We start from the raw sequence: 131,098 nt of genomic DNA, 5'->3' as shown, positions 1-131,098 counted from the left end.
AGCGAGTGGGTGGGTGAGAGAGTGAATGCCTCAAAAAACAACATAAGAGCCAAACTATTAGGTAAAATAACAATTCCATCTCATTTTAAAAACCCAGCAATATCACCTCCGTTCAAAGGCAGAGGGGAGAAACAAACGTGCAGGACTCACTTAAACCAATCAGATTTAAACAACAACAGACCAGTCACGTGTCCCCCAGAGCTGAGCTGAAGACATTCCTACTCACTTTATAGTCACTCTATTTCCAGTAATTTAATTGACTTAAAGTGCTTTGCTTGTTAAGGGAGCTTGTTAAGTTCCTCCATCACGGCATCACAAACCCCTGACCGGATTTACAGTGTCTCTGATTTACAGAGTCTGTGATTTACAGAGTCTGTGATTTACAGTGTCTCTGATTTACAGAGTCTGTGATTTACAGAGTCTGTGATTTACAGAGTCTGTGATTTACAGTGTCTGTGATTTACAGAGTCTGTGATTTACATTGTCTCTGATTTACAGAGTCTGTGATTTACGGAGTGTGCGATTTACAGTGTCTCTGATTTACAGAGTCTGTGATTTACAGTGTCTCTGATTTACAGAGTCTGTGATTTACAGAGTCTGTGATATACAGTGTCTCTGATTTACAGAGTCTGTGATTTACAGTGTCTCTGATTTACAGAGTCTGTGATTTACAGTGTCTGTGATTTACAGAGTCTGTGATTTACAGTGTCTCTGATTTACAGAGTCTGTGATTTACAGAGTCTCTGATTTACAGAGTCTGTGATTTACAGAGTCTGTGATTTACAGAGTCAGTGATTTACAGTGTGTGATTTACAGAGTCTGTGATTTACAGTGTCTCTGATTTACAGAGTCTGTGATTTACAGAGTGTCTCTGACTTACAGTGTCTGTGATTTACAGTGTCTGATTTACAGAGTCTGTGATTTACAGTGTCTGTGATTTACAGAGTGTCTCTGATTTACAGTGTCTCTGATTTACAGTGTCTGTGATTTACATTGTCTTTGATTTACAGAGTCTGTGATTTCACATGGACATTCAGGGCGTTTATCAGACGCCTTTACCCAGATTGTCTTACACTAAGAAAATGAGTCTTTAGAAAGAGAAACAACGATATATATCTCTGAGGGTACAGTGAGGATGTTCATAGAACCAAGTGCCAAGCACTGACCATCACTAGGTTAACCCACTAAAGCACTAACCATCACTAGGTTAACCCACTAAAGCACTAACCAACACTAGGTTAACCCACTAAAGCACTAACCAACACTGTTAACCCACTAAAGCACTAACCAACACTAGGTTAACCCACTAAAGCACTAACCATCACTAGGTTAACCCATTCCCCAAATACAACAGACAGAAAGGCAGACCATCCGACCTCCAACAGTGGAGAGGAGAGAGGAGAGGGGAGAGGGAGGGAGGAGAGGGGGGAGAGAGGAGAGGGGAGGAAGAGAGTATACACCAAATAAGACTTCCCCTCTTCATGCTCGCGCACTCTCCCTCACGCACACACACACCATTAGTGGAATGGTGTTAACTCGTTTGAGTATGTGTTTGACCACACAGGTCCGATTCTTGTTGAGTTACACAAGACCACATAAGAGTGCGTGTGCGTATGTGTGCGTGTGTGAGTGAGTGAATAAGTGGGGGTGAGAGAGAGAAAGAGGGAGAGAGAGGGAGAAACAGAGGGGGGAGAGAGAGAAACAGAGAGATAATCAGAGGGGGAGGGAGAAAGAGAGAAACAGTGGGGGGGAGAGAGGGGGAGACACACAGCTGACCTCCCAGTCGTACACCCCTACCTCCTCCATCGCCCCGACCGACTCATCTCTGACAGCGGTTTGACTCAATGTCTCCATCACGCACCCAAACGAGAGTAGAACGTAAAACCTCAAACGAAAGATATCAACTATTAAACTATATCAGTAAAACTAAGGACGTGGAGAAGGTACTCCACTGACCTTCTTCGTTCGAGCTCTAGACGCAGGAAGGTAGAGGACCCTGTCACGTTATCACGGTCTACCCTATTCCAGACTCCCATTGCAGGTGAGCTGCTTACGCCAATTAACTAATAATTTTAAAAAAACGGCACATTAAATGAATTCGTGAGTGATTGAGTGATTCTAGACGCACAGAGTCCTGCTTTTAGGAAACGTTTTGAAACATAACTTAATGAACCATTTGATCACATCCTTAAAAAAATAAAAGACAACATACTTAGTAACAAAAAAATGTTTATTCATATCACATCTTATAAAACATCATAGAAGAACCTGAAGAAAGCAACGCTGTCGACGGCAGCGGTGGAAACGTTAAAACCCCGACGGGTTACTGTGTGCAGTCGCGTCGTGTTGCGCTTTGTGTGTTCATCACACAAACACACACACACACACACACACACACACAGGTGGGGGGGTTCAGAAGGGTCTCATGCGGGGGTTGGCGGGGGGCGGTCTGTTGGGGGGGGTGATGACGATGTCCAGGTAGTCTCCGATCTGGAACCTCTGCGACTGCAGGGACATCAGGTCCTCGGCCCCCTTACGGCCCGCCACCGTGCTGCCCACGTCTTTAACCCTGGGGGGGGGGATAAGCTAATTATTAAGCCACGTTATCAGTGGCTTAATAAGTGGCTTAAGTCAGTCACTCGTTAAATCATGGCTGAATAAGTGACCCAAGTCATTAAGTCAGCTAATAAGTCATTCATAAAATCAGAAGCAAGTCCAAAACAATGCCGAACCACTAGTCCTGGTCTACAGTCTAGTCCTGGTCCTGGTCAAGTCCTGGTCCTGGTCTAGTCCTGGTCCTGGTCTAGTCCTGATCTAGTCCTGGTCCTGGTTTAGTCCTCGTCTAGTCCTGGTCCTGGTCTACAGTCTAGTCCTGGTCCTGGTCTATTCCTGGTCTAGTCCTAGTCCTGGTCTAGTCCTAGTCCTGGTCTAGTCCTGGTCTAGTCCTAGTCCTGGTCCTGGTCTAGTCCTGGTCTAGTCCTGGTCCTGGTCTAGTCCTGGTCCTGGTCTAGTCCTGGTCTACAGTAGGTACCTGTAGCCCAGCCTCATCTGATCGGGGTACACGATGGTCTACAGTCTGGTCCTGGTATACTGTCTGGTCCTGGTTTACAGTCTGGTCCTGGTTTACAGTCTGGTCCTGGTCTACAGTCTAGTCCTGGTCTACAGTCTAGTCCTAGTCCTGGTCCTGGTCTAGTCCTGGTCCTGGTCTAGTCCTGGTCTACAGTCTAGTCCTGGTCTAGTCCTGGTCTAGTCCTGGTCTACAGTAGGTACCTGTATCCCAGCCTCATCTGATCGGGGTACACGATGGCGAAGCTGAAGGTGGTGCCCTTCCTGCGGGCCTCGGGGTACACCTCCTTCACCAGCCCAGACAGCTCCTTCAGGGTGGCGTCCATCCTGGGGGGGACGGGGGGGACGGTGTTAAGGCTGGGTTATACTCCTCTGTAGAGTGCAGTACGTAAGCCACGGAGAGCCTGTCGGAGACCCTCTCTGTGGCTTACGTGCGCATCCAACATTCTTAACGGCCCGTCGACTCAACGGAGACGGCCAGCGCCGAGATTGGACCTCTGACAACATCATTTCCGGAAACACTTTTCCCGGTTTGACCTAGCACCTTATTTACTTTGCACCTTTCTTACTTTGCACGTGAAGGACCAAGAAAAGCACCAAAGGTCGTGGTTTATTCACAACACAATTAACATAGCCAGCGGTCGGCCTATTAAATCGATCGGTCGGCGAATCGCGCATTGGGTATCCGACATCCCGACGGAGGAGGTCTCCGTGGTTACGCGGAATATATAATAAAATAATATTATAATATAATATTTACGAGTCGGAGTGGTACACTTTGGCCTTCAGGGTCTCAGAGCAGCGTAGGACTAGTCTGTGCATAACCAGAGTCTGTACAACAGGACTTTGTTGTTGGTTCACCACCAACACCAGCCCCATCCGCCGGCCCCCAGCGACGACCTCTGGAAGAGGTTCGAGCTGCTGCCCCCCTCGCCCCTCTCACCAGACCCTTCACCTCCGCGGCTAGAGTCGCAGATGATGCTCTTCACCGCGTTGTCCCCCAGAAACTGTGCAACCATCAGCATCATCTGCGACGCTGGCCACTCCCTCCCCTCAAGTCCGTCCTCATCCAGGACTGCATAAGGAGCGGCTTCTGCGCAAGGGGCCGAGCTGGAGAACGTGGTGTCGGACGTCTGGCGTCAGACGGAAAGGCCCCGACACATCAACCACATTATCGGTCTTCCGACGGTCTGGCGAGAATAGGAGGTCGGAGCGATTTGGTCCTGGCCGATCCGACATGTGCAATCGGCTGAAAAGAACGCAGGCGGTTTGAAAAGATGGCCGACCGAACAGACTCGGAACACCGAGCTCGCCAGGCAGTCCAACGATCGATAATCTGGTTGGTGTGTCAGGGCCTTAACTGAGCAAAGGGGGGGGGGGGCATCTTTGATCAAATCACGTAGTACTTTCCAGATCGCGACTGTACAGTGAAATTCTGTTGTGTCTTCGAAGAAGTTCCTTTTAGTCTGCGATCAAATTCAGACAAATTGGCGTCAACACAGTCAGGACCAAATGTAATAATTAAGCAGGTTTCTACAAAGACGTCATACTTCCCAGGATTTTCAATAAACTGGTACGAGAAAAAGCTGTGTTACTGTGATAACTTATTGTGCTTTGGTAAGCCAATTCTTTCAAGATAAGTCAATAAATACTTGACTGAATATGCTGTCCCTGTCTTCATGTTGTTGCCGGACAACTCTTGCATCCTGTTTAGCTATTTTACATCATACAACATTAGACTCGTGTAAATAATTAACTTTGGAGATACACCATTTTAGTTTATGGAGTTGCCATCTAGTGGACACAAGAAGGATCTCTGTACAACACTATTAAAGGTTGGGTATGGGATTTGCGAAACGCCAGCAGATTTTGAAAACACACAACTCGATGGTCCTACCCCCTCTCCTTCAACGCTGACTCTGACTCCACCCATTCCAAGTACATGGACGCGCAATCATGCACGAGTGCGAACACAGATGCGCGAGAGCGAACCATTAGCTGTTAGCTAGCTCCAGTTGCTACCGCAGGATAACAACAAACAGAAGCTTGCTCTGGGTCATGAGCTTTGAGTACGTGCACGAAGGGGTTACGCGAGGGGGAGTGCAGTACGACCGTTTGATTGACGTACTTACTGTCCAATGCCACTCGGTGGTTCTGGAAATCATTGGCTGGAGTTTTTCAAGCCCTGCCCGTTCCACAGATGATTGACTTGTTTAATGTTCATGTCAGTACTTCTAACTCAGTGGCTGTAAGTGGGTTATGATAAGGATTTCAAGTAATTTTGCAAAAATGTCCAAAAAAGAGAATTCCATACCCAACCTTTAAGCATTAAGTGCACAACACAACTGTGTATTAAGTACACAACACATCTGAATTAAGTACACAACACGACTGCCTTAAAGGCACCCAGTGCAACTTTATGTAAACATTCAATGAAAAATAAACATTCAATTTCTAGTCTTTTTTACACGTAGTAAGTTTCAATAACTCCATACCATTACATATCGACATTCAAGGAGCAAAGATGAGACGTCGCTGTGTGGTGAGAACTGATAGAAAATCGTAAACAACAACAATCGCCGGTGGGGAGAAGCCATTTTTCCATTGACTGGAAGCCTGCTTTATTTATTGTAGGTTACAAAAAATAAAGAAAATGGCGGCATTGTTGTTGTTATCGATTTTCTATCAGTTCTCACCACACAACGACGTCTCATCTTTGCTGCTTGAATGTCGGTATGGAGTTATTGAAACTTACTACGTGTAAAAAAGACTAGAAATTGAATGTTTATTTTTAAGCCTCGAAAGTTGCACTGGGTGCCTTTAAGGACACAACAAGACTGCATTAAGTACACAACAGGATTCCACACACACACACACACACACACACACACACACACACACACACACACACACACACACACACACACACACACACACACACACACACACACACACACACACACACACACACACACACACACAACAGGACTCTACCGAGACAACAGTCTCTTTACAGACAACAGTCTCTGTACAGACAACACACACAAAACAGGACTACACACACACACACACACGCACACACGCCTCAGTTCGCCCCATCGGTCTCACCAGGTGTAGACCTGCAGCTCGCTAGCGGGGACGTTGCCTCGGGCGAACTCGTCGCCCCGGTGGTGTCGGCCGCTGTTGGTGGTGAAGACTCTGAGGAGCAGCGGGCACGTCTGGAATGGGGGGGGGAGGACAGGAGCAAATAATCACTGACACCGATATCAGAACTGGCGCGGAGGTCCTCCTCGGTTACGTTCAAGGATCTTTGCGATATGCACATTCAATCACTCATTAGGAATGAATGCATGAGTGAGAGGCGGGTGGTCCGTTAAGAAGTTGTTCTGAATCAGTGCTCCGATTCAAAATACTGAAAATATTTGCAGTATTTCCCCCGCACACTTCTGACGGACCCTCCCCTTCCTCTCTCTCATTGATTCCGAATGAATGAATGAGTGAGTGAATTAACCTCCATACTGCAAATATCCTTCAAGTTAAACATGCAACAACGTGGACTTTTCTTTTGCATATTTTGCAAAATACAATAAGGCACGTTTACGCACGGAGCCCGTGTCCGTGTGTGTGTATGCGTCCCTCTCCTCCACCTTTACGCAGACTGTCTCTAGTGATTGAATGATCTCCTCACCTTCTCCCGGTCGATGCTCTTCTCCGGCTCCTTCCTGATCTCCTCCTGGGTGATCCTGGACTCCAGCGCCATGGTGGAGAGATTTCTCTTTAGAGTATAGTGTATAAAATGTGTCTGAATCAACTCGCTTGGGTTTACGCTTAAAGCGGAAGTAGACGCGTCTCGTGTTCCGGGAATTTACGTCACGGAGCAAAGAAAGACCCCTAGGATGAACACGAGCGCCGCGTGCTGCATCGGAAGAACAAGAACAAGACCGCATTCAGACTGATATCGTAGTTTTAGTGGCGGTGGGTCGATAGGGGGCGCAAGGGCGCCGCCCCTCCGTGAAATATTCACTTGAATATATCTGCCAACTATTAATAAACTATTATCATTACGAAATAAATCAACAAAAATACATAGCGTTTATCCTTGTTTAATTGTGTGATATACTTGTCACTGCCAGCAACCATTTAAATGCGTCTGAACGTCAATGATTTGGGCTAGGCTATTTATTGGTCATTCGAAATAAAGCCGTCCTCCAAGTCAGGGGCGCCAGCCACGTTGAAGTCAATGTAAGCTCGCTAACTTTTTGCTGTCTATCAAGCAGAGACAGCTTTTCATTGGCGCAAAAAAAATTCGCCCTCGGGTCGCACCAGTGTGCGCCCCAGGCCAATGGTATCGCTTTTCCTTTTTGTCAACACCGCATGATTGGACAATTCACCGAATCAATCAAATAGGTTACCTCCCTCAGTAGCAATCGCGCAACACAACTTAATGTAGAGAAGAGATATATCGCTAACTAGCAGAGAGTTGTAAGCACTGTCCACCCTTTTCAGTGGAGGAATTGGACTCCCCAAGCAATGTTATACTTAAAAGGAGCAAGTAAGTTACATATTAATTTAGTCTTTTCGGCCCATAGCATATAAACAAAATGAAGCAACTGTCCCATATTCCTATATCTGCATGTGAAGTAGACATTGAGACACACAAAAAATGGACGCTATAGGACAGTGATCATGATTTGTCTCTATATCGGAATAACAACAATGTGTCAAATAGCAACGACGCTGAAGTTGGCATCCGATTCGCAGCATCCGATTCAGCAGCTGGTCCACTTTAAATCGGTCCTGATTGAAAACCACTACACCTACTAGTGTAGTGGAAAAGCGGCCTAGACTCTTCAAATCTGGACTAAATTATCACAGTGAGGCTATACATTATAATAAACATAGTTACAGATTTGTGAAACCTTTTTTCTATTTGTGAAAATGCAATACAGGCTCATTTTAATGCTTTTTAGGGGTCCAGACTGCATTAGAACGGGTCCTGATTGAAAACCACTACACCTAGACTCTTCAAATCTGGACTAAATTATCACAGTGAGGCTATACATTATGTAAAACATAGTTTCAGATTTGTGAAACCTTTACCCTATTTGTGAAAATGCAATAAAGGCACATTTTAATGCTTTTTAGGGGTCCAGACCGCATTAGAACTGATCCTGATTAAAAACCACTACACCTAGACTCTTCAAATCTGGACTAAATTATCACAGTGAGGCTATACATTATGTAAAACATTGTTTCAGATTTGTGAAACCTTTAACCTATTTGTGAAAATGCAATGCGGTCTGGACCCCTAAAAAGCATTCAAATAAGCCTGTATTGCATTTTCACAAATAGGGTAAAGGTTTCACAAATCTGAAACTATGTTTTACATAATGTATAGCCTCACTGTGATAATGTAGTCCAAATTTGAAGAGTCTAGGTGTAGTGGTTTTCAATCAGGACCGATTTGAAGATTCTAAGTGGTTTTCAAGCCGAATCGGATGCTGCGAATCGGATGCCAACTTCAGCGTCGTCAAATAGCAATGGCTGGTGGAGTGGCCATAAAGTAGGTCTGTATATGCAGTGTAAGCTTGTCCAGGCCCTGCAAGTCAGGATTTAGGCTATGAATCTGAATGAAAAGTAGGTAAATAGGTAGTGGCCATCCCCCAAATGCACCAGAATACAGGAAATCAAATCTAATTAATTAAAAAAAAAAAGTATGGCCGCCACTGGTTTTATGGTATAGTTTTTGTTTTTTTCAATTGGGATCAAAATAGCAGGGCATTATACAGATCAATATGTAATCATCATCGTCTTATTTTTTTGTTTGTATAAAAAAGAAAAGAGAAAAAACATTTGAGTAGCTTGACGTAACCGTATAGGGGAGATAGCGTAGGCGTATTAAGCAGAACATCTCATATCAAGTAAAGTCTGATCTAAGTGTGGATATGGACTCAACCCAGGATGCCAAACGGTTTTTAAACTATTCCTGTTCCAGTTTTACAATGAAAGTAAGTTTCACCATCACATAAATGTCGTTGATAACATCAAACCAGCCGTCAACATTGGGTACCTCAGCGTCAGCCACTTTCTCGTCAGGGCTTTCTTACTGGCTATCATATTTAATAGTTTATATGTTATATTTTTCTCTCCTCCTCTCTAGGCTAAGCCATTCTCCTCCTCCAACTCCCCAAAAGCCTCCTCCCCCATCTCTCCCTACCTCTCCTCCCCTGTCTCCCTCCTCCCCTCCCCTCTCCTCTCCCCCCTCCCCTCTCCTCTCCCTCCTCCCCTCCCCTCTCCTCTCCCTCCTCCCCTCCCCTCTCTCCCCCTCCTCCCCTCCCCTCTCCTCTCCCTCCTCCCGTCTCTCCCACCTCCCCTCTCCTCTCCCTCTACCTCCCCTCCCCTCTCCTCTCCTCTCTCCCTACCTCCCCTCCCCTCTCCTCTCCTCTCCCTCCTCCCCTCTCTCCCTACCTCCCCTCCCCTCTCCCTCTCTCCTCAGTGGACGTGGTGGAGGAGGGAGAGAGCATGGCATCGAGGAGCAGAGAGGAGATGACGGCCGCGGTGTTCCCGGTCAGGGTCTTCACCCTGGAGGTGAGGAGTGAGTGACTGACTGCCTGCCTGCCTGCCTGCCTGCCTGCCTGCCTGCCTGCCTGCCTGCACCTAACCCATTTAAATGAAAAAATGAATGCTAATTTTCGGTGTTCATTTGAATTAAGTTCAAACTAAACGTGGCTGTGCCTCTGAAGGAGGAGGAGGTGGAGGAGCAGAGGGAGGTGGAGGAGCAGAGGGAGGAGCAGGAGGTGGAGGAGGTGGAGGAGGTGGAGGAGCAGCAGCGGATGCAGGAGGCGCTGGGAGGCGCTCCTCAGGTGACGGTGCGCCGGCACCGACCCGGCGGGGACCTGACCCTGATGCTCCGCACCGCCGCCGGGCCCCTGGGGGGAGTGAACCTCAGGGTGCAGGACGGTGAGGACCCGCGCACGCACACTAGTGGTGGAGGATTGAATGATTTGTTTCCGTGACCCAGTTCGCGTGATTCAGTTCGCCAAGAGGATTCGTTCGCGAATCGTTCGTTTGTTCGTTCGTTCAAGTTTCCGGTAGCACTAACTCCACTGAGTCTGACTGACTCAGCTGAGAACCGTGTAATAGCGTGCATTACCTGATGCGATTCACCGCTACCGGAAACCAGGCTGAACGAACAAATGGTTCGCAAACGACTCCTCCCAGCTCAGTCAAGTTTCCGGTGAATCGATTCACCGGAAACTCGAATGAACTGGGAGTCGTTGTTCGCGAATCGTTTGTTCGAACCGGTTCACGAACGACCGAGCCAACACTAACGCGCGCGCGCACACACACACACACACACACACACACACACACACACACACACACACACACACACACACACACACACACACACACACACACACACACACACACACACACACACACACACAGAAACACTGAATCACAAACGCCCGCACGCACGCACGCACATACAAACGCACGCATACACACACTTTATTTATATGAACGTAAACTATAAACCCAGTTTATGTCATTTCTAAAATCTGTGTAATTCAATGCAAAGTCTGTCGTGTCGCATGTGTTCAATGTGTTGGTGTGTAGCAGATAATGTGGGCAGGAAATGGAACTCTGTACCCTTACTGTAAGATCAGAGCTGCTGCGTGTCTGACAAGCACATAACTGTCACGCAACCAGGCGCCAATGAACCTTTACACACACACACACACACACACACACACACACACACACACACACACACACACACACACACACACACACACACACACACACACACACACACACACACACACACACACACACACACACACACACAGTCAAGCACATACCTGCATGCAGCTAGAAGTTCAGTGTACCATAGGAGAACACACACACACACACACACACACACACACACACACACACACACACACACACACACACACACACACACACACACACACACACACAGTCCGCAGGTCAAGCGCTCAGAAAGCGTGGCGGTGGGCTTTCTGCACGTGTGGACGTGTAAACACACACCGCACACATGTGAATCTGTACCACGGAAAAGCTTAATGGAGGCTCACACACACACACACACACACACACACACACACACACACACACACACACACACACACACACACACACACACTCTATACCAACAATCTATACCATCAAAAGTGAACTAGGCCACTTTTTCTCCTCTTCCTCTTCCTCCTCCTCTCTCCTCCTCCTCCTCCTCCCAGGCGATGGAGGGTCTGTGTTCGACATCAGCTTCACCAGTGAAACCAGTAGCTGTCGGGTGGGATCCCAGTCTCTGCTGGTCACTCACGGTGGTCTCAGCATTCTGCTACTGTGCAAATCCCCCGCCGGTGAGTTGGACTGCATCTACATCAGAGCGCCTTGCAGGAGGTCCGTTTCTCAGAAGAAAGAGAAACAACGATATGTCTCTGTGGGTACAGTGAGGATGTTCATAGAACCAAGTGCCAGCACTAACCATCACTAGGTTAACCCATTTCCCGTAGACAACACAGAGAGCTAGGGTAAGACGCTACACAATGCTAAGGACTGTTTTTAAATGTCAGGACGCAACACACAATACGTGTGCGTACGAGACGATAGGTTACCGACCGTAGGTGATGAGGAACAAGAGAGGAGTTCGTAGTTTTTCGTTGCTCATGTGGTGATATTATCGCGTGTTTAGCATGTGAAATGTTCGTTATGTCGTCCCAGACGTGCAGAACATCTGCCAGCTGCTGTTTAGATCGGACAATGGACGCCAAGATGGCCGCCAAGAACGGCCCCAAGATGGCCGCCAAGAACGGCCCCAAGATGGGCCCCAAGAAAGGCGACAAGATGGCCCCCGCTCCAACACTGCTGACCGGAGAATGGAAGAGTCCGTGGCCATGAAGTATTTTATGGTGTGTCCGTCTGTCCATACCCAATGATGTTAATAGGGTTGGATTTGTTAGAGAAGGAGACACATCCCTCAAGGGTCCCAGTCAAGTGTTTATGTTATTCCCTCAACTTCTATGGACGACCAAAACATACAGAATTCAATCTTCTGATTTGAATTTGGACTGGACCAAATATTGGCATAGGAAATGATTGTTGATTTGTTTGTCTGTGTGTAGTACCCCGGCTGTCTGTCCCAGCAGCAGAACCTGCTCCAGGACTACCAGCGGACCGCCACGTACCAGAGGGCCTTCCTGGACAACGCGGAGGACTTTAGGGACAAGGTCTGGCCTGAAGACGCACGCACGCACGCACGCACGCACGCACGCACGCACACACGCACGCACGCACGCACGCACGCACGCACTGTGATGGAAAATCTACATGTTGTATTGTTTTGGTCTATATGAATTTAAGTTTTGTTGCTATTCTGTGTAATTTTATATAGTGTCTGCCTTCTGGGCTCCTTTTGGGTCATTTAAAGTGTGAATGTTCGAGAGTCGTGTGAAGCATTTATTGCCTGCCTGTTCCTATCTTCATGTGTTGTAAATCAGCCAATCGTAATGCTTTGATGTCCTCAACCCCCTGGCTAACGTCAACGAGACCAGAAGGTCACTCACGGCCGCCGAACCCTCAAATGACATCGGGGGGGGCTTCAATAGAAAAGATTACCATCTGGTAAACAAAGGCTGTTGGTTTTATGGGGGGGACACCCCCTCCAGATGCCAACCTCAGTGAATAAGAACTCATGACTTTAGCTACTCAGTGGACTTCTCGCCAGCGTACCTTGAGTATGAAGTAACACGCAAAGAGAAGCTCCCATCTGGGGCCCCAGATTATTGTAATGTATGCCTGTTATGTTGTTTGTTGATGCATGTTGTGATGTATCTTTGTTCGTATTTTTATTACAAATATATGACCACTAATTGTCTACAAGTATCGTGTGCTTTTTTGCATCTAAAGATCTCATCTGTCTCAGACGCAATATCTAATAGAGAAATTGCCACGACAGCACGCACGCACGCACGCACGCACGCACGCACGCACGCACGCACGCACGCACGCACGCACGCACGCACGCACGCACGCACGCACGCACGCACGCACGCACGCACGCACGCACGCACGCACGCACGCACGCACGCACGCACGCACGCACGCACGCACGCACGCACGCACGCACGCACGCACGCACGCACGCACGCACGCACGCACGCACGCACGCACGCACGCACGCACGCACGCACGCACGCACGCACGCACGCACGCACGCACGCACGCACGCACGCACGCACGCACGCACGCACGCACGCACGCACGCACGCACGCACGCACGCACGCACGCACGCACGCACGCACGCACGCACGCACGCACGCACGCACGCACGCACGCACGCACGCACGCACGCACGCACGCACGCACGCACGCACGCACGCACGCACGCACGCACGCACGCACGCACGCACGCACGCACGCACGCACGCACGCACGCACGCACGCACGCACGTATTATATAACAATGTCCCTGACCCCCCCCCCCCCCCCCCCCCCCCCCTTTAGGTGGTCCTGTGTGTGGGCGGGGGCTCCGGGATTCTGTCTTTCTTCGCAGTCCAGGCCGGAGCTAAGAGGGTCTACGCTGTCGAGACCCCCCCCATTGCCGAATACCTGAAGGTAAACCACGACAGTCCCTTGAACGCACCACACTGGTAGCCCCAGGGCGGAGTCCCTTGAACAGACCACACTGGTAGCCCCAGGGCTGAGTCCCTTGAACGCACCGCACTGGTAGTCCCAGGGCTGAGTCCCTTCAACGCACCACACTGGTAGCCCCAGGGCTGAGTCCCTTGAACGCACCACACTGGTAGTCCCAGGGCTGAGTCCCTTGAACGCACCACACTGGTAGCCCAAGGGCTGAGTCCCTTGAACGCACCACACTGGTAGTCCCAGGGCTGAGTCCCTTGAACGCACCACACTGGTAGCCCAAGGGCTGAGTCCCTTGAACGCACCACACTGGTAGTCCCAGGGCTGAGTCCCTTGAACGCACCGCACTGGTAGCCCCAGGGCTGAGTCCCTTGAACGCACCGCACTGGTAGCCCCAGGGCTGAGTCCCTTGAACGCACCACACTGGTAGCCCCAGGGCTGAGTCCCTTGAACGCACCACACTGGTAGTCCCAGGGCTGAGTCCCTTGAACGCACCACACTGGTAGCCCCAGAGCTGAGTCCCTTGAACGCACCACACTGGTAGTCCCAGGGCTGAGTCCCTTGAACGCACCACACTGGTAGTCCCAGGGCTGAGTCCCTTGAACGCACCAAACTGGTAGCCCTGTTGTTCCTCTGTGTGTGTGTGTGTGTGTGTGTGTGTGTGTGTGTGTGTGTGTGTGTGTGTGTGTGTGTGTGTGTGTGTGTGTGTGTGTGTGTGTGTGTGTGTGTGTGTGTGTGTGTGAGATTTTGTGTGTGCGTGTGGGAGGGCCCCTCAGTCGTTTTGGGTTTGGTACATTTATTTTGGCACCAGTATCACTACAAAACACACACACACACACACACACACACACACACACACACACACACACACACACACACACACACACACACACACACACACACACACACACACACACACACACACACACACACACATTAAGTTCGGGATTCTGGAGAGTTAATGGGTTGTGGTAACATCTGGTCCAGGGTTCAACCAAAGGCCAATGAGAACCCTAGTTCAGAACTCACTCACTCATCCACGCTCTCTGTAGGTCCTGCTCGGGGGTAACGGTCTCTCTCTCTGTAGGTCCTGCTCGGGGGTAACGGTCTCTCTCTCTGTAGGTCCTGCTCGGGGGTAACGGTCTCTCTCTCTGTAGGTCCTGCTCGGGGGTAACGGTCTCTCTCTCTGTAGGTCCTGCTCGGGGGTAACGGTCTCTCTCTCTGTAGGTCCTGCTCGGGGGTAACGGTCTCTCTCTCTGTAGGTCCTGCTCGGGGGTAACGGTCTCTCTCTCTGTAGGTCCTGCTCAGGGGTAACGGTCTCTCTCTCTGTAGGTCCTGCTCGGGGGTAACGGTCTCTCCGACCGTGTCACTGTGCTGGAGGGGGGGTTGGAGAAGGCGGAGCTCCCAGAGGAGGTGGACCTCATCGTCTCTGAGCCAATCGGATACCTTCTGCTGCACGAGAGGAAGCTGGACAGCTTCCTGTTGGCCAGGAAGTGGCTGAAACCCAAAGGTGGGCGGAGCCGAGACACGCAAACACCCCCCCCCCCCCCCCCCCGGCCCATGGCCTAAGACCTGTGATTTCCATGGGGACAGCGGCCATCTTGCCTTAAGGATTCATTCTCGGGCGCGTCCAACTCCCCCTGTCTTCCTCTCTGTGTCTCCTCTCCTCAGGGCTGATGTTCCCGTCCAGCGCGGAGATCCACCTGGCCCCCTTCACCGACGACCAGCTCTACATAGAGCAGCACGCACGCACCAGCTTCTGGTAGGGGAGAGAGAGAGAGAGAGAGAGAGAGAGAGAGAGAGAGAGAGAGAGAGAGAGAGAGAGAGAGAGAGAGAGAGAGAGAGAGAGAGAGGAGAGAGAGAGAGAGAGAGAGAGAGAGAGAGAGAGAGAGAGAGAGAGAGAGAGAGAGAGAGAGAGAGAGAGAAGACCAGGACTACGCACCAGCTTCTGAAAGACACACACAGAGGAACACAAACAGACACACACAGAGGAACACAAACAGACACACACAGAGACTCTGACACACACACACACACTCCTCACATGGGACCCCCCACTGAGGCGTGTGTCACTGGGCTGTGACCCTCTGTGTGTTTCTGAGTTTCCTGCTGCCTGTAAAACGCTCCAGTGGACCTAGAGCTGACTAGAGCAGAACAGACCAATGATGACACAGATGGAGAGAGAGAGAGAGGGAGAGAGGGAGAGAGGGAGAGAGAGAGGTCATTTTGACTCCTGCTGTTTGGACGGAAAACTATGAACACATTCACAAACTCTATGAACTTTTCTCGAAGAAACGAACAATATCTTTACTTAACGAAGACGATGGGGAAGGGAGGTGGAAGGATCACTGACACCATCAGTAACAATCCCCCCCCCCTCCCCCAGGCAGCAGAGGGGTTTCCATGGTATCAACCTGTGTGGGCTGCACACGGCTGCTCTCAACGAGGTCCTCAGACAGCCAATAGTGGTCAGTTTACCATCACTACTACTATACAACTAATACTAGTACTACTACTATACAACTAATACTAGTACTACTACTATACTACAAATACTAGTACTACTACTACGCTACTATCACTACTAGGGCCCGACCGATTCATCGGCCTGCCGATTTAATCGGCCGATTATAGCCTTTTTTTTAATAATCGGCATCGGCCAAAAAGACGCCGAGGCGATTACAACCGTTTTTTTTTTTTTTTTTTTATTATTTTTTTTTTTTAATGTTATTGCGCTTAGTATCCTGCAGATTGCGCTCCTACTCGCCTAGCTAACTAACAACTTTAGCTGGAGTAAAAAAGAGGAGATTGAATTTTACCGTACAACATGAAAGCACGCTCTCTCAGGCAGCTGCGCGCTCACCTCACCAATGTACACAAGACGCGTTGTTTGAGCATGTTGTGCCTGTTTTTCTTTTGGTCCCAGGCCATGTTAATTTGTTATACTGTAGACTCTAAAGGTGAGACCATACTGCTCAGCACGCACGTATTAGTCACTGCTCACGAGCGCAGCACATTGGGAGTTAGTTATTTATTTTACATTTTACATTACACTCATTTTTGACTGTAAATGTATTCTAAAACACTCAAAGGTTCTGCATTCAATTCACATATTCGTCAAAAGTGTTTGAAGTATATTTAAGGTATCAAAAACGACGTTTTATATGCTTTTTTTTTTCTTTTTTTTAATCGGCCGATTAAATCGTAATCGTAATTTTTCTCTGAAAATAATCGGCAACGGCACTCAAAAATCAATATCGGTCGGGCCCTAATCACTACCACACTACTATCAATACTACACTGCTATCACTACCACATTGCTATCACTACCACACTGCTATCACTACCACACTGCTATCACTACCACACTGCTATCACTACCACACTGCTATCACTACTACACTGCTATCACTACCACACTGCTATCACTACCACACTGCTATAACTACAACACTACTATCACTACTACACTACTATCACTACTACACTATTATCAGTACCGAATTACTATCACTACTACACTGCTATCAGTACTACATTACCACTAGTACACTACTATCACCACTACACTGCTATCACTACTACTAATACAATCTTCTTCTTTCCAGGACACCTTCGACATGGCCGCTCTGATGGCGAGCTCGGCTAGACACCGTTTAGACTTCATCAAGGACCGGGAGGAGAGTCTGCACCGGTGAGAGGGGGAGGAGGGGGGAGGAGAGTCTGCACCGGTGAGAGGGGGAGGGGGGGGAGGAGGGGGAGGAGAGTCTGTACAGGTGAGGGGGGGAGGAGAGTCTGTACAGGTGAGGGGGGGAGGAGGGGGGAGGAGAGTCTGTACAGGTGAGGGGGGGAGGAGGGGGGGAGGAGAGTCTGTACAGGTGAGGGGGGGAGGAGGGGGGGAGGAGAGTCTGTACAGGTGAGGGGGGGAGGAGGGGGGAGGAGAGTCTGTACAGGTGAGGGGGGGAGGAGGGGGGGAGGAGAGTCTGTACAGGTGATGGGGGGAGGAGGAGGGGAGGAGAGTCTGTACAGGTGAGGGGGGGAGGAGGGGGGGAGGAGAGTCTGTACAGGTGAGGGGGGGAGGAGGGGGGGAGGAGAGTCTGTACAGGTGAGGGGGGGAGGGGGGGGGAGGAGAGTCTGCAACGGTGAGGGGGGGAGGAGGGGGGAGGAGAGTCTGCACCGGTGAGGGGGGGAGGAGGGGGGAGGAGAGTCTGCACCGGTGAGGAGGGGAGGAGGGAGATGGGACCACTTCTGACCAGCCTGATGCTTACTTACATTTGACCTGTCTGTGTGTGTACCTGTCTGTGTGCGTACCTGTCTGTGTGTATGTCTGTCTGCGTGTCTGTGTGTGTACCTGTCTACGTGTGTGTCTGTCTGTCTGTGTGTGTGTCTGTTTTTTTCTGTGTGTGTACCTGTCTGTGTGTGTGTCTGTGTGTATGTCTGTCTGTGTGTTTGTCTGTGTGTGTACCTGTCTGTGTGTATGTCTGTCTGTGTGTGTGTGTACCTGTCTGTGTGTGTACCTGTCTGTGTGCGTACCTGTCTGTGTGTATGTCTGTCTGTGTGTCTGTGTGTGTACCTGTCTACGTGTGTGTCTGTGTGTATGTCTGTCTGTGTGTTTGTCTGTGAGTGTACCTGTCTGTGTGTGTTTGTGTACCTGTCTGTGTCTGTCTCTGTGTGTAACTGTCTGTGTGTGTCTGTCTCTGTGTGTCTGTCTGTGTGTACCTGTCTGTGTGTCTGTCTCTGTGTACCTGTCTGCGTGTGTCTGTCTCTTTGTGTACCTGTCTGTGTGTGTCTCTGTCTGTGTGTGTCTCTGTCTGTGTGTGTCTCTGTCTGTGTGCGTGGCTGTCTGTGTGCGTGTCTGTGTGTGTCTGTCTGTGTGCGTGCCTGTCCTCAGGATAGAGATCCCCTTCGTGTTCCGGCTGCTCCAGTCCGGTCTGGTCCACGGCCTCGCCTTCTGGTTCGACGTGGCCTTCACAGGCTCCAGGTGAGGCCCCGCCCCCAACTCCTGCTCCTCCTGTTGACCAATCACAGCCCTCCTCCTCCTCCTGACCAATCAAAGCCTTCCTCCTCCTCCGGTTGACCAATCACAGCCCTCCTCCTCCTCCTGACCAATAACAGCCCTCCTCCTCCTCCTGACCAATCAAAGCCCTCCTCCTCCTCCGGTTGACCAATCACAGCCCTCCTCCTCCTCCTGACCAATCACAGCCCTTTCCCTCCCCCTGACCAATCACAGCCCTCCTCCTGACCAATCACAGCCCTCCTCCTCCCCCTGACCAATCACAGCCCACATCCTCCTCCTGACCATTCACAGCCCTCCTCCTCCTCCTGACCAATCACAGCCCTCCTCCTCCTCCTGACCTATCAAAGCCCTCCTCCTCCTCCTCCTGACCAATCAAAGCCCTCCTCCTCCTCCGGTTGACCAATCACAGCCCTCCTCCTCCTAATGACCAATCACAGCCCTTTCCCTCCCCCTGACCAATCACAGCCCTCCTCCTGACCAATCACAGCCCTCCTCCTCCCCCTGACCAATCACAGCCCACCTCCTCCTCCTGACCATTCACAGCCCTCCTCCTCCTCCGGTTGACAAATCAAAGCCCTCCTCCTCCTCCTGACCAATCACAGCCCTCCTCCTCCTCCTGACCAATCAAAACCCTCCTCCTCCTCCGGTTGACCAATCAAATCCCTCCTCTTCCTCCTGACCAATCGCAGCCCTCCTCCTCCTCCGGTTGACCAATCACAGCCCTCCTCCTCCTCCTGACCAATCAAAGCCCTCCTCCTCCTCCTGACCAATCAAAGCCCTCCTCCTCCTCCTCCGGTTGAACAATCAAATCCCTCCTCCTCCTCCTGACCAATCAAAGCCCTCCTCCTCCTCCGGTTGACCAATCAAATCCCTCCTCCTCCTCCTGACCAATCGCAGCCCTCCTCCTCCTCCGGTTGACCAATCACAGCCCTCCTCCTCCTCCTGACCAATCAAAGCCCTCCTCCTCCTCCTGACCAATCAAAGCCCTCCTCCTCCTCCTCCGGTTGACCAATCAAATCCCTCCTCCTCCTCCTGACCAATCACAGCCCTCCTCCTCCTCCGGTTGACCAATCACAGCCCTCCTCCTCCTCCGGTTGACCAATCACATGTCACAGCTGGGAGCCTTTTGTCCGCTCTGCCCGTCTCTCTGCCCCCCCGTCTGTCTCTCTGCCCCCCTGCCTGTCTCTCTGCCCCCTGTCTGTCTCTCTGCCCCCCCCAGCTCTACGGTGTGGCTGTCCACTGCCCCCACTGAACCCCTGACCCAGTGGTACCAGGTGCGCTGCCTGCTGCAGACGCCGCTGTTCGCCAAGCTGGGCCAGACGCTGTCGGGCACCGTGCTGATGACCACCAACCAGAGGTAGCTGCTAGCTAGCCATTAGCGGTAGCCGCTAGCTAGAGTTTTAGCTATCCATGACCACCAACCAGAGGTAGCCGCTAGCTAGCTGCTAGCCGCTTGCCGTAGCCGCTAGCTACAGTTATAGCTATCAATGACAATCAACCAGAGGTATGCTAGCTAACTGCTAGCTGTAGCTACTACCTGTAGCCGCTAGCTGTAGCCTCTAACTGTAGCCTCTAGCTGTAGCTGTAGCCAGCTGTAGCCAGCTGTCGCTGGCTACAGTTATAGCTATCAATGACCACCCACTAGATGAACGGCCGTGGGTAGCGGACCTGCAGTGCTAGCTAGCTATAGCCGCTAGCTGTAGCCGCTAGCTGTATCCAATAGCTTTAACAAATTGCTGTAGCCACTAGCAACAGATATAGCTATCAAGGTCCTCCATCCAGAGGTACGGCGGGCGGTCACAGACACACTGTGTCAGCTAGCTGTAGCCGCTAGCTACAGTTAGAGCTACAGTAGCCGCGTTTACATGGCAGATCTATGCCGTATAGATTTCTATGCGGCATAGATCTGTTCCTAAAATGTGTTCCGAATGTACTGTATACATGGCAGTAACAAAAGTGTCTGTTATGTCTCTCGCGCACACCTGACACGTCTCTGGACCGGCGGCGACATAATGGATGTCTTATCACTATCGGGGATTTTAAATTTGATTTTAATGAAAGCACAGCAGGAGAGAGCTTTTCTCTGCCTGCTCCTTCAATTAAGAAGGAGGAGGACAGCGCAGCAACGTCAATTTCTCGTCAGATCTTTATATTTACCCTATGCTCTGCCGCAAACAAGAGGAATTTGAATGCGAGTCCGCAGCCAAGACTGATGGGAGAGAGTGGTCTTACGGGAATTTAGTGACCAGGAATCCTCGAAGGTCCAATTGCTCACTACTGCAGCTGCCATCTCTCTAAGTTAAGAAGTATTTTAACGTTCAGCCTGCAAAAGTACTAGTAGTAGCCTACTCATTTACAGTTATCTCGGACGCGCGCGGACACCTCATTAATAAACACCCATGTCCCGTCGCTTAGCAACCGGACACGCTTACCGGACTACTTTTACGGAGTGATAACAAAGACGTGAATCAGGCAATAAATCCACTTTCCTTGACAGCGGTGAAGTTCGGTGTGCTTAAAAGTACCGACGGAGCTCAGTGAACTACTGCGGCTGCTCTAAGTTAAACCCCAATCTATGCGGAATAAGTGTATACATGGCGATTTAAAACGGACTACACCACCTCTTCTATTCGGCATAGAATCTATGCCGAACAGATAATTGTATTCCGAATGAGGCGTATACATGACCATTTTCTATGCCGCATAGAAATGTATGCGGCATAGATGTGTCCATGTAAACGCGGCTAGTTAGAGCTACATATAGAGCTACATATAGAGCTACATATAGAGCTACATATAGAGCTACAGTCAGAGCTACATATAGAGCTACATATAGAGCTACAGTTAGAGCTACAGTCAGAGCTACAGTCAGAGCCACAGTCAGAGCCACAGTCAGAGCCACAGTCAGAGCTACAGTCAGAGCTACAGTCAGAGCTACAGTCAGAGCTACAGTTAGAGCTACAGTTAGAGCTACATATAGAGCTACAGTCAGAGCTACAGTTAGAGCTACATATAGAGCTACAGTTAGAGCTACAGTCAGAGCTACAGTTAGAGCTACAGTTAGAGCCACAGTTAGAGCCACAGTCAGAGCTACAGTCAGAGCTACAGTCAGAGCTACAGTTAGAGCTACAGTTAGAGCCAGATTGATGCCAGTTCTGAGAACTGTGCTAAATCCAAATCCCTGGATGGAATTGATATCCCGAAAGAACGGGGCTCGAAAGCACAGAGCTAACCTAGCTAACCTAGGAATGTCATTAATTATGTTGCAAATGCTTGTTATTTCATGTTTTAGACACAGCTACGACATCCACATCACAGCGACCGTAGACCAGTCCGGGTTTAGATCGGGGAACCTCCTGGACCTTAAAAACCCTTTCTTTAGGTCAGTCCGTCGCTCTGTCATGTTAATCCACTCTCAGGATGTTAATGTTGATGTTATTTTACTGTGATAGGCCCAAGGTCCTTTAGGTTTATACTTTTACATAGTTTCAGTATTGATTATCATTCTAACCTTAACATGGCAGCCTGGTCAATGTTGAACTGGGTTTGGTAATATGTATCCTTAAATAGTAACAAGCTCACAAACTCAATGAAATTAACAAACTAAAAAAAAGGGCCGTTTTAAGAATACCTACTGGTCTTGAAACGCACCGTTACGTCACATAGCAATTAACCTGCATAGGAGCATTGGGATCTTAGCAATTAAGTAATTCAGATAGTGACGTTTTTTCAGTATTTGTAGTTTTCCATCATTTCCATTGGCCAGGGTTAAGGTGTATGTTTACCACCATTTACCATTACACAGACGGACTCGTCCAACTCTTGGGTCAGCAAGCCCAAAACTAACCCTAACACACAAACTTGTCTTTTTATGTCGTCTTATTTTAAATCACTGATTTGTAAGTGTATTTATTTTATTTTATATTTAGTTAAAGGGACTCTCACCTTTGTTGCATTTGAGAATTACAGCACATTCAAATCATCCCGCCTTCCTCCAATGCCCCACCCCCTAAAGGTACGGCCACACCAACCGCGTTGCTCGCGTTAGGGGCGTTGAAAATCGGCATTTTTGCATAGGGAACCATTGGTCTAGGCGCGGTACACGCGTTGAAGCGTTGAAGCGTTGCGTTGGGGGCGTTAGGCGCGGCAGTTGCACGTAATTACGCACGTAAACGCAGTAACGCGCCCAACGCACCAACGCCCGGAGTTCAGAAAATTGAACTTTCAACGCTCCAACGCGTGACGCTTAGCCGCGGTAGCCAATCAGCGTGGAGCTTGACCCGACGTCACTGGCAGAGAGTAGTGAGCTTGCACAGAAGCATACGGCCGACATCTTTCTTTTTTCTTCTGGGTGGAAATAGTAACATAGTTACGCCATTAAATGCGTTTATGGAAACATTTCTAGCGAGAAATGTGCATTTTACTTTCATAATGTTCGCTCAGTGAATGTGAAGGATGTTTGGTTTGATAGTTATGACGAAGAGGGAACGCTCCGTTCACTTGCATGGACAATGGACTCATCTAGCTGCGTTGGCGCGTTGACGCGTTGGAGCGTTGAACCACCACACACTGGTCAAGCGTCAGGTTAGGCGCGGTACTCGCGTTGTCCAACGCGAGTAACGCGGTTGGTGTGGCCGCACCATAAGCGTTAGTACAAAACTAAGCGTTATTACAAAAGTAATACAAAAGTAGTAGAGTACAAAAGTTCTAGACTCCCATGGGTTGTGTTTAGACTCCCATGGGTTGTGTTTAGACTCCCAGGGGTCATAATATCTACCAGGGGTCTAGTAAACAAGAAATTTAGCAGGTGGCTCACTGTAATTTTATGGGCTTCGTGTGATACCGTTTTGAGGCCCCATGTTGAAGGACAGTGGTCCCACTGAGTATAAGAAAGGTGTATGAGCATTACAAACAGAGTAGCGGGACAACGTAGCGTCTGAGGCCGAAATGGGTCCCCTAATCGGACTGAATGGTGCGGTTGTTTGCCAACGGTCTGGAGGTCTTCCTGGAGCTCCAGATTAGCGGGACAACGTCCCGTAATCGGACTGAGTGGTGCGGTTGGGTGCCAACGGTCTGGAGGTCTTCCTGGAGCTCCAGAGTAGCGGGACAACTTTGCGTCTGAGTCCGAAACGGGTCCCCTAATCGGACTGAGTTGTGCGGTTGGTTGCCAACGGTCTGGAGGTCCTGAGAATCATCCAGGGGAGCGGGACCACTTGGCTTCTGAGGCCGAATCGGGTCCCCTTGTCGGACTGAATGGTGCAGTTGGTGGCCAACAGTCTGGAGGTCTTCCTGAGGCTCCAGAGGAGGGTAACTCTGTGAGTCTGAGTCCGAGATGAGTCCCCTAATCGGACTGAATGGTGCAGTTTCAGTACGCCGTGGACCATTTTGGTCTGCCATCGTCAGTCGCTACGGTCGCTACGCGCTACTGTCTGCCGTGGAATCAAAACAAACCCTCTAGTTGAGGACGCGCCTTGATGACGCGGGCCCGAATGCGCCACAAGAAGCAGACGGAAAACCTTATATATCCATTAGGGGTGTAACGGTACACAACAGTCACGGTTCGGTACGTACCTCGGTTTTGAAGTCACGGTACGGTACAGGACGGTTCGGTTCATAGTTATGGTGAAAAAACAGATTGCTTGACAGAACGAACATAAGTTTAATAGTAACGAATTAAACACAACAGTTTTAGCTGTCAGTATGAAACATACAAATAAAATGTGTAACAAATATAAAAAAAATACTGCAGCAATTCTCCAATAACCCTAACATAAAATTTATGAAAAATCCAGAGTTAATGCTCAGTCTAGGCTCTTTAAGCTGGTATGTAAACAAAGAGTATGTAAACTTTAAGGGTTTAAAGAAAATATTCCTGCAGCTCTCTAAAGCTCTGAAGTTCTCATAAATATAAATCATTAAATAAAAGTGCAACTGCAGCCTTAACTTAAATCACAGCTTATGTATTTTATAATCTATTGGTGTTTTCATTGCCTCTCGTAGGTCAGAGGCAATGAAAACACCAATAGACCTGGTGATGGCATTTGCCCGTTCTGAATTCCCAGACAGGTGTAGGGGTTGATTAAATAGTGTAGGGAGCTGGGTTTGAACGGTTTGAACAACTTTTTTTCATTTCGCAGCGGTGACAGTAACAGCTGGATGGTGCTGTCACGTTAAAATTGTAACGGGGGCGAACATTTTGTGCATGTTCGATGTGTTTTCCATTTGCATAGACGATCGCGGTTGAACAATGTCTGCACACAGCTTTCGACTTGTCCACTCGTCTTTCCCCATTGTGATAATTAACCTGGAATCCAAAGTTCTCCCACACTTGGGATTTAAATGACAGGGGGGCATCTTCAAGCTCCGGTTTTCTGTTCTCGCTCGCCATGCAGTTCGCTCTCAGTTCGCTAGTAGACATCAATCCACACACAGTCGCGATCGCGCTCTGCTACTGCTACTACGCGGAGGTCGCGCACGTGCGAGCCGAGCCTAATAAGGCTAAACGGTCCGGGGGGAACTCCGACTTCAAGTTTTAAGTTCCGCACCGCAAAACAAGCCTTTACATTCGCCATATTAACGCTATGTACGCCACATTTATGGACCGCGGTACACCTCTGTAACCGCACCGAAGTGCCTGTACCGTGACGGTTCGGTTCAAATACGTGTACCGTTACACCCCTAATATCCATGCAGCAAACAGACAGGTCTGTCGGCCAATAAGGTCCTTCGGTCCGAAGAATTTTATTGGTTGAAGTTTTCACTAAATATTATGAGAGTAAAATAATTGTTTGTTTTTACTCCTGGTGGGTCTGTCTTGCATATTAGAGTGTTATTACCTTATTAATACCAATTTAACCTTATCCAAAAAAAGTGTAAAAATGCAACAAAGGTGAGAGTCCCTTTAATGTGCTATGTACAGCACTTTGGGCAGTACGAGCTGTGTTTTAAATGTGCTCTATAAATAATCTTTACTACTTACTTACTAACTCTCAGTGTCTTGTGTGTGCAGAATGCCGACCTGGCTCCACGGCTAGAAGGTCCATAATGGACCACCTCAGCAGATCCCACCTTCTACATCTAGAATCCACCAAGACAAAATGTACCCCTGTTCCATACACATTATAATGCTGTATCAACACATTGGTGGAATAGCATTATTTTCAAAATAAAGCACAACTAAGGATTTTTATCCGATTTCAATTATTGTTCCCCTTAGCTGATTGTATTTGACTCACATGTTGCAGTTAAAATAAAGAACAATAAATTATTTTATCCAATTATCGTTATTGCACCCTTGAGTTTATTTTATTTTTATTTTACCAGGAATAATCCCATTGATATTCAGAATCTCTTTTACAAGCAAGTTGATGTATTTGGCCCCCTTTAAATACATGTATGAATGATCATTAATTTATTGTCTGTTCACGGTGAGTAAATGTTCTCGTGGTGGAATATATCACCATAGGGGGACACAAAAAATAGCAATAAAATGTTTAGAAATACACAACACTAACTACATACTAAAATGTTAAACAATACACAGTACCTAAACTCATTAAAACGTATTAAATTTCATTAAAACCAATTAAAGCTCTAGCTGCTGTCTCATATCTCATCACAGGGGGGCGCTCAACACACCCGAAATGTTTTAATACTACAAAATACTAAGAGTGTCTTTCTGAATTGTTTCTTTAATAAACGTATTCAAACTTATTAAAAACTAATTAAAACGTATTCAAACCAATGAAAGCTATAGCTGCGGTCTCTTATTTCACCAGAGGGTGCACCACACCAGTGACGGACTGGGATTAAAAACGGCCCCGGCATTTTCACCACCAGCGGCCCACACGGGGACGCGCACGCACGACGGTGAAGTTAGCATTTGTGGATTTAGCGATAACTCAGTTTATAAGCTGTTAATAACGTTTTTATCGAACCATTAACCCATCGAGAACAGCATGGGTGGATTACGGGCACACCGGGCACATGTTACGACGTTGCTTTAAGTCTTTTTTATTTGTGGTTGAAAGCGGTGCATTCGAAATTCGTTCAAATCGCCAAAAATTGCATCAATTATATATATTTTTTATCCTGTTTTGGTTGAATAAAGATGCATTTATTTGTAATAATTATTGTGAGGTTGCCTTTCCTGTGCTACAAATCCTGCTGTGTTGCAGGTATAGGCCAATGATTTATTATCGCCGTGTGTGTGTATTCTGGGTGCGTGTGTTTATGTTGGATGGGGGGGTTGGCCTGCGGAGTCCACGTGCCCAGGGGCCCGATATGTCATAATCCGTCTATGGAGAACAGGACATGCTTGAGGATATGGTGAGTCCATCACTTAATAATATACGATAAGATGAGTGAGCATCAGTCAGCTAAACTGACACGTTTAATGTGAATTTAAACATCAAAATCGGAGACGTTTTGCACTCTTCCTGCACAACGGGACACCGTTATTTCGGTGGATTTAAGTGCACCTTTTGTTCAATGCACGATCGATGTAGACCGACGGATCTTTGAAGTTCATAAGTGGATATTGTGTCTTGTTGTGAACCTTTCTTAGGCGCAACTATAGCGACTTTGAAGTAACCCAAGGCACATTTCAACTCGTTTTGTGTGCATTTATATTGAAAACGTGTTGCATGTGTGCGTACAAATGTAGCAATAGTTTGTGAGTTCGTTCGTGCGTTCGTAGTTCGTTGAGGTGAGAACGGCCACCAATTTTCTCGCCATTTAATCAACAAATAAATCCCATCGCAGGCAGTAGGATCTTTAATCATGAGTACTTAAGGATTTATCGATTGATTGATTTATTAAATGATTGATTGACTTGATTAAATTGTGAGAAAATGGCGGCCGTGACCAAGAAAGCCTCAGCAGCAGCAGACATTCACCCACACGCTGCTGCTGGCACGAACTTCCGCTGCAGACATCCATCCACGCACAGAAACATCCACCAGCACACCGGAAATCGGAAAATAAGAAAGAAAAATTGGAAAATAAAATAAAAATCGGGCGTTAGGTAATGTGTTAACATAAATGAACGTAATAAATTACGGTATAAAATCGGATAAACGCTTCCGGTTTTGGACAGAAGACTTGACACTCGCTGTTTACTTTAAGCTGAAGTTTATGGCTCTTCTCTTTCTGCAAATACACACACCTTATTCAGAATTCTTAATTCATAATTCTTTCTGTGTTATGCTGCAATCATCTCAATTTAATATATATTCAATTCAACAAGCTCTGTGTGTAACCAAAGTGAATAAGTGAAGTCATAAAAAAATCAAAACATTGTAAACGTTTTAACACTTTATTCAGAAGCGCGTCATACACTCAACAGATAACCAAACTCAGAACCTCAACACACACACACACACACACACACACACACACACACACACACACACACACACACACACACACACACACACACACACACACACACACACACACACACCGCCCGCAATGTCAATGAGTGTCCACCCAGCGACCCAGGAACATGGTGTTTACTTGAAGATCCTCCTCAGCTGCCATGTTAAGGAGGACCTCCGTGTCTTCCTGAAAATCAAAGGTGACTTCTGGCTTTGAAACATCGTTAAAAAACAAGTGATGCATCTACAAAAGACAGATTTTTTTTTTACAATTGATGTTGCAATTGTAGAAAAAATTAAGATCAAAGGCGATAAATTCTCACAGCACAGCAAACTATATAAAGGCCGGTAATTCAATGGTGTTAGTCCACACGAAACAGTTTACGAAAACATGTTTACGAAACAGGCTGAAAAATGGAAAAACTTAATATTTATTAGGGGTGTGCACTGTGCAGCAATTATTGTCCCTTTCAGAGCATCAACTTTATCTATTATTGGCATATAATTAATGATGAGATATATTTCTACCTCATACTGTGCTTTACATCTGTTTCTCTCTGTCATTATATGTTTTATGAACTGTCCGAGCCCCAGCACCTTATTAACTGGGGGACATTGAACATTCAGAATGTGAGACAGGATAGTAGGCTATTACATAACAGTAATTCATTAACTTTTATCCGTTTTATTACATTTTTCCTCTCTTTTACCCCTTTTAACTGAACTGAATGTTATGATCTCTTCGTTATAAACAGATTGTATGAACTAAACAGGCCGATCGAATATTTAAAGATCGATTTTGTCTATTGAATGATATCACACTTCTCAGCCACCGCAGCGGAGATGAACAGCTGATAGGTGCAACACTAGTTAAAGCGGAACGAGCTGCGTCAATTCAATTCGTGCTCATTATTTTATCACAACTTAACTCTGTTTTGGTCTACAGATGACTGTCAAAAGTCAACATCTTAAGAACGTTTACACTCGCAACACATCTACAAATCTGTAAAATCGTTTAATAAGACCGACCATAGGCTACACAACGTTTACAAAAAACATTCACATGTCTTGCAAAAATGAATCCTAGCTAGCGTTACCCACGTCAGTGTGGATTAAAACAGCAAATGCTTCATGTTGGTGTAACGTTCGGTTATGTGTTTGATGAAAAAATCTAAACTTAATGAAACTAATAGATCGGTAAAGAAATGCAAGTCTCGTGCATTTATAATTGTATCGCTGTTTTGAATAGTCACCTACCATAACCTCCAAGTGCAGCTGAGCCCAACGTGTCACATAGCTTTGTGCGGTCCCGTCCCTTTCGCACGTTGGCAATAGAATTTGCAACTCGCGCTTGCGCCGTGCAAAACGACATTTAAAAAAAAAAATGTTTCTGTGGGTGGATGTCTGCAGCGTGTGGGTGGATGTCTGGAGCCAGACCCCTCTCGCCGTGACCCACATTCACGGCCGCCATTTTCTCGCCATTTCATAAATTAAAGACGTCAATAAAAAAGTATATCAACAAACAACACAAACTAGTGTGTGTCTTTCCGCATCGTTTCATTTTAACGAATTAATACTCATCAAAACGTAGAAAAGCTTTTTATTGATTGCTGAAAAGGCGGCCGTGATCATCGTTAGGAGAGAGTGCGGAACCAGAACTCAACTCTGGAATATGATTGGTGTATTCCCTGACAGATCCAGACAGGCAGTACACCCCCCCTCGCCCCCATCCACGGGCCGGCCCCCCTGAGCATCATGGTTTTCCCCAACAGGCTGTTTGTGGGGCGCGTCGACTGCCGGGTGAGACTCCTCCTCTTCCTGTTTACTCCTGATTGGTCACTGGTTATTGTCAAGTCATGTATGTTAAGCATACTTAATCATACTTGTGCTAATACACAAAATATTACATTAACTAATACATTAAGTAATACGTTAACTATACATTAGGGTTACCGCGGTGTGGACATTTTCACACCGATTAATACGCTTGTGTCAACACCGGTATAAACTTTGAAACTATAGGTCAACCGCCAGCTTCTCCGTCAACTCTCCTCTCACACTCGGTGACAGCGGCTGGCAGCGCGCCAATTCTCGGCGTCTTATAAAGTTCTATATATAATAGTATAATATAATTTTATATATCATAATATCACGGCCAAAAGCTCTGTGCGCCTCCGGATGGCCGTAGCGCGGGGAGCTCACGTCGGGATTGGGCTTTGCGGGGTTTGTTTACCGGCATTGCTATGGTTACCGATCTTGTAAGGAAGCGCGACAATAGGCTCTGTGCACAACTCTAGAAGCAAACTTCCGGTGTCGCCAGGTGTCGGCATACTAGTTTCCGGTCTACTTCCCGTATCAGTTACCACGGCAACTATAAATAGTAAAAAGATGGAAAACCCAACCAAACAACGTAAATTTAATGTTAGAAGACTTCACAAGCTTCAACGGAGTGAAGGCGGATCAAACCAACACTGCTGTGTACCGTTGTGCTCAGCTTCCAGCCGGTATAATGGCAGTTTTAGTTTCCACCGCTTCCCAAAAAACCCAATTCTTCGGGCGCAGGGGATACAGAAGATCAGGAGGACGGGGTTTGAAGTCACCAACCACACGAAGGTGTGCAGTCGGCATTTCGACAACAAGTTGATCACATCAACTGGAAAAGGGTTACGGGTCCTTTTGCCCAACTCAGTGCCTTCTTTGTTCAACTGGAACAACTTCATCGCGAGGCAAACACGGGCTGGTGTGTGGGAGCGAAGAGAGAGACCGGCGAGTCCCGAGCCTTGCTCCGACCCCGAAGAGCCTGAGCTACCCGTTCCGATGGTCTTAGACCATGAGTACAGTGCTACTAGTACAGTGTGTGTTGACCGTGAGCACTACAGTGCTATACAAAAAGAGACATTTTAGTGGAGTTTGAGGCAATGTGAAGCTGGTGTGTTTGTGTCTGTGTGCGGCTCGCGTGCCTGCACTGTGTTGGGGCCGTGGTGGGCGCTCTCGGCTGGAGCTTTCTGCGTGTTGTGGTGGCTGACGAGGAAAGTGCGCTTGTGTGTACATTTGTGCTGTTTTTTTTAAAATATACATGTTTGTATTGATTATTTGATTAAACATATGACCTCAGCTAAATCCCCCCACGGACACTGTTATAAAAGAAACATGCGTATAACGGTTTGTTTATAACGGTTGGTTTATCGCTAGCTTTAACATACACTCAAGCTGTGAGGCTTCTCTGATTTCTTCATGGACCTGTGGCACAATGCTCTGATAATCACCTCCGATGTTCCCTTATCTTTGCTAGACACTAAAAAATGGACACACGTTAGTACAGTTAGTACAACAACGGACAGTTAAGTGTTTTAAATACAGAAAAAAATGTTGTCGCTAACAAATGTTCACTAAAAAGCCTGTAGTAGTCCGTTACCTACCCTCAAAGTTATGCAAATAACTCGAAATATAGAGCTTAAATCCTTTTTCCCGCTTGCTTGTAGGTGCAAGGGAACTAGCACCAACAATGCGGTGAACATCGTTAACATTTATTGTCGGTAGGTCTTGGAGACATCTAGAAAAGCCAAACATGTTCACGCTATGGACTGGGTCAGTAAGTAGACCGGAAACTAGAATGCCGACGCCGTCAGTTGACTTCCGGGTTCTAGTGCACAGAGCCTATTCTAGGCGCGACAATTCTCCCGCGCAGAGCAGAACTGTGGCCTATTCTACACATTTAAATTTTCTTAATTGTAATTATATTATTCATTTTACTGAATTTGTTTTTTATTACTGAAAAAAAAACAAAAAAAAAACGGTGTTGCCGGTGTGCAACACCGAGTAATCGTTGTTAGCCTCAACACCGGTAACACTGGTAATACCGTATACCGCGGCAACCCTACTATACATTAAGTAATACGTTCACTATACATTAAGTAATACGTTCACTAATTTATTAAAGTGTAATTCCGGCGAAAATTTAACACAGGGTCTTTGTTTTGGCATGAAAACCCATCAAATAAGCCCTCCAGATATTAGAGTTTGCCCGGCGCAATGTTTGGCGTCCATGTTATTGGCTTGGGGCAGTGAGTTTCTCTTTCAAATCTGCATTTTTGAACCACTGATATTGCTAAAAATAGCACCAAACCTCTGCAGTAGCATGTCTGACGTCACTGGTACTTCCACAACAAGTAAAGACTCGTAGTGGGGGATATCTCGGCCATGGTGAGAAGAATTAGAATTGGGGGAAAGGAACTTTGGCCATGACTCTCTGAAGTCCATGAACCGCGGCATGGAGGAGAAAGGGATTGTACTCCGGGAGCTGAGCTGCCGCCGAGATCCCCCCGCCGGAGCTGCTCGTCCGCCGGTCCACAGAATCGTAATATCGATGTATCGATATTTGAACTATAGAACGAGACGCTATCGTCAACATCGATATAGTTTAATTTGCGTTGAAAGTACAGCATATTTTATCCAGATAACAGCAGTTTCGAACCGCGACTGCCGCCTGCTATTTTGTAACTCTGCTTATCTCTCTCCCGCTCTGCCTCCGGCTCACACACACACGGCCCGGCCTTCCACTTTTTTAAATCACCTACGGCGCAAAACATGGAGTCCGCCGGCAAACGCGGCGCAGAGAAGCTTGTATGTTATCAGAAGACAAATGGCTCCATAGTTTGGAAATGGTTTGGGGACAAGGTGACTGCCCGATTACAGAATCAGGTATTTTGTGGCGAGTAGGGATGCAAACAATTAATCGATTATCGATTAATTGTCGATAAGAGATTACTCGATTAAAATAAATTACTTGCAATTAATCGCATTTTAACCCGTAATTCCCCAACCGTCCACGTGAGGGCGCACTTGGCGCCAGACGTACTTGACGCACACGCGGGAACACAAGCGGGAACACAAGCAAAGCAGGGCCGTGTTCCAATACCCGTACTTCCATGAATATACTTAAAGGAAGTATACTATCCGCACTGGCTACTACGTACATTTTTCAGATGCGAGTGCTGTTCCAAATCGAGTACTCCGTGGTGCACTAACCGGAAATTACGATCACGACTGCCGCCGTGGCTCCTCCCCCGCAATAAACATCCCGCTTTGAACGGTGAACTCTTTACGCCTAGCAGCTATAAAAAGCTATAAAAACTACAAAATGACTATATTAATGCCGGCTATGTGGAAAATGCGCCGACTTTGGCTCAGCCTGGCTCCGCCTCTTCTGCTACGTAGCTAAGAAGGCTGCCGTTGAGTACGGGGAGTGTCCTTCGATCCACACTTCACGATTAGCCCGTTTTGAGTACGGCATCCGGGTCCTTGAAGTATACTTCTTTTCGCCGGATCTGAATTGGAGTACTGCGTACTCAAATTTTGGCTAGTAAGTACGGACAGTACGGGTATTGGAACACGGCAGGACGGAGTGCAGTATGGAGCCACTTTAAGTTGGTTAATGACGACAAAGACGCCAAATGCACAATATGTGGAAGTATTCTAAAGTACAACAACTAAACGACTTTGTTGAATTACCACCTAAATGTGTCACATTCAGAAGGAAATTCAGCTTCTCAGAAGAATTGCCGCTTATCAATTAATCGATCATCGATCGATAAGATGAAACAACTATCGATTAATGAATTACTCGATAATTTGCATCCCTAGTGGCGAGTGCTTCAAATCTGTCACAACTAAAGGGTCGAGTACGACCAACCTCTTCCATCACCTGCAGCAGCACAACGTGCTCAAAAATTAATAATTTTTTATTCAGACAAAGGCAGTACAGCAATTGTCCCAAAATGATCCCGGACTCCCTGACACCATGTCGCGATTCAATTCTGTGCTTCAGATTGATAAGGAAGTGGAAGAACCAGAGACGTCGGAGCTATATTAATAATATAGTTATTATTAGGGCTGTCAAGCGATTAAAATATTTAATCGCGATTAATCACATTATTGTCATAGTTAACTTGCGATTAATCGCAAATCTTTTTTCTATGCTAAATATCCCTTGATTTCTTTGTCCCATTAATTGTTCTCATTTTAATGCTCTCATCAACATGGAGAAGTGCATCGGCTTGCCTTGTGCAAATGTTTTTTTATTGATAACAGCATTGGCATATACTGATCAAAACAGGAAGATACAAAAATTACATAATATTCCGGAGGCGCACAGAGCTTCTGGCCGTGATATTATATATTATATTGTAATGTTCGGCAGTGTATAGGCCACGGTTTATTCAACCATCAAACTCACTGTATTCAATTCCGAACGGTAGGAATTAGGGGTGCAACGGATCACAAAACTCACGGTTCGGATTGTGTCACGGTTTTTGAGTCACGGGTCGGATCATTTTCGGATCAACAACAACAATAAAGATAACAAGACAAATGTGACTTTAAATAAAATCTTCAAATGTGTAAAAACAAAATAAAGTGTACAATTTGGTAATAATCCTGCTTCCTTTAAGCTTAGTCAATATTTTTAAAAATTGCAATCTGAGGCATTATTCCTTCTTCTTTTTAACATGGATAGTAAATAATCTGTGTCCCTGGATTTACAGTTCAGGATGTCTGCATTGCCGGGGAAAAGTTTAGAGTCTACACTCTCCCAAGGCAATGCGACATCCTCATTAGGGATGCACCGAAATGAAAATTCTTGGCCGAAACCGAAAACCGAAAATGAGGAAACCAAGGCCGAAAACCGAAACACCGAAAGAAATTATTATGACAATTATTAGTTTAGGATTTAGGCAAGGCAAGGCAAGGCAAGGCAACTTTATTTATATAGCACTTTTCATACACAAGGCAGACTCAAAGTGCTTCACATATAAACATTGTCATACAATAAAATAAAATAATAGGTAAGTAAAAGAAAAACATATGCAAAAAAAAATAGAGAGTTAAAAAGGCATTTTAGTATTAAAATAGAAAATAAAGGCAAGGTTATTTAGCAGAAAGCTATAGCAAACATAAAAGTCTTCAGTCTTGTTTTAAAGGTGCTTAGAGTTGGGGCAAGTCTTAAATCCTCTGGGAGTTTATTCCAGCTATTTGTTGCGTAGTAACTAAATCCTGCTTTCCCATGTTTTGTGTTTACTCTGGGGATAATTAACAGATTGGTCTCAGAGCTTCTTAGTGGTCTAAAAGGCTGATGTAGTGGAAGCATCTCAGTTAAATATTTTGGGCCTAAACCATGTAGGGATTTATAGGTAAGCAACATGATTTTAAAATCAATTCTCTGACTTACAGGAAGCCAATGTAACGATTTCAGAATTGGTGTAATATGATCAAATTTTTTGGTCTTTGTTAGAACTCTAGCAGCAGCATTCTGAACAAGCTGAAGCTTCCTCAGAGTTTGTTTTGGGAGACCTGTAAGGAGACCATTGCAGTAATCAAGCTTACTAGTGATAAAGGCATGTACAAGTTTTTGTAAGTCTTCGGTGGACATGAGCCCTCTAAGTCTTGCTACATTTTTAAGGTGATAATATGCCGATTTTGTAACTGATTTGATGTGACTGTCAAAATGTAAATCTGAATCCATGATAACCCCTAGATTTCTGGCTTTGATTGAGGTTTTCAGGGACAGAGAGTGAAGGTGTTGGGTTACTTTAAGCCTTTCCGTTTTAGAACCAAATACAATTATCTCTGTTTTGTCCTCATTTAGTTGAAAGAAATTTTGGCACATCCATTCCTTCACTTGCTCAATGCACTGGCACAGCAGATCTATGGGGCGATAGTCATTTGGTGATAGCGATACATAGATTTGCGTGTCATCAACATAACAATGATGGTCAATATTGTTATTTTGCATGACTTGCCCTAGTGGGAGTATGTAGAAGTTGAATAAAGAGGGTCCTAAGATCGAACCTTGTGGGACTCCACATGTCACGTTGGTTGATTCTGATACAAAGTCGCCAATGGAAACAAAGTAGTTCCTATTTTGTAGGTAAGACCTGAACCAATTTAAGACAGTGCCTGAAAGCCCCACCCAGTTTTCTAACCTTTCCAGAAGTAATGTATGGTCTACAGTAGGGCTGTAACGATACGCGTATCAAACCGAAAATCGCGATACTCAAAGCCACAAACCTGTCTCGCGGTGTGAGAAGGCAGAAGCGCGATATGCCCTTTCTAACTCTTCGGTCAAAATGTCAGATTGAAATTTGCTAATAATTTGTCTAAATAATAGTCTGCTGACAGCGCCCCCTCCTATCGATGCCGTAAATATGTGACGAGATGCCCTCTCTGTGATGACAGTTCTCCGTGGCTACGGAGGATTGCATTTCTCCACAGCCGTCGAAGTCCTCATATGCGATATGAACGACATTTATCCAGAGTGGGCCAAGCGCGAAAAAAATTGCCTGTGTTATCCTGTCTCTATTGTTTTGTGTGATTTGACTGGCAGTTTGTCTGCTTATAGGTCGGAATGAAGCGGCCACCGATTATTGACAGGATGGGTACTTTATTCTACCGGACTCGTTCGCTTCTTCACTAGACACACGCGCTACCGCTCGCTCTCCTCGCTCGTCCACTCACTCGCTGACGTCACTCACACACGCATACGCACACTGCCATTCTCGCGCATACACATATGCTACTCGTAACACTATGCCTCGTTATTGCGACGTTCATGTTTTTCCTCATCTATTGAAAGGCTATTAAAGGCTATTAAACATGTTGCATTCTATACGGCCTGATTATGTCATTATTTAAGCTACATAGCCTAATAAGAAGCGCTAATAAGGATATTTGAATAAACCAACCAAACAGTTAAAGGGGCCCTATTATGCCTACCAGCAAAAAGCATCCTCCAACTGCAATCTTTGGTTATTTCTTTATTAATTTAGCTATACTTTAATAGTATTCTTTCGGTTCAAATCTGTTCAGTGTTCCAAATTATTTGTTATTAAATGTTACATTAAGATAATTGGTATTTAAGTGTTGTTTAAATAAAATGCTGAGTCTGTGTTAAGACGGATGTCGTTTACAACTTTAATAAGGGCGGTCTCAGTGCTGTGCAGGGGTCGAAATCCTGATTGGAAGGTGTCATAGCAACCAGTTGATGCCAGGAAGTGATTTAGTTGCTGGAGGACAACTTTCTCAATGATTTTACTTATGAAGGGTAGATTCGATATTGGTCTGTAGTTGTTAATAATAGAGGCATCTAGGCTCCGCTTTTTTAAAAGGGGTTTAATAACTGCAGTTTTCAAAGCTTTTGGGAAATTGCCTGACTGGAGAGAGTTGTTAACTATCTGCAATATGTCTACTGCTAGGCAGTCGAAAACATTCTTAAAGAGGTTGGTAGGTATAGTATCAAGGCAACAGGTGGATGGCTTTAGTTGTGTAACAGTTTCCACAAGATTTTGAGAGTCTATTACATTAAAGCATGCCATCCTTGCCACGTAATTTTTGCCTGAACAGGGTGGTAGTCCAACATTTTTGTTTGAAGTGGAGATATTGATGGCGTGTCTGATACCTTCAATTTTATCAATATAAAAAGCTGCAAACTCATTGCATTTCTGCGTGGAATGGAGATCAGGTGGAATTTCTGTTGGGGGGTTGGTCAGTCTGTCAACAGTTGCAAATAGGGTTTTTGCATTATTAGTGTTGGTTTTAATGATATTGGAGAAAAATGTTTCTCTAGCATTTTTTAAGTCTAAATTGTAGGCACGGAGGCTCTCTTTATAGATATCATGGTGAATATGAAGTTTTGTTTTACGCCAGATGCGTTCAACCTTCCTGCATTCCTTTTTCTGTGCTGTTACAGAAGCAGCTTTTCTCCAGGGTGCCTTTTGCTTTCCAGAAATCGTTTTAACCTTATAAGGTGCAATGACATCTATGACTTTCAAAATTTTCTAATTAAAGTTTTCTACAAGATCATCAGGAGAACATGGGTTAAGAGGTGGTAGCAAGGAGTTGGCCTTTTTAAAAAGTACATTAGAATCTTCATTGATATACCGTTTTTTGACAGTGTTTGATTTTGTCTGTATATCGGGAATAAAAGATATGTTAAAGAAAACACAAAAGTGGTCAGACAAGGAAGGATCAGTCACATAGGGATCAGAAACATTGAGCCCCTTTGTGATAACCAGGTCTAGAGTGTGCCCCTTACAATAAGTAGCCTCTTTCACATGTTGAGACAGTTCAAATGTGTCCAAAATGGCAAAAAGTTTTTTTGCACACTTGTCATTCAAATCATCAGTATGAAAATTGAAGTCACCAGTTATAACTAGACAGTCAAATTCTGTGGAGATGCTAGACAATAATTCTGTGAAGTCATCGAAAAAATTTGCAGAATATGTGGGTGGCCTGTAAATAATTAATAGGAGAACTCTGGGGGAGCATTTCAATACAGCACTAAGGTATTCGAACGATGGAAAATCACCAAATAACATCTGCAGTGTTTCCCCTAGAATTTTTTTTAGGCCCGGTGGTAAGAGCTGATAGTGTGATTTGTTATAAATATTTCACGGGATGCTAGAGTATTTGTTGGTATTTGTTGGACGAGGGGGGGGGGGGGGGAGAGGTATGGAGGGGGGGGGGGGGGGGGGTAGAGCGATTGTTGACGGGGGGGGGGGAAGAGCGATTGTTGGGGGGGGGGGGGGGGGGGGGGGGGGGGGGGGGGGGGTTGTATGTCTTCAAACTTCGTCTGGGCAATAAGGAAAAAGTCAATGATAAAAAAAAAAATGTATACAGGAGCATAAAGCACCAATACATATTGAGATAGCTGGTGGTGAGCTTGGATGGTTATGATATTATGGCTAATAATAATAATAAAAAAAAAAAAAATTTTTTTTTTTTTTTTTTCTCTTTTTCATTTTTTTGGCCGGTTGTTGGCCTGGCGGGGGCGCTCGTTGGCCTGGCGGGCCGCCAGGCCTGAACAATGGTAGGGGAAACACTGATCTGTTTCCCTGAAATACATTTTTAAATATAGCAGCAACCCCTCCACCTCTTTTTCCAGATCTACATGCATCAAAAAAGTTATAGTTGGGAGGAGCTGTCTCTATCAGAACGGTTGCACTGTTAATTTGTTCCAGCCATGTTTCAGTTAAAAACATAAAATCCAGTTTAGAAGTGGTAATAAAATCATTAACTAAAAATGATTAGTTATTAAGAGACCTCACATTAAGTAGAGCCATCCTGATGGTGTTGTTGATAGGCTTTAAGGTTGTTTTTGGTTTGGAGGCAATAGATATGAGATTTGTGAGGTTAGCAGTGTGTCTAAGTTTCCCTTTGTTTACTCTCTTAGTGGTTACAGCAGGAATGCGAAAGTTGCCCTGCTTTGACGTAGGCAACCTTGGGTTCAGCAGATTATGTGAAACTTCCTTTATACTGTGTCTACGGCTGAACCCTTTTTTGTCTCAGTAATACTGATAAGATTGCCGCGGTATACGGTATTAGGTTAAAAAGGTTAAAAGTTCGGCAGTTTATCTTTGCACTGTTTTATTTTTGATGCGTTTTTTCATTATAAAAAAAAATATACAAACCTAATAGATAGGCGTCCTAATAAAGCGTTGGAACACGCAAGACCGGTAACCATAGCAACGCCGGTTAACAAACCCCGCGAAGTCCAATCCCTACGAGAGCTCTCCACGCTACGGCCATCCGGAGGCGCACAGAGCTTTTGGCCGTGATATTATATATAAAATTATATTATACTATTATATATACAACGTTATAAGACGCTGTCACCGAGAATTGGTGCGCTGCCAGACGCTGTCACCGAGTGTGAGAGGATATTTGACGGAGAAGATGGCGGTTGACCTAGTTTCAAAGTTTATACCGTTTATACTCGATAATACAAGCCTAGTACCATTGCATTTATGGCTATGACTGTGTACTAACTTCATTAAAATCAAGGCATTGAAACTTTTGCAAATCGCTGTACGTTAGTCTTTCTCAGAAACATTGAAAAACGTCCACACCGCAGACATATTGGCGCTTATCCAGACAAGCGTGTGCTGCCCGGGCTTTTTGTTTGCGTCATCACAAATTTCTGTTTCGGCCGTGTTGTTTCGGTGATAAAAGTATTTCGGCCGAAAACCTTTTTAATTGTTCTCATTTTAATGGTCTCATCAACATGGAGAAGTGCATCGGCTTGCCTTGTGCAAATGTTTTTTTATTGATAACAACATTGGCATATACTGATCAAAACAGGAAGATACAAAAAAAAGCCTATAGTGCAATTAAACGATGAACATACAAACATACTGCCTTGAACGTAGCAGTCAGGCTACTGCTTCTTTGTTTTGAGCCAAAGAAAAAAACATGAATTTCCGTTAATCGTGCGATAAAAAAATTAACACCATTAAAATTGTTTTGCGTTAACGCCGGTAATTACGCGTTTAACTGACAGCCCTAGTTATTATTAATGTATAATAACATTCATAATATTCCGGAGGCGCACAGAGCTTTTGGCCGTGATATTATATATTATATTGTAATGTTCGGCAGTGTATAGGCCATGGTTTATTCAACCATCAAACTATATTCAATTCCGAACGGTAGGAATTAGGGGTGCAACGGATCACAAAACTCACGGTTCGGATCGTGTCACGGTTTTTGAGTCACGGGTCGGATCATTTTCGGATCAACAACAACAATAAACAAGACAAATGTGACTTTAAATAAAATCTTCAAATGTGTAAAAACAAAATAAAGTGAAACATTTGGTAATAATCCTGCTTCCTTTAAAGATCCCATGCCACACCCATTTCATTCCTTTTTTTATAATCGTTGATGTCCTTTGATCGAGTTTGTAACCTTGTTTGTGTTGGAAATGCCTAGGATAGCTTATTTCAAGCTATTCTAGAATGACCGAAAAGCCTGGTAGAGAAGACGACTGGTTTTCTCATGAATATCTATGTATTAATGAGCTTTGCTCTGATTGGACGTCTGTTTTCATGGATATTCAATATTTAAATTTCGCTTTGCTCTGATCGGACGACAAAGCAGCTGTCCATCTGCTTACCGAGGCACAGCAAGCCTAAAACGATGTCAGGAATTTTGCCCTACGTGTTTGATCCAGAGTCGGAAGATGAGACTGAAGGAGAAGACCAAGAACAACCACAAACACGTACAATGACGGACGTTTCAGAATGGTAATGTGAGCTAACTTAACTGACATTTAGGGCTTAGTTGTGGCTATACGCCAATAAACGGAGCGTCGGCCTATTCCCACCTCTATTATTTCCGAAATAGTTTATGCACTTCCAAATCGTTTATGAACCCAATGCATTTTGTAATATTCCAAAATCACAGGGTATTATCCACATTTAGGCTACGTCTAATATAGTAGGCCTACAATAGGCCCATGTACTCAACTTTCCCGGAATCAGGCTGTTCTAACACTTTTGGTATGTCCTTTCTAATCATCACGTCGTCACGACGTGATGAGAAAATACATACCACAAGTGGTCGACGACATCCGTGGACCACGATATGCTGTGATAAGCCAATTTGTGCTTGTTATTAAACCACTAGGCCTACTCACCTGCATATAGCCCTATCAATCAAATAGCTTGTTAGTGATTGCTTTATTGATACATTCTAACAGAGCAACCAGGTTATTCAAATAGGCCTAGGCTTAGGATAATCATAATTCTTTTTTATGTTGGCATTGAAAGATCTGTTGTAGGCCGATTTAGTCGTTTGCAGACCTACAGCATCTTCATTGTCATACAATCAGACTGATTTTTTTTTTATAATAGGTAGGCCTATAGCCTAATTTGTGTTTCATTATTGATGGCTGCCAAACACATTGCCTACCTTTTTGCTTCAGGTGTACCTGTGGGAATTGCTCTACAATGCAGAAAGAGGAGGAGAATGTATGCTGCAGGGAGACAACATCGGTAAGACGGTGCACCGTGCAACGATGGGTGATATGGATTTCATTTTGGTTATACACTGTCAGTAAAATCAGATTATATTAATCAAACATATCTGATTGCACAGGTTGTAAGAATAATGGAAGACGAGGATCCACCATTATTATGCATGACCCTCCACCCAGGACTAGATCCAGTTTGTCTCAATAGATATTCCCAGCAAAATGCCCTGAACATTTATCAACGTGATTATGGGAACTTGCAAGTTAGAGGCAATGAGTAAGTGAGATGAAAAAATGTCTATACTACGGCACATCAGCATATTCAAACATGTACCAATCTCATACACTATTTTGTATAGTGAAAGTCAAAGTGATGGAGCTGTACACATAATAACAATACAAATAATGATCATTTTTTATTCTATTTACACATGACAAAACAAAACTCACACACTATGTACAGTTCAGCCTTGGCCATATATACATAAACAACAATGTCCTCTGCTTTTTGACAGCCGTTGCAGGTACTTGGCCGACAGGTCGTTTGTCAGCTGGTGCTGGGGATATCTTGGCAGGAAGATACGTGTTGTCATCCCCTCTTGTTTGGTCCAACACGTACGCGGGGAGTTCCCTGATGCGGAAGGCCAATATGTTGGATTTAAACCTCCTCCACTCTAAAGCGAGATACATGGGCCGCAATAGCGTCTTTTAAGGGTGGACGTTCGTGTTGGGACGATAGGGAACTGGGCACAGGAATCTGCTGACTTTCCTCCAAGTAGGGCAGGGGGTTAGGGACTACCTCTTCAAAGGGGAGATGCATCAGGCTGAGGGTATAGCCTAAAAGAAATACAATGTAGGTAAACTCTACATGTAACAATGTACAAAGTGTTTTATACATCAATAAATATTTTCTTACAACTTACAGTATGTTGGTTGTGTTTTTACTGCTTTCACCGTAGCCGCTCCTTTTTTTGCTTTTGGGAAACTGAGTTTGTACCTCAGTCTTCCTGAGTTTGTCTTCGCTTGGCAACGGCCAGCATTCTCATTAAAAGGCATGGCTGCCAGGTACAGTCTGAAGGAGAAAATAGGGTGTGGTAATAAAACTGTCATAGGAGAACACTGGTTGCATTATCAAACAACAACTACATAGTCACCACAGCAAAGATATCTACACATATCTTTAGGTTTGTATTGTTCTAGTGTAAGAAAAATATATTTTTTGGTGTAAAACGCAAAATAACACTGTGGAAGGCTTCCAGTGTTGAGGTCTGGTACTTTGAGCTCAGCTTTTCCACGTCAGTCAGGACCCTCTTGCTGGTAAGGATTTTTTCCACTTTATAGAGGGCTTTGGTGCCTAAAGAAAGATATATATATATATATATATATTATTTTTAGAGAAACACAAGCAAGATAGTCAATCAACATTACATTCAATGGAGGTTTACACACCTGGCTGAAACCACTTTTTAGGATCTCTTGTTCGGCGAACAGGGTGGAGGCATTTGGGGAAAGCTGGGTTGTCGTGGCTGTGTATGTTCTGAATGTGGTTTATCAATGAGGTCCATTTAGCCACCTTTTCAGCCCCGGTGGATGATGATGTTGCTGCCCAGTAGACGTGGTTGCTGATGCCACGCCGCCACCTCTTCACAATGTCACAGTCCTTCTCTTTCGACACCTTGTCCAATTTCTTAGACAGACCTAATGAACAAACAAAAACAAAATCAATCTGTCAAAATCAATCTGATGAAGAAGAAGTTATATAACTCCATACGTGGGCATGTTGGAACAGTGGTTAGCATACCCAACGGACCTCTGGGAGAAAAGGATTCAATAACCACGCTGCAAGCCCATGTGACATTGGATAAACATTATGTGACATTGGATTTACATTATCTTGCATAATTATATCTTGAATCCAAAGACAAGTATTACCCTTTGCAAGGTGCCAGACGTCATAGAAGTGCTTCACATTGCGATCCCGAAGAAACTTTTGTATCTGGGGATGGCGGTCAGTGACAATGTAGTCCACTGCCACACCCTTCGACTCCAGAAGTTCAAGGCTTCTTTTCAGACCCTCCTTCTCCATATTGTGACTACCTCCAACCTCATTGCTCTTGTCATGGAACAAAAAGAGACAAGTATTATGTGATGAAACCACACAATGACATAGTTCTAATAATAATGCACGCCAATGATGACACAAGATAGATTCATTTGTAAACTAGAAATCCATTTAGCGAGACAATATGGTTGGTCAACAAAATTCATTTTCAAACGTTCAGCGTCTGATAAAAGAGTAGGGTTTGTTTGTGTGTGTGTGAGAGAGGGTGAGAGGGGAAGTCAAAGAGAGAGATACAAAGAGCTAGTGAGTGTTTCAGTAAGTGAGAGAGCATTGCTGAAAAAATAGTCTGTTTGTGTGTCTGTGTGACAAAGAGAGCAATGAGTGCTATGTGTTGTGTGGCATGAATAACAGTTCAATTGACATATGTGGAACTACTCACCTGGACAAGTTGTTTGTCAATAATGTTGTTGTTCTCCAGGTTAATCAAGGAATAGCTGCCATACTTTGCGCAATGACCTACAAATATTGAAATGATGTCATGAGCACACTGCTTTTGAACATGTTTATGAGCGTGCTATTTTGTGTGGAACTTCATAGTAGTAATACTGAATGTATTGAAATGAATTGAGGAAGTTTACCTGGTGAGTCTGCCCTCATATCTCCGCCAATTTTAACCTTTCTCTGGCTCAGAAACTGCAATTCTTCTTCCTGAAACTGATGCCATTTGTGGATCACTGCTGGCTCCAAATAAGTCCGTGCATGCCTTCTGAATGTGGTATATCCAATTGATTTCAGGTGCATGACTTTGAATACCTACAGATCAATGCATAAGTTATCAGTAAAATTCACAGCAACATATGAGGTTTGGATAACAATAGATCAAAGACATTAACACCAGGCATGATTAATTCTTTCATTCATTCATCTTTGAACAACAAGGGCTGAGACAATGTACTGATAACAACAATATTTTAGTACAAATTTAGAGAAATATGATGGTGTGTGGCGAGTGCTCTCTAAGGTATGATTCAATACCTTTTGCAACTGGAAAAATGAAGTGCCCGTGAAATATATGGCAGCAGACAGTTGGAGGTTGATGATGGGGCAGCTCCCAATGACAGGCTGACTTTTCCACTCTCAGTAAAACCCGCAGTGAGGACATTTCTGGTAAACGGCCAAGAATGTACCACGTCTGCATGGTGTTACTTCAGATGGCCGTTTGCAAATGGGACACTTTTCAAAAAGCTCAAGTAGGCATCTCGTGCTAACGATGTACTTGGAATCGGTGTAGCCAGGTGTAGTGGCGGTGCTGTGGAAGATAAATAATGGAAGAGAAAATGGTGCCGTTAGTTTGATATGTAAAGTCATATGTTGTCATTCCTTTGTATGGAAATAATAAGCCAATGCACTCACAATATCTGTGAGGATTCTGACACATCTGTCATGGATTGAGCAGGATCATATGTGGAGTCATGTGGTTCAGCGATCACTGTGGAGTCTTCCCAGTTATCTTCCTCCCCTTCAGCTAGCCGAGGTCTTTTAGCTGGCGTTGGCTTGATTGGCGTAGAGGTCGAGGGTCCCCAAGGTGCATCATCTGTAGTTGTACTCACACTTACAGAGCAGGATATAGTTTGTGTGCCTAAGGAATATTAATGAATATTACTGTTTTGTTACACCATTTACGAAAGAATAACAACAGAAGCCACCCAGTAAGCTATAGATGACCTCAGGTGTGCAGAGTTATAAAATGAGTAGAGTAATATTGTGTACCGTATTTTCCGGACTATACGTCGCTCCCGAGTATAAGTCGCATCAGTCAAAAAATGCTCCATGACGAGGAAAAAAACATATATACGTTGCATCGGTGTATAAGTCGCATTTATTTTTAAACATTTAAACAAGAACGTTTAGTCTGGAGAGACTGAATAAAATTGCAATAGCAATATAGGTGTGTCGGTCCCTCGTAGTTCTGAGAGTATACCGAATTCAGTGACACCGGGATTCCACCGGACGCGTATGCGCCGCGGTCCTAAACCTGAGCGTAGATGCCTTCACAAGTCCAGCGGAGGGCTCCAGTTTTCGCCGGCCAAGTCATGCGCTGTGATATGTGTGACAGCTATGTTGCACAAAATTGCAGCTAAGGCTGGGGTAGCTTTGGTTGAACCGGAGGACATTGAGGACGATGACGACGAGAATATAATTTATTCGGTGGTGCAGTAGGCTTGCAGCGTTCAGTTGTAGGCCTAATGAATGACGGTGCCATCTTGCGGCCGAGGATTATGTACGCACAATTTTGCATTATAAGTCGCTTCGAAATATAAGTAGCAGGGCAAGCCAAACTACAAAAAAACCGCGACTTATAGTCCGGAAAATACGGTATATACTATGGCTGGCAAGTTGTGCTGATAACTATAGTACACAGACTGTAGCAAACATTTGAAGTTTAAATAAGTTCAAAAAATCTACTAGAAGGTGGATGAACTATTTCGATTTATGCAAACCCTATAGTATAAAAATATGACATGTGGATGAACTGAGTTTACTTGGTTTAGCCACCATTATCAACACTGCATGATCAGAACAGAAGTTACTTGGCACATGAGCAGTTGAAAAATGAATAAAATCACAAACCTCTGCTTCTCACATGATTGCTGAAAGTACCAACAGAAAGCTGTGTGCCCCTGGATGACAGACTAGGTGGGTCTGTTTGGCAAGATGTATGGTTGTTGGATGTTCTGGATGTCCCTGGTGTGCTCTAAATGACATGTGTGACGGTTCCCTGTATGTTGTGTCTTCCATTTGTTTCTAGGACTGGGGAGCAGAGACCTAGGCCTACTTAATTGGTCATTAGGAGTGATTGGCGTGCACCTGGGCCCGGGTGCCAACGCCCTATAAGAGTCTGCTTCCCCAGTCCTTCCCTCTCTGTTCTTTTCAGCTCCATAGCCATGCACACCTTTCAACACTTATGTTAAAACAACACACACCTATAATCCACTCATGCATACACACTCCACACTACGGACTTACTGACTTCCACATCCCATACTTTTATTATAATGTGAGCACTTGGATTGGATTGGTTTGATTAAAATACTTATTTTGATTGGGAAACTGTTGTCTCCCGTGTTTTTGTTGTGTAGCCTGGCGCCCCTAGGCCAGGTGCGTAACACATGATACACACAAGAGACAATTAGACACTAAGTAATACATAAAGCTAAATCATGTCCTGAAGCCAAATGAATAAAGTCCTGGAAAATTGTACATCGATGTTAACTTACACTGTAATAAAATAACTAACTTATCTGAGCAGTAGACTAGCCTACAAATTATCCTCATCTACAGGCAAATTATCCGCTGCCAGATTAGTTTGGTATACATAACTACAAGACGGTTGTGCTGAGATGAAGAAAAATATGCAGAAATTATACACATAAATACTAATTTTGATACCGTGTCTGGGCAGAAAATCCCTAATGGCTATAACTCGCTGATAGTAGTAGAGGGTGCAAGCACATCCATCTCTGTACAGGTGCAGGGTAAAGAGTCCGTCAGATACTAAGAAAAAGTATAACCGCACACTGTCGCTTCTGCTTCCTGTGATTGTATTAGATACACAACCTTTCGACCGTATAGCTGCTAGTCGAAACGTTGTGTGAACCATATCATTATAACTAGGCGGCTACCATGGAATGAAGTTAGCGCTAGCTGCACGTGCTACTTTGACTGTTCATGCAAGCGTTGTCCAAGATGGGCCTATAGATCATGTAGTTACAAATAGCTTTTTAAATAGGATTTCATTGTGTAGATAAAATTACTTACGGCTGTTGGAGAAGTGGGCAACCTCCGTGATGGCACAACTCCAGGTTTCAAAACCAACTTTGATGCAAACCCACTGCTGTACTCCCCGAAGTTGACAAAGTCATCGTCTCTGAAATGCGCCGAACACAGCACCAATCTGGTTCCATAGTTTTCCGGAATTTCTCCAAAAATAAATTGCAACCATGTCTCCCTTAATTCCTCTTGTCTTTGGCAGGAGATGCAATGTGGAAGTTTTGCCTTGGCATAACACACAGGTTCGATGTCGTTCTGCCATTTCAATCAAAATTCTGTTACTAGCCTGTTACTACGCAGCGAACTACATAGCACTAGCTCAATCGCGACTCTCTGTGGGCGGTTACGAACCAACCAAGTGGGCAGGGCCATGAATAACATTTGACAACGCTACGTCACAGTGTCACCTTATCCAGATCGGCTCATTTCTTCTGCCTTTTTCCTTTCATTGCCTATTGCATTCAGCAGACAAACTGCATAGATTTCAAACTTACCACAGCTCACAAAAATATTCAGACCTATGTTACTTAACAAACAATAGGAAAAATGGGATTTTAATGGCATGGGCTCTTTAAGCTTAGTCAATATTTTTAAAAATTGCAATCTGAGGCATTATTCCTTCTTCTTTTTAACATGGATAGTAAATAATCTGTATCCCTGGATTTACAGTTCAGGATGTCTGCATTGCCAGGGAAAAGTTTAGAGTCTACACTCTCCCAAGGCAATGCGACATCCTCATTAGGGATGCACCGAAATGAAAATTCTTGGCCGAAACCGAAAACCGAAAATGAGGAAACCAAGGCCGAAAACCGAAACACCGAAAGAAATTATTATGACAATTATTAGTTTAGGATTTAGGATTGCCGCCGTATACGATATTAGGTTAAAAAGGTTAAAAGTTCGGCAGTTTATCTGTGCACTGTTTTATTTTTGATGCGTTTTTTTATTATAAAAAAAAATATACAAACCTAATAGATAGGCGTCCTAATAAAGCGTTGGAACACGCAAGACCGGTAACCATAGCAACGCCGGTAAACAAACCCCGCGAAGCCCAATCCCTACGAGAGCTCTCCACGCTACGGCCATCCGGAGGCGCACAGAGCTTTTGGCCGTGATATTATCTATAAAATTATATTATACTATTATATATACAACGTTATAAGACGCTGTCACCGAGAATTGGTGACAGAAGATGAAGATGGCGGTTGACCTAGTTTCAAAGTTTATACCGTTTATACTCGATAATACAAGCCTAGTACCATTGCATTTATGGCTATGACTGTGTACTAACTTCATTCAAATCAAGGCATTGCAACTTTTGCAAATCGCTATACGTTAGTCTTTCTCAGAAACATTGAAAAACGTCCACACCGCAGACATATTGGCGCTTATCCAGACAAGCGTGTACTGCCCGCGCTTTTTGTTTGCGTCATCACAAATTTCTGTTTCGGCCGCGTTGTTTCGGTGATAAAAGTATTTCGGCCGAAAACCGAAAATGCGCTTTTGGGCCATTTTCGGCCCAAAATTCGGTGCATCCCTAATCCTCATCTTCTGTTTTTCCATCAAGTATGGTAGCGAAATACAGTTACTGTCGTGTTTTATTTGGCATTTTGTAAATCCATTGATTTCGGTTGGAAGACTCATTGCTCATTGCAAGGGGGGTTGGTTGTAGTCGGATCACGGGAAGCTTTTGAACGTTAATTAGTAGGCCTAAGTAGGTTGAAGTTCCTTAGTTTTTCCCTGTGAAAGCGAACAGCTGTTGCTCCGTTCCAAATCAGCTGTCCTCTGCCATCTCAGCCCTTACGGGAGCTTTTCAATTCATCCTGGAACGTGCAACTTTTCAGGGAATTTGTACAATAAATCCATAACAAATACCGAATATTGATTGTCTTATGTGTCCATATTATATCCATATATTGACCGGGTATTCCCAAGACGCCCACGCTCTGCAGCAAGCCAGTCACAGTTGATTGGCGCGGCGCTGTACAGCGAACGTAAACAGAAAACTAAGCTAAGGTTTTAAGTATTACTTTTCCTCCAGAGATCCGGCTAATGTGTTATAAAGTAAAGGGAAACAAGATATCTATTCTTCCTCCACCTCTCTCGCTTCTCTCCTTGGTGTCGCTAACGCTTATAGTTTGCCTCCCTTGCTCTGGTAACGTCACGTACGTGAAAAAAAAAAAACGAAGCTCCGAATACTGATTTAAGCTTTGAATACAAATTTTCCGAACGAGTATTCGAATATTCTAATAATTCGGGCCAGCCCTAGTAATCACGATAACTCCACCGTCATCAGCAAGGCAGGTTAACGAGCACAGCGACGCAGGCAGGCTGGAAACGAGAGCACAGCGACGCCACCGACGTAGAATGACGAGTTGGAGCGCGGCAACGGCAACTATGTTATTGAGTCAACAAATATCGATCTTTATCTTAATATCAATATTCTGCTTGAAGATATCGAGATATGACTTTTGGTCCATATCGCCCAGCCCTAGTACAGACTTTTTTCAAAGTTTGTATGCGTGTGGGAGCACCAGAGACCCAAAACAACTCCCCAAATACCAGGAACAGTGTTGTTTTCACAATATGTCCCCTTTAAGTAATACGTTAACTAATACGTTAAGTTCTACATGAAGTAATGAATTAACTAGTACATTTGCGTTAATTAAATGCCTCTTCTGTGTCCGTGTGTATGTCTGTGTGTGTGTCCGTGTGTGTGTGTGTCTGTTTGTCCATGTGTGTTTGTGTGTGTGTCTGTGTGTGTCTGTGTGTCTGTGTGTGTGTTTCCTTGTGTCTGTGTGTGTGTTTGTGTGTCTGTGTGTGTATTTCCGTGTGTCTGTGTGTGTGACCGTGTTTGTGTATCTCTAGACCACAGAGGAAGACATCTGGCGGTTCTTCTCCCGCCATGGAGCGGTGAAGGAAGTCAACATCGTCTTCAACCACATGGGCCTGTCCAAGGGGTGAGGTCAAAGGTCACCATGCACCCCAACCTAAAGGTCACAGCAGTGTTTTCCCCTACATTTCTTTGTAGCAGCGGTGCTGTGAGTTGGCTACCTAGCAACCTAGCGTTGCTAGGTTACCAACTCACAGCACCACTGCTACAAAGAAATGTAGGGGAAACAGAATTTTGTACTTTTGACGCAAATTAAACTATATCGATGTTGACGATAGTGTCTTGTTCCAAATCCCGTGTATCACAAGAATATCGATATATTTCCAACATCGATATATCGCCCAGCCCCACACAGAGACCTCCGTAAAGGGCAGGGAGGGGCTAAAGCTCATGTGGACCTCCGTAAAGGGCAGGGAGGGGCTAAAGCTCATGTGGACCTCTCTAAAGGGCAGGGAGGGGCTAAAGCTCATGTGGACCTCTCTAAAGGGCAGGGAGGGGCTAAAGCTCATGTGGAGCTCCGTAAAGGGCAGGGAGGGGCTAAAGCTCATGTGGACCTCCGTAAAGGGCAGGGAGGGGCTAAAGCTCATGTGGAGCTCTCTAAAGGGCAGGGAGGGGCTAAAGCTCATGTGGACCTCCGTAAAGGGCAGGGAGGGGCTAAAGCTCATGTGGAGCTCTCTAAAGGGCAGGGAGGGGCTAAAGCTCATGTGGAGCTCTCTAAAGGGCAGGGAGGGGCTAAAGCTCATGTGGAGCTCTCTAAAGGGCAGGGAGGGGCTAAAGCTCATGTGGACCTCCCTAAAGGGGACCGTTTGAATCCGTTAGCCTTATCCACAGTGTGTGCCCTCAGGGCGTGCCATTAGTTTGTACACTTAGGGGTGATTATGGTTCCACGTCGACGCAACCCAAGGGGGTCACGGACCCTCCTTGCGTCCACCGCAAGGAGCGGGCGCGCCCCTCCCCAAAATATTAACCTTCTGTCGCGGCGACGCAGCAGCGAGGGCTGTGATTGGTCCGCTAACGTAACCCTGATGCAGAACCAAAACAGGTTCAGGACCGCGTCGAAGCGTCTGCGCGGTTACTGCGTCGACGTGGAACCATAACTGAGCCCTTAGTGTGACCCTTAGTGTGACCCTTAGTGTGACCCTTAGAGTGACCCTTAGTGTGACCCTTAGTGTGACCCTTAGTGTGACCCTTAGAGTGACCCTTAGAGTGACCCTTAGTGTGACCCTTAAAGTGACCCTTAGTGTGACCCTTAGAGTGACCCTTAGAGTGACCCTTAGTGTGACCCTTAAAGTGACCCTTAGTGACCCTTAGAGTGACCCTTAGTGTGACCCTTAGAGTGACCCTTAGAGTGACCCTTAGTGACCCTTAGAGTGACCCTTAGTGTGACCCTTAAGCCCAGTTCAGACCAAAGATTGACCTTGCAACGGCTTGCAACGAGACGGTTTTAGAGCGTCGCAGGGGCGGTGTGAACGGGTCGTTGCAAGGAGTCGCAAGGAGGCGCCAGAGATTGAACATGTCATGTCGCAAGGTCTAGTTTTAGAACGCGGCGATTTAACTATTTCTCTTCAGCCAATCACAGCACAGAACAACTTGTACGTCACGGCCTTACTCCGTCCCGGTACCGTACTGTCCACTCCAGCATAAAAATATCCGATTGAAATATCCGATATCCGGAGAATGACAAAACACAGTGGCCCTCATTTATCAAACAAGCGTAGAAATTAGCGCAAATCTGAACGCATGATTCATCTTACGATAGGACCCAAGTGAGATTCACGAAACTTTCGTATCACACCAATCCCAGCGTACGAAGGATCTTGGTGTTGATAAATGCGGCGGCTGAGATCGATCGTAATTAACGTAACACGGCCATATAAAAACACGTCTTCAGAAGTCTCGCCCCTAACTTTTAAGATATGGAGAAACGTCCAACGGTAAAAAAAAAATAGAGGAACTCTTCCGAGACCGAAATGGAGACGCTCGGGTCACTGGTGGATGCGAACCGTCTGGTTTTGTTTGGTAGCCTAAAAGCTGACATTAAAGGGCAGCAAAAGAATGCTATATGGAAGGAAATAACTGTTGCAGTGAATAGTGTTTCCAGTGTTTCCCGCAGGATTTTTTTCAGCAGCAGGGGTGTGGTCCCCGAACCCTCTAGGGGGGTCCGGGGGCATGCTCCCCCAGCCGAAATTTTTTTGTACCCTTTACATTGGAATGCATGAATCTGGTGCACTTTGAGAGGAGAATATGCACTTAAATCCTATTCAAACAGTCCTGTGTATTACTGTAGATGGGATTATTGGTGTTGTAACTTTGCCTTTTGTGTCTTCATTTACAGATTTTTATATTTTTGTATAGTAATATTTGAACAAAAAATGCCGCAACGCAAATATAATTTGCACAATTTATTTACAGATTTTTGCCTAATGCTTGAACACTAAACATGGTTGCTATGCCCAAAGCATAACTGTTTTTTACATAAGACACTTTGTTCAAAATGAAATCTCCTGCAACAATGGGCAAAACACATCTTTTTAAATTATAAACCTAACTAAAATCTGAAAAGAACACAGACTCACACAAATGAAAAATAAAAAAGAAAGCTAATTGAATACCAATCAGTGTGAGCCTTAGCACTACAAATAGACCTCAGGTGAGCTCAGCTCCTTTGTGAGACAGTGAGAGTCAGGGGAAGAGGACAAGAGAGCGACAGGAGGATGAGGACAAAGAAGACAACAGACAGAGAACTGTGAAGTTTTTGCTCATCCACAAAGGCTACATCCAGCCTGGGAGCATTTAATTCTCCTGGGCTTTTTAAAGAAGAGCTCCAGGGCTCTTCTGTAGGGGAATTCGGTGGTGGGGGGGCCATTGATGCTGACTCTCAAACAAGTCGCCAGATGCTAATGACCACATGCTTACAGGCGATTAGCATAAATCCCTAACTAAGATACGCGATGAAAACGGATTTTATATGGCAATAAAGAACAACATCGGATCTAGTATGGATTCATTTTTCTAAGTTCCCGAAAATACCTATAGGCTATAAATTCCTGACTGGATATAAGCTCCTGTAAAGGCTATGAGTGATCCCAAGAAGAGCGACAACACGCACACACATACATAGGCCTACACACACACACACACACACAATACTAGAGGAAAAACGGCACGGAGGTTGCGGTTTATAGATACAATAAAATGATTGGGCTCACAGGGTTTTTAACACTGGTGGTCATGTAGCGACACATTTTAGCAACTTACTTTCTCTCTCTCTCTCTCACTCTGTCTCTCTCTCTCTCTCTCTGTCTGTCTCTCTCTTTCCTTCTTCCTTCGATCTTCCGCTTCACTCGCTACTGCTAGAATCAATGTAACTTTGCAACCGTGTAGGGTAGCCTACTGCCAACCACTGGCACACTCACTGTGTATTTTTCTTCTTTGATGTTGGTTACGTGACGATGTGCCGCGTGCTGCGCAATTGACGTTACGCACTGTACATTTTCTAAAAGGAGCTACGTAAAAAAAATTAAAAAAAAATTAGAAGAATTTTTATTGCAGCGGCGGAGAAAATTCAGCAGCGGCGCGCCGCCGCTGCGTGAACGTGGGGGAAACACTGGTTTCCAATGTACGTCGGGCTACGGAAGAGGTTTGTTAATTAAATTAATTAAATAATAAATTAAATGTAAAATTTCTGTTATCCAGCTTAAAATATTTCACATATATGCTATTGTTTGCATTGCGTTAAAGTTATTTAATTCCGAATAAGGTGAAGAAAAAATGGTCCGACATGAAGCTCAGCACCAAAAAACGTGTTGCGGCTGTGAAGCGGGCCAAGCAAGAAACGGGAGGAGGCCGGTGCAGTGCGACTGCAGCGTAACTCACCGAGATGACTCTGACCATGTAGTGCGCCCTGATGTAGACGATGCCCAACGTTGCTATTTTGGAAAATAAAAGAATCGTGCGTGCCCCCAGGCCATCGGGCTACCATGTTCAGGATTGACATTCTGGCATCGCAAATAATCTGAACATTAACTGAATGGTAGCTTTTGCGGTTGATGTACGCGTAATCATTAATAGATGGTTCATACGCACATGGGTACAATCAACTGCACCAATCACATTTGGAAACCTAGCAATAGCATAAAAATCCCGTTTGATTCCAGTTTGTGTCGTACGCTCGTTTGATAAATGAGGGCCAGTAACTCTAGCCTACTCTAAAGCAAAATAAAAATAAAACTTGCAAACCTAACTACCGTATTTTCCGGACTATACGTCGCTCCCGAGTATTAGTCGCATCAGTCAAAAAATGCTCCATGACGAGGAAAAAAACATATATACGTCGCATCGGTGTATAAGTCGCATTTATTTTTAAACATTTAAACAAGAACGTTTATTCTGGAGAGACTGAATAAAATTGCAATAGCAATATAGGTGTGTCGGTCCCACTCGTAGTTCTGAGAGTATACCGAATTCAGTGACACCGGGATTCCACCGGACGGGTATGCGCCGCGGTCCTAAACCTGAGCGCACGATCGGGAGGTGGAAGTTGCGCTCACAAGTCCAGCGGAGGGCTCCAGTTTTCGCCGGCCAAGTCATGCGCTGTGATATGTGTGACAGCTATGTTGCACAACATTGCAGCTAAGGCTGGGGTAGCTTTGGTTGAACCGGAGGACATTGAGGACGATGACGACGAGAATATCATTTATTCGGTGGTGCAGTAGGCTTGCAGCGTTCAGTTGTAGGCCTAATGAATGACGGTGCCATCTTGCGGCCGAAGATTATGTACGCACAATTTTGGCATATAAGTCGCTTCGAAATATAAGTCGCAGGGCAAGCCAAACTACAAAAAAAACGCGACTTATAGTCCGGAAAATACGGTAATCTAACCTAACCTACGCAAATTATGCTGTTGCGGCTCTCAGCTGTGCCAGAGCGTTCACAGTTGCTAGGGAAACCACCTAGCGTTGCAGCGCGTTGCAGCCAGTGTGAACTGCCCAGTTTTAGAACGTCGCAGCCCGTCTCGTCGCAAGGAGTTGCGAGTTGCAAGCCGTTGAAAGGTGAATCTTTGGTCTGAACTGGGCTTTAGTGACCCTTAGTGTGAACCTTAGAGTGACCCTTAGTGACCCTTAGAGTGACCCTTAGTGACCCTTAGAGTGACCCTTAGTGACCCTCAGTGTGACCCTAAGTGACCCTTAGGGACCCTCAGTGTGACCCTTAGTGACCCTTAGTGTGACCCTTAGTGACCCTTAATGACACTTAGAGTGACCCTTAGTGTGACCCTCAGAGTGACCCTTAGTGACCCTCAGAGTGACCCTTAGTGACCCTTAGTGTGACCCTCAGAGTTACCCTTAGTGACCCTTAGTGACCCTTAGAGTGACCCCTAGAGTGACCCTCAGTGCGTTCCCTCCTCCCTCAGCTACGGCTTCGTGACCTTTGACTCCCAGGTGGACGCCCGGAGGCTGCTGGAGATGGTGAGTCCCACTGCCCCCCCCGCTGTTAGTTCACCAAGCGCATGGGCTGAGGGCTCATAGTAATGTGTGTGTGTCGGTCTGACTCCCTGTTTGTGTGTGTGTGTCTGTGTTTGTGTGTGTCTGTTTATGTGTGTGTGTCTGTATGTGTGTGTGTCTGTGTGTCTGTCTCTGTGTATGTGTGTGTCTGTGTTTGTGTGTGTGTGTCTGTTTATGTGTGTGTGTGTCTGTGTATGTGTGTGTGTCTGTGTGTGTGTGTGTGTCTGTCTCTGTGTATGTGTGTGTCTGTGTTTGTGTGTGTGTGTCTGTGTGTGTCTGTCTCTGTGTATGTGTGTGTGTGTCTCTCTGCATGTGTGTGTGTCTGTCTCTGTGTGTGTGTGTCTCTATGTGTGTGTGTGTCTGTCTCTGTGTTTGTGTGTCTCTGTGTGTGTTTGTCTCTCTCTTTGTGTGTCTGTTTGTGTGTGTCTCTCTCTCGCTGTATGTCTGTCTCTCTGTGTGTGTGTGTGTCTCTTTGTGACTCTCTGTGTGTGTCTCTTTGTGTCTCTGTGTCTCTCTCGCTGTATGTCTGTCTCTCTGTGTGTGTGTGTGTCTCTCTGTGTCTCTCTCGCTGTATGTCTGTCTCTGTGTGTGTGTGTGTGTGTGTGTGACTCTCTCTGTGTCTCTCTTGCTGTATGTCTGTCTCTCTGTATGTGTGTGTGTCTCTTTGTGTCTCTCTGTGTGTGTCTCTGTGTGTCTCTCTCTCACTGTATGTCTGTCTCTCTGTGTGTGTCTCTGTGTGTCTCTGTGTGTGTCTCTCTCTCGCTGTATGTCTGTCTCTCTGTGTGTGTGTGTGTGTCTCTTTGTGACTCTCTCTGTGATCCTCCAGGCTCCCAGTCTCCTCTTCCAGGGTCGTCATCTGCTCGTGGCCCCGGCCGTTCGCAGACTTTCCCGCCGGCAGAGTGAGTTCTGTCACCACGGCGACCGAGCCAACCCACTTAGTGACATCACAAGTGGGCGTTCCACAACTACCCGTAGTGTGTACCCTTAGTGTGTACCCTTAGTGTGTGCCTGTTTAAACGTTGTGGGCGGCGATGGTTCAAACGTGTCTTTGACTTCCTGTGTGCCGACAGGAAGTGGATGCGAGGCAGACCGCGCCCAATGCGTCCTTCACCTGACCACTCCCAGCGGACACCCCTACACCTTCTGCAACGGGGTGGCCTACTTCAGACGGCCGGAACCGGCCCCCCCGGCACACTACGGTCCCCTCGTCGTGGCCCCCCACGGACACTACGGTCCCACTGTGGCCCCCCCGGCACACTACGGTCCCACTGCGGCCCCCCACGGACACTACGGTCCCCCCGTGAGTCTGACTCTCTCTCTCTCGCACTAACTTCTGTGTGTGTGTGTCTCTCTATCTATCTGTCTGTGTGTGTGTGTCTCTGTGTGTGTGTGTGTCTCTGTGTGTGTGTCTCTGTGTGTGTGTGTGTGTAATCTGTACAGTGGGTCTGTACGCTAACAGGTCCATACTGTGTAATCTGTACAGTGGGTCTGTACGCTAACAGGTCCATACTGTGTAATCTGTACAGTGGGTCTGTACGCTAACAGGTCCATACTGTGTAATCTGTACAGTGGGTCTGTACGCTAACAGGTCCATACTGTGTAATCTGTACAGTGGGTCTGTACGCTAACAGGTCCATACTGTGTAATCTGTACAGTGGGTCTGTACGCTAACAGGTCCATACTGTGTAATCTGTACAGTGGGTCTGTACGCTAACAGGTCCATACTGTGTAATCTGTACAGTGGGTCTGTACGCTAACAGGTCCATACTGTGTAATCTGTACAGTGGGTCTGTACGCTAACAGGTCCATACTGTGTAATCTGTACAGTGGGTCTGTACGCTAACAGGTCCATACTGTGTAATCACCGTTATCCAGTCTGCTCTTTTAAAATGTGGATTTTTATTTTGTCTGACTGTCGAAAATACATTCGACAGTGTCTTTGATGCTAATGCTAAATGCTAAGGTGATGACAACATGCTAGCCATTAGCTATGTGGCTAACACCCCATCAAAGTTAACGTTAAGTACATTTTATCCCAACCAAAGTAACGTTCAGTCCCTCCAGGATTTCGCGGGCCTTTTTTGAGATTGTTGCGGCCTAAAATGTTGTTGCGTGAGCTTTTACAAAAAGTTGCGATGAAAGTTGTGGTGCAACAGCCTGTGTCATAATGATCTGCCCCGTCGTCTGACGACAATCAGTGGAAGATTTATGCTTATGTTCCACCACAATGTTGCATGCAGTACAAAATAATTTCCCCCCGCTTTCATGTAGAATACCAGGATACTGCCTTTCGCTATCTTTCGCAGTTATTTTGGTCGGCAAGTTTGAAACGTTGGACGCGCACATGCTGCATGAACGCTTGAATCGCTTGAATGTAGTAAACACGGAGGTAAGGCAGAAGGTAGTTTGTCAACGTCAGTTCGACACGACGCCACTGATTGGTCAAATTTGCGGGAAAGTTGCGGTGGTTGGTTAAAATTGCGACACCTCCCTGATTTCGTGGTGATTGGTTGATGTTGCGTTGAGGTTGCAAATCGCAACATCGCGAAATCAGTGTTGCCAACTTAGCGATTTTGTCGCTATATTTAGCTACTTTTCAGACCCCTTTGGCGACTTTTTTTCAAAACAGCGACAAGCGACAAATCTAGCTCCTTTTTCAGCTGTTATTGGTGACTTTTGGCGACTTTTTGAGGTGAAAGCACTATCGCTATTACCGTATTTTCCGGACTATAAGTCGCGTTTTTTTTGTAGTTTGGCTTGCCCTGCGACTTATATTTCGAAGCGACTTATGTGCCAAAATTGTGCGTACATAATCTTCGGCCGCAAGATTGCACCGTCATTCATTAGGCCTACAACTGAACGCTGCAAGCCTACTGCACCACCGAATAAATTATATTCTCGTCGTCATCGTCCTCAATGTCCTCCGGTTCAACCAAAGCTACCCCAGCCTTAGCTGCAATGTTGTGCAACATAGCTGTCACACATATCACAGCGCATGACTTGGCCGCCAAAAATTGGAGCCCTCCGCTGGACTTGTGAAGGCATCTAAAGCGCAACTTCCACCTCCCGATCGTGCGCTCAGGTTTAGGACCGCGGCGCATACGCGTCCGGTGGAATCCCGGTGTCACTGAATTCGGTATACTCTCAGAACTACGAGTGGGACCGACACACCTATATTGCTATTGCAATTTTATTCAGTCTCTCCAGACTAAACGTTCTTGTTTAAATGTTTTAAAATAAATGCGACTTATACACCGATGCGACGTATATATGTTTTTTCCCTCGTCATGGAGCATTTTTTGACTGATGCAACTAATACTCGGGAGCGACGTATAGTCCGGAAAATACGGTACCTCTTCACAACGAGCACCGGGTGCCTGCGCGGCCCCTCCCCCGTCTCAAAGCACTTACAGGCAGCCCAGTCCTCGTGCAGCAGTCCCTCCCAGCTGCTCTGTTAGCAGGAGCTAACAGGAGACGTTCACGCCTCGGCATCCGGGCTGCAAATGAATCCGCATCCCGGCCAGCAAGCCGCCGCCGACTGATCCCAGACCCTGACGTACAGTCAGAGCGGGAAAATGTAATATTTTCGTTGCATAAATAAAATAATAAATCGCTGTGTTACATTGACTCACACTGCCTCAGGCTCAGTCACTTCACCTCACCTCGTCCACTGTGTGTGTTTTTGTCTTTACCATGTCGCAGTCAAAACTTTACCAACAAAAATATTGGAAAGAGTGGGAAGCAAACACTGCTTTTAAGGGCTGGTTAAAGCCGTTTATTGGAGACTTTAAACGAGCATACTGTAGCTATTGCAAGGTTGATTTCTGTGCCAAACTCAGTGATGTGAAGAAACACAGTTCAACCCAAAAGCATATTCAAAAGGCAAAGCCTTACAGTTCAGCTCAAACAACGCTGCCATTTATGGTAAGCAAAATTGGGACTAAGCAAAAAAAGAAAATTGTGTTTTTTTTTATACTTCCAGTTATGCAAATTAGGCGATGACGTCATCTAGCGACTTCTAGCGACTTTTAGGAGAGCCAATAGCTACTCTCCTTCCTGAAGAGTTGGCAACACTGCGCGAAATCCTGGAGGGTCTGATTGTTGAGGTTTTAAGTTCTGCTAAATTCACCACCGGCTTGAAATAAACTTTATTATATCATTTGTGTTTTACTACATCACAGAAAAACGGATTGCTACACTGTGTGTTCAACGTTCGAAATCGCCCATAAAGACGGAGAACGTAGATAATGTGTAGTGATATTGTGCGTTGCTTACAAGGTGTTAACACATGGTTGTTTTGTATTTCTGGTGGCAGTATCAGTTTATGGAGCAGCTGGTCCAACCGGCCTTCTGCCAGATCTATCCCCAGAGCCCTGTCGGAGTGTGTGCCCACCATGAGTACAGAGAAGAAGAGTAGGCTACATACTACACTACTACTGATACTACTACCATCATATCCAGTGTTGTATAGTAGCGAAGTAGAAATACTTCGTTACTGTACTTAAGTAGTTTTTTTGGATATTTGTACTTTACTTTACTACTTATATTTCTCTGTACTTTTACTTTTACTTCGCTACATTTTGCGAAGAAAACTGATACTTTTACTCCGCTACATTTCCCTTGAAACCTTCGTTACTCGTTACAAAATCAACTCAGCTTTAGAAAAAAAAAAAAGAATCATGAGAGATATGAGAATAACGTCGGGGACTGTGGTAGAACACAGACTGCGAGCCTGTTTGGCGAATCAGCTGTCCCAGCGCACGTTCGCAAAGCCCCCTTGCTTAGTTACTGTTGCTACGTCGATCAAAACTCCTACGACTGTCAACACACAAATGCATGGCTGGGACGAGGGCAAGGGCTATCAAAATTCTACTATTTGTATCAGGCTGGTTTGTACACGCAGTATTACAACACTATCTTATACACTTCAATACGCTGTATATGTGCCATTTTTGCTACAAAGCTAATTTAAATACCCTTTTTGGGCAGGGACTTAAGTTTTCCGAAAATCCGCAATCCTGGATGACACCAAAATCAATATTAAGTAACGTGTACCAGCGCTTGCGGGATAATAGGTCGGGCTACGATATCTGTCAGTGATTTTTTTTTGGAGTAACTCCGCGACAGCATCCAGATCATGGCAAAATGGACTGCAATATGCAGTGGAAGGATGTTTTCAAAAAAGATCAACAACGAAGGGGAAACAACAATAATCAAAGCAAAATCATACAGGTCTCAATCAAAAAATTAGAAACTTCACGACCTCAAAATAAATACCACCAGCACAACATTTTAAACTAGTAAGGTTCTTTCACCGCTTTTTTATTAACAGCAGTTACTTGTACTTTTACTTTCAGTACTTAAGTACATTTAATATCAGAAAAGTACTTTTGATACTTAAGTACAGTAAAGATCAGATACTTTAATACTTTTACTTAAGTACTATTCTAAAAGGTGACTTTTACTTTTACTTAAGTAATTTTCCAGTAAGGTATCTGTACTTTTATTTAAGTATGGCTTTTGAGTACTTTATACACCACTGATCATATCAGAGTCTTGTCGGAGTGTGTGCCCACCATGAGTCTAGTTGTGTGTTACTATAGCTATGTGCGTTACACTGTCTGTCCGTCTAGTTGTGTGTTACTATAGCTATGTGCGTTACACTGTCTGTCCGTCTAGTTGTGTGTTACTAGAGCTATGTGCGTTTCACTGTCTGTCTAGTTGTGTGTTACTATAGCTATGTGCGTTTCACTGTCTGTCTGTCTAGTTGTGTGTTACTAGAGCTATGTGCGTTTCACTGTCTGTCTGTCTAGTTGTGTGTTACTAGAGCTATGTGCGTTTCACTGTCTGTCTGTCTGTCTAGTTGTGTGTTACTAGAGCTATGTGCGTTTCACTGTCTGTCTGTCTAGTTGTGTGTTACTAGAGCTATGTGCGTTTCACTGTCTGTCTGTCTAGTTGTGTGTTACTAGAGCTATGTGCGTTTCACTGTCTGTCTGTCTAGTTGTGTGTTACTATATCTATGTGCGTTTCACTGTGTCTGTCTGTCTAGTTGTGTGTTACTAGAGCTATGTGCGTTTCACTGTCTGTCTGTCTAGTTGTGTGTTAAAGGAAAAATCCGGTGTAAAATGGATCTGGGATATGTTTAATATGATAACAAGTTAGAATGTTAGTTTGGGAGCAAAAAAACACGTATAGACGCATTCTTCAGTTGGCTGTTTTTAGCCGATTCTATCAAAACGCTATAACCTTGGAACGATGGGGGCAGTGGTTATGGTAAGAACTAAATCGCTATTTTAACCACTTAAAAGGCTAGGAGTAGCCCGACACTTCTTTGGTAGAATAAGGGTCTTAACATATAAAACAAGGCATTGATAACTTTGTAAGTATACAGATTGTTTATTAAAAAGGACATTTTATACACGCAATACCATCACTAGTTCACCCGTCGACGCCATCTTGTTTTTAAGACTCGATAGGTAGATTGGCGAACAGAGCTTGCGTGTTGCTGACGGATGTCACAATCTCTGTGTTCGTCAATCTACCTGTCGAGTCTTAAACACGTGGGCGTCGACGGGTGATCTACTGATGGTATTGTGTGTATAAAATGTCCTTTTTTATAAACAATCTGTACACTTACAAAGTTATCAAAGCCTCGTTTTATATGTTAAGACCGTTATTATACTACTAAAGTAGTGTCAGGCTACTTTTAGCATTTTAAGTGGTTTAAAATAACGATTTAGTTTTGACCACATGCCCCTATTGTTCCAAATTTATAGCGTTTTGGTAGAATCGGCTAAAGTATTGTATGGTCAGCCAACTGAAGAATGCGTCTATATGCGGTTTTTGTGCTCCAAAACGAACGTTCCAACTCGTTATCACACATAACATATCCAAAATCCATTTTGCACCGGATTTGTCCTTTAAGCACTGAATGCCAAGGTCAATTCCTGTGTGTCCATTGAAGCGTTTGGCGAATAAAAGCGACTGATTCTGATCCAACCATCCGATGTGCCCACGCAGACTCCTCTCCTCAGATCTGACCGGGTTACTCCTCTCCCCAGATCTGACCGGGTTACTCCTCTCCCCAGATCTGACCGGGTTACTCCTCTGCCCAGATCTGACCGGGTTACTCCTCTCCCCAGATCTGACCGGGTTACTCCTCTCCCCAGATCTGACCGGGTTACTCCTCTCCCCAGATCTGACCGGGTTACTCCTCTCCTCAGATCTGACCGGGTTACTCCTCTCCCCAGATCTGACCGGGTTACTCCTCTCCCCAGATCTGACCGGGTTACTCCTCTCCTCAGATCTAACCGGGTTACTCCTCTCCCCAGATCTGACCGGGTTCAACCCGTTCCCACCGGGGGGTTGGTTCGGCCGCCGCCGTCGACGCGAGCCGAACGACGGCGTCTCAGAGGGCGGACCCTGACGACGCGATTAGCCAGCGATCAGACCCCCGACAGTGACCCACCCTCGACCTGCGACCTCCTCCTCCCAAAGAATCAGCCCGAGTGTTAGCGGACCGGAGATCTGCTCGTCCAATCTCCCAAAGAACCACTCTTGGCTGTGTGTCTGTTTTTATGCAGCACTTGTTTGTTACTGATGACAGGTTTTCGGCGATGGTAACCAATACACAATATACCCAACTCATGTGCTCCATTGTTTCTTTCAACTAATTAAAACAGGTTATAAGAAAGTGTAAGGAGTAAGATTATCTGGTCGTTTTTCACTTGGCATCGAGTCCCATCTTTTATCGGTCTTTGGTTACACACTTGACGGTACGGCTTTTAATGCACGCAAGAATTGTATGTTGTACGTCTCGGCACCTAATGTATACGCTTACTGTGTGTTTGGACGTCCTGCCATGGGCGTAGCGGACGCGGGTACGCAGGGGACATGTCCCCCCCACTTCCTGTATCTGTGCCCTCTGTCCCCCGCACTTTTTACAGCCATTACAACCATTCAATTCATTTCTAACACGTTGAAACACGTTTTTCCGAGCCGCCTTTGAACGCACCATGAGAAGGCGGAGTTTTACTGCAAAATACTTTTTTATTTATATCATTCTAAAGTACTCCTACTACTCCTACTTGACTACAAGTTTTGGCTACTCTACCACCTAGGAATAAACCCCCTCCTTGCATTTCTGCACAGAAGCTCACTATTGTTTTGCACATATTTTTTAATCTTCATACAATAGAAAGAGCAGGGTCAGGGAGGAGACAGTGGACCAGAGTCCAGCAGCAGTAGGAATGAACAGGGAGGGTCTCCACAGCAGGTGAGGAGAAATTATAACCAAAGTCCTTAGAACGTCTCTGTTATAACTGGCTGAGAGACAATATTGATAGCATAAAGGGACTTTGAGGTTAAACTCGACTGCAAAAATGTCACTACTGCTACTGCATTCCTAATTCTATTTCAAAATGTTGCTTTCCACATATTTTTAAATCGTTATTGCCACAATAGAAAGAGCAGGGTGAGAGAGGAGATGGTGGACCAGAGGCCAGCAAGGATGATCATGCAGGGTCACAGGTGAGAAGAGAAAATAACTAGCTGAGAAAATACATCGATAGCATAAAAGTGGCTTTGCGATTAATTTCCACCGCTATGTCACCACTACTATTCTTAATACTATTTATAAGTTTTGCTTTGCACATTTATTATCTATATCATTGCAGGAGAAATTGTAGGAGAGATTATAACTGGCTAAGGAAATGTCTATAGGATAAGAGTGACTTTTTTTTCTTCCAAGATCATAAAATAATTTGGGTCGCACATAAATTGACAGGGTCGGTCGGAAACCGAAACCGAACAATTTATTTTTTTAGGCCTTATCATTTCAACAGCTATTTCTGAACTAGTCTTATTTATACTCTAAAATGTTATTATCTGTGTGTCAATAGGTAGCACAGGGAGAAGGTCATGTGTCAGGGGAAAGACCAGGCTGTAGCAGACAGTCAGGGAGAGGCTTCAGACAGAGATTCTGTCACGGTTAGCGGGTGGCAGGCAGGCAGGTAGGACCCAATAGCAGACAGTTCCAGTGGCGTTTTCTCCCGAAGGCCAAGGGAAGCCAGGCTTCCCTGATTTTTTAGGCTGTAGTTGTCATGCAATAAAAACATTTATATTAACAGTTTTGTTAATTATTTTGTGCTGTGTTGCTGTCATTTCTTCCCCATTTTCTCCTCTCATTGACAATTTCACAATGGGCGATACTGCGCCCCTGTTATATACTGAAGACGCGGCGAAACACAACACTGCTCACGGCGAGGAAGCCAGCCCGAGCTGGCATCCCTTGGTGAAAAAAAAAGAAAGAATTGACCAGGTGAGGCTACCGTCATGACACTGCCCTCCTCTGATTGGTCGGGAGGGTGTCAGGAGGGTGCCAAGGGAAGCCACTCGGCCCTTGGCTTCACACCAATCAAATCAAAGCATCATTATCAACGTCACCGAAAAATCAATAACAAAACAAATAGCGCGAAATTTTGAATTGTTCTCATTTTTGAGTAGCCTACTTAGCAAGTGCAGTTATGGAGGGTGGAGATTTAGATTATTTACTTTAAAATAAAAAACAGCAGCGAATCAAAATAAAATCCGATGGCAGGCCAACACCGAAGCTGAAACTGCGTGTGGAGAGAAAGCAAGGCTTCTTTCGGACGTTCAATGAAGAAAACTATACACGAACGGAGTGGCTAGCTGGCAGCAGCAAACCTCAGCGACTATTTTGCTGGCCGTGTCTTCTTTTTGACAAGGATTCGTGCTCCCTTAACAATCCCTGGGTCACTACAGGATTCGTGGACCTTGCCAACTGTGATGGAAAATCTACATGTTGTTACGTTTTTGGTCTATCTATGAACTTAAGTTTTGTTACTATTTTGATGCATTTTATTGCCTGCCTGTTCCTATGTTTTTGTGTGTTGTAAATCATCTTCCATGCAATCCTTTGATGTATGGGCCTGTTCCTCGACCCCCTGGCTAGCGTCAACGAAGCCAGAGGGTTACATGGCATGGCCGCCAACCCCTCCAATGGCATCCAGGGGAGCTTCAATTGTAAAGATTACCATCTGGTAAACAAAGGCTTTTGGTTTATTGGGGGACACAGCCCCTCCAGAACCCAAGCCAAGTGAATAAGAACTCACGACTCTGAACAATCGGTGGACTTCTCCCGAGCGTACCTTTAGAGTATGAAGTAACACGCAAAGAGAAGCTCCCATCTGAGGCCTCAGATTATTGTAATGTTTGCCTGTTATGTTGTTTGTTGATGCATGTTGTGATGTATCTTTGTTCGTACTTTTATTCCAAATATATATGACCAGCAATTGCCTGCAAGTATTGTGTGCTTTTTGCATCTAAATATCTCATCTGCTTAGACGCAATATCTGATAGAGAAATTGTCCCGGGCAATCGAGAGGCACGGTAAATCAAAAAGCCACATGTTATTTATCATATCAAATACTGTGATTGTGTGAGTCGTGTTACACGTGAACATGAAATAGCCGACAGCCGCGCTTTCGATTCTTTGACTATTAGCGGCTTGTGCATTTCGGTCGGGGAGGGGTTGCATTTATAATAAAATGTATAATTGAATGAGATGTTTAGGAGTAGGCCTACTGTGTGTGTGTGTGTGTGTGTGTGTGTGTGTGTGTGTGTGTGTGTGTGTGTGTGTGTGTGTGTGTGTGTGTGTGTGTGCGTGTGTGTCAGATTACAGGGATGTGTAAGTCCTGGTAAATGACCAGGCGCTCAAATAGCTCTTGTAGTTGCATTAAATACATCCAAGCTGCAACGTACTATTTTCTCTAAAGGTTTGGCCTCACTTGGCTTCCTCAAAAAAAATCCCCACGCCACGCCACTGGACAGTTCAGGTAAAGGATAATTTATTAACGCAAAAGGCAAGGAACACAGAGAACACAGGTGACGCAGGTAACACAGGCAACACCGGGAACACACAGGACAGAACTCACCACAAACTAAAATGATCCGACAAGGAACAAAGGAAAGACGAGGGCTTAAATACTAAACACACACAGGGCACGTAACGAGTAACAGCTGAAACACATTAGGGGAGGGAGCAGTAATCACACAGGAGGGAAACCGGACATGGGGAGAAACAAGACAGAGATACCAAAGTAAAACAGGTAACACACCAAAACAAGACAGGAAACAGACAGACCATGACAGTACCCCCCCCCCTCAAGGGTCGACTACCAGGCGACCCACGACATGCAGAAAAAGAAAGTCAAACCCAAATAGGGTGGGTGGAGAGGGAGCCAGGAGAAGGGAACCAAAAAAAAATGGAGTGGGGCAGAGCACGGGATGACCGGCTGGCCGGGGAACTGGAGTGGGGGGGCAACGGAGGGGCAACGGAGGGGTGTCAGGCGGGCGGCCAGAAAGATGCACCAGGGCATGGCAGGGAGCTTCAGGCGGACGGCCTGGGGGGCAAGCAGAGGCCTGCAGCGGCGAAGACGAAGACGAGGTAGATACAGACCCCTTCTGGCAGGTCTGGAAGGCGGGACCCCTCTGGAAGACGAGGTAGAGGGCGGGCCCCTTCTGGAAGGTTTAGAAGGCGGGACCCCTCTGGAAGACGAGGTAGAGTGCGGGCCCCTTCTGGAAGGTTTAGAAGGCGGGACCCCTCTGGAAGACGAGGTAGAGGGCGGGCCCCTTCTGGAAGGTTTAGAATGCTGGACCCCTCTGGAAGACGAGGTAGAGGGCGGGCCCCTTCTGGAAGGTTTAGAATGCTGGACCCCTCTGGAAGACGAGGTAGAGGGCGGGCCCCTTCTGGAAGGTTTAGAAGGCGGGACCCCTCTGGAAGACGAGGTAGAGGGCGGGCCCCTTCTGGAAGGTTTAGAATGCTGGACCCCTCTGGAAGACGAGGTAGAGGGCGGGCCCCTTCTGGAAGGTTTAGAAGGCGGGACCCCTCTGGAAGACGAGGTAGAGGGCGGGCCCCTTCTGGAAGGTTTAGAAGGCGGCACCCCTCTGGAAGGAGTAGGGTTCAGGAACCGGACAGGGCTCGGGGACCGGAGTCAGCTCAGGGGCTGGAGAGAAATGTTGAACCGGATGGCACTCCAACTCACCACCCCGACTCTGATAGTCCATAAGGCACCCTCCAACCCGGGCCTTGAAGCGACAGCGCTGCACGTACGCCCCAACACAGCCTCCAACAAAAAGCGCGTCCGCTGGAGCCAATGATGGTGGATCATTCTGTCACGGTTAGCGGGTGGCAGGCAGGCAGGTAGGACCCAATAGCAGACAGTTCAGGTAAAGGATCATTTATTAACGCAAAAGGAAAGGAACAACGAGAACACAGGTGACGCAGGTAACACAGGGAACACCAGGAACACAGGTAACACACAGGACACAACTCACCACAAACTAAAATGATCCAACAAGGAACAAAGGAAAGACAAGGCCTTAAATACTAAACACAGGGCACTTAACAGCAGGAACACATTAGGGGACTTTGATTTGGCATGTAGCCATTACTAATAATAATACCAATACTCTGGCTGGGATGATGAGGCATCAGACAATCAAGTCATTTTAGCCTGAATACATAGGTAAGAAGTACCAGAGCAGGCTGCTAGTACCATGAACAGTATCAGAACGATAACCTGTTGAACTAAATGGATGTGGTAGGCTACACCCCTCCTCTCTCCTCCAGGATGTCTCAAGCGACATTCTGCCATTTCTCACATCAACTATCAATTCCTCCCTCACTTCAGGCATTGTTCCAGCGTCTTTCAAGACTGCCAGAATAAAGCCTCTCCTCAAAAAACCAACTCTTAATACCACCGACATCCAGAACTACAGACCGGTATCTCTACTTTCGTTCCTGTCTAAAACACTGGAACGTGCCGTTGCTAACCAACTGTCCTCCTATCTTTCATCTAACAACCTCCTTGACCCTCACCAGTCAGGCTTCAAGAAAGCACACTCCACCGAGAAGGCTCCGTGCCTTCTCGGTGGCTCCGTGCCTGCCACCCGCTAACCCTCCGTGCTGCCAGAGCCTCGTCCCTCTCATCGGTCCTCATTCTGCTTGACCTGTCAGCAGCATTTGACACGGTGAACCACCAGATCCTTCTTGCCACTCTTGCTGAACTTGGAATCGCTGAATCTGCTCTTTCCTGGTTCACATCCTACCTGACGAACCGCACCTATCAAGTGACATGGAATGGCTCCTTGTCCAAACCTTGCACGCTCGAAACTGGTGTCCCTCAACTGGCTCTGTACTGGGGCCTCTTCTGTTCTCCCTCTATACCTGGGGCCGTATTCACAAAGCATTTTATCTTACCGCTAGGAGTGCTCCTAAAGGCCGATTTATGCTCAGTTACGTAAGCGTAAGCGCAAGCGCAAGAGGCCCTTGCGCGCCCTTGCGCACCCCTTGCGCGACTTCTCACGTCTTGCGTGCGTCGGGCGATTTTTCTAGACTTGCGTCATTTTTTACGTAAGCTTTTACGCGAGCCGCCCAGCCTGCAAGGCTGTGATTGGTCTGCTGGTCTGGTTACTACTTCCTGTCTGGAGTATCACCCGGCAGGCTCATATACAAAAGCATTAACGTGAAGTGAAGTTAACTTTGCTGCCAACACATTATGTCGTTTTAAAATGTAGAGAGATATGCACATTTATACAACCCCAATGATCAACAACTTCATCACCCCTGTTCCTCTGTCTGTTGCCATCATTCACTGTGTATGGGGAGAACACGATCTGGCACATAAACAAACCAACGACTCCCACAGACAAAGACGTCATTCTCGAGGTCGTCTTCAACGAAAAACTTTCCTCCACATATTACTCCACCTACTGTTCTGGCGGTAAATTGCTTGGCAACACGCGCAACACGCGCAACCTAAAAGGGAGCATGAATTGCTTTGAGTAAATTTTGCGCAACAACGTAACACCAACGCTGAAGCATGCAGCCTCCTTAACTCGCGCTAAAACATTTTACGTAGGAGTTTTTTCTTAAAAGTTATTCACAAAGCCGCTGAGACCTACTCTTACTAAGGATAAATCACAAAGAGTGAACTAAGAGTGACGCGCCGTTGCTATGGATTACGTAAATTCTCGTGCACGAGTTTAGAAGCGGTCAGTTCGGTGATTGGTTGTTCAGACGAGCCCACTGAATCACCGAAAAACAAGGAAATAGCCTAGGCTAGAAATGAATTCCTATTAAGTAGTTATAGTGCAGTTAGCAGAATACACGCATGATGACAATTTTGTGCAGACCACGATAATGACGTTGTAGCCTGCACGTTCAAGAGAGAGAGAAAGCAAACAATACAAATAGGCCTACGTAAAATCTAAAAGAAAATAAATGTTACGAACTACCCAAGTGTTGACTGATTTGTGCCAAGGTGTTTACCTAAAATGTGTTTTCAAAGTGATCCCTAAATGCCTGTCCACTCGGTTCCACACGGCCAAATTCCTTGTAATGTTGATCGCCATCATCATCATCATCATCATCATCGTCTGGCTGTGGAATGTTCCTCCGCTTGCAGAGGTTGTGTAGAATGGCACATACAGTGATTACTGTGCTTGCCCTCTCTGGGGTGAGGCGTATTTCGCCGTGGAGGACATGAAACCGACGTTTCATCTGCCCAATTCCTCTCTCCACAACATTTCGTGTATGTTTGTGTGCTCTAGCAAAGAGCCAATACGATGTGTTTTACGCATAGGACTAAGCGTAATCTGCGTAATCACTTACATGTTACACTTTAACTGTGCTCCCGGTTGTGGATTGAGGTAGGGTGTCTAGAGCCACGTCTTGCATGGATAGTCACTGTCACCCAGCAAGTGACACCCAACTGGTACATCTCAAAAAGCTGCCTCAGACCGCTCACCATTAAAATGCGCGAATCATGGGTAGCTGAAGATCCAGGCCACTTTGCAACAACATCCAGTAGGCTATGTTAAAATTTGCATCAAAAACAACCTGCGTGTTGATGGAATGCACTTTCTTCCTATTGACGAACACGTCCTCGTCTTTTGATGGCGCAATTATTTTTTATTTTTTAGAAGTTATATATTTTTTTTTATAACTTATAATTTTTATAACATTTTATTTCGGGACTAATCGGATTATTCCTGTTAGTCGGGGATGTTATTGCATCGCGCATTAACTCCACAATAAATTGAATACCCTAACATTTCGTCTCGCAGGCCTTTTAAGATTCTTTGTGAATAGGTCTTACTGAGTTAGGAGTCCTCTTGAGGACTTTTAAGCTCTCCTAGACTTAGGTGCTACTTTTAGTCCTAAAATACTTTGTGAATTGCTCTTAGTGAAAAAAGTTAGGAGTCCTAAATTTAAGAGTGACACGCCCATTATTTTTAGGAGTTACTCCTAAATTCGCCAGTTAGGACCTACTTTTAGCCCTAAGATCCTTTGTGAATACGGCCCCAGGTCTCTAGGCTCGGTAATTACATCACACGGCTTTTCATATCACTGCTATGCTGACGACACTCAGTTATTTCTCTCTTTCCCCTCATCTGAGAAAACCCTGATTGCAACACGCATATCCGAATGTCTGGCGGATGTCAGCACCTGGACAACCGCCCATCACCTGAGGCTTAACCTCAACAAAACCGAGCTTCTCCTAATCCCAGGGAAAGACTGCCCACACATGGACTTACTGGTCACCGTCGAGAACATTACTGTATCTCCCTCTCCAACTGCCAGAAACCTCGGTGTGGTATTGGACAACCAGTTATGCTGCACTGCAAACATCACTGCGGTCGCCCGATCCTGCAGATTTGCACTTTACAACATCCGCAGAATCCGGACCTTCCTCACAAGGGAAGCAGCTCAGCTTCTAGTCCAATCACTGGTCATCTCCCACCTCGACTACTGCAACTCACTCCTGGCTGGACTTCCTGCCTCTGCGATTAATCCTTTGCAGCGCATCCAGAATGCGGCAGCGCGCCTCGTGTTCAACCTACCGAAGTTCTCCCATGTGACTCCCCTCTTCCGGGACCTCCACTGGCTCCCTGTAGTAGCTCGCATCAAATTTAAGACGATGGTACTGGCATACAAGGCAGTCGATGGAACTGCCCCTGCCTACCTCCAAGCATTGCTAAAGCCACACACCCCTGCTCGATCCCTCCGCTCGACTACCTCAGCTGGACGACTGGAACCACCATCGCTAAGAGCTAGCAAAGGTCGATCAGCAAAGTCACAACTTTTCTCGGTTTTGGGCCCCAGTGGTGGAACGAGCTCCCCGCCGCTCTCAGGACCGCAGAGTCGCTCACTATCTTCCGAAAAGGACTCAAGACTCACCTGTTCAGAGTTCACCTCGACTCTGCATAGCCACCTTTCCTCTTCTGACCACCATTGTACACTGTATTGTAGTGTATTGTATTGTATTGTATTGTAGCACTTAATAGTATTGTATTGTATTGTATCGTAGCACTTAACTGTGTAGCAACTGCAGCAGCTCCTATCATGTCTGTAATACGGGGAATTGATTAGCCTAGCGATTGTGGTACTTGCACTTGGTTCTATGAACATCCTTTCTGTACCGACAGCGATATATTGATGCACTTCTTATGACAAATGTACTTATTGTAAGTCGCTTTGGATAAAAGCGTCTGCTAAATGCCCTAAATGTAAATGTAAATGTACACCACGGGATGCATCTGCAGACCACTGGCACATAAATAAAGGTAAGACGCGATATTTATTGCTTAAGATTTGCTGGTGCTGTGAAGAGGTCTTTTGTGTTTTTTGCACTCAAGTGGTCGACTGTTTTAACTTGCAATTGATAGTCGGTGGAGTCAGTCTCTTGTTGACACAAAGGGACTTTTGGTCATTCTTGCTTTGCTTGAATTCTGGAATAATTGTGGGGAGTGCATGAGTTTTGGTCAGAATGCCTGATGTCGGCTAGTTGTGATGGAATGCGTGTTGTGAATTGAGAACAGCCAGCTCCTGATGTGATACAGCGTTCAGCTGTACAACAAATATTTTTTTCTTTTTCAATCTTGACAACTTTTGTAGTGCTCTGTGTAGCCACACGTTTGGCCCTTCTGGACTTAAACACAGTTAAATTCCTCTCCTAGCTCCTCTTGTTTATGTTGGTAGCTTAGCCATATCATGTCACGTTGTCAACATTGGATACATGGAGCAGAACATAGCGGGTCATATGTCCGATGCTTTTAGGAAACGTTTTCTTCATAAAACGTGCCAGACAGATTTTGTATAAATTTTATTCCCTAGTAATAAGCTACATGGGTATGCCGTCTTTCAGAACCTTTCATTACCGGCACTTAAGAGAGAAAAAAGAGTGCATCCTCATTGTACAGCACTTCTGAAAATGTACTTCCGAATGCGTCTCCGTCCCCAGCACATTTCAAACCAAACTGGTTTGAAATGCCCAAACCACTTTGGTTTGGCATTTCAAACCATGCCCGTACTAAAGAAACCCGGCCTGGATCCCGATTCCCCTAACAACTACCGCCCCATCTCCAATCTACCTTTTCTGTCTAAAATCCTGGAACGTGTTGTTGCCAAACAACTCATCCCCTACCTTGACACCAACAACCTCTTTGAACTCTTCCAATCCGGTTTCCGCTCCAAACACAGTACAGAAACTGCCCTCCTCAAAGTGACCAATGACCTTCTGCTATCCTCTGACACTGGCTCCCTAAATATCCTCATCCTCCTTGACCTCAGTGCTGCCTTTGACACGATCAATCACTCCATTTTCCTCTCCCGTCTCCAATCCACCCTTGGCATCACTGGCACCTGGCTCGGATCCTATCTCTCCGACAGACATCAATTCATCGCCAACAACAACTGTCAATCAGCCACTACTCCTCTCATCCACGGTGTCCCCCAGGGTTCTGTGCTTGGTCCACTCCTCTTCATTCTGTACATGCTTCCTCTTGGTCAGATCCTCCGTCACCATGGACTCCGGTTCCACTGACATACAGCTTTACCTCCCCTCCAAAACCATCAGTCCTTCCACCCTCCCTCTCCAACTGACCTGGATACAGCTTTCTCAAACTCTGAAATCCTCATCATTGGTCCTGACACCCTCACTCACTCCACTCAGAGCTTCACCCTTAACATTGACGGCTCCACCATCACCCCCTCCACCAAAATCCGTAACTCTCTCCTTCCTCCCCCATGTTAACCATATTACCAAAACTGCTTTTTTCCACCTCCGAAACATCGCCCGACTCCGCCCCAACCCGTCTACTACCGCTGCTGCGACACTCATCCATGCTTTCATTTCATCCAGGCTCGACTACTGCAATGGTCTTCTCTACGGCACCACCAACAAAGTCTTCAATAAACTTCAATATGTCCAGAACTCAGCTGCACGCCTCCTCACTGGTACCCGCTCCAGAGAACACATCACACCTGTCCTCCGTGAACTCCATTGGCTTCCAATTAAACACAGAATCAACTACAAAATCTTACTCATCACCTACAAGGCCCTCAACGGCCTAGCCCCCCCCCTACCTTGCCGACCTCCTCCATCACCACGCCCCCTCCCGATTCCTCAGGTCCATCTCTGCCAACCTGCTACAAGTTCCACGGACTGAGCGACGGACTTGGGGTGATCGGGCCTTCTCAGTTGCTGCCCCCACCCTTTGGAATTCACTCCCCTCCCACATCAAAGTCTCTCCAACCCTCTCTTTCAAATCTGCACTCAAAACATACCTTTTCACACTAGCCTTCCCCACCTAACTCCCACCTTATTCATGTTTAACCTGTTTTTCTTTTAATCCTAGTCTGTCTTAATATATGTATGTTACATAGTTTAGATAGGGCAATATGTAAAGCGTCTTAGAGTACCATATTAAGCGCTATATCAATTTCATTCATTATTATTATTATTATTGCAGGTAATGAGAGGCGCAGTTTGGGTGCATCACTTAGGTGAGATCAGTGTACTGTGTACAGTGTACTACATATATGTTGTAGTGACTAGACCATGTGTTACCAAATGTCTGGGGGCACCCAGTATTGCTTTCATGGAAAATGGAATGCACCTTGCAGTCCATGCCAAGTTCAAAAATACATTCGGTGAGTATTGGAACTGTCAGGAGAATACCAATGTTTGACTGTAGATTGTAAACTGATAATGTTGAAATTATTCAGGAGAGCCTGTAGCCTTTGATACCCTTAGTTCAAAAGGGAAATACTGACCTGGATGTTTAAAGTATATAGTTTATATTTAATTTCAAAGAGATATTTTCTTTATTTATTTGCAGATATTTGACGACTGCATTATTTGTGTTTTAAAGGCAGCAGGTATAGGTCATACCATTTATCTTAGTCTTGATTCATTTTGCACATCTGTGCTGTCATAGTTGACAGCAAATGTAAAATAGCTACATCTTCATGTCGATATGCTTATTGTTTTCACTTTCAATTGTCACTTCTTGCCATTAAATTAAATTATGTTACCTTGTCACTTCCATTCCATTTTGGTGCTGATAATTTGAAACAGGAATGGTGTTTTACAGAACTTTTCATGTTCAGTGTAATTATCTTAATTATCTGGCTACTTACCCTGTAGATGCTGTTGACAGAGAATGAGGGTCATTCTCTGTCAACTCAACCAGTTTTGAAGCTTCAGATTTTGGTAGGATATCATTTTAAAGAACTAAAGTTGGTCCCCTGGTGCTATGCTGATTGTGGTTAGGAGAGGAAAGGTGCAACTGAATGTGAAAGGATGATAAATCACTCAATAGACCTCTGAACAATTTGTCCCCCTCACTTCTGAAATGTTGGCTGCGTCCTGGCACTAAAATACCTACTTACGTTTCAGACACGACTGAACAAGACGTACGTTAAACAGTATATATTTTTTAATAAGAAAAAACGTGAATGCAGATCCACCAGGGATGACGATAACATCAAATATATAGTTCTGTGTCATTTCGGGTACATTTATTCATCACACCTAATCAAGATACCTTTGATGAGATGTTTGTGTTATTAAAAACCTAAGGCCGCTTCCGGACTGTTACACGAATCCTAGCACAATAAGTTAGCATGGCGCTGCTATTGATTAGCCGGTTTAAAAGTAGCCTATTTACACTCTGCTAGCTGACAGTCGAGCTAGCTTGGTACTAGCGTCATCCTACACACCCAAATACCGTTTGTGTTACAAAATAGATCGGTTTTAAATACCGAACTCGACACAAATGAAAGATAAAAGTATGCAGAAATCCATTTGACCCGACAAATGCGAAATGAAACCGAAGAAAAATAAAGTTATTAAGAACCGCAACGCACCAACAGTGTACCCCCAGATAGAAATAACTACTCCATACATCATGCTTATTAACGGGTTCCACACAGACAGAACAAATGTACACCAGTTTCACCCAGATTACCCGAAAATATTTTCCTGATTATCAATAAATTTATCTGGATATTCTAATTGAGTGGGCCATTTCAACTGCTAATTTATTTATTTATCAATGTTTTTTCAACCTTTGCCGAAAAACCTAACTCATATTTATTCACTCCAATAAACTCCCGGTAACAGCGTCATCCTTTCATACCCAAGATGTATTTTGTTTACATCGGAGGATGACCTGGCACAAAAGGTTTGTTGCAAAACAACTTTAACGTTTAGGGTAGTGTCGGTGCCAACGTAAGGATTGTCATTTAGTTTTGGCCGACGTTTCTCCCGATGGTCAATCATTTTGGCATTCCCACGGTAATCTCCAAGGGCGACGTAAACACCACAACCTGATATGAACAGAACCCATGAGTTACCACGCCGAAACCGCCGTTCCCCGACGATTTCGAGGTTTCAGATACAAGTGCGTGTCGGCGAAGTGTCGTCGTCGTGGGCGACGATGTCTCAGTCATCGGCGGCGGCGACGGGGTCTTCCTGCGCGGCCCCCCCCCCCTCCTCCTCCTCCTCCTCCTCCTCTTCCTCGTTGGCCTGGGACTCCTCCTCCATGATGGGCACGATGAGGTTGTCCTTGGACATCAGGTTGTACTTCATGACGAAGCGCGTGAAGCGGTGGCACAGGAAAGTCTCGTTCTGAGGAGGAACGTTTTAGTAAAGTTAGTGATCCCATGGTTATCTTGTTAATGTACATGTACGTTTACATTGAGGGGGTTTATCAGACGCTTTGATCCAGAACGTCTTACAATCAGTCCATTTGTCAGAAGGAAGAAACAACGATATACCTCTGTGGGTACAGTGAGGATGTTCATAGAACCAAGTGCCAAGCACTAACCATCACTAGGTTAATCCATTCCCCGTAGACAACACAGATAGCTAGGGTAAGATGGTTCACTATGCCAAGTACTGTATTCAAGTGCCAGGACATACAATGCACAGTGCACACAAAGGTACACACACACACACGCACTATATTGGGTTCAGAGCCCCCGTCTGTACCTCGTAGGCGTCGAAGATCTCCCGGTGGTGGAAGTAAGCGTGGGAGAATATCCGGTAGATTCTCCGACACACGGAGCCCAGCTTGGCCACTGAAGACTCCTTGATGCTCACCCTGCCAAAGAATGAGCGTTAGGTTTTAGGGCTGGATTAGACCTGCCGTAGCACCAAGCGTTGCTGCAGCATTACGCGGCCAGAACACATGATAGTGGAGGTCTCCACTTGGGGCATCCACAGTTACATCAGATACGAAAATCCTGCAAAAGCACGAGGATCGCTTTCTCATGTAGATAAAAAAAATGGAGACGCTGGTGAGGAAGAACTGATCATTTTACTACTGTTAAAGGACAAATCCGGTGTAAAATGGATCTGGGATATGTTTAGGATAATAACGAGTTGGAATGTTCGTTTGTGAGCAAAAAAGCGCGTATAGACGCATTCTTAGGTTGGCTGTTTTTAGCCAATTCTACCAAAACGCAATAAACGATAGGGGCATGTGTTATGGTATACACTATTTTTAACCACTTAAAAGTCTCCAAGGGTCTTAACATATAAAACGAGGCATTGATAACTTTGTGTAAGTGTACAGATTGTTTATTAAAAAGGACATTTTATACACACAATACCATCAGTAGTTCACCCGTCGTCCCCATCTTGTTTTTAAGACTCATTGGCGAACAGAGATTGCGTGTGGTTGAAGGATGGCACAATCTGTGTTCGTCAATCTACTTATCGAGTCTTAAATACAAGATGGCGTCGATGGTTGAACTACTGATGGTATTGTGTATAAAATGTCCTTTTTATAAACAATAAAGTTGATTGCGTTTTGGTAGAATCGGCTAAAAACAGCCAACTGAAGAATGCGTCTATACGTGCTTTTTTGCTCCAAAACGAACATTCCAACTCGTTATCATACCAAACCTATCCCAAAACCATTTTACACCGGATTTACCCTTTAAGACGGCGACAGAAAGATGAATGGAATGAGTGCTTTGGTGGTCGCTCACACTAAACCACGCTGTGGGCGTGCATGAACCATGAACCAACCTGTCGGCGGCAGGCTGTAAACAGTGCCACGCTACGAGTCAGGGGTTGACATTAAGGTTTCAAAAGCACTTGCCCACCGGGCAAGTACAGGTCAGGTTAAACTTGCCCAAATGTGATGTTCACTTGCCCAAATTATAATCTGAATCTTGAACAGGCCTCTTTTTGCCAGGCACGCGGCCTGGTTTTGAGGGGGCTCAGAAAAATCCTCCTAGCTCAGACTGAAGCTGAATGTTATCTTCCACACATGTTGTGTTTAAAAAATAACAAACTTCCCTTTGTTTACTTATTTATCGAGCGTTCACATCGTGCCATGAAGTGATTTCAGTCCACCGTTGCAACCTATTAAAGCTATCGCCAAGTTATATGTAGACCTGCATGATTTCATGCAAATGTACTTAACTAATTGTCAGAGGTAGTAGCAAAGATATGTATTTTTTAACTTTCACGTTTCTTGTAGCTCTAACTGAATAATCACAATCACGTTTCTAGTAGTGTTGTCAGTCCCGATACTGGATTTTCTAACTTTGACACTATACCTGGAAAAATATTGATTTCTATACCATTTTCGATATCAGGGGAAAAGTTGTTTTCAGGAAAGAACATACCCAAAGTAAATAGAGTATATCTCCAGAACTGCAAGGGCGATAATGTCATCTTTGTGCCAAAAGAAAGATTGTTGTGCAAGTGAAATATTCAATGGGGATGATACTTGGTTAAAGTGAATAAAGCCATGGAACACAGCATAAGTGGAAGATAACATTTCCACCTGGAATAATTATCAGTTGGTCGTTATCATTTGGGAGCGATGTCTTGAGACACAAATAAAGGTAGATATCTTACAATTTTGACACTTGACACCTCTATTTAAATTTCAGGGCAAATATATTCGAATGCACCAAGCCAAACACTCGCAAATAAACATATGGCCACTAGATTGCGCTGAAGAATATTTTCTGATTGAAGGCAATTTACCTATTTCCTAAGAAACCTTCTCTTATTCATTGATTGAAAATACCATGTTTAGTTGCAAAATTTGGCCCAGACACTGGGTTATCTGTTTATGGTGGTTTTATTCGACCAGAATCAACTTTGTGGACAAAAATCACAAAGGTAATACTTCATTTTTGGTTGTTAAAAGAAAAGGGGACGTTTCTTCTTAAGTTGTTATTTGCGAGTTTTAGTCACAGAATGATATGGTTTGGACTGTTGGAATAAGTGGAGGCTCAGCTTTCATGTAATATATAGTTTGTGAGGGTCCAATTTCGTGAAAAAGATCGCTATTGCTGTGCATGTGCACAGTTATGAAACCCAAAACCGTGTTCTTGCATATGACCTTGGTAATTTGCCTCAATCCTAAGTACTTCCAAACTGCACTCCTCCATCACTACTCCATTTTCCTTCTACCTAAACCGTTCGCGGAGGCGCTGCACTTGCGATGCTAGCTTTGTAGGCTAACCTTTAGCCAACACTTTCGAATCACGGCCAGAGAACGCACTGCGAGTGACAGAAGGCGGGGCTATATTCGCACTGAAGCGAAGCGTGTCTGTTAACTCGCTTTCCGAGAGAAGAGAAGACGGCGCGCTGATCAATTGCAAATACTTATATTTTGTGTTATTTTGCGGCAAACAAGGTTGTTCTGCAGTTTCTAAAAACATTTGAATAAATAGCCTTTATATTAACATCCACCCAAAATCCACTTGCCCGTTCGGGCAACCAGAAATCAATCTCAACTTGCCCAAATATGACTTTTGGTTGCCCCGGGCAAGCGGGCAACCGTTAATGTCGAGGCCTGCGAGTGACGTATTAATCGTGCGACTCAACGAATCGATGACCAAATTCGTTGCAAACGCTTTTAGCAATCGACATTCAGACACACATTCAGACCACATTCACTCAATCACCCATTCAGACACAAATTCACCCATTCAGGGTGGGGCGTCTCGCTCAGGGACACCTCCACACTCAGCGAGGGGGAGCCGGGGCTGTGATTACCTGCTAGGGAAGTACTTGTTGCTGTTCAGGAGGCAGGCTGCGCCGTCCAGAGTATGTCTGGTGTAGTCGATGGCTGGGCACTGGGGGGGGGGGGATACAATGGTACGCAAATGTTTAGATAAATGACTTTAAATGACTCAAGATGTCCACTGTGAAGGACATCATAAGGGGTACCTCTTTTGGGGGAGAAACACACACACAAAACCGCAAACACAGAGAAACACACACACACACAGACACACAAAACCGCAAACACACAGAGAGAAACACACACACAGACATGCACACACAAAACCGCAAACACACAGAGAAACACACACACAGACACACAAAACCGCAAACACACAGAGAAACACACACAGACACACACAAAACTGCAAACACACAGAAACACACACACAGACACACAAAACTGCAAACACACAGAAACACACACACAGACACAAGACCGCAAACACACACACACACACACAAAACCGCAAACACACAGAGAAACACACACACTCACACACAGACAGACACACTCTCACACAGACTTCAGAATAGACCCTAACCCTCATTAATCTAACGGTGGTGGAGGCCTCTTCAGGGTACTAAGGGGTACCTCTTTGGGGGCCATCATTAATCTAACAGTGGTGGAGGCCTCTTCAGGGTACTAAGGGGTACCTCTTTGGGGGCCATCATTAAACTAAAGGTGGTGGAGGCCTCTTCAGGGTACTAAGGGGTACCTCTTTGGGGGCCATCATTAATCTAACAGTGGTGGAGGCCTCTTCAGGGTACTAAGGGGGACCTCTTTGGGGGCCATCATTAATCTAAGGTGGTGGAGACCTCTTTGGGGGCCATCATTAATCTAAGGTGGTGGAGGCCTCTTCAGGGTACTAAGGGGTACCTCTTTGGGGGCCATCATTAATCTAAAGGTGGTGGAGGCCTCTTCAGGGTACTAAGGGGTACCACTTTGGGGGCCATCTTTAATCTAACAGTGGTGGAGGCCTCTTCAGGGCACTAAGGGGGACCTCTTTGGGGGCCATCATTAATCTAAGGTGGTGGAGGCCTCTTCAGGGCACTAAGGGGTACCTCTTTGGGGGTCTTGTGCGCCGCGCAGAGGAAGATCCACTGCTCCGTGGCGGTCATCTGGGTGCACGTGTCTGGGTGGCACTCCCCCTGGTGGCCAGAGAGAGAACAGCGCGTCAGAATGAGCTCCTCCATGTTAGCGTTGGGTGCGGGGTCTGCTCCACCTGGAGACCTTTCAATGCCATCGTCTCCTTCCCCATACCGCCGGCTGTACTTCAGTACTCTGCCAATACATATACACATATATGCCAGAACAAATAGACTCAGAAACAGCTTCTTTCCTAAAGCTGTCACCATACTGAACTCAGTTCTGCACTGATGTTTTTTTGTCTGTTGGTAGTCTTTACGGTGTATTTAAGTTTTACTGTGTATTTTAATTTTTTATTTATTTATTTTATTTATATTATATATTGCTTTTGTAATTATTATATATTTATATTCGATTAAATGTGTGCATGTATGGAGCTGCTCATTGAATTTCGTTGTACTTGTACAATGACAATAAAGCTTTCTATTCTATTCTATACCGAGCACATACCGCTACAGAATAGACCATTTTCTTTCCAGAACTAGATCAATTCTATTTATAATCTTTAATTTGAATAATACTTTTGTATTCTTTTAGTTGCGTTTGGTGTTTGGTCGGAGATTTTTCCCATTCTGACCATCCGTGCCCGACCTCTAACGAACGCAGCGTCAGTTATTAAATGAGCTAGTCATGTGATCGGAGCATAGACCTGCTCGCCCCTACCCGCTGCCGTTTTATAATGCAGTATCAGAGGTAATGCCGATACTGTGTGTGGTCACGAAACAACTCTACCCACGGTGTAATCGGGTAGGACATTGATCAGCATCATCAGGTTGGAATTGTGGAAACACAGACTTTCATCTTACTACTATAATAGCAGGCCTGTCGCACCAGTTACTCAAGTTACTCAAGCAGACTGCAGCCCACACACACAGCACGCGCGAACGCATAAATACACCGCAAGCGCGCACATACACACCGCATACACACACCGCACACACACGCACATGCGCACGAATACACACACACACACACACACCGCACGTCAAGACAAAGGCAACGACACATACACGGAAGTGCACACACCAGCCTATCAACACAGAAGTGACGTGATTCTTAAAAAGGGACAGTGTCCCTATAACACAGAACGAAAAAATTTCAATGAGACAGTATGCTGAATTATGTCTATAGAGTCCATCACAAGACTACACTTTGTTGCTCAAATGTAATATTAGGGCACACTCACACTGGGCCATCTGTACCGTGCCCAAGTCCGTTTGACACCTCTGAGCCCCTAAAGTCTAGATCGTTTGCCTAGTGTGAGCACGCCAACCGTACTCGAGTACAGTTCAAATCTGTGGCCTGAGCACACTTCGGCTACTGAGCCGACACACGCACACGCACGGCTACGCAACCTGAGCTGGATGACGTGTAGTCCATGCGACCCTTCTACCCCGCATGCAAGAATAAGTCTGAGTGTAGGCTACAAATGCAATTAACTATTTACAAGGGCAAAATCATATTCTTTATTTTGCTCTACATGATCAGCAGCTCGAGGAACTGTACTCAGGCCAAGTTGAGATTGCCTAGTGTGAGCCCAGGCCAGCGCACAGGGGGGGGGGGGGGGGGGGGGGGGGGCAATCGTTCTTGAGCACGGAACATATGTGAAATGGACTTGGGCACAGTACAGAAGGCCTGGTGTGAGTGCGCCCTTACTCTCCTGAATATACTACCCCGAGGTAGTATTTTTTTTCTGTAGGAAATGTGAATTACCTTGTATTTGAAAGAGGAGAAAGTCTCACACCACTTCAGTGGGCGTGTTGTTGACGCTTCTGTATGTCATTGAGTGGCCCCCTGAATGATAATCAGCCTGTTGCCTTTTGTTCACTGAATGGTTCAAAAATATTTAAATGTTGGCACTGCTTTTAAGAGTCATTTGTGGTGAATGAATGTTATACGTTGTAACATTATAGGCAAAATGTTATTATATTATGCACTCAGAAATGTGTTACATCATCGACTGGGCTTTCCAAATTATTGCTATGGGTTTAATTACAACTAGGGGTCTAGCGTGTGCGAAAACTCTAGTCATAATACTAATAATAATAAATGTTATTTATAAGGCACATTACAGCAAACAAATGATCTCAAAGTGCTACATTGCACAAGAGGAAAGGCCAGAAACTAGGGATGTCCCGATCGGGCCCGATACTGGGTTTTTAAGGTAGATCGGGATCGGCCGATCTCATTAAATTTCATGACACACACACACACACACACACACACACACACACACACACACACACACACACACACACACACACACACACACACACACACACACACACACACACACACACACACACACACACACACACGTGTGGAAATTGCGTTGAATGAGAGATATAATTTCGCACGTTGAGCACACAGTTGTGTGACTCGTTTATTGAGTTAGAGAAACCAGGAAATCAAAACGTGCTGCAAGTAAACTAATCCTGCATCGGGCTGTGACGTCATGAGACGCTCGTAATCCTTAAAGGGACAGTGGAACAACACAACAAAATACTGTAGGTGAATTATGTTACACTCACTACACACCACACACCACAAACCACACACCACACACACACACACACACCACACACACTAGTGGTGGGCCGTTGTCGGCGTTGACGCGAAACTATTTTCAAACACTTCCTTTTTCGGACCCATCACGTGACTGAACTAACCAACCAGAAGCTAGAATTAAGACTGAGGTAAACGTGAGGGAATCAGAGAGGCAGATTCAACAGAATATCCTGACTGTTAAATATGTAAATATGTAAGTAATAATTGTGTGACATAAATATGTAAATGATTAACTGACTAAACATTGTAAGTACATTTCTAGAAAAATTAACTCCAATATAAATTATATTAATTTATTCTACAACTTTCAAATATTTAACTTTTAAACCTTACATGATTATGGATTATTCCACGGCTCTTCTCAATGCTGGCTGAACAATCTATCCCAAGGTCAGAGAATCCTCTACACTACTGGCGGGCACATGCTACACAGCGACCCGCACTGGCTGATACAGCCACAAAGTTTTCTTGTGCACCTTGTACATCAGTGGACAGTGAGAGACTGTTTAGTGCAGTGCGAATGTCCTTGATGAGAAAAGGAACCGGTTGTCAGCCGAGATGGTGCAGATGTTGGTTTTCATTAAACAAAACCTGCACTGAACTGAAGAAGTCAGTGCAGTAGATTAAGATGGAGGAAATAAGAAGCTCTATTACACTATTATTACCCACCCACATTGTAAAAAATAATAAGCTTACTTGAAAAAAGGGTGGAAACTTGTTGCCTCAAATAAGTTAAGTAACCAAAACTTTACTTAATGTTATGTTTACAAGTAATGCTTATGTTATGTTATGTTAACGTGAGAGAATAAAATGTATTGAGCGCAGCTTGGATGCCTGTCTATTTCTTAATGTACAGGAAATTAAATGTTGTTTGTCAACACAAAAAGTGATAACGGAAATCAGTATTGAAAATCCAGTATCGGGAAATATCGGGATCGGATCGGGAAATATCGGGATCGGATCGGGAGCAACATGAAAATATCGGAATCGGATCGGGAGCTAAAAAATGAGATCGGGACATCTCTAGCAGAAACATCATGAAAACAACTAAAACTAAAGGCAGAGAGAGGCTGCATATACCAAAACAAAAACCTGGGCACAGAGAGGCTACGTAAACGAGAATAAGGTTTAAAATAGCAGTTTAGCCAAAGGCTTTCCTAAAAGCCTTTATTTATATAAACCGCAGTCTGTGGTGCTCTTAGATGGTCGGGTCGCCCATATGTACAACATACAAACATCAAACTGAAGTGTACCTGTAGTTTGACCGCCAGTCCATTAAGCTCCAAGCAGAACTGCCTGAAAACACAAATGTTTTATGGTTACAGTATGTTGTCGTTTTGTCACGATAAAGCCTCAGGTTTTCACAAAGGAGTCCACAGGCATTTGAAGCACCTCTCTTGACATTTCTACTGGGATTCAGGGACAGATTTGCACAAGCAAGTATTCAGGGATTTTCGTACAGTGAAACAAATACCAAATAAGGAGGAACAATCACAAATTAATGCAGGCTTTCATGAATCGGAAGGTAAATACTACTGTGTCGTAAGTTGTGGACTAGTCAATTGATCAGTTAACTGGTTATAGACCAGTTTTGTGAATGGGGTTTTGTTTGGTAAAGCATAAAATATATATGAGTTAATCAAATGGCCATTCACTCATAACAATGCAACTTTTTGCCCTTTTATACAATCAATAAATAGATCCATGAATTAACGTATAGAATAAAAATAAGCTTTCTCAGATCAAGTGGGGATTACCAACCGTTTAATTACTTCAGCAGCCCAATGTGGACTGAAAATAAATAATACAATTATAATTTTTATTAGTGCTGCTGTCAGTTTAACGTGCTATTAACGGCGTTAACGCAAACCAATTTTAACAGCGTTAATTTTTTTATCGCACGACTAACGCTCTTTTTGCTTGGCAAACAATGTTGTTTTTTCACCTGCTGTCTAGCAACAACTAGTCACGTTAGAAAAACTACAACACCAAACCGGATCTAGCTACAGAGGAAACAAAATAACAAGCAGGCCGCAAAAACTTGTTGGGGCAAGCAAGGATGCGGAGCGGATGTTTGTGTTTGTGTGTCACTCTGTTCGAGAGTTCAATGCGGTTACATCTTTCTGACAAGGCCCACCTGGGCTGTACCACTTCGGGAGGGGCCGATTAGTTACTCCCCTCTAGACAATATCGACTTGGTTGCGACGTTGACAGTTTGTTAGTGTTGCGTCTGTTGTGTTGAGCGAGTGAGAGGTTGCGGGAGCACAGCTCAGGCTGCTGGACGGCGCTGCAAGGAACTTTTATAAACGCAACATTGTTATCCCGCAGTGATCAGCCTGACCGCGCCGGAATGTTAACGGCCCACCGGGAATACTCCCGATTACCACTCCGCCACTCTTGTGTGTGTGTGTGTGTGTGTGTGTGTGTTGGAAATTAACACCCGCCAGCCGCCGGTAGGGCTGGGCGATATATCGATATTTAAAATATATCGATATTTTTTCAAACGCGATATGAAACGAGACCATATCGTCAATATCGATATAATTGAATTTGCGTTGAAATTACAGCACATTTGTTCCAAACAACACCAGTTTCGAACCGCGCCTGCCGCCTGCTATTTCGTAACTCTGCATATGTCTCTCCAGCTCTGCCTCCGGCTCACACACACAGTCTCTGCCTGCCCCCACCCCCCCCCCCCCCCCCCCCCCTCCACTGACTCACGTCACTTTTTGAAACATGAGCCGTGTTCGAAATCGTTCACTATTCATTGGGTATTTTAAGTGCACTATATTTTATTGTGCATTAAATTAACCACTGAGAATTCGAACACCACTACAAAATGGCGAGCACCCTATATAGTGCACTATATCTGTGATAGGGAACGATTTCGAACACAGCCATGGAGTCCGCCTGCGCATAGCAGCTCCGAGGTGCTTGTTTGCAAGCGAAAGACCAACGGCTCCATAGTATGGAAATGGTTTTGATATAAGTTGTCTGACGAATTACAAAATCACGTAATTTGTGGAGTGTGCTTAAAAACTGTCGCAACCAAAGGGTTGCAATTCTGTCCATAATATTCCGGAGGTGCACACAGCTTGTGGCCGTGATATTATATATTATAATGTTCTCAAATACGAGGCGGAGGCAGTGTCTAGTCCACGGTTTATTCAACCATCAAACTGTATTCAATTCTGAACGGTAGGAATAGTAATTGTAAATCGAAACGGTAGGTAGGTATAGTAATAACGGTAACTCCACAGTAAGTTCAAGGTTTCTCACTCCGCGCGACCCAAACATAAAACATTAAGGGGTCCCATGCCATGAAAATCTCACTTTATGAGGTTTTCTAACATAAATATGAGTTCCCCTAGCCTGCCTATGGTCCCCCAGTGGCTAAAACCTGCGTTTGGTGTAAAACGAGCATTAGCTGTTCTGCTCGCCTTTGAAAAAAGGCGAGCAGAACCCCCCCCCCCTTCGACAAATATCGATATTTATCTTATATCGATATTCTGCTTGAAGATATTGAGATATGACTTTTGGTCCATATTGCCCAGCCCTAGTGTCGGGTAATACTTTCCAGTCAGGTCCGTTCAAATTTGCATATTTAAAACATTTGTTATACGGCGCTGCACAGTTCCACAACCATTATTGTCAACATCCGGCCCCCTTCTTCTTCTACGCCTCTTTTTCTGAACTGCGACTGTCAACATCCTGGATAATATACCAGTAACGGCTCTCAAGTCCACGCATTTGACGTGAGACTAGGGCTGGGCGATTTGGCCTAAAAATAAAATCTCGATTTTTTCTAACTAATGGACGATTTTCGATTTAAACCTCGATTTATTTTTTCTGTTTTTCTCTAAACAAATTCCATTGAAACCCATGTACGTGTGTGGCGCTTATGGGGTGTCGCACCACACTCACCAACGCAGGGGTCTACAACCCGCTGATTTAAGAGTATCACGATTATCAACAATCATGGAAAGCTGAGTAGGTTTATCAGTTTTAATAACAGTATGAACAAATAGAACACAAAAATGACAAGTTGTCCTTTGTATATCTATAGTAGCAATAGCACATGCTAAACAAGGACAACATCTACTCAGAATAATTGAATGAACTGTTTACATCCATGGCTAACCAGTGCATGAGAAGGAGATGACAGGAGACTAATGTTTCACTCTTTCAATTGCTCTAATTTGAGCTCTTACTGTTGTTATCTAACATACCATACAGTAATTTAATTGTGTAAAAGTGTGAAATTACTGCCCCTTAAAAATGACCATGAATTAGCTATACTCTCATTTGCATAGTGATTAACATTATGAATTTAAATTGTGTATACCAACTGTATGTTGGCTGACATTTACCTATAACTTTTTTTCCCTCCACTCTAACCAAGGATGCCTGTTTTTAAATTCCCTAGCCTGACACCCAGTCTGAAAGGCTGGCCAGGGGTCCTCATCTAAAAGTAACAAGGAGATATAAAGTGGGATTAAAACATTGTCTTCTGTTGACTACTTATTATGTGGTTTACACATTAATATGGGAGGACTGGACACACACACACACACACGCACGCACGCACGCACGCACGCACGCACGCACGCACGCACGCACGCACGCACGCACGCACACACACGCGAGAAGGAGGGGCTCGGCCCGCTAACTAACGTGCAGAGATGCAGGGGCAGCTTCGCGCTTCGTAACAGAGACAGGGCAGAGCGCGAGCGCGCAGCGGGAATTTTATGAATGGTGAATGTAGGAGATAACTTCCCCTGCTTAAAGTATTTTATTGCAGTTATACCAAACCGATATTTCCGAAAAATAAACACAGAAGTGAAAGATCTGTCACAAGACGATTGATACGTATCCGTGCACATTTTTAAGTGGGTATACGCAAATCCTGGTGCGTTCCTAGTGGGTATACGGCGTATACCTGCGTATCACGTAGACTACACCACTGCTTGTAACTAAGAGAACACACATGTGAGTTGTTGATCACAAATTATTTGTATACATAACGTCATCTTTGCAAAAGACGTTTAACTGAAAAGTGTTTCAATCGACCCGGCTCTCCCCCAAGTCTGTCGGGGGCGAGGTGAATGTGATTGCAGTAGGCTGAGTTTTGCGCGCGTTCTGGAAAGTGAGAGAGGAGGCTACTACGGAGTCTATTCAGCAAAACAAATCGGAAGAGTCTAGAACTGTTTTTAAATCGCGATTTTTCGGTTCAGCCATTTCACAAACCGTAGGAAAGAAAAAATGCAAATTAATCGATTAAACCGAAAAAATCGCCCAGCCCTACGTGAGACACACGCAATTCATCCCATGCACACGCTCACACCCTATCCTGGAAATTACCAGGATAGCGCCCACCAATTTGGGCTGCTATTTAACATGTAGGAATCAACACTTTTAAAAAATGTGTGTTTGAATTTCAAAATCGTCCGGGATTTTATTAAAGCCTCATACATGTTCAAATTGAATTTTGCGTTGCGTTTCTCTGGGTCATTCACAAACTAGTTAGGATACGCCCTCCTCTACTCAGTTCTGTTCGCTTTGCATTGGTGGAAGTGAGTAGGGGGAGTGGTTATGTAGAGCCTTCAGATTGGACGGTTTGACTTACTCAGTTACCGTCGTGTTTTGTATTTATTTTTTTACCATTATTGTTTTATAGGCAATAATGACAAACATTAACACATTTCTCCTACAGGGGATTGATAACATTCTATCTGTTGAACAGAAAGAAACACTTGGTCATACTTTACACACATTGCCACAGCATTGGCCTACTGAATGCCACCGATATATTTTCAGCATTGGACTGAATGCCACATAAATATATAATTATGTTTTTGCACATTTGCAACGTTTAAAAGTTCAAGGTATAAAGTTCAAGTATATATGCCTCTACTTGTATTGCTTAAGCCAATAGCCTTTTGAGGCAGTGTTTTTTTCTGAATATTAGTGTTAAGGGCCAATAATGCTTACTATCATACGTTAGTTACCCTGTCTTTGGACACATTTCTATGCAGTCACATGTAAATATAAAAAAACAAATGGTCCTATTGACTTATGATGGTGTAGCCATGCATGTTGTTTTATTGTTAATATGTCAATTTGTTTTTTATTGAAAAACTTTGTAGAGATGAATTATCCCCAAACTTGTCATCGTAACACCTTTGACATAAACATGACTTAACATGGCAGATACCTGTGTATTGTTTATCATATGCGGTAAGATTGTAACATTTTCAACTCAGTTCCTTGGTAGCATCTACTTACAGTAAAAATCAGTTCTGATGGAAAAAAAAAAATTATGTACGCATATATTAAAAAAATATATAGCGTATAAAAAGTGTCTGGTAAAAAAGATGAGTGGCTGGAAGATTTTTAAATCTACCTGCCACAGTGGCTGGTGGGCAAAAAAGTTAATTTTTATCTCTGGGGTGGGTGTGTGTGTGTGTGTGTGTGTGTGTGCGTGCGTGCGTGCGTGTGCGTGTGCGTGTGCGTGTGTCGAAACTCGGTTCTATCAAGGACCCGGTTCCACTTTTTTCAAAACCCGAAAATCATTAACGTTTGGGCTAATCAATACCACTAATTTATTATTTTTTTGTCCCGTAGGTCCTGTAACGTAATGTTGTGTCCCTCGAGTCGCGTCACGGCAAACATGTATTACAAGTAAAACAAGTGAAGTCTGGCGGTTAATTTTGCGAAGATGGCTGAAAAGGGCGAAAATCATTTATTGTAAAGGGGGGAACACAACCTCAATGGCCAAGCACATTAGCATTGTGCATCAAATAAAGGCCAAATGCAGTACCTTCGACTGTCTCCTCCGTCTCCTGTCGCACCACAGACGGGGCTGTCTTAATCATCCCCTCAAAGTACGAACGGTAATCGCACACACAGACATTGTCGCTGGTCCCGTCAGTTAAAAATAGTAATCCAATCGTGAAAACGGTGTTGTAATCGGAAGCATACCAGCTAGTTATCTTAAAAAGTAAATAGAGTTTCAGATGTGCTGCGTGATGTGTTGAGGTTGGCTCAGTAAAACGACGGTTACCATTCATGATGCGTTCAAATGTAACAGAGAAACGGTAAATGAAGTAGAGTAATACTGTATTACTCATGTTTTTGTATTACTAATACAATTGTATAGTGCTCTAATCATTTTAGTATATATAATTAAAACTACTGATGTCAATATTCATTAAGAATTACAAATATCATTTAAAATACAATTATTTATTTCCTAAATATTTTCCTCATCACTAAAAAAACGTCGTATTTCCACCAATTAATAGAAAAGTATCGATAGTGGTATCGATAAAGACTCGGATCGTTAAGGAGTATCGAAAATGGTATCGATATCAATAAATATTAATGATCCCTGTGTGTGTGTGTGTGTGTGTGTGTGTGTGTGTGTGTGTGTGTGTGTGTGTGTGTGTGTGTGTGTGTGTCAGGGGTTAAAATTAACTTTTCTTCCCCACCGTTTTACATTTTGAGTTGTTGCCTACTGATAATATATTAAAACACAATACATTATTTCACTGAAATAATATATTTATTTCCAGATGACAAGCAACACCCTCAGTCGCAGAACTGTGGTCTACGTGACCACAGTTTTGCGACTGTGGTCGCAGAGCAGCAGGCTCTCGCACTGCTTGCTGCTCAAGCAGCGCGAGACTGCCTAATATGCCATCTTATGCACGCCTTTTTCGCGGCACGGTCCGCACGTTTACACTGCCCGAGGTAAATTGCCTGCTTGAGCTAGAACCCCAATTGACCCTCCCAGACACTGCACACATTGGTGGTTTATTGGGTTTCATTCTGATGTAAATGCGACGGTTCCGCGGTTCAAAGGGGGGTGCTTGGGTAGAGGTGATGATGCGCTGTCTCCAAAGAGACAACGTAGCATGTCATCATGAGCAGTTCTAACTGAAAAGAAAGGAATCCGCGAGCTGCTGATCATGTAAGAGAAGGTGATGCAGTCGCATTAAAAAAAGACGTTGAAAGATGATGCGATCTACGAGAGAGACCAGAGGAACTTGTAAATAGTTAATCGCGCTTGTAGCCTACACTCAAGAGACGTGAACTCATTCTTGCATGCGGGTGTCTTCATTCATAAAAACATTCGGGAGCAGAGTCTCCCATATATAGAACAATGTGTGAGCAGCGCCACAAAATCAACACCGAGTGCCAAAAATTGATTCTGATATATATATATATATTTTTTTTAAGCGATTTTGAAATATAAATATCGTTCCGTTCATTCATCTCCGCGTAGCACTCTATCTCCCTGTCACTCGTTCACACACGCACAGAGACAAGTGCGCACACAGAGACAAGCGCGCATACATGCCAATGGTGCGCGGGTACACTACCACTTATTGGATGAACCTGCGTATCATACATGCACTTACAGCGGAATCGCCCGCTCCTCTCAATGCGCCTACAAAGGCAAACCCGAAGCAGCGGGATATGTATGGGATAATGCATAGAACGCCGGTAATTATCGGGAAAAAATAAGCCCAGACAGGGCGAAACTTGCTACGCCCTGAATGGGCTTATTTTCAATCATGACTGGCGATGTTCTCTACATTATCCCACTTATGAAACGGCTACTTGCCAGAACGAAAAAATAACTTCACATGGTGTGTCTTTTTTACAATTGATTTGATACCAGCATTCGTAGTGTTGATCAGCAGAGAAATAGTCCGCCAAAGACGATGACGTCGCTTAGCAACCAAAGACGCTGGGGTTGAAAAGTTACCGGTACTTGCGGAGTGATACCAAAGACGTCATTAGAGGCGAAAAATCTGTTGTTTTCCTTGACAGCGGCCAATTATACTCATGATTATACTTTGCAACAGTGAATTATCAAATATAATTCACCGCCGGAAGTTGTGAAGGGCCCATGCAAGTGAACGGAGCGTTCCATGGCATTGAGAAGACCCCTGTAATAATTGCGATTAATGTGAAATGCTATGTATAGATATAAATATATATATATGAAATTTATATATATGACGGTGTTAGACCCCCAGGCCGTTCTGCCGGCGATTTTAATTCGCTCTGCAGCAGAGGCTGGAGATCGGGAATATCGGGAGGTCTCCCGGTGGGCCGGTCCACTTTGAAAATGATTCAGAGGTCTAGACTCCGTGCGCAGCCCCGCCTTCTCCAGTGAACCAAGAAAGCCCGCGCCATGACGAACGGGGGATTTTACCCCCTCTGACTCACAACACAACACAACAAGAACTCTGAACAACACAAACGCGAGCGCGCCAGCCAATTGAACGAAGCGCAGTCCTTTTTCCATTAAATAAGAATTTTCCACCGACCGCAAACACGTTCTGGTTCGCAGAAAGTGTTGAAAACTTAAACAAAAAAATTTAGTCAGTGCCCACAAAATTCTCTTCGTCTCGAGGTCGACCCGAGAGAGAATAAAAATCCTCCCGATGACAATTAATTACGTCCCCGGGACGACGGGACGTGGTTAATTTGAATCCCTGGTGTAGGCGTTAGTCGAGAGCCTGGTAATGTGTATACGCCTACGTACGGTAGGAATATTCATAGTGGTTTAAATAATAAATGTTATAGTATTTCCTGTCTTTGCTGAGCAAGAGTTTTGTTCGAAAGTTCAGTGATTGACACAAATTAAAGCCCGGGCTATTGAAGTTTTACGGTAGGCCTACCGCTGTCATGCACCTACCCGATGTCAAGTGGACCGGGTTAAATTCACAGCGGGTCTCTCTTCTGACTGTCCTTCTCAACACTCTCTGATCTCACTTAAAGGCTAGCAGCACGAAATCAAGGGATATTTAGAATAGAAAATAATGTGCGATTAATCGCGAGTTAACTATGATGAACTACGATTCAATATTTTAATGGCCTGACAGCACTCATTTTTATATTTGGCATGTGTTTGTGCTCTCCCTCCGTACCTGAGGTGTTCGTACTTCCACACCCCCTCGTCCTGGCCCTCCGGCGGCTCCAGGATCTTGTCGATGTTGGCACAGTCCGACCGGATGTTCTGCTGTATGTACTGGGAGGCAAACAGAGTCTGAGCGACCTAGCATAGCGGGAGAGGTGCTGGAATGCAGCCCTTTATGTTACATGTTATGCCTTAAGCTAATATTGTGTGTTTGTACATCCTAGCACTTAATGTACACACTTATTGTATGTTATACGTCCTCGCACTTAATGCACACACTTATGTATGTTTTTAATTCCTGGCACTTAATGGTTGGGTATGGGATTTGCGAAACGCCAACAGAAAATACACAACATAGTTAGCTAGCTCCAGTAGCTACCGCAGGATTAGGGATGCACCGATCCGATATTTGTATCGGTATCGGTACCGATATTGAAGACATTTCAAGATCGGGTATCGGTGACCAATGGGCCGATCCATATTTAAAAAAAAATATATATATATATATATATATATATATTTTTTTTTTACGTTTATGTACATACTTGAATCCTATTCCTACTACCTTGCTGCTTTGATAATTGAATTTCCCACGAAAATGTTCTCACGGGATTAATAAAAGTGTATCTATCTATCTATTGGCTGATCTATTCAGTTTCTATGCTGTGCGCTGTGAGTGACGTCATAAACAAGCAACACGCCGTGCGGAGCCTACAGTGATTGCAAAATGGAGCGAGCAAAAGGATCTGCTATCTGGAGCTATTTCACTTTACCTAAGCCAGCAAGCTCCACGGCTACATGCAACATATGCAAAGTAAATGTCCCGAGGGGTGGTACTAAACCTTCTAGCTTTAATACCACAAACCTTATAAAGCACCTCCAAAAATTCAAGTCTCATGATCCCAGTCTTTTCCCCTCAATGAAACTTACAGTTTGTAGCCATAATTTCGCGCTGTTTTTCTATATCGGTATCGGATCGGTATCGGCTGATACTAAACCTCAGATATCGCGGTATCGGTATCGGAGGTGAAAAAAGCGGATCGGTGCATCCCTACGCAGGATAACAACCAACAGAAACTTGCTCTGGGTCACGTGCTTTGAGTACGTGCGCGCGGGGGGAGGGGGAGTGCAGTACGACCGTTTGATTGACGTACTTACTGTCCAATGCAACTCGGTGGTTCTGGAAATCATTGGCTGGAGTTTTTCGAGCCCTGCCCGTTCCACAGATGATTGACTTGTTTAACCCATTTAGGCCTAAAACGCCTACTAAAAAAGGCCTTTTTATGCCTAAGAACTTTTCTGTAAACCCCCTCTCAAAACCTGAAGGTTTTCAGAACAATATTCAAAGTTTGTCAACGCCTAATAAAACCTTAATTTCTCAGGCTCTATAGCAGATAAAAACATGAGGTAAAAGGCATTTGAGAGATTAATTCTTTGGCTGTCAACTTGACTGACTTGCTTGACCATAAACTTAAACTGCATATTTTTAAAAAATCAATAGACATCAAAAACATCAAGAACATTTTGAAAATCAATACAGATCTGCTTCTATGTCATACTTTTGAGGTACCAAAGTGACAAGTGATAGACACTGAAACACAGATATAGAACAAAACAAAACAGAGGGTTACTTCTTCTTTACTTAATAATTTCAATTTGTATTAATGTTCATTTTCTTTGTTGTATTATTTTGATGGATCATATTATCATCATATTATTATCCATAATCATCCATTATTATCAGTGACTTGTGACATAACGTATTGTAATTAGTATCAGGATCAAATCATTATCATCAGACATGAATTATTATCGTAAGAATAATCTATAATTGTCATTTGTATTGTTTTTATGTATCATATTATTATTCAAATCATCCATTATTATCAGTGACTTGTGACATAACGTATTGTAATTAGTATCAGGATCAAATCATTATCATGTATCCCCATGGCCAGACACAGTCCCACGAACGTCTTCATTTCATGGATTGTGACGGGATCCCACTTGCTGTTCGAAGGCGTTGCACTCCGCGTTTGCTCAGCATAGAGGTTGGTTTGCGTTATAAGACGCATCCACATTTCTTCCGTGAAGATATGGGAGAATACCTGCACCGGTGTTATAACATCTGGCATTGGCAGCTCGATCTTTATGCCAGGTTGGCGATTGAATGGAATCTTTTCCCGCGAGTGAAAGTTGCCACTCTTCCACTCGTTCGCGAAGCCTTCAAACTCGCTCAAATCCTCTTCTTCCCCAAACATCGCTTGAATCCATTGCTCTCTTACCACGCGATCAGATGGTAAAATATTTTCTTCCAAATTATCTAATTCATCTAAGTTATCTAATTCAGTGTCTTCGATGTCACTAACTTCACTCGAATGTGTGATGTTCGATGCCATATTCGATCGCTTCGGCGATTTAAAGTTTAAACGTCCCACTGACTAAAACATGATCCACGTGTATTTCGACCAATAGAATGCTTCGCTATTAATTTAAAAAAAATCCCAAGCATCTCGTTCGCTCACCCCAAGAATATATCAACCAATCACAGTGAGTATAACTGGTCATTTGCCTTGAAAAAGACCGCATTGCTGAAAATGACACAGACGCGTTTCCCGGTCTCAATGGTAACTACGCAGAGATGCGTGTTCCGGTCTTAAAGGTAAATACACACGTATGCGTGATCCGGTCTGAATGGGTTAATGTTCATGTCAGTACTTCTAACTCAGTGGCTGTAAGTGGGTTATGATAAGGATTTCAAGTAATTTTGCAAAAATAGCCGAAAAAGAGAATTCCATACCCAACCTTTAATGTATGCACTTATTGTATGTTTGTACGTCCGGTCACTTAAAAACAGTACTTAGCGTGGTAGCATCTTATCCTAGCTGTCTTTGTTGTATACGGGGAAAGGGTTAACCTAGTGATGGTTAGTGCTTGGCATCTGGTTCTATGAACATCCTTACTGTACCCACAGAGATATATCGTTGTTTCTCTTTCTTCTGACAAATGGACTTATTGTAAGACGCTCTGGATAAAAGCGTCTGATAAACAGTCTAAATGTAAACGTTAATGTATGTTGCATGTCATGCAATATTGGATGCATGGGTGTGGAGGAAGGGTGATGTTTAGGGTGATGTTTAGGGTGGTGTTAAGGGTGGAGTTTATGGTGCTGGTTACCTGCTGCACAGCCAGGGTGCTGTCCATGTCTTCAAAGGACTCCTCCGGCCAGTTGTAGAAGTCCTGAAACCGGGGACAACAGAGCAGTGAGCGAACGCATCCTCCCAACCCACAACCAGGGGGTCACCTAGTTAACTAAACAACTAGTGATCCCATAGTTAGCTAGTGATCCCAGTGTTTCCCCCACGTTCACACAGCAGCGGTGCGCCGCCGCTGCTGAATTTTCTCCGCCACTGCAATAAAAATCCTTCTCCTAATTCTTTTTTTTTTTTTTACGTAGCTCCTTTTAGAAAATGTACAGCGCCGCGCGTAACGTCAATTGCGCAGCACGCAGCACATCGTCATGTAACCAACATCAAAGAAGAAAAATACACAGCGAGTATGGCAGTTGTTGGCAGTAGGCTACCCTACACGGTTGCAAAGTTACATTGATGCTAGCAGTAGCGAGTGAAGCGGAAGATGGAAGATCGAAGAAAGAAGGAAAGAGAGAGACAGACAGAGAGAGAGAGACAGACAGACAGACAGACAGACAGACAGACAGACAGACAGACAGACAGACAGACAGACAGACAGACAGACAGACAGACAGACAGACAGACAGACAGACAGACAGACAGACAGACAGACAGACAGACAGAGAGAAAGTAAGTTGCTAAAATGTGTCGCTACATGACCACCAGTGTTAAAAACCCTCTGAGCCCAATCATTTTATTGTATCGATAAACCGCAACCTCCGTGCCGTTTTTCCTCTAGTATTGTGTGTGTGTGTGTGTAGGCCTATGTGTGTGTGTGCGTTAGGGCCCGACCGATATTGATTTTTGAGTGCCGATGCCGATTATTTTCAGAGAAAAATTACGATTACGATTTAATCGGCCGATTAAAAAAAAAATATATATATATATATATATATTGATACCTTAAATATACTTTAAACACTTTTGACGAATATGTGAATTGAATGCAGAACCTTTGAGTGTTTTAGAATACATTTACAGTCAAAAATGAGTGTAATGTAAAATGTAAAATAAATAACTAACTCCCAATGTGCTGCGCTCGTGAGCAGTGACTAACACGTGCGTGCTGAGCAGTATGGTCTCACCGTTAGAGTCTACAGTATAACAAATTAACATGGCCTGGGACCTAAAGAAAAACAGGCACAACATGCTCAAACAACGCGGCTTGTGTACATTGGTGAGGTGAGCGAGCGTGCTTTCATGTTGTACGGTAAAATTCAATCTCCTCTTTTTTACTCCAGCTAAAGTTGTTAGTTAGCTAGGCGAGTAGGAGCGCAATCTGCAGGATACTAAGCGCAATAACATTTCTAAAAAATAAAATAAAATTAAAAAAAACGGTTGTGATCGGCGTCTTTTTGGCAGATGTAGATTATTTTCAAAAAGGCTATAATCGGCCGATTAAATCGGCAGGCCGATGAATCGGTCGGGCCCTAGGTGTTGTCGCTCTTTTTGGGATCACTCATAGCCTTTACACAAGCTTATATCCAGTCAGGAATTTATAGCCTAGGTATTTTCGGGAACTTTGAAAAATGAATCCATACTGTTAGATCCGATGTTGTTCTTTATTGCCATATAAAATCTGTTTTCATCGCGTATTTTAGATAGGGATTTATGCTAATCGCCTGTAAGCATGTGGTCATTAGCATAAATGCAGGGAAAAAACCTAAGGACATTTTTGAACAAAGTGTCTTATGTAAAAAAACAGTTATGCTTTGGGCATAGCAACTAGGGATGGGCATTTGAAGAAATTTCCTTGATCGAGCATCGCTAGAGTTATCGATCAATTATCGATTAATCATTAACTTTTTTCTAGGCTATATTGAAATTCCCGTTAGTAGAAAATGCAGCATGTTTTTATCAATGAAATCTTTATTCCAACAATAATGTATGGGCCAACATTAATACAATACAGTTAACTTGGAGACCTACAACTGTTTAACAGTTTTAAAATAATAAATACAGGCATTATAGGTTATAGGCCTATGCGGCGCTCGTAAAGTCCGAACAATGCGCCTACAGGCGCTCTTAAAGGTTTGGAAACGATTCAACAAGACTAAATCTGTAGCCTATTCCAATTACAATAAGTAGCCAACTTATCGGACAACAATAATCAAACAAAGGCAGTAGGCTAAAAGTGGGCATTAAACGGTATAACTGTTTTGAAAAAACGGGGGAAAAAAGGCCGACATATAATGCCTATAGGCTGCAGCCGGCGCGCGGAAAAGGCTCGCAACAAAAAGATGAGCCACCCATTTACAAACAATTGCATGAACTAGTCTATCTAAAAGCAATACCTTATTGAACATATATAAGGCTGAACTTGTTGCTAAAATATCACAGTTTTGGCAAACTGTAACGACTCCAAGAGGCACCAAGCCGAAAGAAAAGCGGAGCGAGAGACAACACATTAAGAAAAAAAAGAGCGACTCACATACGGTGGTGACTGTCCCTACTGTCCATAGCATAACTCCAGCCTACATATTTTTGTTTAGGAATATAAGCATGTTAACATGCTCGCGGGTCAGACGCGAACGCAGCCTTGTAATTGTCAGTCCAGCAGCAGAAAACACCCGCTCTGACGGGACCGAAGTTGCGGGGATGCAGAGGTATTGTCGCGCTAACTTTGACAGGAACCTTCTTCCATTCACTTTCCACCAGTCGGCAGGGTGGTATTTCTCCCACATAGTGATATTCAATTAAATGCTTCAAGACTCACAGTATGCAACACAACGTCCTTTTGATCGATAACAATATAAATTGATCGACGCATTTCTTAACGATCGATTATCGAGCATCGATTAATTATGCCCATCCCTAATAGCAACCATGTTTAGTGTTTAAGCATTAGGCAAAAATCTGTAAATAAATTGTGCAAATTATATTTGCGTTGTGGCATTTTTTGTTTAAATATTACTATACAAAAATATAAAAATCTGTAAATGAAGACACAAAAGGCAAAGTTACAACACCAATAATCCCATCTACAGTAATACACAGGAATGTTTGAATAGGATTTAAGTGCATATTCTCCTCTCAAAGTACACCAGATTCATGCATTCCAATGTATAGGGTACAAAAACATTTCGCCCCCCCGGACCCCCCTAGAGGGTTTCGGGGACCACACCACCGCTGCTGAAAAAAATCCTCCGGGAAACACTGGATCCCATAGTCTGTTAGTGATCCCATTAGTTAGTTGGTGATCCCATAGTTCGTTGGTGATCCCATAGTTCGTTGGTGATCCCATAGCTCGTTGGTGATCCCATAGTTCGTTGGTGATCCCATAGTTCGTTGGTGATCCCATAGTTAGTTGGTGATCCCATAGCTCGTTGGTGATCCCATAGCTCGTTGGTGATCCCATAGTTAGTTGGTGATCCCATAGTCAGCTAGTGATCCCATAGTCAGCTAGTGCTCCCACAGTTAGATAGTGATCCCACAGTTAGATAGTGATCCCACAGTTAGATAGTGATCCCATAGTTAGTCAGTGATCCCATAGTCAGCTAGTGATCCCATAGTCAGCTAGTGATCCCACAGTTAGTTAGTGATCCCAGTTAGATAGTGATCCCATAGTTAGATAGTGATCCCACAGTTAGATAGTGATCCCATAGTTTGTCAGTGATCCCATAGTTAGTCAGTGATCCCATAGTCAGCTAGTGATCCCATAGTCAGCTAGTGATCCCACAGTTAGTTAGTGATCCCAGTTAGATAGTGATCCCATAGTTAGATAGTGATCCCATAGTTAGTTGGTGATCCCATAGTTAGTTGGTGATCCCATAGTTAGTTGGTGATCCCATAGTTAGTTGGTGATCCCATAGTTAGTTAGTGATCCCATAGTCAGCTAGTGATCCCATAGTCAGCTAGTGATCCCATAGTCAGCTAGTGAACCCATAGTCAGCTAGTGAACCCATAGTCAGCTAGTGATCCAATAGTCAGCTAGTGATCCCATAGTTAGTTATTTATCCCATAGTCAGCTAGTGATCCCAGTTAGTTAGTGATCCCATAGTTAGCTAGTGATCCCATAGTTAGTTAGTGATCCCATAGTTAGCTAGTGATCCCATAGTCAGCTAGTGATCCCATAGTCAGCTAGTGATCCCATAGTTAGTTAGCGATCCCATAGTTAGATAGTGATCCCATAGTTAGCCGGTTTGCCTCAGTGGCTAGCGTTGTGCTAGTCTGGGGAATCAGCTGTCACCTGATGACAGCTGCACGGCTAAAGAGCTAGCTGGATCTAACGTGTTTATCTGAGGAGAACTGACCATGTACGGTTATATTGATTCAATAGTACGTTTTGGGGTAGTTTTGCGCGATAAATAATAGGTTTTCATTTCGAAAAACGGGTCTCAAGGAGAGGTCGTGTGTAACTTCAGGCTAGCACCGTTAGCATAAGAGCCAAGTCAACGGGATCCATGCCTCAGAACCCCGTTTACCCCCGGCCGCCACAGAGTTTAAACAACGGATTGTACCGGGTCTAGAGTGTCCCTCAAGCGGGGGTACTGGTCCCCTTACCGTGGCTTTGGTCCCCGGTCGGTTCCTCCTCAGGACTGCGGTTAGCTCCGCCATGACCATGTCTCCAGTCCAGAGGTAATATCGCGAGACTGGAGCGCAGCTGGGAAGAATTCCACGCTGTGAACTTGCGAGATCTAAATAATCACGCGAGACTGAGGCGCTCGCTCCCATTTACTGACGCAAATGACGTTTAGAAATGTTCAGCGTAGTGTCCGAATTCTCGTTTGTTCGTTCCCTATATAGTGCACTATATCATGAACACTATATAAGGAATAGTGAGTGAGTGAATAGGGAACGATTTCAAACACAGCTCGATGTCTCCCTGTCTGACAAGATCTTTACAGTTTGTCATAGCCTGTTATGAAAGGGAACGTATTTGCTGGCATACTCAGTAGCTTACATTATTCCTTAAAGGTTGCGTAGGTGATTCGCTTTTTTGGCCATTTTTGCAAAATTACTTGAAATCCTTATCATAACCCGCTTACAGCCACTGAGTTAGAAGTACTGACATGAAAATTAAACTTGTCAATCATCTGTGGAACGGGCAGGGCTCGAAAAACTCCAGCCAATCATTTCCATTGCCACCGAGTTTCATTGGACAGTAAGTACGTCAATCAAACGGTCGTACTGCACTCCCCCTCCCCCCCTCCCCCGCGCCCCGCGCGCGACCCCTTCGTGCAGTACTCGTGACCCAGAGCTCGTGACCCAGAGCAAGCTCCTGTTTGTTGTTATCCTGCGGTATCTACTGGAACTAGTTAATCCACATTTGGACCTAGCAGTAGAAGACAATTTCCATGGCAGACAAGACGCCACAATCCCCACCACCACCACCACCACCACCAGCAAAGAGAAGGAAAACTCTTTTTCAGAGAGTAATTGATAATAAAAACGCTGAAAGAGAAAAACTGAAATCAAGAATAATCCTAGGCGCTGCTTTTGAACGTTGGCGGCAACTGAAGGACGAGAAGGGTCTAAAAACCGATGCTTGTGTGGCGGTTGACCTAGTTTCAAAATTTATACCGTTTATACTCGGTAATACCGGTGTTGAGACGAGTGTATTACTCGGTGTGAAAATGTCCACACCGCGGCAACCCTAGTGAAAACCAGGACTTCCAATACAATTATATGAAACAAACATACATTTTCTAAAAATAGTAATGATTTATGTGACCGTTTAATGTTTATAACATCTGGTGCAACCATAGCCGCGAGAACGTATTCTCAGCAGGGGGTGCTGGAAAAAAAAAACAGGCCTGCACTAGACTCGCAACTCGTCACATTGATAAAAAAAAATATATAGCAGCGCAGCTCAATTACACCAGTGCATGCGCGCACAGTTGAAAATCGATCGTTGTGTTCACTTCCTTCACGACACCATGGTTCACATCCAGCTGCTCACAGAACAAGTTTAGCGCACCACCGCTACCCTCACACTTTTTCATATACCGGTAACCTTTTTTCAGCACTAGGACACATGAGCATTAAATAAATGCTGCGTCTCAACATGCCTTGGACAGCAGCGAGGATGACTCGCTTTGCCACGGGCCGAAACAGTTCGGAGCGACCACAGCCAGAGCGAACACAGCGGGGCAGAGGAGTGTCAGGAAGTCTTTGGTGTACACATCAGTACGGCCTATTTGCACTACTGTTTAGTGACAATGCAGTGTTTTATTCTATGCCTTTTTATTTTCGTATATTATTTCAATTAATACAATTTATTTATTCATGAAATCAAGATCTGGTCTTCAAATCTTTTTTCCAAATATAGGTCGTATTACAATGGGGTTTGTGTTTATATTCGGACCAATACGGTACAGCGGACGCTCGCATGACGTTAAGCATTTCCTGGTGCATAATGTGACGCTTCAGAACCTAAAATCCCGTTTCTCCCCGTTGATACGACAACACATAACGATAGTTATGTTATTATAACTCTAGTTCTATGATTGTAGGCGTAGCCGTCTAGGCTTCGCCTTATGGGCTTGTCCCGTGCGCGCGCCTGCGCGCGCTGAAAATTCAAACTATGCACCTATCAGCGTGGGCACCGCCCACATTTCCCACGGTATCGTGTCTATGTAACGCGGTGTATACCGTCGCTCATCCTCCACGCTTTTCTTTCAGCATTTGGAGGGTACAGCAGGTGGGAAACTAGACGGCTACGCCTACAATCATAGAACTAGAGTTATAATAACATAACTATCGTTCTATTTCATGTAGGCTACGCCGTCTAGGCTTCGCCTTATGGGCTAAGGTGAAGCTGCGAGCGGAGCCCGATCAATGTACTCCTGCTGGACCCCAGTCAAAACGACCTAAGTCACCAGAACACATTAATACTCAAAAAGCCAAGGAAGTGTAAAACACAACAGCTTTATAAAAACTAATTCCTCCTAGATCAAGCAACGCAATGATCAAGGGAGAAAAAAGTGAGTCTGTAAAGACTCCGGCTCTATTCCGTGCTTCATGGAACCCATGAAAAGGAAAAGAAAACCAGAGCAACACGGTTTCCATTAGGTCCGCTACCACCGGGGGCGGAGCTACGGAATTCGGCTCTCCAATAATGGGACTCTCTCGGCCGTTTCTTATTTGAAGAAAACGGCGGGAGTGCCTCACTGGTAAACAAAACCACCAGACAATTGGCGAGCCAATAGAAAACCCCCTAGCCTGTTTTTCATTTGAAAAAAGGTGGGAGAGTAAGAGACTGGTAATCAAGACCAACTCGCCAGCCGGCGAGAGGAAATCCAACCACGCCACTTTAAAGAACATCTATATTCTTAAGCCGTAAAAGGGGTCCCGGACTCTAGCACAGAGTTGCCGAGTGAGCCCCTGGACATGTCTAACATGTAAAAACGGACAAAGGGGCCGGGGGAAGACCAAGACGCAGCCGCGCAGATGTCTTCCACCGAAACGCCCTTGAGTAGAGCCGTTGAAGCGGCCACGCTCCGCGTGGAGTGAGCTTAACGCCCAACGGTGGCGCCAAGCCCTGCCGAGAGTAGGCTAGGCAAACGCCCTCACATATCCAGCGAGAAAACCGCTGCTTAGAGAGAGCGCGGCCCCTGCTAGCGTCGCTATAACACACAAACAACTGTTGTGTGGAGCGGAACGCTGCCGAGCGATTCACGTACATAGCCAACGCCCGAACCGGGCACAGGAGATGCAACTCAGCCTCCGCCTCACTAGAATGAGGCGGGGGGTGAAAAGCCTTAAGCACAATATCCCTCGACCGAAAATAACTATTAATGTTCTTCGGGAGGAACGCAGGATTAGGTCTGAGCAACGCGAAGGAGCTGTCCTCGTTTAGCAACAAGCAACTCGGGCTGACAGACAGAGCGGTTAGCTCACCGGCCCGCTTGGCAGAAACCAAGGCCAACAAGAGCGCCGTCTTAAATGACAGGGCATCCAAAGGGGCCTGGGAGAGAGGCTCGAAAGGATCCCTGGACAATCCGCGCAACACGGTGGGGAGATCCCAGCGTGGTGTAAGCACGCGTGAAACAGGCCTAACCCGTCTAGCCCCACGCAAGAATCTCTTGACCAGTGGATGGCTGAAGATCGGTCCACCATCACAGCCTGCATGGCCAGCCGAAACGGCTGCCGCATAGACCTTGATAGTGGAGAAGGCCAAACCTTTTTCCAATAAGTTTTGCAGAAACGAAAGCACGCTTCCCACCTCGCATTGAGATGGGACAGCGTGGTTCGTCTCACACCAATTAGAGAAGGCGCACCACTTCGCCGCATAGAGGGAAGAAGTAGAAGGCGCACGAGCACTCTGAATAGTGTTGATAACCGTCTCAGGCAAACCTTTGCCCTGCAGGATCAACCTCTCAGGAGCCAAACCAACAGCCGTCCCGAGACATCGGGCGGGTGGTGCACCGTCCCGTGGGCCTGTGAAAGCGCATCCGGCCTGAATGGTACTGGCCAAGGCGCCGACCGCGAGAGCGCGGCCAGCTCTGGAAACCACAGAGCTGAACGGTTCTCCGGGGCCACTAATATCAGGGACAGTCTCTCCTGTCTGACCCGTTCCAGAAGAGGAAGGATCAGCTGGAGCGGGGGAAACGCATACAAGAGAGCCCGCGGCCAAGGTGTGTGTGCCAACGCATCTACCCCCAACGGGGGAAGATCCCGAGGGCTGAGGGAGAACCACCACCTGCAGTGCGTGTTCTCCCGGGACGCGAAGAGGTCCACCTGCGCTGTCCCGAACCTCTGCCAGATCAGTCTGACAATGTCGGGATGTAACCGCCACTCGTCTCGGCGGGGACCGCCTCGAGACATGAGGTCCGCCCCAAAGTTCTGGGCGCCCGCGATATGCAGGGCTCTCAGACTGCGGAGATACTGATGAGCCCAAAGCCAGAGCTCGACCGCCTTTCGGTGGAGAGCAGGGGAGCGGACTCCCCCCTGTCTGTTGATGTACGCCGCCGCCGACACGCTGTCTGTCCTGATCAGAACGTGGCGGCCGCGCACCAGGTGAAAGAAATGCAACAGCACTTTCCTCACAGCGTCGAGCTCCAACACATGTATGTGTGCTGTAGGGGGCGTGCGCCACTCGTCTCCGACCGAGTGAGAGAGGCACGTTCCTCCCCAACCCGTCAACGAGGCGTCCGTGAAGACCACTACGTAGGACGCCACCCTGCCCAGTGGAACACCCTTGAGAAGGGCGGAGGGTCCTTTCCAATATTCCAGGTCTGGCGACACCGAACGGGGGACGAGGAGCACCCTGAGCTTGTGTCGCCTGGGGTCCAACCGTTGGCGAGCAAACCACCGCTGGAATCTGCGCATAAAAAGCAGACCCAGGGGGACCACGGGGTGGGCAGCTGCCATCAGCCCCAACAGGCGCATGGTGGACAGTGCGGTCACGTTTCTGCGAACGTGAAAACGGGAGAGCGCCGACAGGATGGCGTCTCGCCGAGGAGGCGAAAGCATCGCAGTCATGGTGGCTGAGTCTAGGCAGAGCCCCAAGTAGGCTGTCTGCCGGCTGGGGAGCGGGGAGCTCTTCTCCCAGTTGATGGCAAAACCCAGGAAGGAGAGATGGTTTATCACCAACATGGTGTCCCTTCTCGCGGTCTCTTCTGAGTTGCTCAGAATAAGCAGATCGTCTAGGTAGAAGAGAATCCTCTTTCCCTGACGTCTGAGCGGTTCCAACGCCGTCTCCACACACTTCGAGAAGGTGCGCGGAGCCAGGGAATAGCCGAACGGCAGACACTGGTACTCGTACGCCATCCCCATAAAGGCAAAGCGGAGAAACTTCCTGTGCGCCTGCCGAACAGGGACGTGGAAGTAAGCATCCTTGAGAGCCAGGGATGTGAACCAATCGTCCTCTCTCACACACCGGAACAATGCTCCGACCGTGAGCATTCTGAACTTCCTCGTGGCAACGAATCTGTTGAACACGCGAAGATCCAGAATAGGTCTCATTTCCCCTGACTTCTTGGAAACCAGGAAGTAGCGGGAATAAAAACCTAGGTGAGACTCGTGGGGGGGAACGACAGTGATGGCCCCCTTTACCAAGAGACGTGCCACCTCTGCTGCCAGAGCCGTGCTCGCAGCCGGGTCCCGTAGCGTGGTCTCCACCAACCCCATAAAGGGTGGGGGACAACGCTTGAACTGTATGGGATGGCCCCATCTCAACGTGGTGTCCAACCACGATGGCAGAACGCACCGCTCTTGCCAACACGCATAGCGGTTGGAGAGAGGGCGAGCCGACAGTTGAGGAAGACCGTCCAGGAATAACCCGTATTCCTCTGCCCCTACCGCCTTCACACTGCGTGTGAACCATGGGGGGCTCCCCACGAAAGGGAGGAGGCTCAGCGAGCGTAGGAGACGTACCACAACTAGCAGTTGTAAAAACAACGAGCTGTCTAGACGCCGCGCTCGTGCCCGCTGAACAGGGAGCGAGCCGTCCGGCCGCTGCACCTGTGCGCATGCGCTGTCCGCAGGCTGTAGCCAAAGCGCGCGGACCCATCTCCTCACCTATAATGTGGGGAACCAGGAGACCGGTACAAGCGGCCGTATCCACGGGCTCGTGCAACGAGTCTCTGATCCGTCCACGAGGCTCCAAGGGACGCCGCTTCTTAGAAGCAGGTGAACCAGAGGCCATGTGAACACGCCGTCCGACCGCCACCCTACAGCCACCGGGCTGAGAGGGGGAAAGAGGCAACATGGAGGAGCGCACCACAAGCGTAGGACGCAGGTGGCCTGGGGAATATCGCTCTTTAGGTACCATGTACTGCCGTTCGGCCGAACGGTCTTTACTCTTTTCTTTAATAGGGAAAGAAAAAGTAGGAGCAAGCGTCCGGAACTTCCCGCTCCGTGGCGCTGCTGCTCTCCCCGTGCGCGGCGGCTGCGGCTGCTGCACCGGGGCTGGAGTCGGAGGCGGCCCCATGGAACGCTGGGACCGGCCTGGACCCCGCTTCCTCTCAGCCTGCTGGCGGGAGGAGCCCGTGAGAATCGTCCCGAACCGGGAACGATTCTCACGGACTGACTGCTGGTGCGCGAGCACCTCGGAGAACCTGGGACCAAATAGGCCATCCGGCGCTAGTGGACCCTGGACGAGGCTGACCCGCTCTCGTTCCGGCACCGCAGTGTGGGAGAGCCATATGACCCTTTGAATCATGGTAGCCCACGCCATATGCCGGCCGGCCGAAACGGCTATCGGCTGGCATAACTGGAGGATGGCGCTGGAAAAGCGGGAAACCGCCAGCCATCTCGCGGCTTCCTCCGGGCCGTAGGCCTCCCTGTCAGCCGACAAGGAGACCATGGCAGAGGAGAGCAGGGCGATGTTGTTGACCGCCGCCGCGGATTGAGAGGCACAAACGAGCACCCTGTCCGTTAGGCCGACAATCTGCCTCTGGAGGCGGTCGGGGGGCAGCGGCTTTTCGTTAAGGAGCCATCCGGCGCCCGGACAGAGACGCGCTGCCAGGGGAGGCTCCAGACGAGGGATCCCCCTCGCCTGAGTATCGGCCCACCCCTCCACGTTGGTGAAATCCGTGTAGGATCTTACCGGAGCCTTCAGGGTCGAAGGGTCCTCACCGGCAGCAATAAACAAGTGCTGCAAAGGCGGGAACAAGGGGCACTGGGTAACCCGCCGGGAAAAAGATGGGGTGCGAAAGCACTCGCCCTGCATATCGTCAGATACGGGGGCGAGAGGCGGGGCCGGCATGGGAATCCCTTTGATGGCCGCCGCCTCACCCATGATCTCCCGGAAGAGATCGGTCATCCAGCGCGGACCCTCGTGTTGTATGACGGTGGCGGTTGTAACCCGAGAGCGGGAAAAACCGGACGCCGAGTCGCCGTCCAGGGAGGCGTCGATGATGCCATCTTCGACGTCAGGTCCGAATAGGTCGATGGCGTCAGCCATTTCCACCGCAGGGGAAAAGAAGAGATGCCTGGAGAGGATCCCCTCTTCAGGCAGCTCCCGGCAGGCGACACAGGAGACGGGGGCCGCCATAGCAGCCGCGGCGTGGTCGGCGCCGAGGCACCAAAAGCACGCCAAGTGCCCGTCACCCGGTGCCAGGGAGGCGGGACAGGAGGCGCATAGGAGTCCTGAAAAGGACCTAGCTCTAGGAGCGCTCTCAGGTGGCCCTGAAAAGGGCCGTTTGTCCGCGGCCTCGCCCGAGCCGCTGCCACCGGCTTGGGAGATCCGTGTTGAAGTTCTCATCTTCTTAATAGTAGTTCTCAATTTCTCGCTGATAAGCACAAGTGCTGAAAGAAAAGGGAGGATGAGCGACGGTATACACCGCGTTATATAGACACGATACCGTGGGAAATGTGGGCGGTGCCCACGCTGATAGGTGCATAGTTTGAATTTTCAGCGCGCGCAGGCGCGCGCACGGGACAAGCCCATAAGGCGAAGCCTAGACAGCGTAGCCTACATGAACTAGAACCGGCGTTTTCAGAAATCTCCACTTTGGTTTTTAGAAATGATCGTTTTCTGTGATAAGACAGGGCCTCGGACAGGGGGTGTTGCAGCACCCCCAAAACCCCTACTTCCCGCGGTACTGGGTGCAATTTACAGCTGAATGTAGTGCCATGTTGTTAAACGAAAACCTACGCTAGCCTGGCTCGCTCTCGCGCATCTCTGTTCGCGCTCGTGCATGATTGCGTGTCCAGGTACTTGGAATGGGTGGAGTCAGAGTCAGCGTTGAAGGAGAGGGGGTAGGACCATTTGAGTTGTGTATTTTCAAAATCTGCTGGCGTTTCGCAAATCGCGTACCCAACCTTTAAGGTCATCTTGTCCAGAATATGTACATTTTAATACTGGGAACTGTCTTTGTGGGTTATAGGCCTATGTTACAGTTTTCACCTGTACTTGTTTGTGAGTTGTGGTGAGCTTTGGTTGCGTTAAATTGTTGTATTTTCCTTGCTCAGGCAGATGGTGATCAAACCACGCATTCCATATTCCCAGCATAAAAGCTATTTTCACCTAATAACTGTATGCATGCTAAAGTAAAAGTTATGCTTACATCAGAGCAATTGGATCACAACCAAAGAACATCAATTAAAGATTAAATTCAAAATAAATTATCTTGAGTGTTAAAATTATTTCATCATTTTAGTATATTTCATCATACAGAATATTGTGTGCATATTTTCAATTTCAAATATTTGATGTAATTAGTATTTCTGGACTGTCTCGATATTGTGGGTTTGACTTATAGTCCATCATACCCAGGACTACAGTTCCCTTGATATCTACATAAGTGTGTCATTTACCATTCATCATTTACCATTGACCTTTTGTACTGCTGTGTTCACTTGTTCTTGTCTTAAAGAAGTACATTGATTAAAAGCTTGATAATTAGATCGATTTTTGCAAGGATTTAGTTGTCCTATAGCTCTGCTATTTGAAGACTGATACTAAATGTTAGTTTTTTTGTCTTTATATTGTGTTCGGCTTGATGCTAAAATTATCTTTTCTTTCTTTTCAGATTTTTCAAAAAGACAAAGTTCCTATGCAGTGGACGTGTAAGTACTGCACATTTTGTGCTGAAAAGAGGAGCTACTTACTTAAGCATTACCGCTTAAAACATGGGTGCCACACTCGAATATCACCACTACCATGCCGGAATGCCTTTGCACATTTAAATCTTTCGATGCAGTCAAAGTCCACCTATCAACATGGCACACTCAAAAGGACCTGGGGAACTTGGGTGAAACTGATGAGGATGAGTTTGAGGTTACTGAGCTCAGTGAAGATGTGGAGGTCTTGGAGAGTCAGTTGGAACATAATGTAGCTGCTCTTTTTCTGAAAATGTCATAAATTCTTAACATCTCTGAAAGTGCCCTGCAAGAAGTTATAGAGCAGATCAACCAAATGTATGTGCTTTCACAGCCATTGTTACATACATCTGTTGGAAAAATACTAAATGAACATTGTGGAGATGTTGAGGACTCTTTAGTGAGTGAGATAGCTAAAGTGTTTACTGAGAATAATGTAGTCCTGAATTCACTTCTACTGGGGGGTCATTGTCAACCACTTCCAAGCGAACATCATACATTTCAAAAGAGTTATCATTGGTAACGCCCGTTGAGTTTGTCCTAAAGAATGACAGGCAGACAGTTGTGTGTATCCCCATACTAAAAATGCTGCAGACATTACTAAGATGTGTCTGCAGATGAATGTTTTAGCAAAGCATAAATTGCAATGCTGAATAATGTGTGTGTTTGCACGATATGGGCAAAATATGATATCCCGATATTTTTTGGCTGAATGGCGATATACGATAGGCCTATATATCTCGATATTTTCTATAGAGTGGGTTAGATGTTTTTTTTGTAAGTCAAAAGCCACATGTGAGATGTTGCAAGCACTTTTATTAAAACATAGGTCCATATGACTGCAACATGTGATTTTGTATCGTTATTTTCAACAGAATTGAATGAACATGTAAAAAAAAAAAGTGACTTTTTTCACCTTCTTCACAAAATAATCACCTATGCAAAACAATATAAAGCTGTAGGTTACACACATTAGCTACCATTAACAGCATTGGCTTCGTCGCATTGTCCTGCGTACTACGGTGAGGGTTTCAGTGCGCCGTAACTTTAATCCCCCGCCCCCTCCCTTCTCCGTTCCATTTGGGAACATGTTTGGTTTCATTTCGCTTGTTTCGTATATTTTAATTAATTAATTAAGAGCGTCACCAGAGGGCGCCCCCAACACATTTGCAGAGCGCCGGTGTCATGCCAAATTTGTACCGGCTGCCAAATTTGTACCGGGCGCGTCATCCATACGTAATCCACTCCAAATCTGCCTGGCAACAGATGATCGCTTCGTCCGTTGCCTGGCAACGGACGATCGCGTCGAATGACGTGAACATTCGCGAACCTTCTATCTAGCGATCCGTTATCTGTATTGTGCTATTTCGTCCTTGACCTGCTTTAAACACTCAGTTTACTTGCTAAATTTGATTAAACAATGAAATACAATACAAATATAAAGTAAAAACAAGTGTTATCTAGCGATCCGTTTTCTGTATTATGTTATTTCGTCTTTGGCAACATGAGCGCGAATGTTTTTTGAAACCCGCTTTAAACACTCAGTTTACTAGCTAAATTTGATTAAAAAATTAAATACAATACAAATATAAAGTAAAAACAAGTGTTATCTAGCGATCTGTTAACTGTACTATGTTATTTCGTCTTTGGAAACATGAGCGCGAAAGTTTTTTGAAACCTGCCCGGCAACGGACGACGCGATCATCTGTTGCAGGCAGGTTTGGAATGGATTACGTATGGATGACGCGCCCGGTACAAATTTGGCAGCCGGTACAAATTTAGTGTGACAGAGCCGTTGTTTCTCCTCTTTGAAACAATTCCGTCTACCGCCGCCGTCTCGTTTTCTTTACGGGTATCATCCATGCTTGTTGTGTTGTGAGGGGGCGGCGGGGGCGGGAATGAGGCGTCTTTGCACACGGCACGTTCGGAAAGACAGAGTGAGAGGGGAGGGGTCGCGCTCACAGTCTCCAAGGCAAGCACTGTAGACGCTTGAGGGGGAAACTGACCATTTAAAAGGTCCCATGACATGCTATTTTATGTATTCTTTAATATAGCTATTAGTGGGCAACTAACACAGTATTCAAAGACGTTCCCGAAATTCAGCCGTGGTGCAGAGTTACAGCCACTCCGAGCCAGTCGCACATTGAGCTTCCCCCAAATGCGCTGTTTTGGTGTCTCTAGCTATAATGCAAATGAGGAGGAGCGAGGCGGGTCAAGGAGGAGGGTGGGGGTGTGGCCCTGAGCAGCTTGCAGCCACGGTACCATGCGCTCTGTTTACAGTGGATGTATCGCAATGGCGAGGCGCACACAGCCTTTAGCCGTGTTCTGTAAATATTCTAGCACACACGGGAGTCCTGGAGCTCTATATCTAAATATTATCATATAGCCTACACAGATATCTATATCATATAACATATATTATCACGGCCAAAAGCTGTGTGAGCCGATGTTATGAATCTCAAACGACCGCGTTGGGTTTCTCCGACGTTCCTGGTTCTTCCACGTCCACATCAATGTGAAGTAGACACTGTAACGCAAGTGTTTCTTGTCGGTTCTTTGACGTGTCTTGTATTTCCACAACGAGACTGTTGTGGGGGTTATCTGAGCCATGGTTGAGAAGGAATTGGGGGAAAGGAACTTTGGCTTTGACTCCCTCAAGAACATGAACCACGACATGGAGGAGAAAGGGATTGTTGGCGGCGAATGTCTCCCGCTTGAGCCCCGCTGAGGGACCACCGCCGGAGTCTCGTATCTCAATACGAGACTCGTATTGAGATAACCCCCAATACGAGTCTCGTTGTAGAAATACCAGAGACGAGAGTCCGACGTGTTATGCGCCATAACACCAAAAGCAGAACGGTTATCCAAATAACAAGGAAGTGTACAACACTTGCGTTACAGTCCTGGAGCTCTATATCTAAATAATATCATATAATACATAGATATCTATATCATATGATACATATTATCACGGCCAAAAGCTGTGTGCGCCACCAGACGATATTATGAATCACAAACGACTTTGTCGGGTTCTGCGACGTCTCTGGTTCTTCCACTTTCACATCAACCTGAAGTCGACTGAACCGCATGCTGCCGGCTGCCCGCTGCCGGGCGATGGTGCCTCGCGGCAACCGGCGGCATGACGCAGTTCATGTACTTCAGCGAGACAAAGCCAAAGTTCCTTTCCCCCAATTCCTTCTCAACCATGGCTCACAACAGTCCACAACAAATACAAGACACGTTGTGGAAATACAAGACACGTCAAAGAACCGACAAGAAACACTTGCGTTACAGTGTGTGTATTCACACACACACATGTGGCGCTCGCACGGTCGAGTCTCATTGGCGTGCCAACGTCTCTGGGCGGGCCAGGCAGAGTAAGGGGAGGAGCTGAGATTCTTGGTGACGTCCTAATTACAGACATTCCAAATCAGCGCACTTGAGCCTCTGTTTTTTCAAAGGCGAGCAGAACAGCTAGTGCTCGTTTTACACCAAACGCAAGTTTTAGCCACTGGGGGACCATAGGCAGGCTAGGGGAACTCATATTTACGTTAGAAAACCTCATAAAGTGAGATTTTCATGTCATGGGACCTTTAACGCATATCGATATAAACGATATTGTCAAATCTTGTATCCCCTTGGAAATTATATCGATATATCGTACATAGCCAATATATCCTGCAGCCCTACTTTGTAGGATACAGCGAGAGATGAGGCCCTAGAATAAATCACTGTTGGTGTGCTGACAGTTATCAGTGAAGATAGTCTTCACGAGGGTCAAAGCTCAGTGGACCTCCAGCCCATCATTCTGGAGGGAGGTATTGTCATGGATCATATTAAAAACTTGCCTCTGGCAGTTTGTCTGTTGTTTGGGCTCATGCATTGCATTTGGATTACCCAAAATGCATGGCAAATATTATGGAGTCAGTTTCCTGCCATAATTCAAACCTGAAAAAAAAAGTTTCAAAGGCTTGTAAGTCTGGGTTTGAAAACTCAACACCTTGTAAAAAAGGTTTTGCAACACTGAAAAAATAGATTAGAACCTGAAAAAAAATAAAAATAAAATTCAAACATCTGTAAACATGATTTTGTGTTCATTTTATCTTCTTCATCATTTTCACCAACACATTTTCAAAGTTCAAACAATTTCACCAGCGCATTTGCAGAGTTTCAAATCTGGCACTGTTCTAACAGTGTATTTCATTGTTGCCCGGTTTTGAAACCTTGTAAATGGGATTCTGCAAACAGGTGTTCATACATTGAGAAATACGTTTTGAAAGGTTGAATATTTAGTTTTAAAAACTTGTAAAGGTGTACGTTTACGACATTGCAACGTATTTTTTCAGAACTGACTTTTCAGCACTGACTTTTCAGAGATTTGACCACACAGGCGCAAGCTTTGAGTCACGGGAATATTGGCAGTGTTCTGACGCCACTCGTTTTGAAACTCCTGACAGTCGAATCTGAAAAAAAAAAGAACGTTCCTGGGGGCGGGACCATTTAGCTCTAAACCTATTGGTTGCGCTCGGCTGACGTACATTCCAATCACATGTGCCGTTCACCGGGCTGTGCGTGATTGACAGTGCTCTGCCGATGACACGAATAACAAGCGACTTTCGCGGTTGATTTTGATTTCCATTTTCTGGAACCAATAGCTGTGTTCGAAATCGTTCCCTATACACTCGTTCCCTATTCCCTATATAGTGTACATGATATAGTGCACTATATAGGGAATAGGGAACGAGAATTTGGACACTACGCTGAACATTTCTAAACGTCATTTGCGTCAGTAAATGCGCCGGGTATTTGTGTGACGCAGACAGATGCGCCCACATCATGTAAACAAACCGGTCACTCACGACGAAAGCTGGAGGTTGTATTGATGTTGAATGTTACATTTCCTTGTTTAATTAATTTTGAATGTTAAATATTCTATGTCAAATCACAAATAAATTGTTGACATTTCTAAACGAAAGCCGGAGACTCCATCATTAAATGTATTCGTTTTCGCGGTTATATTTCAAACCCAGACTTACAAGCCTTTGAAACTTTTTTTTTCAGGTTTGAATTATGGCAGGAAACTGACTCCATACAGAGGCCGCTGTAACTGTGCTTTGATACATAAATAATTTACTTATATCTCAATTACTATTTCAAATTACAGCAGATATATTGAATATGTTGGCAGTTGGGTCTTCACAGCTGAGGCAAACATTTGTTGCTGAATCATTCAACAAAGAATGTCTGAAGTGGGATTCGAACCCACGCCTCCAGGGGAGACTGCGACCTGAACGCAGCGCCTTAGACCGCTCGGCCATCCAGACATGTAGGGAATATCGTATGTACCCTAGTTTAACTCCACTATATAGTGGCGTGCACCCTATTTAGTGCACTACATCCATGATAGGGAACGATTTCGAACACAGCTATAGTCTCATCTCCATAGGACGCGACTAGCAAGGACGCGGTCCTAGCAAGGCTGCAGCCTTCACTTTGGGAAACAGCCATGGTTCCAGAAAATGGAATTCAAAATCAACCGCGAAAGTCGCTTGTTATTCGTGTCACCGGCAGAGCACTGTCAATCACGCACAGCCCGGTGAACGGCACATGTGATTGGAATGTACGTCAGCCGAGAGCAACCAATAGGTTTAGAGCTAAATGGTCCCGCCCCCAGGAACGTTTTTTTTTTTTCGATTCGACTGTCAAGAGTTTCAAAACGAGTTGCGTCAGAACACTGCCAATATTCACGGGACTTAAAGCTTGCGCCTGTGTGGTCAAATCTCTGAAAAGTCAGTTCTGAAAAAATACGTTGCAATGTCGTAAACGTACACCTTTACAAGTTTTTAAAACTAAATATTCAACCTTTCAAAACGTATTTCTCAATGTATGAACACCTGTTTGCAGAATCCCATTTACAAGGGTTCAAAACCGGGCAACAATGAAATACACTGTTACAACAGTGCCAGATTTGAAACTCTGCAAATGCGCTGGTGAAATTGTTTGAACTTTGAAAATGTGTTGGTGAAAATGACGAAGAAGATAAAATAGAACACAAAATCATATTTACAGATGTTTGAATTTTAGTTTTTTTTTTTTCAGGTTATAATCTCTTTTTTCAGTGTTGCAAAACCTTTTTTACAAGGTGTTGAGTTTTCAAACCCAGACTTACAAGCCTTTGAAACTTTTTTTTTCAGGTTTGAATTATGGCAGGAAACTGACTCCATAAAATACACTCAACTTCATTCAGACTGTGATGCTTGGACTGGGAAAGAAAAACCTCCCACCAAAACTGGTAACTCTGAAGAACAGTCTTCTGGATTAACGTGCCATCAGCTGTAGATAGCACTTTGTAAGCTTTGCAGCTATTAATGTTCTCCTGTTATCATAGAAAGTTTGATGCTTTCATGCAAATGTTCTCTCTTATTTACGATCTCAATAAAAAAACAATAAAAAAATAACAACATTAAAGTCTGTACCATGTTATGCAGGCCAGGTATGCTAATGATGCTTTTCTTTCTGTTTAATCTTTCTGTTTAATCCTTGCACTGCTCACTTTTGGACACAAAAGCATTTGTTGTACTTTCAGTTTTGATAAGAAATGCACTGATTTTGCATGCACTGAAGTAGGGCCCGACCGATATTGATTTTTGAGTGCCGATGCCGATGCCGATTATTTTCAGAGAAAAATTACGATTACGATTTAATCGGCCGATTTAAAAAAAAAAAAAAAAAAAAAAAAACAACAACATATAAAACGTAGTTTTTGATACCTTAAATATACTTTAAACACTTTTGACGAATATGTGAATTGAATGCAGAACCTTTGAGTGTTTTAGAATACATTTACAGTCAAAAATTAGTGTAATGTAAAATGTAAAATAAATAACTAACTCCCAATGTGCTGCGCTCGTGAGCAGTGACTAACACGTGCGTGCTGAGCAGTATGGTCTCACCGTTAGAGTCTACAGTATAACAAATTAACATGGCCTGGGACCTAAAGAAAAACAGGCACAACATGCTCAAACAACGCCTCTTGTGTACATTGGTGAGGTGAGTGCGCAGCTGCCTGAACGAGCGTGCTTTCATGTTGTACGGTAAAATTCAATCTCCTCTTTTTTACTCCAGCTAAAGTTGTTAATTAGCAAGGCGAGTAGGAGCGCAATCTGCAGGATACTAAGCGCAATAACATTTAAAAAAATAAATAATAAAATAGGCCGGTTTTTGGCCGATGCCGATTATTTTCAAAAAGGCTATAATCGGCCGATTAAATCGGCAGGCCGATGAATCGGTCGGGCCCTACACTGAAGTCCTGTAGTTATCAGGCGTTTACCTGTTTAATATTGGGAGACTGTTACATGCATAGAATTAGCTCACAGAAATGTAGTTATATTTTTTATTTTTATATTTTTCCATGTCATTTTCCACAGGTAAATCAAACACCAGCTTTCTTGTTTAGCTGCTGTTTTTTACTTAAATGTGCATTGAATAAATGCTGCAATGCAGCTGAATCAACCCAGTGTTCTTTTAACGTATATGTTTGTGGTGGGTTTTTCCTTTATTAGATAGTAACAGCAAAAATAGATAAGAAATGGGGGAGAGAAGGGGCCACAGGTTGGACCCAAACCTGGGCAGCTGCAACAAGTACCCAATCAAGGAAATTGATTTCTTTAATTTATGGGAGCTTGAAAAATTAGTGAACCGAACTAAAAATGCTAAGTTGTAGGTATTTAGTAATTCTAAGTGGGGTTAAAAATATATCAAGCAGTCCACACAAAATGAAAAAAATAAGTCAACACTAAGCCCTGCTATTAAGTTACATGAACATACAAAAAACGTGTTAATGGTACTACTTGATTTAGTACTGCACACTTAAAATAAACAAGCTTTTCTAACTCACTAATCTTAGGATTACTTTGCTTAATTTTTTTGAGGCAACAATTTGCATACTTTTTTTAAGTAAGGTCAACTAATTACATTTTACAGTGTACGAAACTGGAGGTAACAGTGCTTGTGATAAAGTTCCAACTTTAAAAACATACAGATTGGTCTGATTTTATGAAGACCTATGCGATTTCACACCAGAAATTTTGAATCTTTTTCATGTCAAGAGAATTGGTCTGCTATGTGTTTTTTCTTCCTTTGTTTGAAACAAAAATTAGGAATTTCTTGAGGATTACAGACTTACGCCCCGTGCCCACTACATGCGTCCGTTGCGTGATCCCCATTGACTTTAATGGGGACGGACGCGCAATGCATTGTGGATCCGTACGTTCCGTTGGAGCCTTCGGCTCTGTCAGAAAGTTGAAAAATGTTCAACTTTTTGGCAGCGACGGATCCGTCATCCAATCAGATCGCTGTACGGTTGCTGATTGACACCCCGCCCTCATGGGTAAAATCCTCGGTTTGTCGATGCTCATGCTAAAGATCATGTGTTTTTCCCCGCGTGTGATTTGTTGACCATTATGTTAATTTTGATGTGCCTGTCCCCGGACGTGATTGGCTGCTGCATCGGAGGGCCGAGGATCCGGGAGGATAAAGCATGGGCGAACTCAACATCCACGGCAGCTGGCCTTGGATATGAAGCTTGCCATATTGGGTCTTCGAATGGTTATTTGTTGGTTGATCGAGGTTCTTGTTAATTGCTACACGGGAACTTATCCCATGCTCTGGGCTAAATATACAAATAAACAACTTCCAGTTAACCAAAGACATCTGGTTTTATGTTGCCACCCCTTCCCCTAGCGGGGGACGTAACAATCGCGTATGCAAATTTAAGCACTGTGACGCGACTCGGCCTCTGACGATACTGCATGGAAAGCGGGTCATCTTGCATCGCAACAAGCAGGAAGTAGCGGGAAGAACCCGGCGAAGCGATTTGATTGGCTGACGGATGCATCTGCAAAGACTACTCCCCCATCAGTCAGCCACGCCTTCCCACATCAGTCAACGGACGCATGTAGTGGGCACGGGGCGTCAGGAGACAAGAGTTCACCGTTCAAAGCGGGATGTTTATTGCGGGGGAGGAGCCGCCGCGGAACGTATTCTCAGCAGGGGGTTCTGGAAAAAAAAACCTCAGTCTACACTGACTCTAGACTCGCTACATTGATAAAAAATATATATAGCAGCGCAGCTCAATTACACCAGTGCATGCGCGCACAGTCGAAAATCGATCGTTGTGTTCACACCATGGTTCACATCCAGCTGCTCACATAACAAGTTTAGCGCACCACCGCTCCCCTCACACTTTTTCATATAACTTTTTTTCAGCACTAGGCAGAGCGAACACAGCGGGGCAGAGGAGTGTCAGGAATAGTCTTTGGTGTATACATCAGTACGGCCTATTTGCACTACTGTTTCAATGCAGTGTTTTATTCTATGCCTTTTTATTTTCGTATATTATTTCAATGAATACAATTTATTTATTTATAAAAACAAGATCTGGTCTTCAAATCTTTTTTCCAAATATAGGTCGTCCTACAATGGGGTTTTTGTTTATATTCGGACCAATACGGTACAGCGGGCGCTCAGATGACGTTAAGCATTTCCTGGTGCATAATGTGACGCTTCAGAACCTAAAATCCCGTTTGTCCCCGTTGACACGACAACACATAACCGGCGTTTTCAGAAATCTCCACTTTGGCCGGAGTTTTTAGAAATGATCGTTTTCTGTGATAAGACAGGGCCTCAGACAGGGGGTGCTGCAGCACCCCTACTTCCCGTGGTACAGTCGTGATCGTAATTTCCGGTAAGTGCACCACGGAGTACTCGATTTGGAACAGCACTCACATCTGAAAGATTACCGTACTCAAGTGAGTACGGATAGTGCAGATAGTGTACTTCCTTTAAGTAGGCTATACTCATGGAAGTACGGGTATTGGAACACGGCACCGGGCTGTAGTGGTGTCTATATAAGGCTCACCCTTCTGCAGATCTGGGCTGGCTCTTGCTGCTGCAGCCATTGCTTTTGTTCTACTTGTTTGCCACACACATTACACTACTTGATTACTGACATTTATATATGTTCTGTTGTTTATAGTCTTGGGTTTTGAATAAATGTTAAGTTAATTTCACTCTATAGTCTGGTCTCCCATCTTTGCCACAGTCAAGAGCCGGGCTGTGACAACTAATTGTACAGCCATTTATAAGTAACTTACTTATTAACTTACTGTTGGCATCTAAAATGCAATTTTGCAGTTTGCAGATGATTATCCCGACATCAGTGATGTCGAGACATCTCCACGGGCTGTTCATCAGGCACGTCTGAATGTTGCTACTGCACTGCTTCAGTGTAAAGGTGCGGCCACACCACTCCAAGTGCCCCTGACTGCAGCCCGCAGATCGAGGAGGAGCTAAATGTGGGCGGGCTTAAACGTTTAACTCCGCCCACATTTAAGGAAAATTCCGCGCAGTATCATACGTTCTCCCGCTTTCGAGCGGAGGAGCTAAATGTGGGCGGGTCTAAACGTTTAACCCATGGTTTTATGCTCTCGGGCGCCATCTGGTGGCGGAGATCCGGCAGCACATTCTCAAACATCAATACAGCACAGCACAGCACAATGACTAACCGGTAATATGGAAAAGGGTTCATGCATTTGATAGACTTAGACATTCCTACTTTTAACTTGTCATTTTGCATGTTAACTCGCATGACAGAGCTGAGTGTTAACCACACTCCCTCAGAAATTAACGCTGTACCTAGTACAGGCGTGCAAAATCGCATGGCAAATCGCATGATAAACCGCATGTCAACTCAAATACTAACAACTAACCGGACCCCCCCTGAAATTAACACTGTACCTATATGTACAGTGGCGCGGCCCCGCTCTGTCTCGAGGTGTAAAACCCGCAGGCGAGCGCCGCGACCAGTATGTCCAACTCTGGCGATCCCACTGATCGCCTCAGAGCTGAGTGTTAACCAGACTCCCTCTGAAAATAACCCTGTACCTATATGTACGGTGGTGCGGCCTCGCGCTGTCTCGAGGTGTAAAACCCGCAGACGAGGGCCGCATCCAGTATGTCGAAACCGCGGTATCCCCCTGACCGCTTCAGAGCTGAGTGTTAACCAGACTCCCTCTGAAAATAATAAAAGGGAAGTACTCAGAATAGGGTTCATGAACATAAGGTCGCTTTCATCGAAGGCGCTCTTGGTTCATGATTTAATTATTGATAAAAAGATCGACATACTGGGGCTTTCTGAAACCTGGTTAAAACCAGATGAGTTTCTAGCCTTAAACGAAGCTACTCCACCCCATTACATTAGCACCCAAGTATCTAGAGAAGTTAAGAAAGGTGGTGGAGTAGCCCTGATATCTAATTCTAAGCTTAATTTAAAGCCGAAGAATAGATATATTTTCAGATCCTTTGAGGTGCTAGCGCTCTGCACCTCAGCTCCTCGAGAAGCAAAACGAGTTCCAGACTCTTTTGTTTTAGCTGTAGTATACCGTCCTCCAGGACCGTATTCAGTTTTTCTGGATGAGTTTTCTGACTTTGCAGCTGATTTGGCTACATATTCAGACAATATTTTGCTGATTGGGGATTTCAACATTCACGTGAATAACCCGTCTGATGCCCTCACAAGGGCTTTTCTCTCCATTACAGATACGCTTGGCTTCAAACAGCTCGTCCAGCAACCAACCCACATCGGTGGAAACACGTTGGATCTCGTTCTGACCCGCGGTGTTGACATTTCGCAGCTAGTGGTCTCTTCCTACACCTCAGCTTTATCAGACCACTTTTTGCTCACTTTCCAGGTGGTGGTATCCTGCCCCTGCGACGATCAGCAAGCTACTTTCAGCTGTCGCCGCATCACACCTGCAACCATTACAGCTATGGAAGATAAGTTATCTGGTTCACTTGCACCTCTCTGTAACTATAGTGGTTCTGTGGAGTGCCTTACTGATGACCTCAACACTGCCTTGTCTGTTGCCATTGATTCAGTTGCTCCGTACGTAACTAAAAAACGAACATTGAAAAAACCAACTCCTTGGTTTAATGCAGAAACTCGCATTCTGAAGCGAAATTGCAGGATCCTTGAACGCAAATGGTGCTCGACTAAACTTGAGGTCTTTCATCTTGCATGGCATAATAGTCTGATCACCTATAAGGGTGCGCTGACTATCGCCAGGAACGCCTACTTTTCTAGTATCATTAATTTGAATAGAAATAATCCTAAATTTCTTTTTGACACGGTGAGGAGTCTCACTCAGAAACAGAATCAGACCGTAGGCTCCTCGATCTCGGCAGGTGAATTCATGGATTTCTTTGAGAATAAGATTCAATCAATTAGAGAGGAAATTGATGCTTACCGGGCGGCTAATCCTACACATCCTGTGGGGCAGGATGGGGTTCTGCCAAGTAGGATGGTGAACTCTGACGCAACTCTTTTGGAGTTTAAGGCGATTTCCTTGGTGGAACTTGAAAGGGTGATAAAGGCCTCAAAGCCAACAACTTGTATGTTGGATCCGCTCCCTTCTAGGGTTCTTAAGGAACTTTTTCCAACGGTGGGGCCTGTTATCCTCTTGCTTATGAATCTTTCGTTTTCAACAGGAATTGTTCCTTCCAATTTCAAGGCTGCGGTGTTAAAACCGCTACTCAAAAAGCCTGGCCTAGATCCTGAATTAGTCAGGAACTATCGGCCTATATCGAATCTGCCCTTCTTGTCTAAGGTACAGGAAAGGATTGTAGCAAAGCAAATTGTTGACTATTTGACGAGGAATAATCTCTTCGAACCTTTCCAGTCGGGGTTCAGGAATTTCCACTCAACTGAAACTGCTATTACAAGAGTTGTAAATGACATCCTTCTTGCTTTGGATAAAAACACAAGCACAATGCTTGTGATGTTGGATCTGAGCGCTGCGTTTGATACGATTGACCATAGCACTCTTCTTCACCGTCTTGAACACTATGTTGGTTTCGGGGGTACGGCTCTTGGTTGGCTTGAATCGTACCTCACAGATAGAACCCAATTTGTGCTTCATGAGGGTGCAGAATCGAAGCATTGTAAATTGCGCTTTGGCGTACCACAAGGGTCGGTTCTTGGTCCATTGCTTTTTGCAATTTATATGCTTCCCCTCGGTGACGTTATTCGCGGCTTCGGAATTAGTTTCCATTGCTATGCGGATGACACCCAGCTCTACATTCCTGTAGATTCCGGGGATTCTGCCCAGATTCAAAAGGTTGAGTCCTGTTTGGCTGCTGTGAAGGGCTGGATGTCACAAAACTTCCTACAGCTTAATACTGGGAAGACAGAGCTGATGATTATCGGCTCGAAGCGGGACCGGGAAAAGTTTGAGGATGTCTCTCTGTGGTTGGATGGCTTCGCCATCCCACAGAGTGCATCCGTCAGAAATCTTGGTGTCTTGTTCGACCCTCAACTATGCTTTGATCAGCATATAAGAAGTATAACTAGAATTGCCTTTTTCCATTTGAGAAACATTGCAAGAGTCAGATCAATGTTATCTGTAGTGGATGCAGAGACACTGATTCATGCGTTTGTCTCGTCAAGACTGGACTATTGCAATGCACTGTTCTCGGGATTACCGAACTCTACTACAAAGAGTCTACAGCTGGTACATAATGCGGCAGCTAGATTGCTGACCAGAACGAGAAAGTTTGATCATATTACACCTATTCTCGCCTCTTTACATTGGCTACCAATAACTTTCAGATCAGACTTTAAGGTGCTATTGCTAACCTATAAAGCCTTGCATGGACTATCTCCATTGTACCTGAAGGACCTGATTATTCCTTATAGTCCTTCTCGGTCTCTCCGGTCTTCGGGAGCCGGCCTTCTTTCATTGCCGAAGGTTAAAAAGAAATCGGCTGGACAGAGAGCATTTGCCTATCGAGCCCCCTTTTTATGGAATAGGCTGCCATCAGCGATCAGGGAAGCTGACTCTGTGGAGTTATTCAAAGGGAAGCTCAAAACACACCTCTACAATCTTGCATTTGGAGTGTGAAAACAACAGATGCGTAGTGAAGACTACTCTGTTTGCTTGTGCTTTTCTTATTACATTATACATTCCCACTATGTACTTTTCCGTTCTAATTCACTATTCTGTCAGTTGTAGCGTGCTGCGGGTGCTGGACTGGATGCCTGGACTCTCCTCATGGATAACCGGCCAGAACCCCATCACCATTTTAATATGATGTACATGTATTTACCTGTATGCCATTTGTGGCACCCATTGCACTCCTGACCATCCCTGGAAGAAGGGATCCCCTACACTGCGTTTCTTCTCAAGATTTCTTCCTTGCTGATTCAAGGGAGTTTTTTCTTGCCCGTGTGGGGGCATGGGTAAAGGGGGGTGTCACAAATATTTGGCCTGTTAAGCCCTTTGAGACTGTAATGGTGATTAAGGGCTATACAAATAAAATTGAATTGAAAATTGAAAATTGAATTTCAAATGTCTTTTTTTAGTATAGACACATATTATTTCGTACACTCGTACACAATTATATAAGCTAATTCAAATAAACCAAAGACAGAAGCGGGAGAACGTATTTCCGTCTGGTCCATGATACTGCGCGGAATTTTCCTTAAATGTGGGCTGGCTTAAACGTTTAAGCCCGCCCACATTTAGCTCCTCCGCTCGAAAGTGGGAGAACGTATGATACTGCGCGGAATTTTCCTTAAATGTGGGCGGAGTTAAACGTTTAAGCCCGCCCACATTTAGTTCCTCCTCGATCTGCGAGCTGCAGTCAGGGGTTACTCCACCAGACGCGTATCTCGCGTAATTTTTACGCGAGATACGCGCATAAAATGTTGCTTGACCATTTTGTGTCAAAAATGGTCACATACGCGCAATACGCGCCATACGCGCATACGTCACTCGCCTAGATGAGTCCATGTCCATGCAAGTGAACGGAGCGTTCCCTCTTCGTCATAACTATCAAACCAAACATCCTTCACATTCACCGAGCGAACATTACGAAAGTAAAATGCACATTTCTCGCTAAAAATGTTTCCATAAACGCATTTAATGGCGTAACTATGTTACTATTTCCACCCAGAATAAAGAAAGTTGTCGGCCGTGGCTGTGTGTGTGTGTGTGTGTGTGTGTGTGTGTGTGTGTGTGTGTGTGTGTGTGTGTGTGTGTGTGTGTGTGTGTGTGTGTGTGTGTGTGTGTGTGTGTGTGTCTTGCCCCAGGATGAGGCTCCTCACGGTAAAGGCTCCAACACTTGGGTGTGTGTGTGTGTGTGTGTGTGTGTTGCCCCAGGATAAGCTGCGCTGGAGTCCGAGGTAGGAAACCCAAACGCCGCCGTGTTTGGGTGACAGAGTTTAGATCGGGTTAGATTAAATAATCTCGGATATAAATAACAATAATCGGGTTGAATAACTTCACATGGTGTGTCTGGTGTGTTTCCAGCATTCGTAGTGTTGATCAGCAGATAGTCCGCCAAGACGTTGAGGTTGCTTAGCAACCAGAGACTCTGTCCATGCAAGTGAACGGAGCGTTCCCTCTTCGTCATAACTATCAAACCAAACATCCTTCACATTCACCGAGCGAACATTATGAAAGTAAAATGCACATTTCTCGCTAGAAATGTTTCCATAAAAGCATTTAATGGCGTAACTATGTTACTATTTCCACACAGAATAAAGAAAGATGTCGGCCGTATGCTTCTGTCCAAGCTCACTACTCTCTGCCAGTGACGTCGGGTCAAGCTCAACGCTGTTTGGGCAACGCGGCTAATCGTCATGCGTATGAGCGTAAAAAGTTCAACTCTTGAAATGTACGCGATATACGCGCGTATAGCGCGTATATGACCAAAAGTCACTTTAGCTGTGTTCGAAATCGTTCCCTATACACTCGTTCCCTATTCCCTATATAGTGTAAATGATATAGTGCACTATATAGGGAATAGGGAACGAGAATTCGGACACTACGCTGAACATTTCTGAACGTAATTTGCGTCAGTAAATGCGCCGGGTATTTGTGTGACGCAGACAGATGCGCCCACATCAAGTAAACAAACCGGGCACTCACGACGAAAGCTGGAGGTTGTATTGATGTTGAATGTTACATTTCCTTGTTTAATTAATTTTGAATGTTAAATATTCTATGTTAAATCCCAAATAAATTGTTGACATTTCTAAACGAAAGCCGGAGACTCCATCATTAAATGTATTCGTTTTCGCGGTTATTCGGCTTCTTCTTCTCCCCTGGAAAAATACAACCGCATTGCATTGTGGTATAAGGGAGTAACATCAGAGAATAGCTGTGTTCGAAATCGTTCCCTATACACTCGTTCCCTATTCCCTATATAGTGTATATGATTTAGTGCACTATATAGGGAATAGGGAACGAGAATTCGGACACTACGCTGAACATTTCTAAACGTCATTTGCGTCAGTAAATGCGCCGGGTATTTGTGTGACGCAGACAGATGCGCCCACATCATGTAAACATACCAGGCACTCACGAGGAAAGCTGGAGGTTGTATTGATGTTGAATGTTAAATATTCTATGTTAAATCCCAAATAAATTGTTGACATTTCTAAACGAAAGCCGGAGACTCCATCATTAAATGTATTAGTTTTCGCGGTTATTCAGCTTCTTCTTCTCCTCCGGAAAAACACGACCGCATTGCATTGTGGTATACGGGAGTAACATGTAGGGAACATCGCATGTATCCTATTTTAAGTCCACTATATAGTGCCCTATATAGTGGACCAACTGAGATTTCGAACACCCTACAAAATGGCGTGCACCCTATTTAGTGCACTACATCCATGATAGGGAACGATTTCGAACACAGCTTTTGTGTCAACAAGAGACTCACTGACTCCACCGACTATCAATTGCAAGTTAAATGCCTTGATGTTGTCGGAAAAGGTGAATTTGAGATGTCCAGGCTCAGTTTGCCACGTAACGTTTGCCTAAATAATCAGACAGCTAGCTAGCTTGCAGACAAGCAGCCCGTTGTCACATAGTCTACACATTTTTTGATAGGCAAACTCAGGGGCGTAGCCAACATTTCAGATGTGAGGAGGACAAATTGTTCAGAGGTCTATTGATTGATTTATCATCCTTTCACATTCAGTTGCACCTCTCCTTAGTGGCTAAAGAACCACATAACCACAATCAGCACAGCACCAGGGGACCAACTTTAGTTCTTTAAAATGATATCCTATCAAAATCTGAAGCTTCAAAACTGGTTGAGTTGACAGAGAATGACCCTTGTGTACAGGGTAAGTAGCCAGATAATTAAGTGCCAAATGACAAAAGTTCTGTAAAACACCATTCCAGTTTCAAATTGTCAGCAACAAAATGGAATAGAAGTGACAAGGTAACATAATTTAATTTAATGGCAAGAAGTGACAATTGAAAGTGACAACAATAAGCATATCGACATGAAGATGTAGCTATTTTACATTTGCTGTCAACTATGACAGCACAGATGTGCAAAATGAATCAAATGGTATGACCTACACCTGCTGCCTTTAAAACACAAATAATGCAGTGGTCAAATAATATCTGCAAATAAATAAAGAAAATATCTCTAAATTAAATATAAACTATATACTTTAAACATTCATGTCAGTATTTCCCTTTTGAACTAAGGGAATCAAAGGCTACAGGCTCTCCTGAATAATTTCAACATTATCAGTTTACAATCTACAGTCAAGCATTGGTATTCTCCTGACAGTTCCAATACTCACCGAATGTATTTTGTAACTTAGCATGGAATGCAAGGTGCATTCCATTTTCCATGAAAGCCATACTGGGTGCTCCCAGACATTTGGTAACACATGGTCTAGTCACTACAACATATGTAGTACACCACACAGTACACTGATCTCACCTAAGTGAAGCACCCAAACGTGATTCTGCGACTCTCATAGCCGCAATAATAATAATAATAATAAATGAAATTGATATAGCGCTTAATATGGTACCCTAAGACGCTTTACATATTGCCCTATCTAAACTATGTAACAGACATATATTAAGACAGACTAGGATTAAAAGAAAAACAGAGGTTAAACATGAAGAATGAGGTGGGAGTTAGGTGGGGAAGACTAGTGTGAAAAGGTATGTTTTGATTGCAGATTTGAAAGCAGAGAGGGTTGGAGAGACTTTGATGTGGGAGGGGACGGGAGAGGAGAATGGAGTGATTGATCGTGTCAAAGGCAGCACTGAGGTCAAGGAGGATGAGGATATTGAGGGAGCCAGTGTCAGAGGATAGCAGAAGTACATTGGTCACTTTGAGGAGGGCAGTTTCTGTACATCGGACAAGGGCGTAACCACGCATTCTTTGGGGGGGTCGTGTCCCCCCCAATGTTGAGAAAATACTAACCTGTCCCCCCCAATATACAGCAGGATAAAATGTAAAATATATGTTCTCTTTTTATGAACCCTGTCAATGGATCGGTCTCTTGTTATGCAGTGATGTTGCTAGGTACGCGTCCTGCGTCCCTGACGCATTAAAATCTGAAAGGACGCACTAAACTCACTATCCATGCGTCCTGGGGACGCATCTCATTTTCCCCATGAAAAACGATACAATGTGAACATTAAACAACTCGTGTTTAATCACAGTAACTGGCCAAAGAAACCTTCTTGTGAGCAGATCGGACAAGCGCTGTTTCAACCCTCTGCGCATCTACTCGGCGCAGACGTGATCCCCTGTACAAGGTATCGCGACATGCTAATTTAGCCGCTACCAAAACAACTAGCTCGTCACCGCTGATTTCATTTCAACAATTAAAAATACGAACTTCATAGTAAATAAACCCACGTTTCCACTGCTCGATGCTGTGCTCATTCGTGTCGAATGAGCAAATCAAACAGGATTTTTTTTGCAATCCTTCTGATTGAATATATGTACATTTATGACAAAATCGTGAGGACTAGGCTTGTGACACACACACACACACACACACACACACACACACACACACACACACACACACACACACACACACACACACACACACACACACACACACACACACACACACACACACACACACACACACACAAATGTGGCGCTCGCGCGGTAATAGCTCATTGGCGCCACCTAGTGATCATTATGTGCAAATGCACAGCCTCTCATTAAAATTACTTAGGGGTCATTTGACCCCTCTTGCGGCGCTAGGAGTAAGTAAAAATGGCCCGGCGTTTCTAGTGTTAAACATGAACGGTTGAGTACTCCAGCTCTAACCATATCATACCACCATCAAGGAGTTTAACATTATTAATTTCATTTAAGAAATAGAATAATAATAAAAAAGAAACACATTTTTTAAACTGGGGAGTCGGGACCCATTGAATTTCTCAGGGACCCACCCAACTCGCCACCTGTGGGTCCCGGGGACTCACTACATTGAAAACCTATCAACATCACTGGTTATGTCTTATTTATTTTCAATTTATTTCCGTTTGTTGAGTGTGTGAATCCCCCCTCCTAATTGTACACTTTTAGTTTGGAACCACCTCGCGACTTTCTGCGTTGTCTTGGTTACCCCACACTCTTTCTTCAGTGAGAGCCAAGAAAGTAAAGTTGAGTAATGGAGGATTTGAGGTTACCTAAAAAGCAGAAGAAACTGGACCAACAGCCAAGCATACGCAGTTTTTTTCAGACAGTAAGTAACTTGACAGGCATGCTGAAAGCAGTGGCCAGACAGGGACATGCTCTGGACATGCAGGTGATAAGGTGAGAATTTTGAATATGAGACTAGACAGCCTTACAACATTGTTTATAACCTGGGCCTACATGTCAGCAATACATAAAAGTAGCCTACTTCTAATACAAGCAGAATATATAGACCAAAATGATCACGAAGGTCAGCCACTGTTCTTCTGATAACATAATGACATGTGGTCATGGGTATGTGGTATTTTTTCCATTGGAAGCTATCCTTTTTGCTACAGTACTACTGGAAGAGCATAATTGTAATTGGTAGGTGTGTTTAAGGTCAGTAAGCAGCTAACCAAAACAAAGTGTGTGTGTATGTGTGTGTGTGTGTGGGGGGGGGGGGGGCGGGGCAGACATTACATAATTACACTATTCCTTTAGATGTGAATTCAAATGGTCAATGTAGTCCTCGAAACTAGGTTCTAAATGTCCACATTTTCATATATAAATATAGAATTGTAGGCAATGCACTTAACAAATAATAATA

At 45.0% G+C, this 131,098-nt stretch overlaps 5 protein-coding genes, 1 long non-coding RNA gene and 1 other non-coding gene across 10 annotated transcripts; 3 read left to right on the top strand and 4 right to left on the bottom strand.

Annotated features, from left to right (window-relative positions):
- Nucleotides 1–2,217: 2,217 nt before the first annotated feature.
- LOC130386219 (histone deacetylase complex subunit SAP18-like) lies at nt 2,218–7,201 on the bottom strand. Its single transcript, XM_056595016.1, has 4 exons — nt 6,755–7,201; nt 6,175–6,284; nt 3,271–3,393; nt 2,218–2,569 (listed from the first exon to the last, which is right to left on the bottom strand). The coding sequence occupies exons 1-4, from the start codon at nt 6,824–6,826 to the stop codon at nt 2,413–2,415; spliced, it is 462 nt and encodes a 153-aa protein (XP_056450991.1). The 5' UTR covers nt 6,827–7,201; the 3' UTR covers nt 2,218–2,412.
- Nucleotides 7,202–9,867: 2,666 nt separating this feature from the next.
- On the top strand, nt 9,868–26,557 carry LOC130386218 (histone-arginine methyltransferase CARM1-like). The gene is made up of 13 exons (XM_056595015.1): nt 9,868–10,026; nt 11,334–11,459; nt 11,821–12,008; nt 12,222–12,326; nt 13,604–13,714; nt 15,074–15,251; nt 15,413–15,503; nt 16,128–16,209; nt 17,350–17,435; nt 18,633–18,722; nt 19,978–20,115; nt 22,051–22,140; nt 25,768–26,557. Exons 1-13 carry the CDS (start codon nt 9,900–9,902, stop codon nt 25,790–25,792), a joined length of 1,437 nt encoding a protein of 478 aa, XP_056450990.1. The 5' UTR covers nt 9,868–9,899; the 3' UTR covers nt 25,793–26,557.
- A 486-nt stretch (nt 26,558–27,043) lies between these two features.
- On the top strand, nt 27,044–63,900 carry LOC130385874 (protein boule-like). Of its 3 annotated transcripts, none has more exons than XM_056594624.1 (7): nt 27,044–27,086; nt 29,831–29,935; nt 50,701–50,792; nt 56,136–56,190; nt 57,053–57,125; nt 57,297–57,526; nt 63,558–63,900. In XM_056594624.1, the coding sequence occupies exons 1-7, from the start codon at nt 27,072–27,074 to the stop codon at nt 63,561–63,563; spliced, it is 576 nt and encodes a 191-aa protein (XP_056450599.1). In that variant the 5' UTR covers nt 27,044–27,071; the 3' UTR covers nt 63,564–63,900. The 3 variants fall into 3 exon arrangements, with proteins under 3 accessions (XP_056450599.1, XP_056450597.1, XP_056450600.1); XM_056594622.1 differs by lacking the exon at nt 63,558–63,900 and adding an exon at nt 60,542–61,065; XM_056594625.1 differs by lacking the exons at nt 29,831–29,935; nt 63,558–63,900 and adding an exon at nt 60,542–61,065 and having other exon boundaries at nt 27,054–27,086.
- On the top strand, nt 40,191–43,287 carry LOC130385875 (uncharacterized). Its single transcript, XR_008896073.1, has 3 exons — nt 40,191–41,211; nt 41,892–42,216; nt 42,455–43,287. It is a non-coding gene; the product is annotated as an uncharacterized LOC130385875 (long non-coding RNA).
- On the bottom strand, nt 42,357–47,899 carry LOC130385873 (uncharacterized). 2 transcript variants are annotated; one of them, XM_056594620.1, is made up of 11 exons: nt 47,821–47,899; nt 46,633–46,756; nt 45,415–45,640; nt 45,037–45,310; nt 44,640–44,814; nt 44,441–44,517; nt 43,872–44,052; nt 43,389–43,637; nt 43,215–43,293; nt 42,863–43,011; nt 42,357–42,776 (listed from the first exon to the last, which is right to left on the bottom strand). In XM_056594620.1, the coding sequence occupies exons 5-11, from the start codon at nt 44,800–44,802 to the stop codon at nt 42,598–42,600; spliced, it is 1,077 nt and encodes a 358-aa protein (XP_056450595.1). In that variant the 5' UTR covers nt 44,803–44,814; nt 45,037–45,310; nt 45,415–45,640; nt 46,633–46,756; nt 47,821–47,899; the 3' UTR covers nt 42,357–42,597. The 2 variants fall into 2 exon arrangements, with proteins under 2 accessions (XP_056450595.1, XP_056450596.1); XM_056594621.1 differs by lacking the exons at nt 44,441–44,517; nt 44,640–44,814; nt 45,037–45,310; ... (1 more) ...; nt 46,633–46,756; nt 47,821–47,899 and having other exon boundaries at nt 43,872–44,177.
- Nucleotides 63,901–75,265: 11,365 nt separating the features above from the next.
- On the bottom strand, nt 75,266–102,069 carry LOC130385463 (MOB-like protein phocein). The gene is made up of 8 exons (XM_056593969.1): nt 101,980–102,069; nt 97,463–97,525; nt 94,296–94,396; nt 85,605–85,647; nt 81,699–81,785; nt 80,625–80,704; nt 77,589–77,700; nt 75,266–77,225 (listed from the first exon to the last, which is right to left on the bottom strand). The coding sequence occupies exons 1-8, from the start codon at nt 102,037–102,039 to the stop codon at nt 77,040–77,042; spliced, it is 732 nt and encodes a 243-aa protein (XP_056449944.1). The 5' UTR covers nt 102,040–102,069; the 3' UTR covers nt 75,266–77,039.
- A 14,139-nt stretch (nt 102,070–116,208) lies between these two features.
- On the bottom strand, nt 116,209–116,291 carry trnal-cag (transfer RNA leucine (anticodon CAG)). The gene has a single exon. It is a non-coding gene; the product is annotated as a tRNA-Leu (tRNA).
- Nucleotides 116,292–131,098: the final 14,807 nt, after the last annotated feature.

The sequence above is a fragment of the Gadus chalcogrammus genome, chromosome 7, assembly GCF_026213295.1.
Source record: "Gadus chalcogrammus isolate NIFS_2021 chromosome 7, NIFS_Gcha_1.0, whole genome shotgun sequence".
NCBI lineage: Eukaryota > Metazoa > Chordata > Actinopteri > Gadiformes > Gadidae > Gadus > Gadus chalcogrammus.
The sequence above is the reverse complement of the archived record's forward strand: the minus strand, read 5'-3'. Positions and strand labels throughout refer to the sequence as shown.

Coding starts and splice junctions, on each gene's coding strand:
- LOC130386218 (XM_056595015.1), top strand. CDS start 9,900: ATGCAGGAGGCGCTGGGAGGCGCTCCTCAGGTGACGGTGCGCCGGCAC. Junction 10,027..11,333: donor GAACCTCAGGGTGCAGGACG/GTGAGGACCCGC, acceptor TCCTCCTCCCAG/GCGATGGAGGGTCTGTGTTC. Junction 17,436..18,632: donor CGGGAGGAGAGTCTGCACCG/GTGAGAGGGGGA, acceptor GCCTGTCCTCAG/GATAGAGATCCCCTTCGTGT.
- LOC130385874 (XM_056594622.1), top strand. Junction 29,936..50,700: donor TGGGGCGCGTCGACTGCCGG/GTGAGACTCCTC, acceptor GTGTATCTCTAG/ACCACAGAGGAAGACATCTG. Junction 50,793..56,135: donor CACATGGGCCTGTCCAAGGG/GTGAGGTCAAAG, acceptor CTCCTCCCTCAG/CTACGGCTTCGTGACCTTTG.
- LOC130386219 (XM_056595016.1), bottom strand. CDS start 6,826: ATGGCGCTGGAGTCCAGGATCACCCAGGAGGAGATCAGGAAGGAGCCG. Junction 3,394..6,174: donor GAGCTGCAGGTCTACACCTG/GTGAGACCGATG, acceptor CGTCCCCCCCAG/GATGGACGCCACCCTGAAGG. Junction 2,570..3,270: donor CAGATGAGGCTGGGATACAG/GTACCTACTGTA, acceptor CCCCCCCCCCAG/GGTTAAAGACGTGGGCAGCA.
- LOC130385463 (XM_056593969.1), bottom strand. CDS start 102,039: ATGGTCATGGCGGAGCTAACCGCAGTCCTGAGGAGGAACCGACCGGGG. Junction 97,526..101,979: donor GACCGGGGACCAAAGCCACG/GTAAGGGGACCA, acceptor CCCCGGTTTCAG/GACTTCTACAACTGGCCGGA. Junction 94,397..97,462: donor GCACCCTGGCTGTGCAGCAG/GTAACCAGCACC, acceptor TTTGCCTCCCAG/TACATACAGCAGAACATCCG.
- LOC130385873 (XM_056594620.1), bottom strand. CDS start 44,802: ATGCACCTGAAATCAATTGGATATACCACATTCAGAAGGCATGCACGG. Junction 43,294..43,388: donor TAAAAAGTGGTTTCAGCCAG/GTGTGTAAACCT, acceptor ATCTTTCTTTAG/GCACCAAAGCCCTCTATAAA. Junction 42,777..42,862: donor AAAAACACAACCAACATACT/GTAAGTTGTAAG, acceptor TATTTCTTTTAG/GCTATACCCTCAGCCTGATG.